The 111,999-nt window shown below is 42.2% G+C and overlaps 1 long non-coding RNA gene across 4 annotated transcripts; it reads left to right on the forward strand.

The window, feature by feature from the left end:
• The first annotated feature begins 18,138 nt into the window (after positions 1–18,138).
• LOC106042539 (uncharacterized) lies at positions 18,139–78,396 on the forward strand. Of its 4 annotated transcripts, XR_010826336.1 has the most exons (5): positions 18,143–19,339; positions 68,614–68,798; positions 70,414–71,210; positions 71,933–72,011; positions 73,254–78,395. It is a non-coding gene; the product is annotated as an uncharacterized lncRNA (long non-coding RNA). The 4 variants fall into 4 exon arrangements; XR_007164412.2 differs by having other exon boundaries at positions 18,139–19,339; positions 70,414–72,011; positions 73,254–78,396; XR_010826337.1 differs by lacking the exon at positions 71,933–72,011 and having other exon boundaries at positions 18,144–19,339.
• The last annotated feature ends 33,603 nt before the right edge of the window (positions 78,397–111,999 follow it).

The following is a 111,999-nucleotide window of genomic DNA, read 5'->3' on the forward strand; positions in this document are numbered from 1 at the left end:
TACCAGCACAGCTTGAGGGGACAGCAAGCCGTCACACTGAATTTAAGACGTACTGGCAGAAAAGGCAAGAATGATTTAAATTGGCTTCACTTCTGGCAAGAACATATCAGCAAGCTAGCATTCAGCAAAGAAAGCTTTGTGAATGGGTCTAATGCAAAGGGGAGGATAAATTACAGTTCAGTCTCTGACAGTACAGCTGTGGTTCTCGTGTGGTATCACTAGTAGTAAAATATAGTGGCAAACCATAATTTTTGTCATTAAAATCTGCAATGGTGGTCCTGAATTCACAGAAGGAGGTGGCTTGTTAAAGATAATAGTAATTACAACATCAGTAATTGCACAGATTAGCAGATGTTTGAAAAACCGTTTGCATGGTTGGGCACAGACAGTGGTGGTTATTGGTTCACACTCCACTTGGAGACTGGTTACAATTGGAGTCCCTCAGGGGTCTGTCCTGGCACCTGCTCATGATGTTTAATACATTTATTGATAACCTAGAGTATGTGAGATTGTGCACCCTCAACAAGTCCAATGATAAAGCCAGGCTGAGGGGACCAGTCAATATACTCAAGGGGAGAGCAGCCATCCAGAGGGACCCAGACTGGCCAACAGGAGCCTTATGATGTTTAGCCAGGACAAATGGAGAACCCTGCACTTGGCATGGACTATTCCCCTGCACTGGTACTGGCTAGGCACTGGCAGGCCAGGGAACAGCTCTGCTGGGAAGGTCTCAGGTGTCTTGGTGGCCCATTGGTCAAATATGAGCCAGCAGTCAGCCCTGGCAGTGATGAAGGCTAACAGTATCCTCAGCTGTATCAACAGAAGTGGAGCCAGTAGATCAAGGAAGTGATTTATTTCCTCTGCACAGCACTTGTAAGACCACCTCTGCAGTACTGCATCCAGTTTTGAGCCTGTAGTGCAGGAAAGACATAGACAAACTGGAGGGACCTCAGTGGAGGGCCCCCAAGGTGGTGAAGGCTGGAGTACTTGCCCCAAGAGTAGAGGCTGGGGAGCCTGAGTTAGATCAGCCTGGAGAGGGGACCACTTTGAGAGCACCTGATGGCCACTTTACACACAATCATATTATTACCATATGTGTCCTTTAAGAAGCACAGTGACAATTTTACTTTTATCACTGGCTTTTAATTATCTCTAGTCTAATTTGTCCTTACAACTCAGTAGCTATTCCATTCTGCCACAACAACTTGATTTGCTCTGTAGTTCCATTATCTATATTATTTTGCAAGAACAATGTTAATTACAGACATTGTTCTCTGATGTGTCTGAGGTACTTATTTATCATAAAATGTCTTACCCTGCCTCTAAAACATAGTTTTATAATGGTAACATAGAATAATTTTTGATAATAATTACTTATCACACATCTATAAGGAGAATATATGTAATGACCTGCTTCAAAAGCATAAAACAACCACAAAAAAACAACTTTGGAACTGCATATGCTGAAAGTCTATCTAACAACAGCCAAAACTGGATATCTGAACATATTATTTTGCATAATAATCCTTGCTTTTTCCTTTTGCATGCAAACTTAAAGAATGTCTACAATGCAATGGCTGAGTGCCCAAACCTGGTTTTGTTTTCCCTTATGCTTTTTTTCAGATGTTTCCAGGCTGCTATCTACATGTGATTTCTTGCATTCATTTATGCTTATTCCAGTCATGTTTCTTATAAACATGTAAATGGCCCTATCTGGAAATCTATTCACAGTTTCCTCATTTTCGATGTCCACTGTACCATGTTAGATTCCTACACAGAATTCCTGCAAAGGGATTATGGGAGTCATCTAGAATCATGCAGTATTATTTGTTTTCAGAGCAGCATATTTTATCACATTCAGTGAATTCACCACACGTCAGTGATATTAAAGAGTATTTACTATGAATGAGAGTCAAAGATATTTCTGATAGGTAGTTCACACTCGCAATACTATGCCTGACTGTATCTCCTTCTCCTTGGCTCTCCAGAGGTTAAAGGAACATGCTTACCTGTATCCACACATTCCCTTTCTCTATTTAACAGTCATCTTTTTTTTTTGCACACGAAATTCTGCACATAGGTGAAGCTATTAAGGACTAGTGGCCCATAAAAACATGAAGGTTTGGTTCTCTTTAGTCTGTTGATTCAGTAAGGCTTTGCTAATTTGCACCAGCTGAGAAATTGGACTTTACAGGGAAATTAATTTCTTTTGAATCACCAGCAAGTGATTCCTCTGTGAGATTGAGAAAGAACTGAGGTCTCAAAACTCTTAATGGAAGAGTGTAACACCTTGGCTTAGGATCATCTGGCATAATAACATAAACACATTCTCCTGTGAAGATAGGCTCAGGGAATTGGGGTTGTTCAGCCTGGAGAAGAGAAGGCTCCAGGGAGACCTAATAGTGGCCTTCCAGTGCCTAAAGGGGGCCTACAGGAATGCTGGGGAGGGACTCTTCATCAGGAAATGTAGGGATAGGACAAGGGTTAATGGCTTTAAACTAAAAGAGAGGAGATTTAGGTTAGATATTTGGAATAAATTCTTTACTCAGAGGGTGGTGAGGCATTGGGAGAGGTTGCCCGGAGAAGCTGTGGATGCCCCATCCCTGGAGGTGCTCAAGGCCAGGCTGGATGGGGATTTTGGGCAGCCTGGTGTAGTCGAAGGTGTTCTTGCCCATGGCAGGGGGGCTGGAACTGGGTGATCCTTAAGGTCACTTCCAACCCAAATCATTCTGTGATTCTGTGATTCCTCTAATGTAGGTGTCTACAGAGGAGTCAGGTGCCCCTGCTCTCTTGGCAGATCAATGGAAAAAAGAAGACACTTCTGTAGAGGTATTTGAAGTATCCTATAGTAGATTTAGTTCAGGTTAGAGGATGAGCTCATTTTTGCCCGTGACTACAGACAAGGTCTAAGGTGACTAATTCAGATATCTACATGGCAGATGTCTAACACAAGACAGGAGGATTCCCTCCCCAGACATCCCAAAACTTCCTATTAGTTTCAAATTGAAAGAAACAAGATTTTGGAACATTTTATTTCATCTGCTTTAGCAGTGGCTTAAGGAAGAAAATTCATGAAGAGATTAATTGTTCTTAAAAGATTTGTGTATTCTAGAAACCTACCTCTGAAGCTGCGTTGAGCCCCTTCTTTGTAATGGGATGTAGCAAGGTGCAACTTTCACAAAATCTGGAGACTTTAATACTAACATATCACTTCCACTTAGATTTAAATTCCTTTATTATTGGATGGAGATTTCTGCTTCATTCCAGGACTGCTTATGACATGCAACTCTTCAACAGCCTTCAGAGCTGTTTATTTCTAATACCTTCTGTCCTGGAGCTCTAACATAGTATGTGAAGGAAAAAATAAAAATAAAATAAACTAATAGTAATAAAAATCTTTCTGACAGTATTCTGGCCCTGTTGCTATTTTCAACCAAAATCTGTAAATGGATAGTCCTCTTGGCAGTATGAATAGGCAGTACAACGTTTAAGATAATTTAACCTTTGCAAAGGGCAAATGCTAATGCTGTTTTGTAATCTGTTCCTTGTCTAATCCAGCATCCATGTCCTTTTATCTGATTCTACTGACATTCTAAATTCTTCAAAGCCTTAAGAACATGCCCAATAGAAAAACTTCCATTGGCTTCTGTAGGCTTCATTAAATCTTAAATCTGCATATTTAGCTGCAAAAAGTGAGTATTTAAAAATATATATATAACATTTGTAGTGCCCCAAATTCAAATCCTGGACTTCTAATTTCTCTGCAGAGTCCAATCCATTTTCATATGCCTGTCTCCAACCAGCTCAAACTACCTTTTGAGTTATTCTGGGCTGACAAATATTTCTCTGATTTGGAAAAGTGTATGACATTTATAAAGGAACTAAAATGGAAATAAAAGGAACTAGTCTGCTGCTAGGCTGTACTGTGTTATTTTTAGTATACTACTTTTAAGAATAACATTTACAAAAATGATCACGCTGTCTTGCAGAGGAAGCATTGTTTTCATAGGTCTGAAACACTAAGAAGTCTTTGGGTGAGCTGTAATTTTTCCCTGCTCCTGACTGCATGTACTTGGAGAGCCCTGAAAAACATTGGGTGCAATCCAATGAGTTCATAAGTGTCCTTAATCCAATTCCTTGGCACAAGTGATTGATACTGCACTTGCAGTAAGAGGCTAATGAGTCTTTGCTTAATAATGAAAACTATCTAGATGAGATGAAAGACTAAGGCAATTAATTCTGCTAACTGTCCTTATTTGCAATAGTACTTCATTTTTTGTAAAGTGCCTGAGTGGAAGAGCAGATGCTTCTCTTTGATTCTGAATAATGCCTTTAAACTGGTGTGGTCCTTCAACCTTTGCAAAAGTTTTTTGCCTTACCTGAAAGGAACAATTTCTGTGAGCTATGAATTGAGATGTCTGTAAGAAGCTTGAAGGTGGTTTCGTGAGTGAGGTCACATGGTGGAAATGACAGGTGATTTTGTGTGTGTCCCTGTGATCAGAAAATTCATGTCTGTAAAGGCCATCTTCTTTTGGTCCTCTGAAAGAAAAACTGTTTTCATGAAGTTGTCTAGCTCAACCAATTTATTGTTCAGAATTCTTTTTACTCCTCTCTCCCTACCCCTACATCCCTGTACAAGGAAACAGAGGGCTAGCACATCACCACCTCCCCACATCAGTGCTGCTGCCCCTGTTTGATGGAAACTATCTCATTCCAACTTCCTATTTTGACTCACTGAGTAATTTTAGTTCATTTTCTCCAGGGAAGATAGTGTTTCCTGATACTGTCATTTCTAACATTTTGACTAAAACTACAAGGCAGATTCAGAGACCCAGTTAACTTGCATGTACTTTTCTTAGCTGAGTTTGAACCCGACAAATCTTGCTTTGAGATTCATGGTGAGATTAAAATACGGGGCATCTTCAGTCATTAATCTGTTCAAAACAGACCAACCAATGTCACCTACCAGGACTTCTGCAAGGCCTTTGACATGATCCCACACACGACATCCTGATCTCCAAATTGGAGAGAGATGGATTTGTTGGGTGGAGCATTCAGTGGATAAGGAGTTGGCTTGAAGGCCACATCCAGAGAGTGGTGATCGATGGTTCTATGTCCAGGTGGAGGTCAGTGATGACTGGTGTCCCTCAGCAGTCTGTCCCGATACTGGTACTTTTTAATATCTTTATCAATGACATAGACAGTGGGATTGAGTACACCCTCAGCAAGTTTACAGATGACCCCAAGCTGTGTGGTGCAATTGATACAACATAAGGAAGGGATGCCATCCAAAGGGATCTGGACAAGCTTGAGAAGTGGGCCCATGTGAACCTAATGAGGTTCAACAAGGCCAAGTGCAAGGAGCTGCACCTGGGTCAGGGCAATCCCAGACATGAGCACAAACTGGAAGAAGAACTCCTTCAGAGCAGCCCTGCAAAGAAGGACTTGGGGGTTCTGGCAGACAAAAAACTTGACATGGGCTGGCAGTGTGTGCTTGCAGCCCAGAAGGCCGTGTCCTGGTCTGCATCACCAGAGGAGTGGCCAGCAGGTTTTTTTCTTTCCCTCTATATGTGTTGCTTAGATAATAAAATAAGAAATGCTTTAAAGTGCAACCAACCAAACTCTTGACACAGCACTTTCTTGAAAATCCTAGATATTTTTCTATAAATTAACTGAGGTTAAGAGATATTAATATGTCTATTTAAACCACAGTCTCTAGTGGTCTGACCAAATGTAAATCAATATGGGCACATATGTAGTTGTTAAATGAAAAAGTAATTTCAAGGAAAATAATTGTCAGCAATGTCTAATATGATTCAGTTTTGTTTAAAATACATGTGTAGACAGATTATATTATCTGAAAAACCTTGTTAACAGATGCACCAAGTGAAAAAGCCATCCAGTCTGAATTGTTAACAGATTAATTCTAGACATCATGTGAAATATGACTAAAAGTCACTGTTTCCCCAGCAACACTCTCACAAAGGACAGCATTAAATCATCTTGGGGAGAAATGGACATTATTCACATAGAAATTTCTGTGCACGCAAACAGTTTTGCCAAAGGCCAACGGTGTGTTGTGGCAAGCCTAAGGTCATTATAAACAACAAAAAGTAAAAGGAAAATTGTGTGCTAAAAATAGTGTCTGTCACTGGGAACATCTTTTAAAATCATTGGCATGTTTTATTGCCACATGATATCTATGCTCTCAAAATATTTAAAAACAAGAATGGGCTGATCAGAGCAGACACTTTAAATATCCCTTCCAGGGAATAGCATTCCCTGAGATGCTCTGTAAGGGCTCCTAATTTTCTGGCTTCCGATTTTTTATCCAGTGATTTTTTAATGTATGCCTGAAATGCACTGGGTCCAGACACCTCAGTCCTTCCTTGCCTCCCAAGAAGAGACTGCCTGGCCTAACTCCCTATCCAGATAGCCAGACCTCCTTTCACAGAGGTGCCTGAAGCCACTTTGAATATTATTTAGTTGCGAGTCCTTGATATTTTTTCAGCTGAATAAAAACATTATCCCAGGGATATCCTCCCCTTCCATGCAGAAACAGCTTCTTTTCCAGTTGACAATTGCACATTCTGTCTTCTCACCCATTCAGACACCCACAGAACATCACCACGTCCTGGGATAATGGTAGTAAGTCCATTTACATGGGAAAGCTATACCAGGAAAGCAAGATGTGTATTTTTAACTATTACAATTGAGACTTAGCAGTAGGAGACAGAGGGAAGCGTTAAAACTATGTGACCTGTCAAGTCTCTGTGGACCAACTGTTTGGGAACCTTTGAGATGGCAAGATACGCCATACTGTGAGCACACACAACCCTATTTTTATTTCCTTTTAAATCCCTAGACTATTAATTCCTTTTAAAAATGAATAAAAAAGGAAAACAAAACAACCCTTTCTAGCAATAGTAACAAATTTGTTTGGCAGAGGGGTATTTTTACCACTAATATTTAAACATTTTTGTTGCTTTTTCAAAGTGCCCTTGAGATTACTCTGTGGTTGGCAGGAATACTAAAATGTGCTAGCATCAGAAAGAAGGAAGCACTCTAGCAGCTATTTCATGCCAGCAGATATCAGGCAAGTCTTCTCCCCATTTGCAATTTTGGTGAAATTTTTGCAGGTGGAGTATTTCACTGCATTTCTTTAGTTTGTGCTAAAGAAATTCAGTCGCTATTGAAACCAAAATGCCCTTTTGCAAGGAGTTCATCCAAGTGTCAGTGAGAAGGGGCGATCATCCTAGCACAGTCAAGAACACAGAAAAGACGGGATGAAAATAATATTTCCAAGCCCTTTTAACATTTTGCTCATGTCTCTGTTGTGCATTCCTAAAATTAATGTCAATAACTTGTTTTCTTCAAATATTCAGCTGAAATGTTGGGAGTAAGATGCCATATTTGGTAAGAATAGCACTGACTCAAAACCAAAGTAACATTAGTATAAGTAGCAGACTATCTAGGTTCCATTATCATTATCTTAATCAGCCATGAGTAGTGTCTTCTGTGGACACATTATGAATTTTATTAAATTTTAAAGTTTAGATATTTTATGAGTATCTATTTAATTCATCAGGCATCTTAAAATATGAAAAAGATTCCATATAGTATCTGAAGTATCCATATAGTCCATCTGAAGTATCCATATAGTATCTGAACCTCAGGCTAAATAAGTCTGATGATATCCAAGATACAAAGCTGATTTCCGGTCCTGCAGTCAATTCCTCTTAATGTAAAACAGACAATTTTTTTGTAGACTCACTGAAAGTGTAATCCCCCCAAATACAAAGAACCATTTATGTAAATGTGACCTCAAGATCAGGACCATGAGGAAAATTAGTTAGCTTATTTACATTATTAATAAAAGCAATAGCAATCAAATCTACGGGATTGTAACTGCGGGCAGATAAATTCATAGCATTGGCATCAGATTCAGCTTAGCTTGCAAGTAATTAATTTGTCTCCTCCCTGTTCCTACCAGTCCCTGTCCAGTCCAGATGACACAAAAGACATATTGTTGTGATTGCCTCCCTTATCCGATACGGTAGCAAATGATATGCAGCACAGTTCACAAGAAAGTCCTGTGTCACTTTTTTTTTTTTTTGCCTGTTGCAGCAAAACAAGACAAAGCCACAGTTTCTCCCCTCATTTTCAATTTCTGCTTATTTTTCCCTACTCCCCCTACTTCTTGTTCTCTTTTTTTTTAAAGAAATATGTTCAAAATAATAGCATGCACTTAATCAGGACATAAATTACAACACAGCGTGGCAGAAGCCTCTTTTGTTGACTGAGCAGAAAAGGAAAACTATAGTTCCTTTGATTTAAAATTTTCAATATTTCAAGTTTAATTGGTAAGAAGGTTATTTCTTGCAAGTGTCACCACTGGAACCAACCTTACTTGATGTCACTTTGCTAGCTTTGACTTCTGAAGGAACTCTGCATATTTTTTCAGGACTGATTGTTTTACTTGTAGATGTAGGTGGAGTCACACTGCAGCTGTTGGATTTAATTTAATTTTCAGGGTCTGCCTGCATGATTTCTTTTAGTAGTGCTGACCAAGTCACCTATTTCAGCAGTAATCCCTGGATGTGGACAAGCTAGGGTGGTGTAAAATATCAGATTATACAAAGACATCAGAGTATCCAAACTCAGATCATTGTACTACATACCTACAACTATATTCAAGCACATACATAATACTGGATATTTCAAAAGACCCGAGGGTCTATACATATTTTGCACAAAACTCTGTGTTTTGCTGGGCCTGCCAAGCCAACCTGTGTTTCCCAGGGCAACCCTGTGTCCACACAGCAAAGATGGGCCCAAATGCTAGTGGGTTTGGACAAGCTTGCTCCTCCAGCCTGGTCACTGGTCTAACCTGCAGCCTGCTCCCAAGCTGCCCTGATGCATGGGCTTTGGGAAACATGAGCAAGAGGGACAATGGAGCCCTGGACTGCTTCATTTTCTCCCCTTTGGGAAAATACTGACCTATGTCCTTAGAACTTGTCCACATTATTTTTTTACAAATAATTTTAATATCATATTTGAACATTTCCTGTAGAGGAACTGATAGCATATTTCATACGACAAACATCGTGTTTTCATCTATTTTGAAGACAGTTGTCCTTGATGATGTTATTAATACACTGCCTTATTGCCAACCCCAGAATATTCATACGTGTAGTCAAAAATAATCTTTGTACACTATCTCTTGCTGTTTAGATTTTACTTTTAACCATGTAGTAGTTTGTTTTTCAATCTAATTTTTGTCCTGGATGGTTTTCTACATATGAATTGTTTTTTCTTTGTGGTTTTAAGGGAACTTTGCTTCCATAAAGGCCATGCAGTTTAACCTAATGAAACAAAGTGGAAGCCATCTTTTCTTCAGAGATTGTGCCTTACCTCGTATGTGATTGTTTTGCCTGTGAAAAGTGCCTACTACACAAAACCTTATATTTTGCAGGTGTGTTACTGCTGTAGGCCTTTCATGGGCTTTCAGCACATGGCACCAGTGAAAATAGGGGAAAAGACTCCAGCCTAGTCATACCTGGAGTGCTTTTGAGAAGGTTGAGGGGATGCTGGCCACAGTGAGCAATGGCATACATAATAAATGTTCCTCTGAGGATCACAGAGGTTGTGCTGATCCAGGGGCCCAGATTGGTTATGCCTCTCCTACAAATGGAAGTATGTCTGCTGTATGGGGAGACATACCCAGAAATACAGTGTGAAACTTGCAGGCTTGGCTGTGCATGGTGATGTCTGAGAATGCACAGGTTTCATTGAGGACAATCTGCAAAGGTTACCATGCCCTAGTGTAGTCTGTGCTGAAATCCATACTGCTGCCACAGCACTACATTTAGACCCTATCTACTCAGACTCACAGCATGTCAGAGATGACTCTGGGCTTCCCAGCTGCTCCCTTGAATCCTAGGACTCACTAAAAAAAGGATTATTATTCCTGGTTGATTCAAGCAGAACTTAACACACCTTTTCAAATATGCATGGGACAGCAGCAGTTTTAGGTTCAGATTCCCTGTCATGTAAATTATTAGTTGGTAGGGTGTTTGTTTTTTTTTTGTGTGTGTGTGTATGTGTTCTTGTTTTTTTTTTTTTTGTTTTGTTTGTTTTGTTTTGTTTTCTTGCACAAACAATTGCCAGTTATGATCTTTATCTGGTATAAATTACTCAGTTTCCTTGTGGTTGTGTCAGTTCACACAAGTGCAAACCCAGTCTCATGACATAATTGGAAAATTGGGGTAAAATGCTAATCTCCACAAGCATCATAGTCTCTTCACACAGATGTTTCCATAGCAACATAACCATCATGATGCTACCAAAGTGGATGAGGTTTTTATGTGATTTATTTCCTCTGACGTGATTTTTTAAAATTAAAGGATACGGATGGGGATGGTATAGAAATGATATTAACTGATCCACAAATACAGGAATGGATTTGGAAGGGAAAACATGGTTACATGTCTAAGGGGGATATATGGGCATGCTATTATGAATGAAAAGTGGGATTATGCCTTCCTCTAGTATATATGCATTTTAGACTAGAAAATCTTGGCAGTGTTTATATAGATGTATAAAAGTCTCCATACAAAAACCCTGTTTGTTCTCTGCAAGTAATAATTTTCTCATTAAACAGAATAGTATATTAAAGTGCTAAATCAACTGTCTCTGCCTCAGCTGTCACAAGCAGAGCCAAATCCCTGACATAATCAACCCAAGTCAGTGAACATCCTTGTCTAAGCCTGTTCCCCAGTGTCCCTTTCCCAAATGCCCAAGACCTTGAGCAGCAGGTCTAATGATGCCTGGTTTCTTAAGGTTTTATGTCTCAGTTATTTAATCCAGGGCAATTTCTAACTGAAGCATTTTTGACATTTATGGCAGTCATGATAGCTCTTCTGTATGAATTCTCCGTCATTTAATAGGAGTTGGGCTCTCGATACAGGAATAGACTGGGTCCCTCTTCCATTCTTTTTGTTGTTGAAACTTTTAGAAAATTAACACAGTTAACTTCATTATCCTATTGATCTCCATCCCATCAAGTATGGATGAAACTGACAGGCTCAAAGGTTATAAAGTGCAATAGACAGGCACACTTATATGCCATGAAGACATTCTCTTTCCTTAAAAGAAAAGATGAATAAGTATATCTGAAAAGTAACAATCTGAAACTTCTGCAGATTAATTGTCTCATCTGGAAGGTCCTTCACAAGACCTGTGCTGCCCAGTTCACGGGCAGTTCATATCTTCACGTTAGAGGAAATTTATCTTCACACCTTGGTTATGTATGGTAGCACGGCACAGAAATGAAAGTCCTTGAGGCATGTGCAGTGCTTATAGGTCCAGAGAACAGACTCAGACACTGAGTTCTGATAATCCGTACCAGTTTTCTCACTCTTTGCCTCTTTTGGACTGTTCTAACTCTCCAGAACAAACATGTAACTCCCCATGGAGTTACCCTAAGCAGTGTGAACACAAGCTGGCTGGTGCCACTTGATGTCCCCATCAGGGGCTCGATTCAGACTGTCTTTATTTGATGTACGTGCCAGTGAAGCTTCAAGTACATAACACCTAAATCAGGGAAATTATTAACTTTGAATTCCACCCAAAGCTTGTAGCCCATATGATGGACAATACTTTTCAAGGCACACCTGTGCTAAGGGCTGTAGCATGGAGCTTGAGGTACACTGGGGGTTGCAGAGCTGCTGGTCAGGAGCAGACTCCATCGTTTCTGTCATTTCTGTTTTGGTCTTTGTGGACCAGCAGTGAGATGCTGCTTCTCTTCCCCTCACACCCCAAGGTTTTGGTTCTGCAAGATGGTGTATCTGGACTTTGGCCTGGTGGCTGCTATCAATCACCATAACCACAGACTGCGAAGTGCTAACCTTAGACAAGTTTGCTCTGCTGGCTCAGACTTTTACTGAAGGGGTTGTGTTGTCCTTGCAGGTTTTGTGCTGTCAAATCAGGTCTCATCTTTCCTGCTGTTGGTGCAAAGCCTCCGTGAAGCCACTGTAAATACAGTACCATGGGATCTAGTTCATCTGGCAACTGTTTTCGTGCACTAGATCTGGATCAGACATGCACCGCTGGGAGATGCAGGAGCACATACCATATGGAGTAATGACCATGGGTTTGGGAAGTGCTGAGTGGTGGAGGTGCTGAGCAGGTGAGGAGAAAACTCCCCTGAAGAGAGGAATAGATGTCCAGAGGCAGGACCCACCTAACAAGTTATTCGTATTTCTGTGCCTGCAGGAAAAAATGGGTACCTTATTTGGATCTTCTCCAGGACAGAAGTGGTTTCAGGGACTTTCCCTAGCTGCAAATGATTTATGAGGCACTTACTTGTAACAGCTATGTCAATAAAAAATAATATCAGTAAATCAGGCATTATCACCAGCCACATGTTGCTACAGATAAGACTGGGATATGTACGTTTTATAAACTTAGATGTATTTTATGCACGCTCGTGTAGACTCTGGTTTTGCCTACTGCTGGAATTTTAGCTGAGTGTTTACTAAAGACTTGACTGAACCTTTAAAATTAGCTGTCCATGCATCCCCTGGAGGAAATTCAGGAGAAGCTGCTGCTCTCAGAAACCCTCACCCGCTCCTCCCCTGACACAAGGCTCTGCTTTACTGAGTGGAGGAGCTGTGCCCCGATGGCTGCTCCCGGCCTGGTCCTCAGGCTTGGGCAGGGAAGAGCCGCCATGAGGCCTACTCCTCCCTCGTGTCCCCTGAGCCATCCCCTGCAGCAGGGCACATGAATTCTGCTCAGTTTTATGGTGACTTCACATTTAACTCTCATTTGCAACAAATCCGGATTTGTGCCCAAACTGAAAACTCAGTGTCCAAGCTCAGCCACCACATTAACCTGCAGTGGCCACAGTTTTGAATAGACTGAAGCCTAATTTCCTGTGGGTGACCCTGCAGAGACAGCAGCCCTTCTGGTAGGCAGTATCTTCCAATGTTGGCAAAATCTTCCAACACAGGCAGAAGATGGGTGTCTTCCAGGTCTGTTCTGGAACAATCTGAAGTTGGACAGGCAGTGGCATCTCAAACTAGCGCCAAAATCAGGGCACTCTATAACACCAGGCTTGTCACTCTGCCCACGGCAGAGATAAGAGCCAGGTGCAGGATCTGAATTCCTACTAAAACTTTACTTTTTAGTCCAATTGTTTCATGTTACAGTTTGGTTGATCCCTTAAAATTAACCTTGAACAAAGAAGCTTTTTTCTCAGAAGTTATTTCAAAATTTATTATTTTGAAATGATATTGCAAGTAGAAAATTAAAACAAGCTTAATATTTAAGGGCATCCACATGATAAAAAATGGTTTTGATTTTAAAACTGAAATTTGAGAAACCATAAATCCAATAATATGGATTACTCTCTTTAGGATTTTTTTAAAGAGAGAAATTACAATATTTTATTTACAAATGCCATTCATTGTCCATATCAATTATATTTTTTCTGAATATAACCTCACAACAAATTTTAGCATGTGTATTTTCAGTGTTTATGACTGGCAGCTGGATGCCAGAATAGAAAATATTATTATGGATTATAGGATCAATAATCCACATGCTAAGGAGGATTTATGTAAGAGACCATAACAGCTTAAGCTTCAATAAATAACGTAGCAGAGGACAGAAATAACATTCTCTAAATAAAAACAACAGCATTTTTCTATACCAGAAAATAAAGTATGTAATATTAAAATCAAAATACACTTTTTAAAAAAGGTAAATGTATACAGTTGCTTTGTAGGAGGTTTTAAGTGCATATCTGCATGAATTGAAATATGCTCTGAGGCCTGGAAGATCAGAACAAAAGGAGCCTTTCTTGTCTTTGCCCATTTTATCAGTTTCCGTGATAAAAAAGAATTTTTTCTTTTTCCCTGTTTGAAGCTCAAATCACAGTGCCTGTGGGAATTCATGAGACAGTGGAGGAGGTGAAAATAACCTCTATATTTGAATACTACGAAAGCCAAACCATCACAATGGTATATTAAAGCTGATATTTCATTCATTTTTTATTTTTTTTTTCCAACCTGTATTCCTTTTTATGTGCAGTAATGTATTTCCTCTTTTGCAAAGGGAACATCAGTCTAAACATTGTACATCCTGGCTTTTGTGGTTTATTAAAAGAAGTAAATGCGATCAACATTTTATTTATTTATTTATTTACGTACTCATTTATTTATTTTACCTTGGAGATATAACAGTAGCTTTGATTTCCTTAATTACGCCCATCATTCCAGAAAGGTCATAGTCTAATTTTGGTTACTATTTTGGGAGCAGAGAGAAGAATTCCGATTTTTTTTCCACCTGCTTTCACAGTCCAGCAAGTCTTCCTTCTTCTTTCTTTTACAGGAACAGCTACATCCTCCAGAGATTTGACCAGCATGCAACTAGTCAGTCAACAGGAAATTATTTACAGGTTAATTTTTAATCACTTGTGATTAAAAAAATGCCTGAAAATTTGTAATCCAAAGGCAGACCTCCCCCTCAGTGAGAAAATTTTTACCATTTAGCAATGTTTCTGCATGTTTTTATTTACAAATAAACAAAACCAGGTTAAACTTCTCTGATTTTCTTTTGTTTTTGCTTTCCCATTTTGTATGTATAGCAAACCCTGAGCACAGCTCAAAAACAAAATCACAGCAGACATTTTGCAAATGAACTCCATATATGTTATGGACCACCAGTGATCCACAGACTCAGAAACTGCTGATCCCACAGTACATTGCAATACTGTCCTCAGGATCCAATGAGCTACAGGCTGCAAGGTGCTAACCCTTTTGGCCTTAATCCAGCAACTCATTTAAGCATGTGCTTACCATTAAACACCTGAGTTGCCCTGTGGGCTTTAGTTGGATTATCCATGTATTAGTGCTGTGCTGGATGGCAGCCAGAGCTCTCAGCTTCAAGCTCTGGCTTCAAGGGTGAAGAGTACAGAGAAAGTTCATCTTATCAGTGGTGATGAACAAGTGCCCAAGATGCTGTGGTGCCTTTTCCTAACTGTTGGCCTGGTTTATTGCCTCCTGCAGCCAAGAGAAGGATCCTTTTGGCCTTAATGTGATTAAATAAAGCTCCACATAATTATCGAGCTAAATCTGTGACTTCTCCAGCTTTTCCAGTGAAATGACATTGTTAGCTGATGTAGATGTGGATCACTCCACTGTTTCACCAATTTCTGCCATCCCCAACTTACCAATGGGTAATGGATGTTACCAATGGACGCTCTCTTTGTAGGCTTAACAATGGCATTGTTATAGTAAAGCCCACTTGTCAACATAATTTCTTTTCTTGTTTTGGTTTCCTCAGTTCCTCTGAAACAATAGGTCCAACTTTGAACAGCAATGTGTTTGTAAACACTCTTTCAGAGTGCTGTTTTGAGTAGTTTATAGTTCAGTAGAATACTTCTTGCAGCTGGTTCTTCTTGTCAGGATATGACCACTAATGCGATTCACCCCACGTTGATTATGTCATTGTTTCAGCCAGCTGGTAATTAGGGTTGGAAACTCTGGTGACTCTTCCTGTTCTGAGAGCTCTGCATCGTCTGATGATTTTGGTGACAGGAGTATCTTCAGGAATTCTTCTATTGTGGATGCACATCGCCTTCCACCTATCTTTCCCTTGAAGGATTGCATTATAACCTTTCTTCTTGCACACCAAAGGATCAGTCAGTTGCCTCTCCACAGTTTCAAAGCACATGCAGGGATTTCTTCCCAGATGCTTATTTCTGCAGCATTCACCTGCAGGCTCCCAGAAGACACTTGCTGTTTCCCAGCTGCTGCATGGTTCCCATGTGGGTTCACAGCCCATCTGGCAGCCTTTGTCACTCTGTAAAAGCAAGTTCTGCTCCCTCTTCCCCTGCAACATGAGTACACCAGGTATTTGCTTTGGGAAGCAGTGCAGGTGTTATGAGGAGTAAGTCCTGTCAAAGGCCTCACTGGCAGCTGAGCTGAGGAAGCCCCTCTGCTCATTGCTCCCTGCGCCGTGGGACAGAGCTTTACAGCCCCACGTAGCCTCTTCTGGAGGGGCTTTCAACCCGAAAGTAGGACTGGCAAGGAGGATTTACCTCACCTCATTGAGGAAATCCCTGAAATCCCCTACTTCTGGGAACGAAGCTGGCACTGCTTCAGTGCACACCAGGCTCACAAGTTCCGTGTTTCACTCTGCCCATGCCCATGTCAGGGGGAGGCTCCACAGATGGACCCCCACAGCAACTCCTCCAGGTTGCGCTGGGTTGGCCTCTCAGCCACCACACTTCTGATATCAGGCATTGTTCCTACAAAACACACATGAGAAGAGTGGGTCAATGTTAGACATTTAAGCACATGACTGTAATTTCCAGCACAGGGAAAGGAAAAAAAAAAAAAGAGCTCACGAAAGAGCTACGCAAATGCTCTTTTTCCCCAGGTTAGTCACCGGGCTTCACACTGATTTGAGCACTTCCTATGGTTTCTTTTTCTTTTTAGCAACCTGGAAAAGAAAGGTCTCAAGTCTGTTCCCCAAACTGTTCTTGTTTTGTTACAATTTTTAAGAAGGTCAGAATTTTACCTTATGCTTATGTTCCTGGAAAAGAAAAATATATCATTCAAGGAAGTCAAAACAAATGGTTCTAGTACTTCACTGTTCTTCTTGCCATGTATTTTCTTTGGTAACAACACTATTTTCTGAATTCAGGCTAACTCACTAGCTAGTCCCCTGAAAAGTACTTTTGGCAAGTAGAATGTTTTCTCAAATGTCTTTACCTGCCTCTGTTGACTTCAGAAGACAATGCTCCTAATTTCTTATACAAATGTAAGAAAATGGCCAGACAGGGTCAGAACAATAGTGGAGGTTACCCTGTACTCCCTCTCCAGCACAGTGAGACCTGTACATTTGCCCAGTACGAGGAGTTCCCTAACATTCCCAGAAATGCTTAAGGAAGGGAGTAGGAAATGCAGGTCACTCTTGGGTGATCCTTTCCCTCTCCATGCCTGGCTGCCAGTGCCGCGGGGACTTGCTGAGCCAGGGCAGGCTGTGAGGTCGAGCAGCCATCCCTGGCATAGCTCTCAGGTAACCCTCCATGGATCCAGATGGGCTCTGGCCTCCACAGCATCCTGTAGCAAGTTCCACAGCTTAATTTCCACTGTGTGAAAGAGGACTTCCCGTATTTGTTTTAAGCTTGTAGCCTGCTAATTTCAAAGGGTGCCCTTAGCTCTGCTGAGGCAGGAAGGAACGGCTATTCCATACCCACCTTCTCCAGAGCATTTAGGATTTACACACCTCAGTCATCCATCTCCCATTAGCTCTTTTTTGGTGTCAGCAGTTCCAGCTGATTTAATCTTTTCTAGCACGTTCAGTGCTTTCCCATACACCTAATTGCATGTCTTGTTCTCCACACCTTCTCTAGTTCTCTTGTGCTCAGCCACATCCTGCTGTGAGGGAAGGGAAAACCAGTCTTGCTTTTTGCAATACCTTTCCACACTCCCTCCATCCAGCAGGCAATAATCCACGGACATAAGCCTTGGAGGTTTTGCAGGGACAGTGCAAGGCTGACAGACAGACTGACAAGTCTCCCAGTGACCAGGGGAAGGAACCTCCTGCACATTTGGCAGAAGGACTAAGCCCTGCTCTTTATGTAATGCAGTCTGCAAGGGCCTTTCCGAGAAAAACCCTTGGGAGAATTTATCCTTTTTAATCCCAGTGGCTTCTCAGCAGGTGACTCCCAGTCCCCAATCTTCCTCAGACCTGAAAAAGCATCTGAGCCAAGGATTACATGTGAGGGGCTCCAGGAGCTGCTCAGTGTTGATGGCAGACCCCTGGTGCCCTGGCTACAGCCAAGCACCTGGGCTGGGAAGTACTTTTATTAAAGAAACTGTGTGTTACCTCAAACAATTTCCCTTGTGAGTTGAGTCTATCTGGGCAGACTGTTGCTCACAAAAATCCCATCTGTTACACAGCTCCCTCAGACAGGCTCTGTCAGTGTCAGGGTTGGAAACCAAGGTCCCCGGTGCCAGGCCTAGAGCAGTTTTAAGCCATTTGGGAGAATCCAGCCTCCTCACCCCCTCTCTCGCACTGTTTGCAGCAGAGCCAAATCATCCCTGGGCTGGAGAGGCAGCAAGGGAAGAGCCAGGCCCTCTGCATGCGGCGGGCCAGCAGCCAGCTATTGAGGGGAGCTGTGGATCTGGTCAAAGGATAGCAGTGACATTTACTACAGCGGAAAAACTGGCTGCTGGCAGTCCCGCTTCCTTTACGGAAGGGACAGGATGACTGGGCAGGCAGCTTTTGCGGGGGAGATGTGGCAGCAGGAGAACAAGCCACTTTTTTTTTTTTCTCCTCCACTTTCCATTTTCCTCATTTGAATAATGAACTTCCACATTTTCCCTGAAGGGGTACCTCTTTCTTCAAGATGTTATTGCCAAATATCTATCTTAAATGTCAGACATACACAGAGAATAGCACACATACAAACTGATCAGTAGACGTGAAGGGGTGCCATGAACCCGAAGCTGACAGTGAACAGGCCCTTGCAGGTTGCCACACAAGCTCCTGTGTTGAGGGAAGCCATTTTCTTCTGCCGAGATATCTGAATGAGCATCTGTTGTTAAGGGACTGAACAACGGTGTAGATTGAATTAATTCTTGTGACAGGCAAGCATTCTGTCAGAAACAATAGCATCAGCTGGGAGAGTTAATTCCTAGGTTTGTGTTATTAGTCACCCCAACCAACGCACATTCAAGCCAAATAGTGAGACAGGATGCCATACAGTATCTAATTCCTCCACTGCTCCATTCTTCTTGCTGTCTTCTGCTTTAATTAAGTGCCATTAATCAATCACTGGTTAATGAGGAACCCATATCACAATGTTTGGCAGTATAATACAGCCGGAGCGAGATTTGTTCTTAGCACTTGAGCCTTGCATGCCAGGCCATATGGAACTGCATTGCAATTGCAGCTGTTGATGAGGCAGCTGTAAGCCCGTCCAAGCCCCACTCTCCTAAATAAGAAGCATTTCTTTTGCTCCCTCTTCTGCCTCCATCACAATATGAATGACTGTGAGCAGAGGACTGATGTCTCATTCTGCTGTTTGCTGTAATGACGGTAATAAGCACAGCTGAGACATTCCGAGATATTTTAAAGCCTAAAGTCAAGATAGAAGGCAAATGGTATTTTCTAAGGCTTTTGGATACCAAATCCTCTGGAATTTGGAGATTGAGAAAGAGAAGAGGAAATGAGTCTCTATGAAATTTCAGCAGATTAGTTCATAGAAGTTAGGCACCTAAGCTGCTTTACAGACTGGATTCAGGCTTTATTTCAAATATCAGTGAGTATCTATTTCTGTCTTTTAAAACTTTCTCTGTGTTTCTTACCCCAAACTATGGTTAGTCATCCAATTTTGCAATAAATTGGCATTTGGGCATATCATTGAGTGCAGTTGGTTTTGCACGTGCAATAGTCAGAAATATTTTATTCAAAATATGTTTATCGCTGGATGCTCAGGAAGGCACAAAGATCTCCACGCATAAAGCTCAGCAAAGAGGTTATGCAGGAAGGAAGAGACCAGGAGAGAGAAAAAATGCTGAAATAATGATAAATAATACACTTCATCCAACTACAGCTGACTTTTCCAAGTGCATGTTTCTTATCCACAAAATATTCACCATCTCAGAAAACACAGTATGAATGGAAGGTCATTAAAGAAAGTGAGATGCTCTGTCATGTGATCAGGCTATGCCTGGCTAATGTTTACTCAATGTTTGTAGCAATCACTATGGTGCATGGTCATCAGAGACAGAGAGAGAATCTTTTTTATTCCAGTTATCTATTTTCTGTTGTAGGGGTTTGCTGCACAATATCAATCCTAACTCAGTATACAGCCTTTTGTCACATGAAATGATTCCACTGCCTTTTACAAAATGAACTGAAAAACTGATGGAAATTCTCAAAAGATCATAAGACTTTTTGTACTTGATTGCCTCACTTTTGGTTTCCTCCATTTCCTCATCCATTTGCAATGGATGGAACAAGATATGAGAGTGTCGGCTTTGAAAATAAAACAGGGTTTTCTATTGCAATGAATTATTATATTTATTGCCATTGAAAATGGTCTGACTTGCAATATTTTTTCCAGACTTTCTAGCTACAGTGCACATTCTCCAAGAGACAAAGTGGCAATCATAGAATCATTAAGGTTGGAAGAGACCTCCAAGATCATCTGGTCCAACCATCCCCCTACCGCCAATATCACCTACTAGACCATGTCCTTAAGCTCCAGGTCCAACCTTTCCTTGAACACCCCCAGGGATGGTGACTCCAACACCTCCCTGGGCAACCTGTTCCAATGCCTGACTGCTCTTTCTGAGAAGAAATGTCTCCTAATTTCCAACCTGAACCTCCCCTGGCACAATCTGAGGCCATTCCCTCTAGTCCTATCACTAGTTATCTGTGAGAACAGGCCAACCCTCACCTTCCTCTCCCAACACCTTCCTTTCAGGTAGTTGTAGAGATCAATAAGATCTCTCCTGAGCCCCCTCTTCTGCAGCCTAAACAACCCCAGTTCCCCCAGCCCCTCCTGATAGGACTTGTGTTCCAGGCCCTTCACCAGCTTCGAAGCCCTTCTCTGGGCACGCTCGAGCACCTCAATGTCCTTCTTGTAGCAAGGGGCCCAAAGCTGAACACAGTACTCAAGGTGCAGCCTCACCAGAGCTGAGTACAGGGGGATGATCACTTCCCTGGTCCTGCTGGCTAAGCTATTCCTGATACAAGCCAGGGTGCCGTTGGCCTTCTTTGGCCACCTGGGCACACTGCTGGCTCATGTTCAGACGAGCATCAATCAGCACCCCCAGATCCTTTTCCTCTGCACAGCTTTCCAGCCACTCTGCCCCAAACCTGTAGTGCTGCATGGGGTTGTTGTGACCAAAGTGCAGGACCCGGCACTTAGCCATGTTGAACCTCATGCCATTGGCCTCTGCCCATCGACCCATCCTGTCCAGGCCCCTCTGCAGGGCCTTCCTACCCTCCAGTAATGGTACCAAAGAGGGGAAAATGAAAATTTCATTGAGTATCTGTGGAATCTTAGATAATATTTCTCATTTTTCAACTCTCTTTACTTAGCATTTCTGCAACATTTTCCTGCTAGCCAACTCTGACACTATGGTTAGAAGATTATTGCTTTGAATAGTAATCCACGATATTTTTGGATGCTTAGCATCCCTGGCATCCCACATCACATTCACAATGAGGCCAATTTATCCCAGACATATGGGACTCACTGTGTAAAATATATTGGGCCTGTCTGCATTCACCATGTCTGGTGCATCTGGAACATGTTGTGACTGTTACACACACCCAACCAGGCACATTGAGCCTGTCACATCTGGGTGGCACAGGGGTGACAGATGTGACATAGAAATCATCTGCACATGAACAGAAAACCTGGAATAGCTGAATGCAATATACTTGGGCTGATCTGCTTACAGGGACAGAAGGACTATCAGATATGCTGGATTTCTCTTACTATCTAAAAACACTTTGACAAATATTATTTTCATCTCCTTTACCCCTTGCTGCATATATTCCATTTCTTGAGACAATTATCTCAAGCTAGCAATCATACCCTTCTAGACATTTCTCCAAGAGACACTTAAGATACCATAGACCATGATCTCTGTTCACCAGTAAGTGTAACAATTTGGAATTTCCTGATTTCAGATCAGGTTTCAAAGAAAAAAAGGAGATTCTTCACTAGTGAAGATCACTTTTCAGTAGAACATCTCTGATTATCTTTTGGGTAAAACACTGTTCTCTTTGAAGCAGAATAATAGCTTTACTAGTTTGACATTGAAATGTTCTTTAAACCAGCTTTGATAGCAGCGTGAGTAATAAGTAGGGTTTTTTTGTTTGTTTGTTTTTGTTTTTTACAGTAACAGATCACTTAGACTGGAGCCCAATTACAAATAGTCCAGCCAGGGGCCCAAAAACAGAGAGACTGACCTTGGTCCAGAGAAGACCTCAGAGCTGGAGTATTTAATGGCATCTACCTTACAACACAGTTTACCCCAACTGCAGCCAAAGAAAGAAAAAAACCCTTCAAATATTTGTTTGGATTTGTAAAGGAATTCTCTACAGCTAGACTTGCATATTTCACAGATAGAGTAAACATGGTAACATTCAAATCTTCCTGCATAAATATTCACAGATGCTGGATTCTAAGTTTATCCATGTGGATATTTGCCCTGTAAGAGCTAGTACTTTCATCCAGTCAGGGCAGGGAAATTGTATTACTAGACTTATGTGACCAATTACAAGGTTACACAGACATCAGCCAAGCACATCTGAAAAGAACAAAATTTTTGAGAATGCAAGTTTTCTGTAAACATGGTGTTGAAAACTAACAAGTTAAATGTGTTTTAAAGTTTTCTTTTTGTTCTTAATTATTCCCAAAACACTAATCACAGCAATATTTCAAATGTCCTTAAAAAGGGCTGTTTGACATGGCTGCTTGTTTTATGTTGACTTTCTGAATCTTAAAAGCTAATAGATAGAGAACTGGAGATGAAGGGTAACCCCGTTAATTGATTACATTTATCACTTTTACACATTTAAACTGCTTAATAAGCATATATTTACCAGTTTCTAGGTGTTTTCACTATATATATATTAGCTTGACTTCAATGTGAAACAATAAGAAGCACTGCAGTAAATGTGCATTTCCTTATTTGAATAATGTGGTCTCTGAATACTCTTGAGCAAAGATTCCTGAAATGTATCTAAATGCTTTGACAGTCAGTGCTTATCTGATGCTCAAAAACTATTTATGACATTCATTTCTGTAAGTAGCAAAGAGCTTCTAAGATGCCAGTGAAATGCATTTTTATGTGACATGAGTAATCTTTCATCTTTCTTTGGACTATAGAATTCCCACATAATGCCATAGTAAAAACATCTGCATCTCAGTGCAAAGCAAATGATCACAGTTTTTACAGCCTATGCATTTAGAGCCACTACCTCTTTCTTGTTAAGATTAAATTCCTTCATATGCCCACAAATAAAAAGTAATGCATATTTGGTTTGAAGTTATCTTTTCCTGAATTCAGGTTGCTGTTTTTCTTTCTCTCTCTTTTTCTCTCTGAAAAGAGAAAACAAGTATTTGAAAATACACCAGGGTTTCAGGCTGCTGTGATTCTGGTGGTTTAGATCTGCCTTCACTAATGAAAAAAATAATAATCCTCTTCCACATGTCCCACTTTTAAAACCATCATTTATTTTAAGCTTTTCAAGATGCTCATGGTTCTGTCAGTATCAGATACAATTCCTACAGCCATAAGTAAAATTTTGTGGAATGAATTAGAAGCTGAACAAAGCAAAACAAGAAAAGATTTATGATTGAGAAAGCACTACTTTCTGAAGAACAACGCTATTTTCATTTCCCTCAAAAAAGACAATGTTCAATACTTCCATAACAGTGCCTCTAGTGAACATGCTTTATTACTTATTGTAAAACTCAGAATTGAGTTATCACTGGTTCTTGCATTTTAGAGACAACCAGACAGTTTCTGAATACTGCAAACACACTTGTGCTAAAAGTTACATCTACAGTGTCCCTTAATGATGCTTATAGTCACTGTTGACATGAACTCCATTTTGAGCTACTTCAGGGCACTCACACAGTACTTCTTTGAGTCTGCATATCCAGTCTGTCCGGTCATTGTAACATCTGACATCTCTGTTAGACTTTTTTTTTTTTTTTTTAATCCAAGGATATTTAACTATATGTCCTTTCTGAAAAATCCAACCTAGCACCTCAACTTTTTACCTATCTGCATGCATTTTAGATCTGTCTCATGTACTTGTGCAGTGGTTATAGTAAAATTAATACTCACAGTTTTTCCAATGCGAATGGATTCTTTTAGTCTGCTGTTCACATCTCTGGCTGCCATTATTATAAAATCATATCCAGGCAGGTTAGCCCTGGAAGATAAATCACATCAGTGCAAAGCTGGTTTGTGAGCTCTGATTTATTTGCTTTCTTAGGCCTGCAGGGCTTATGAATCTCCACACATTGTAGTTTGCACTTTGAGACCAGCCTGCTCTGCTGTCTTGGATTCTTTTCCCCAATTAGAGCACAAGTAAGCTGTTACCAAAACATTTGTGACAACATGAGGTGAGTAATAAAAGACGAGAGGTCTGTCTCACAGGAACAATGCTACAATGAAGTTGCAATGGCATTATATGAGATGATTTGAGCTCAGGTAGCAGAAGTTTATACTTGGGGTCAGAGGGGATGCACCTTTCAGGTGGCTGGGGTGTCTTTGCTGCTGGTGTTTTGTAAATTTATTGCACTTCTGGTTTCAAAGCCGTGGAAAACCATTTTTGTTCACACAGTGTTCTTTCCTGTCACAGTGATTTTGCTAGTTTTTCCAGGTACCAATAGTTTATTGATGAAATAATGACATTATAAAAAGCATTATCTTTTTGCATGCACTAGAATGTTTGCATTAGGAATAAGGGTTTATTGCACTTCATATAACACAAGAAAAGTATAATCCAAAAGCTGAAAATGTATGTTTATGGATAAGAAACCTACTCCTTGAATTCTGCTAGAAGTCCCCCATGACCATGTGAGTGGTGGCCAGCTTGTCAGATCCAAATAAACCCTCTCCAAAGCTTGAACATAGTTGAAAGTTATGCTTCCTTTCAAAACCAAATATCTTCTCAAACTTTGACCTTGCCCGCTACACCATTCTCTCACCCCACAGTGCTACTTCATGAAACCAATTCTGTCCCACCTGCCAAACCAGCCTCACAGTCTGCCTCCCAAGCTTGCTCTGCTCCTGCCTCCCTGCAAGTACATTGCATGCACCTTCGTGAGAAACTTTACCATACATCTGCCAGGCTTCTGGTGCTGTCATTCCTTGTGCTGTGCACCCACATTTGCTCAGCATGCAAAAACTCATGGCCAGGCCTTGCCAACCACAGCTCAAGGCTTAGCATATCTCAGATATTTCTTGGTTTACAGTCCCATGCAGGTGATGCAGCAGACTGAAATGACCTTGCTCCCCAGCAGTGCCAGTTCAGTGAGGCCCTGAGGTGCAAGAGGAGGAAAGTGCTACAACAAGGAGCAAGCAACAACTCAAATACCTGCAGGTGCCAGCACACCAAAATCCCTATTAGAAGATGCAATCCTGGTTCACCCTACACTTAGAATCCTTCCCTGCCATGTGGCCTGATTTAGTCTCTCTCCCAGATATCTCTAAGATAAAGCAGTTGGGAGACGGCTAGACATGTGCTTTTCATGATTGGGAGCAGCAGTTTGGAGACCCTGCTGCAGAGGAAAAATCACTTTGATCAGGTGAAGGTCCACCAGAATAGCCAGGGCTATTCTCTGCTTTCATGACTGCATTTGCTTGAGGCCAAGAACCAGCAGGTTATTCTCCCAACCAACTCTGGGTGCAAGTGTGCGTCCCTGAAGTCACAAGGAAGTATGCCACTGAATACAGTGGCTGCAGGAGTCTCCCTTTGGCTTTCTGCTCACATACACCATTTGCCAGGTATTCTTCTCTGTATGACTGAGTCCAAATCTTATTGCAGTTGGTTGAACTCTCTCCATTGCCTGGAGGGATGATTGAATGCAGGCCATAGCGAACACTGAATGTGTTTTGAGAGAAAGAGAAACAAAAGGTTACACAGGAAAGGAAAAAATTAGTTCACTGAGATTCCAATAAATACAACAAAAATCAATATGAATAGAAAAATGCACTGGATTTAATAGTGCAGCACAGTGAATTGTAAAGTGGGATGATATTTTTCGCTGTGTTTATTCCTTTGAATTCAAGCAGGAAGGAAAGGATTTTTACAGCTCTGGAGCTGCGCCAGTCAGTTTGCCTTTCCTTAGCGCCCAGCTTTTGGGAATGGGAGCTGACTCCCAGCTCACTGCCTCTTCCCCCGCCTGCACACATGCAATCACGAGCTCCACTCTTCTGAAATGCTGCTGCCCCATTCCCTCCCCCAGACACAAACCCGGTGTTTTCTTCACCCATCCTTCATTGTCATGCAGAGCAATTTCCAGATAGACATCTCTGCTGCTGCTTTCACTGTACTGCACTCCCTCACAAAGAGTAAGCATTTTAAATAGCACATGGAGTACAGCAAAAGCCGCCTATTCTGGGTTGTCTGAGAAAACAGAGCATACATTTTTCCAAAGAAATGCTTAAAAAACTTTGGACCCTGGACAGACCATCATCCAAGATAATTTACTGGACTCCAAAATCTCTTGTATTTTTAACTCCTCATTAGTAACTGAGATTTTATTTTTGCATTTGTAGTCCTTAAAAATGTCTATGCCTTGAGGTAGCCCTTTGAAGAAGTGTACATTTTGATTTCTGATAATTGCTAGAAAGTGACATTCCTGTAATCCTTACTAGTACTATTCGAGGATTTAGGAACTGTTTTTAGATAGAAGTACAGCTCTGCAAATCCCCTAAGGAGGAGCCATGGGTAATGGGAATACAGAGGTCACTTGAGCCATGAATTGTGAACTCTGCATCCTGTCAGATGGTATTATGAAGGGGGGAGAAGGGAAGAAGATGGTTTTTCATTCTCTTGAAAAAACAGTGGGAGACTGGGAGACTGTACTGTTCCCTGAAAAGAAATAAAGGTTTTCCTGGTTTGGATAGATGACCTTTTTTAATTGGCAACCGTGTTGTGACCGGATGTGTTAAGAAATCCAAGCCAGGGTCATTTGGGATTAAACTGTGTTAATTCCTGAATGTAAAAAAAAAATCTGTCATTTAACAAGAAAAAATGGTAGCAGTGTTGTGAGTGTTGTGAGAGCAGTCAACAAACAGGCCATGGATGACTTCTGGTTACTCCATTGTTCACACGAAGAGTTTGAGACCTTGGAGCAGATCATCTAGTAGCCAAAATCTTGGCACTTGCCCCATGTAGCACTCCTACTTATTAGAGTCACACCAGTGGATCTACCTAAAGGGTGGGGTGTGTGTGTGCAGCCCTCCAATGTGTCCTGAAATAGGCTGGCTTGCACAAAGACACCATCAGGTCACTGAAGCCAAATTATACCACTTTTTTAGTCTGAGCGATACTCCTGGCTGAGTTTTTTGCTTCTTGATGCAGTCAGGTGAGTAACATATCTGTATGGTATTACCAAAAAAAGTAAAACTTTATTGTGGTGACGTCTCGGGTGGAGATGGCAGGGGATCCTCCTGGGATAAGGGTTGAAAGGCGTGAGGGGAGTTGGTGGCCACCGGGAAAAGGAGGCAAAGCAGGGGGGAAACAAAGCAAGGACAACAGCCAAGTGCAATACAAACAGTGATGGCTCTACCTCAGAAGTAGGGCTGGGCTCAGACCATGACAGCAAGACTCTGATCCACATAACTTTGCTCTCAGGCACTGGCGCTGTGCAGAGCCACAGTCAGCTTGCCCCACGGGCTGCCCCATACATGCTCCGCCCCAGCCCAGGTGGCTGTACAGTAAGGTGAGACAGCAAGGACTGTGCTAAGAAACAGAATGTGAGTATGTTTTGTTTGTTTGGGTTATTTTTTATTTGCACCCAAAGTGAAAAAGATCACTGTCTAGTCAAAGATGCAGCCAGGAACAGATTAATGATACTTCAGCACACACTTCAAATACATGTAAACTCATCCTGCTGCTTGTGCTGTACAGACTGAACAATAAATTCAATGTACAGGTCACTAAGCACACAAATATTGTTGTCCCCAGTGGGGTTGTGGGCCCCCACTGTTGTTTCTGTGGATATAAAGAATGAAAATGGCTGGATTTTCATTTTTTCCTGTTATGTCTCTATGAACATTTTGGCTATGGGTATAACACCTAGAACTTTTGTGAGTTCTTTATTAAAATGTTTTCTCTTCAACAGAGTGTAAAAGGGTTAATTTTTTCTTCCTGTGGAAACCAATAAAGTCTGCCACTTTGTCCAGCTAAGCAATTAACACTTCAAAGTTTCTACTGGTCAGAGCTAACTGATAACAACCTGAATATGCTGGTGCTTGGCTAGTTTATTATTCAAATTAAATATTTCAAAGGAATTCAGATTGGGACATCATGCCTTTGAAGCTATGGAAAGACCCCAGTTTAGGGTTACCATTTCAAAGAGATTTTTACAGCAACTTTTAGATGCAGTAATGTTGGTGGTGGCCAGAGAATTCATTTGCAAACTGGATAGACTGAAGGAACTGTCTGGCTCAGCTGAAACAACTCGAGATGTGTTCAGTGAACTGCACTGTAAGACACCTTTAGAAAGGTGGTTGTTAACTAGAAGGATGAGGCAGTATATCACTGGGTTTTGAGATTCTGCATTTGTTCAGGCCATTTTGAAGCTGGTCCTGAGATCAGTTTGGGAAGATAGATGCATCAGGAAAACTTTTACAGACATGAAACCCCAAAGAAAAGCAGAATTGGTTCTTTTTATCTGAGTGTGATAAGAATGCACAGTTTGGTAGAGCTCTCACCTTGAATGGCCTCAGTCACTTAATGAACCTCAGCCTGATCATGGCAAAATGGGATTGCTAACCCTAAGCATTTAGAATTCAGAAACCAGACATCTAGAGTACGAAATCTGAATTTTAAGACCTCAAACATTAAAGATTAAATATCTCTGCATTAGATTTTGGTCTTTATTTATTTAAAAACTTGAACCTCTGGGGTTTACATTTTAAAACTTTCCTCTTCCGTTACATAGGCTGTCAGTCCTTTTTAGTACTATCATAACAGCTGTAATCATAGAATAGGGTACCTTCTTAATGGTGCTGTATTAACACAAAACAAAATCAATGTCTCATTTCCAAAGGTTCTTAGAGCCACAAATCATAAATACATTGCATAGTCTGAGTGATTTTGACAACTGAATCCCATTTTCTCCATTTCTTAAACACTTCATCTCCTAGATCACATTGAAAGCTACTTAGTCTTGCAAAGCTAAATGGAAAAGGTTTAAGTAGCTTTAAAAATCCAAGTCTTGCAATCGGAGGTCACCTGAAATCAAAAATTGACATCTTGAGAAAAGAACTGAATAAGTCAAGGGTGGCAAATTAATTATAATAAATAAAACCAATAAATGATCTCTAGAGAGACTCCCAAAACTTCTTTTACTATCCACCAACACTGTCCAAGTGAAACTATAGGAGAATTTAAAACAGAAAGCATGAAATAATAAATTTCACCTGCCTCCCAGTATCTATCCCTTTGCTTCATAAGCCCTTTGACTGTCTTTGTTCAGTTCAGTTGTTCCATTCTTAGGGTGACAGGAATAAATCTTTAAGGGCATATTTTCTAACAATGTTATGCTTACTTTATTTTCTGCTAGAAAGCTGAAATTATCTTGCATTCCCTTGTGAAGCTACTGCAGGCTCATGTTTAAATATTTTATGACTTCATTTTAACATATTGTCAAATAATTTCATACGTGGGTCTGATCTTTAACCTGCTGAGTTGAATTATGTCAATTCATTTGATCATTTTATGAAAGATAGACTGCATTATAAAAAACAGGAAAAATTGTGATTGCAGGCTTGGTCTGCTGTTTATCCAACTCCAAACATGGGGGGCTGAACTGGTGTAGGTGAAGCATAATTCCCTTGAGTTAGGCCCTATTGAGAGAGCCCCATGGGAATGACTTACATGCACAAGGGATTTGGCCATAACATTATAAAATGCAGACTTACTCTCCTCATCAGGACACGAGGGTGCAGGTCAAAGAAGGACATGGAGGTTTGCTTCTGGTGTGATGGTGTGGCATGTTTCAGTAAGAGATCAAAGGAGAAGCACAGAAGACTAATGCAAAGTGGAAGCTGCAGCAGGCACCCTTTTACAGATGCTGGTGAAATTATAGTGACATGTGGCTTCATCAGTCAGAATGGAAATCCAAGTGTAGAGCAAAATGAAAGGTCAGCAGGCAACCTCCCTAATACTAATTGAACCCTCTGGGCAATGACTGACAGAGGCACAGCCAGCACAATGCTTTCTGGACCTAGGTATGCTGCTTGTAATGAAATAAATCATTTGATGGATGCAGCTTGTTTCTTGCCCCCTGTGTAGAGCTGCCCATGATGAAGATTTCAGTTCAAATGCATTTCAGAAGAAAAGGGGTACCTTCTCAAGGAATGTGAACCACTGTAAACCAAACAGGAGACTTCTAAAGACATGAACAGCTGCAAAGGCCATGTCAATCAACCCTTCTCTAACTTTGTGGAGAGTATGGTTTTCTTTCACTTATTTTTAAATAGAACAGGAAGTAACAGAAGACATTCTAAGCCTCTTCTGATATATCAGTACAAACAGAAAACCAACACAAGTATGACCTGACACCTACGTAAGGTTTTAGGCCCAGTTTCTGCATTGCTATAAACCAGTATAAATGCAGTTCTGGAGGAATACTGTTTTTTATGAGAAGTTTTGACTTGCAGTGATACAACTCTGAAGACAGCTGCACATGCAATGGCAGGTGTTGCATCCTGGAAGCAGCTTCAGTGATGCCCCCAGGACTTGGTACTTGGCCTCCAAATTGTTGCCAGTAGGCAGCAGCCCTTGGCCTTGTCCTGCTTGACTGCCATCCCAGCTGCTTCAGAGGCAGGAGAGGCCAGAGGGACCGTACCCATCTATTTTATCCGTTGCCATCATTGCAAGGGCAGCCAGGAAAATAGGAGGCTGTACAAAACACAGAACACTGTCAGTGCTGCAGATGTGTAAATGCACTTCCAGGGATGGTCTAATTCTCAGAGATATAATCATTTTTCACCAGAAATAACATGGCATGTGTGGTACCGGCCCAACAGGTGCTGCTATAGGCAAGCAATCACAGAATCACAGAATCATCTAGGTTGGAAGAGACCTCCAAGATCACTAAGTCCAACCTCAGACCTACCACTAACAAGTCCTCCACTAAACCATATCGCTAAGCTCTAAATCTAGACGTCTTTTAAAGACCTCCAGGGATGGTCCACTTTGGTATTTGGGCTGTGCAAGAAACAAAATCAAATGGAGTCACACAAAGTTGCTCAAACTGTATAGGTCAATGCATTCTTTTTCATAGGTGAATGAGCTATGTCTGTATAACCAGATAACCTGATCCCCAGTATGGGGTTGCACCATTAAAGTCTTTTACTAAAATTAGAGCGGCATACCATTTTGTGTCATATCAAAGCCCCAAAAGTCCTTTCATCAGGTCATAGAAGTTGGAGCTGGTTAGACTTTTTAATTCTTTTAAGCAAGAAAATTTCAATCACTGGTTATTTCCCATAAAGTGTTCCCTGTGACTAATCGTTCTAACACTTGCTGTTTGTTATTCATGGTAGGGGAGTGTCAGGCTCTCTACTCCAGGGACTTATTTTTCCCAAAGGGTTCATCTACATTGGCTTCCTTGGAAGTTAAAGCCAATGTAACAGCAGGGGAAATCTGCTCTCAGATTGTATGACTAGAATTTCTATAAATAGGTGTGACTGATGTAGTGCAATGAAAATAATTGATTTTTCAGTGTGGCAGCTGAACCAAAAAATTGAGGGGAAAAAATAATTTAGTCCATCTCAGCTCAATTTGTTGGTGGTTGTTTTGTGTGTGGGTGTGTGGGTGTGTGTGTGGGGGGGTGCTGAGCAAAATATTTCATTCAGCTTCAGACATAACCATTCATTTCCCAACCTGGTTGTTTCTGATGAAAAGCTAGTTGTTGGAACAGACAGACCAGATTTAATAATCATCTACAGAGTGGATGGGGAAATGCAAATGTTCCTCCTACTGAAGTGCCTGCCGTGTAATGCACTCCTCTGGGGGTCCATGCTGCAGACCCTCTTCTGCTGGCAGGAACCCGTCTCTGCAGAGGCAGGTTCCTCATCCTCCGTGTGCTGAAGAAAGAAGTGGGTGATGGACCCTCCAGAGAGGATACACAGGGGTGTAGCATCTGCTTCGATTCATCTTCAAACCTAATCAGTGAACGAGGCATGGAAGGGATTAACCCAGCTGCCCTGCCTGGCAGGGAGCGCTTCTTCCAGGGTGGCAGGCGGCTGCTGCCTTCTGTTTCACGGACTGGCCTAGGGTTAAGCCCAGGCTTCCCAGGAACGTGCCTTGGCATTTGATTTCAGCACAAATTATTCCCTGAATTTGACCCAAATGCAAGAACAACTTTGAGAAAGACAAAATAGCTTTTCTCACAAAGTGTCCATCAGTTCCATAATGAGCCATTTCCGAGCTGTTTCTCAAGTGTATTTGACAGCCCTTTGCTATCACAGGTACCTTTCCATGGATATTCTAGATATTCCTGTGAATGACCATGTATACATTTCTATAGATAAATAAATGAGAAGGGACAGAGATAGCATCAGATCAGTGTTTGTAAATGATTTCTCACAGGTTCTGAGAGTTTTTTGTTTTGTTTTAATTTGTTTTGTTTTTAGGATCTGATTGTAGGGGTTGTCATCTTTTCTGCAGGGATGATTTTGAGCTGGGTTAAACAGTGAAATGGTCCCTGAAGTGGATCAAGCAAGCACCTCTCTCTGTTCTTGGTTGGCAGGAAACGGGCTGGAGCTGCTCTGTGTTGGTGTGGCTGTGGCAGGACTCCGGTTTGCTTGCCAGACTTGGTCATTAGTTGCATTTTGTTATGTTGCATTAGTGCTTATCTTGTTGGTAGCAGAGTCCAGCTCTTAAACAATTGCTAAAGTTGCTGAGGTTCTTTCCAGACACTTCTGTGAAGCTAGATAAGCCTCCACAAGGGCAGTTTTCCATATTGCTCTGCCTGTGAATCATGCTGAGCTTAATGCGCAGTCATGCTCGTTTTGACAAAGCAGGAGATAATTCACTGCTAGATAGGTCTTCAAAATGAATGTGAGTAGTCTTGTGATACTCTATATTATATATGATTATAGGCATGGCTGTACTTGTTCAGGAAAGGAATTTGTCCTGAAAGAGACAGATGCATAGGAAAATCTCTTTCTATTTTCCTGCCCTACATTTTGTTTAATAATAAGGGATGAATAGAGTTTAATAGATTCAATGGAAGCAGCTGTGTTGCAATTAGAAGGCTTAATTAGTATTTGCCCAGAAGTTTGAACATACGACTGTATGGGGTGTGGGGATGGCTCGAATGATCAAAAATGACTGGTTGTGTGGTTGATGCTTCAGAAATCTGTTTCCTCCTGTGCAGCTAATGTTCAGCTAGTACAGTACAGTGAAAATATAATCCTTTGCAAATCACTTTCTGGATCTGAAAGTAATCAATTATCTGTGACTGATTACTGTCTTAGGGCCAGAAAAGTACCAGACACCTGCTATTTCCATTCAAGCCACTGAGAATCGTTGGTGCCCTTCTTACTGTCAGATCGTTCATGCTCTCAGCATATTCAAATTTGGTATTGTAATGTATTCTTAGTTAAAAAGAGGACAAGCACTGACTTCCCAGAAACAACTGTCCCTAACGATGTCCTTGTTTTAGGTCTGAGATAAGAGCAATTCAAATACTCTCCTGTTTGACTGCCACTTCTACACAGTTTCCTAATTTAGCTTGAGACCACAGGCTGTATAGCTTTATTTAGAATTGTGCTTTAAAATTATATCTTCAAAAGCTTTCCTGATTTAATTACTATTTTTGAGATAATGAATGTATGCCAAGAAAGGACAAAAAGATTAAAATGGCTAGCTGTGGAGCAAAGAGGTTTTCAGTTCAGATCTGAAAAGAGATGGAGAAATTTGAGATGGCTGTTGTTGCAAAAAACATCAGAGGGGAGCAGTCAATAGGGACACGGCTCTGTTACTGGGCTGCTAACAATGCCACGTTCTCGCTCTCCATAGCAATGTGTTTGCTTCCTGCTTCAGATAATCTCATGTGACTTTTGTTACTAAGCAAGGAGAATGTCAACATGCTGTCAGCTGGAAAAATTAAGTAACCATCTTTGTAATCTGGTTAGTAAGGAAATTCTTAAAGAGTAGGCTAATTGGACAATAGAGTGTAAGTATTAAATAAAAGCATCACTATTGGTTTCTGGATAATATTAAATAATTGTCATAGCTATTAACAGTGCAATAACTGGAGAATTTCAAAATGGGGAAAATCTGGCCCACAGATGGATTTTCTTCTCTGTTCTGCCAAGCCTGGAAAAGCTGGCAGGATGGGCTGTGGACACAGACATAGAGTATTCCATTTAAGGCTATAAGAACACAGCATGTTTGAGCAGGAGTCAAACATGGGAAGGGAAGGCAGGTGAGCGTACAGATGTGGAAATGATTAGAGAGCCCCAATGTCCAAAGTGGAATGGGCCCTCTTTGCTGCAAAACTCACTGTATTCATCTTATGATAACAACAAATAAAAGAGTTTCATTGCCTAAACTTCATTTGAAACTAAAATGCTTGAGCTTTCTTTCTGTAGCTCTGACACTGGTATACAGGTCGGTGAACAACTGCAGAAAGTCTTTGTGGAAAGATTAAGTGTGAGAGAAACCTGCAGTGAAGGTAAGGTCCCTGCTCTAAATCCAGGCAATGCTAGTACAGCATCCCTCGCTTGCCCAGAACACCTCCTGAAGCTCCAACAGCTTCCCAAAGCCACAAGAATACAGCTTCACATAAGCTATTTGCTACACACACACACAAAGCTATGAAAAAAAAATATATATTTTTTTTCTATACCATAATCATTTTATAGGGTAGCAGTAAACACATTCACATGCATGGCCTTTCCTTTTGGATGCTTCTTTCATTTGTACTTTATCTTGAGCTGGTTCTTTCCTTTCTAGGAAAAGTGAGTGAAATATCTTTTTTTTGCCAAAACTTTAGTACGACTAAGGAAAGCCATTTCCATCTCTTGAACTATTCACCAAACTGCTCAGATGACATGCTCCTCAGAAAAGTTCAACTGGAAAATCTTAGCTGTGTGGATCTGCTTCTGTTTCTTGTGTCTTCCTGTCCTTATCAAGTTTTCCCATTGCCTTCAACGTCAGAGGGATGCGAACAGTTATTTCCTTCTTCCCTTTCACCAAATACTCTTGGTGCAGGATAATAATGACAAAAAGGCTCCACAGACACAATGCAGGTAGCTTAATTTCCTTGGAGATCTGCTCTGATATTCATCCCCAAGTGGTCAAGCAACAGCTTTGAACCCTCTCCATCTCTACAGCTGTCAAGTGCAGAATACATTTTGTTCCCTATTATCGTATGAAGGGTAGGTTTGAGTATATGTCTGCCTTACCTCTGATATAAACTACTGTAACCGAAGTTTCCAACAAATTGCACCTAAGGTGATAATTAGAAGGGTAGGAAATATTCTGTAGTACTGCCATCATGAAGAGACTGCTCTGCATGTAAGTAACAAATTTAAAAACCTAGTCTCTTATAAGGTCAATGTATGATCCCTGGAATACGTGGGCTTTATGCAGACTAACACAACCCAAGCAAACCTCCACAGTCTGTCCAGAAAGTGCAGATGGGAGGTGGTACCTGCTAGGCTTTCAGCTCAGTGACCCCTGCACCTCCAGCACTCTCTCAGTGGGGTATGTAAAAAGCTACAGCATCCAGCTAAGCTGAAAAGGGAACACTGAAAGATCCACACCTGAAGATACAGTCATTTACAAAACCCTCTTTTACTTAATCAGGCTAGTCACTGAAGAGCCTCAATGTGCTTGTTTGTAACATGAGTTAGATGGTGGATATCCATCCAGCAGGTCCCCTCCAGCAACAGTAGATACTTGCAGTAGAGCAACTGAAATTTATGTGCTGCTGTGACAGTGGTGGAAGATGTAGGAGCATGCCATACCTCTTCAAAAAGAGATGTAAATTGGGTGCTGCTGTTTGAATTGGGAAGCAGTTACCAGAAAGTTAGCATGGAGTGAGGATGAATGCTCCCAGTTTCATCACTGACATACTTGGCAACCTCACTTCTCTGCACACTAAAATGAATATAACATATGTCCTCAGTGGTATATTAGGTACTTCATTCTTTTAGTTCAGGGTAGAAAATAACTGCATCTCTCCAGCACAGAACAGTGCTGTGCATGAGTTACCCAGGTTACTAAAGCTGTATAGGGTGAGAACAAATGTACACCTGCAGGAATATTGACTAGTTTTTTGAAAAGGGGTAGTGATCTCTCAGTTCTTCAGTTTTACTCTATTTAATCTAGAGTCTTCCAAGTTACATAAAATGTGGACTTTGGGGACTTCCGTATTCTTAAAATCATGACTTTTTAAAATTGAAGCACCAGAAATCACTAGACACTTGAAAGACTTCCACAGTCTCTTTACCACCAGTTTTCTGCTGCTTTATTATTTATCCCACACCAATGGTCAGTTCAGGAATTTCTGATGATAACAGCATTTCAAACCTGGCATTTAACAATTTTTCCTGCAACAATTCATTTACTAATAAAAAGATATACCATGACTCTGCCATTAAAGCAATAGTATCAGATGGCCTAAAGGCTTAGCGGCAAGTCCCGCGAGGAAAGTTTAATGCTTTATTTTAGGCAAGCTCAAGCAGGGGGACCATGAAAGATTTGTGCACTCAGGTCAGGAATAGATGTAGCTATTCAGTCTGACTTCTTTTCCCTTCAAGTTGCACTGTGTGCCTTCCACGTTCTGAGAGCTTCCACATTGCAGTAGTGCTCCGGTGTGTCTGGGTGGGCTGAGGAGCCCACCCGAGCACTGTGGGGTGGCCGCACTGTCTACACCTTCTCCATTCCCCCGCGCAGAGGCAGTGGGGTGTGCATCCCCTCACATGGGGGTAGACAGCCTTACAAGATCCATGTCATGCTGTATAACCTTGAATTTTCTGGAGGCCACATTTCTTACAAACTGATTGGCAAGATTTTTATTCAACATGTTTTTTATTATTTCAGTGCTAGCATCTGTTTTTAACTGCACATCTAGTGTCTGTATCTAACTCGGCTAGAGACCGTACTGTGTATAATTTCAACATGGGCCAAGTACATACATATACTGCACAGATTAGGGATTTACTTATTGTCTTCCCATGTCTGAGTTCCTTGATAACAATTTTTTCATATTGCAAAGACAATGATGACATTGGAATACTCTCCCAACCATCTCTGGTGAATCAGCAAGTAGGAGGCAGGAAAATATAATAAAATAAATTTTGAATGATATTTCCTTTTCTTATCTTCTCCACCTAAATATGACTTGCTTGACAGATACCAAGTCCACTCTACCTAGTCTCCTTACTTGTTGATTAACAAAACAGTGGGTATGTAGGGTAAAACTGAGAGTATGACCTTGACTTCCACTGTGTCTGTTGCTCTGTAACACTTTCCGTGACAGCATTTCTGAGTGCAAATGAGTTTATCAAGACACAGAATTTTTCTCTCTCCTTTCCCAGTGATCATGCAAATATATTCTGAAACTAGCTAACTAACTAACTAAATAAAAATTGAGTGATGAAAAGCTGAGCCATATCATAGAAAGCATTTTCCTCCATCAGGAAACATGTGGCAAGCTCTGCTAACAGCTGCTTTGTTGTAATCTTCATAGAGGTGAAGAAATATGGATGCTGAAACTTACACAAGGAATTTTAAATAAGCTGAAACAAAGCAGTATTTATGGAGATGGTACTTCATCTTGCTTTCTCTTTAATTCTTGAGAGAAGAAAACTGCCTAGGATGACGTTATTTACAAGCAACGTTTATTCTCAATGGCCAGTGATTACATCTACTATTCCTGAAGAGCTCCTCAAAACATTCAAATTTCCATTAAAACACAAAATAAAATTTAGTTGTATTGAATTGGCATATTTCAGGATAAAAAACAGCCCAACACGTTGACTCCTTTGACTCTTATAAACACCAGCAGATAAAAATATCTTGCACTGAACTCAGTTAGAGATTAAATGAATGGAAATGAATGGAAAGATTTGTAGCAAAATCAAGGGAGAAGTTTTGTCAGAGAGAAATACTTCAAAACCAGAACAGTTAGAATAAAATTGCTGGTAGAATGGAAACAAGTAATCAAGCAAGATCAAAAGTGTCAAAACCTAACAAGCTGCATGCTGTGAAAAAGCTGTTAGGAAATATCTGATAATTTCCAATTCAGCTTATTGCAAGATGGCGTAAACGTCTTGCTTTATGAAGAGAAATCCTTGCAGGGGTGCCTGAAGTGTGTGTTCTTGTTATATGCTGTGGCCACTCTTTCATAACAGGCTGCATGGCTCTTGCAGCACTCCTGTCCCTTGAGACCTGGGGAGGATCTCTTGTAAAGGACCAGCTTGCAGAGGGGACAGGAGAGGGGCTGAATGGGCTGAAGCTGGGGCACAGCATGGTAAAAGAGCTGATGTGAGTGGATGAATCAGTGTCTTCTGCTCTCTACACTACCTTCCCTTGTGGTATTGGTGCAAATCTTTTGGGACAGGAGTTGACATATTCCCATGTGAAGTGCACATGGTGGTGCATTACTGGTTTAACCTGCAGGGTTTCTTGATGTTTCAGTGAAAAAGAAAAGCTCCCTGAAAGAAGGAGTGCTGGATATGGGTCATACTGGGTTTGGCAATGCCTTACACAGTGTAGTAATCCTATCAGATGATGCCCAGAGTGGAAGTTTTCCAGCTTCATGATCTGGAGTTTATAGGAATGTGTGTTTCTCTCAGTGGTCAAAGCTTTTCCACTTTCACATCATCCATCCTAGCCTTTGCTACCACTTTCTTCTTCCTGAGTGTTTCTTCATTTTGATTCCTCTGAGTGCATTAACTGGCAGAGAGGCCTCCACCTGCAGCCACTGTTGCTCCTGAGTCCTTGCTTTTCCCTCTGGTATCACCTCCACACACTCCTTGCCTTGCAAAGGCTGTGTAGGAAGTGCCATTTGTCTTCATCTTCTCCACTCTTGAGACAAGGATCCTGCTCTGTGGTTGGGGTATCATCAAAAAGACTGTGTAGGAGTAGGGTGTCATTACACCTGCAGTGGCCTAGGGATACTCACAGCATGTAAGGCATGTAAGGAATGGCAATATATCTCCCTGAGCCAGCCGATGTAAATGGCAGAAATGGAGAAGTCCTTAGGTGCACAGGGCCTTCCCCCAAGGGATTATTTACAGTGACAGTAATTAGTTATTTGCACAGAGGACATCTCTCCCTTGCTACCTGCTGTGCTGTGTTACAGGACCCATTAGTAATCGCCTTGCTGACTTTGCACTTTCACATCACCTTTTGTTCATGGCTCCCAGGAATATTCATGTGCTCTCTGGACATCAAAACAAAGCTGTCTGGGCAGGTAAGGATTGGACATTTCACCCAATTAATAAACACAGCCTTCTGTGCAGGGGAACACAAAATAGTACTATGGAAGCACCAGAGACTTAGCACTATTTAGATCAAGCTGAATAGACACAGCAAATTTTGGGAGCATAAACAAAATGCAAGAAGCATCATTAGAGTAGGTCAGAGATATCTGAGGTCTGCTGTCTCTGAGGCCTGGTTCCTTGGCAGAGGTACATTTCATACGACCTTAGGTAACCAGGGAGAGAAGTGCATCTCAAGGGTGTGATTAATCTCACCTATAGTCAGTATAAGAGTAGGTCAGACGAATCCTTTCCTAGAAGCATGTGTTCCTCTCCGTTTTCTGTAAAGAGGAGTTGAAGCTGTGATCTCAAGTTGCACCAGGGGAGGTTTAGATTGGACATAATAATTTCTTCATTGAGAGGGTGGTCAAGCATTGGAAGGAGCTGCCCAGGACAGCCATAGAGTCCTCATCCCTGGAGGTATTTAAGAGGTGTGCGGACATGGCACTAAGGGAGATCGTTTACTGATGGGACTCAGCAGGTCAGGTTGTTGGCTGGATTTGATGATCTTGGAGGTCTTTTCCAACCTAAATGATTCTATGAATCTGTGATTCTATACTGAGGCAGATACCAGTGCCTGCTCTGTAAACCTCTGCAGTTAGACAGAGCAATTCTGCCCTCTTTGCCCAGCTTGGTCCCTAGCCAAAGCACAGCTAAAATGCTGCCTGCACTTCAGAGTACTTTTGATGTTACTCTTGAATGTGTATCGTGGGTAAAGTGGTGTCACTGATTCTGGCAGGCAGAAAGGTGGGAAGAAGTGAGGATTTGTTTTATCCCTGTCCACAGGCAGAGTAAACATTTGAGAAGAAAAAAAAAAATCAGCACTGGACCAGTAATGATTGTATAAGTTTGGGAAGGTAAAATTGAAAGCACTTGTTTGGCTGGGGGCAGACTGAAAGAATTTTGGAAACATCTTCTTTGTAAATAGATGCAGTTGCATTGAAGGATGTCTGACTTGCCCATCAAGTCTCCTTCCTCACAGAGGCAACCTTGGGGGGACCACCCAGATCACTCAACATGAGCAGCTGGCACACGTCTGCCTGCAGAGTGCACAATTTAAGCCCACAGAACTTCCTAGAGTCCCTATCATCAATCCCTGATTCGGCAGTCACATTGGCAATTTTTGTGTCAGCATCCCTCCAGATTAAAAATCTATCCCACTTACATTGTGTTTTCTCCTCCTTTCCAAAATAATAATAATTAAAAAAAAAAAAAGCCTGGTTTTTCCATGCAGTGGTTGTCCCTGGCTACCCCGCTGTCAAAACCCAGCAGTGCCAGGGTGCTGTAATATAACTGCAAGGTAAGACAGACAAAAGGAACCACAGGCAGAGCTTATGATAATGATTAACATGATGAACCTGGTGTGAGGGGGCCAGTGATGCCCTCTCAGGAGCTCTGAACAAAAGAACTAATTTGTGTTTGGTTTCATTACGTGACAGAAAACACTTCAACTACTGAGAAGATCAAACCTTGGTGTAATTGAAGGCTGGGCTGCAGATGGATGACCTTGTCCTCATTTGGGGGCAAGCTATTTCCCTGGATGCTCATCCCTATTTACTGATACTCATCAACTATGCGGAGCAGGTAGATCTGATGGCAGTGGGGCCTGTCCCCTGGCATAGGCGTCTTTGTGTTTGAGGCCCCCAGGACGGGACGTTGGTGGTGAGAAGCAGGGCTTGGCAAGCTCTACAGGGAGGATGGTGGCTCTGCCACGCTGGTGCCATGTAGGTGGCAGCAGCAACAGCGGGAGATCTTTCAGTGGTGGTTGAACACTTGGTTTTCCTGTATGCTGAACACTATAACTCTCCTTTCAGATGTGACTTTTGAAGAGAATGCCTCTTTCATTCTGTTTCTACAAATCTACTTCCAACTGTGAGGTAACACCACCCTCCCCTAGAGGATTAAAGATGAAAACAGTATGCACCCTTGAAAGACAAAGTACACTAGTAAAAGCCACCTGTCCCTGCTGAACATGCTTGTTTTTCATCAAAAAACATGGGTAATTTTATAAGAAAAAAAAAAGTGAATGAACTGATGAAGCTGTGGCAATTCTGCAGCCAACATGCTTTTCAAGTCAACAACAGATAAAGCACTGTCTTTTCCACCACAATGTCACTTTGCTAGAAATTAAGAGAACTGTACTTCAGTTTACCTTGTTTTGAGCAAATCTCCAGATTGGGTTTCAGCCTTATCTGTTGGTAAGTGCAGCTTCATTCATGGGCCAGTCCCATCCACCCCAGAGGTGCAGATGTGTTTTGCCACCTGGGAGCAATTGCTGTTCTTCAGTTTCAGTTTTTCACATGAGTGATTGTGTCTTTCAAAAAGCATTTCTGTAGGGGAAAAAAAAATTTAAAAAAAAAATAAAAAAAAGGAAAACAAATAAAGAAAAAACAAACAAACAAACAAAAAAGCCCAAGGAAACACTTAGATCAACTGAGCACTGTGAGCTGTTTTTACCTGGCTTGTCATATAAATCCATTACTAATTTTCTGTAATTTCCCCACTTGGTTAAAAGAGTGCTATCCAAAAGCATACGTGTAAGGACAGATGCTGGAATAAGAGACACAATGTGTATTAACCCCATATACATCTCTATGCTGTTTGAGTCCATTCAAGTCAAGGTGTCAAAAAAAACCAAAATGTAGCTTCGTAAAATGGATGCAAAGATATTTTACTCTGCTCTACACGTGAGGAAAGTAGGAAAAGGCACCCTCCCATTTATTTGAGGTGTTAGGAATGATTTGCTCAATGAAAAGACACATCCATTTTGTTTATATTTGGGGTAAATGGAAAATGAGAGAGCGAGCATTCAGTCAGAAACCAGAACAGGAAGAAAGGTAGGAAAGAAAAGAGCAGACACAGAGGATGAACAGACTGATAGTCTGCTGTCTCCAATGCTCACATTTTTAGAATGAGTATTTGCAAATAGTTTTAGGAAAAGGAGAAGACATTGTCCAGTTTTCCTCCAGTATTGTCCTCCATCATTAGGAGAGAAAAAGAAAGGTACAGCATAATCTGTTAGAAAATATAAAATAGGAAGTTATTTTCACAAAAGAGAAATGGAATTAGACTAGACTGCATGATATTTGCCTGGAAATATTTTTATGCATTGAATCAAATAATGGTGGGCCAGTGTTCTTCCTTTCAGCAGGAGAGATGCATCTTTCTTCTGGGATCTGTGCCTATTACATGCTACAAGCAGTACTCCAGCAGCTTTATTGATGTAATACATGAGGCACAGGAAAGATTAAGGGCTTTGAGCAAAAGTACCAGCCTGGGGACAACTGGCATTATCGCTAATTGTACTTTACTAATTCTGCCTACTCAAAAGGAAAGGAGGTAATCTGGAACAAAGTATGTGGTTACTGCAGGATGAAGAAATTCTGCTTGGAACTGTAGCTTGCAGTGAGTGACTCATATTGTACAAACAGCTGAGGTGTGGGTAGCGCTAGCAGACAATTGTCTGTAATGACTACCGCATGCAACATAATGAATGAAGCACTGAATAAAGAGCTCGCTGCAAAATGCTACCATGTGAATAGCAAGTCTCTGATTTTAAGTTAGAGTCCTGTATTACAAATATTAGGTTCAATATATTCATTTTAAAGATGTTTAAGAATATCTATGAATAACGTAGAGAACTGAGACAACAGATATCGCATGTGATTTCTGGAATTTCAGTCTGCCTGTAGCATTTTGAGAGGCTCAAGACACTTATATAGGAACACTATATAATATGTATAGTATAATATAATATATAATATATGTCCTACTATAGGACACTATAAAGGAAAACAATCATTTCTGAAAGGGCTGTTCCGTTTCGGGTTAGATGCCATGCATAGAAAGGATGTGGCTATTATATTTTTTCTAGTTCAAGCTAGTATTTTCTAACACTCCACATATATCCTGTTGTTTGTAAATGTTCTTCCAAATGCAGTAGCACTGAACAGGTTGTGAATGAAAGGGTTATGTTCCCCTGGCACAAGTCAAAAATGCTATGATGGAGGACCAAGGGCCCCAGTTCCCAAAGTGTATCTGGCCTGTCCGCTGTCTGGGGTTGCCTGGCTTGTGCTGCAGTCAGTGAAAAGAAATGAATGGATACTTTATTCTGATCTCTATATAACCCTTAGCAATTCTGATTATATTTGACAGCTGAGCTGAACATCTACTAGATGTTATTTCGGATCCAAGAGCCAGGCATTGCAAGACTGAATTTTCAAATAGTCCAAGCAATACTGATTTGTGAATTATTCCTAGTCTCCTGCTTAAAGAGGTATTTTAAATAGGGTAACAATTGTGTCTTGATAATCAAGTATATTTGTAAAGGCTCATGATGAGAACCTGTACTTACAAGGATGATAACAGATATAATGAATGTAGCACTGAAAAAGTGAAGACATCTCTGCAAGACATCTTTTATGTGAATGGGAATCTAGAGATTTGAAGTTAAGGCTTTACCTTTCATCTTGATCCTAAAGTGTCCTGAGTGCTGTACTGCAAGATACTTTTCACAGTGGGACCCTCCCTTTGTGCTGCCACCTTTGCTTAGTACCTAACATAGGTCAGATGCTGAAACTGCATTTACTGACTCCACAGTATGACCTATGGTCAAAACAGCAACCTGTGGATCCAAACAACAACAAAACCAGAATTATTAGCTTCCAGGAAAAGCATACTATGCAGCAACAGTTTTATTTAGCTGATTTCACTCTATTTTCCAGGTTCTGAGTATTTTGTTTCCAAACCAATTCTGGTCATGCTGAGTTTTAGCCCAATCTCAGTTGTTGCTCTTCTGCTATGCCCTGAACTCATTGTCAGTTCTCTGTGCCTGTGACAGGACCAAGCATCCTGTCCAAATAATGAATGTAGTTGATTGCCTTCCTCCCTCTTACTTAGCTGAGGCATAAAACTCTCAATCCTATGGAAACCAGCCAAGTCATAGATACAGTCACTTTTGCTATATACTCAAAGCAAAATCAGTTTAGGCTCCCTGATTTGTGTTTTTTTGTTCTGCAAGACTTGATAAAAAGATGCTGTAGTTTGGGTGAATGTTTCACCAAGTCAGGTGGCCCTCCCAGGTATAGAAGAATATCTGTTATAGATAGATGCTTTTGTTGATCCTGTGCCATTGCTGTTGATTTCTAACAGTCTTGTTTAAAGAAGCCCTTTCTTTTAGAGGGAAAGCTTATGCTTTCTCTGGCTTACTTGAGAGCTTTTCTTCTCTTAAGAGGCCTTCTGTTAGGATCCAAGATAATTCACTGACCTCTTCATTTGTTTTTACCATATGCGCAACCTTGCTGGTTTAACAATGTCTTCATTATATAATGAAGTTTGCACTACACCCAAGGAGAAAAATCCATTTCTGATATAATTCTTACTAGGGAATCAAAAAATGGAAGATCTTAAAGGAATCTAGGACACGTTCTCAGTGCAGGGTTAACTTAAGATCAATAGCGACAAACATATAGTCTTTAGACCTTGGGAAGCAATATTCAAAGCAGAAGTTTATACCATTTATAGCAAGGAAGATGTTATCATGTGGTTGAGAATCAGGGAAATGAGAAATTAAAAAAAACAACTACTTGCTCATCTTGTCTTTGGTCTAGGCAACACATTTTCTGGTGCCTTCTCCAAATTTCTTTTAAAGGTGACTAGAGATTTGTTGTTTGTTGCAGTCTTTGTCCATTCCTAGAGAATGGTTTTCACTCATAACTGAGAGGAGATCCTGAGCTCCCTTTGTCTTTTTAAGGTCATTTCTCCCATTTCCCTAGACAAAGACTGCTTGGCTCCTGGCATTAGTTGTACTGAAAGGATGGACAGCTTATCCCTCAGCAATGATGGTGCTACTTGATATAGTCAACATCACTATCAAGAAATATAAATGCCAAGGAATACTTGAATTAAAAATGCAAGAGTAAAATACTGATGGCTGGAGCCTGGTCATTGATGGGAAAGCTCAGAAAGAATAAGGAGTGGGCTGTCTGCTGTGCTGTTGCTTTGCCATGACTGTTTTCAGAGCTTGATTAAAAGGGGACAGAATAGAGAGGAAAAACAAGCCTATAAAAGCATCACCTTTTGAAAATCTCTCAATAAAAATGGTTAAGAGTCTAAAGGTAAGAAAATGAGTGGCTAAAAGAACAAAAGGTTTCAATGATGGTGTGTCCTATTTAAAACATTTCAGGGAACTTCACAGAGGTTTACTTATGTAGCTATTAGACTTCCTCCAGAACACATTTCCTCTATGTATCTGAAGTCCGGTTTCTCCATCCCAGACCATCTGCCTCCCATGAGACTGAAAGCACTCAAACTTCACTAGGGTATACAACTAGATCTCCCTCGTGTTTCAGGTCAAACTGTTTGTCTGTCTTCCTTAATCTACAAGACAGTTTGCTTGACACAGAATCTAATTTGACCAGTTATAGTACTGATAACATAAGAATAAAATGAAAGAGGTAGAAATCATTTCTGTGAGAAGCTCGTCCAATATTTCATTTAAAAATGCTGTGAGTTGGAGAATGTCAAATGGATTTAGCTCTCTGTGGCTCCTCAGTGACCCCCACAGATGCTTCCTGCCTTGATTTGAGAGTGTTTGTAGTCTTTTGTAGGTTACTTGCATCCCACACAGACATCCCATTACCAACATCCTGTGAGCCTCTCGCTGTGTTTCCTTGCGAACACTCAGCTTCCTACAGCGACTGCTCTGTGTCGGGCTGCTATGCTGTAACCAAGCACATGGGGAGCCTGGCTTGCTTGTACAGTGATGCAAACTGCTAAATGAATGCTCTCTATTTGACCGAGGCAATTATATCTCCTGTAAATACAGTAACTTTTCTGTTTGATTTCTAATGTTGACTTTGCATTTCAAGGCAGTGAAGGCAAGTGGCTCAGGAGTGTAAAACCACAGCTAGGCTTGCTGTCCGCTGGAACCAGTCCACAAATAGTTTATGCAGACTTATTCCAGCCTTTATTCCGCTGGTGCATGACTTATCTCTGATAACACTGCTAACAGTGATTCACCGCTCAGGTGTGTGATTGGCCACCAGGCACCACCTGTTTTAGGATCAGTTCACTCCCAAGCCAAATACAAGCTTTCTGACTGGCAATGACACATTAACACACCTGGCACACTTCTCGCTAATAACTCCCCTGTAATTGTACAATATGAATCTTAGCATAAACTTTATAGGAAGTTTTCAGCCAAATGTATTTGCAAGCCTGAATTCTCCTCTCTTCTCTCCTCCTGAAATGTTCTTTAACTCCTCTGCTGGGAACAATGTTTGGCCATTACACCTCCAGGTTCAGCCATTGAGGTGGAAATAGGCTTGGCACAAAGGGTTACCCAAAGCTTACACAAACCAGTTTTTCCAGGTTGGCGTGTGAGGATTGTGGCTTAAAAGAGTGGAAAGTTACTAGAAGCAGCACAAAGCCAGGCGTTAGTGGATAATCAAAAGGAAGGATCGCAGAAACAACTGGGAAGCTTTGGCCAGGAGGACGGGAGAGATAAGCTTGCCTTTAGAGGGAGTTGCAGCAGGGTTCCTGAATTCAGATAATTATTTAAAAATAAATAAATAAATAAAATTGTAAAGGTAAATCTGAGCCCATTGTAAGTCACTTTGCCCTGAATAAGTGATGTCTGAATATAGGGAAGAAACTGAGGCAGAGAAACATATGCAGCATATATTATCTGTCATGAGCTATTTATTTTTCATGCCACTACATAAGCGTGGGTTTTGGCTTTCTATGTACAGCACACGTATGCAATGCTATATGTACAGTTTGTGTATGTGCATGCACTGTGTGCTTGCACACGTTGTATCTCATGCATGTGGTCTGCCACTGAAGGGTTAAGCACGAAAAGGAAAACTTTGCTTTCTGTGGTAACTTCTGCAAAGGGGGTTACTCAAAGCCTGAGGGAGAGGAGGCCAGCACTCCTGTGGGCTGGGAGGCAGACCACCAGACAGCCTGCTAGATAAGGAATTTGCACCACAACAGCACAGATGAAAATTCATTAAGAGGTTACCCACTCTAATCTGGGAAACATACACTCTCTGTGACTTCTTACTTATACCAAATAGGCTTGTTTAGCTCCTTTTTTTTTTTCTTTACCTTTGTACCATTAGTGCACCCCAGGAGCAGAGGCAGAGGCAGGGAAGCAAAGCAGTGCCTGCTGGCTTCCAAAATTTAGAGGATGCAAGGAGGGGAGTGAACGTGCAACACAGTGGTACCCTGAGTGGCCAGAGAGGGAGTCTGACCAAATCTGTCATTCTTAAGTCAGCCTCTCCCCTGCTTTCTGCTCCAGGGCACTCCCAGTGCTGCCATTTAGCCCTGAAGTGGAGCTTTTACCTGGGAGGCACCTTATCTTGCATCCTTCCCAGCCCAGGAGGACTGCAGCACTGCCACTGTGCGCAGGGCTGCCGGTGGCTGCAGGGGACATTTGGCAGAGGTGATACCACCAGGCTGTCCTTCCCATGCCTCAGAAGCCATTTAGAGTAACTCACTCAAGGGCGGTGGGGGATGAGGTGTGTCCTGTTGTATAGCTGGTAGCCAGTGCCCCACCGATAGCATTTACTGGTTTCCTGCTGGCTGTGAATCATGCCCAGCTCAGGCTTAGATGTCTGCATTGCAGACAGCCATGTTCAGTGAGGTGAATCCCTTCCTTTGGGAGCTGTCTTGTGATCTTTGCATAAAGGAGGCTAGAGCAGCGCAAGGTGTTACTAGTTGTGGTGACATATTTCTAGAGAAAAAAAAATCTGATAAGGAAGTTGTTGCAGGACTCGGTCACAAGACTGAGGAGATCTTGACTGTTTTGCAGATTCCTCCTACAGAGGACAGCCTTACCTCCCGCCTTCTTACCTGACTTCTCTTATCAGTTTGGATCACAAGTGCTCTGAGGCAAGGTTACTGAGTGCCTGTGCAGCAGCAAAGGCAGCAGAATTTCTAGTTGTGGTCTTGCCATTAGGGCTAATGTAATGTGAATTGCATACGGCAGAAGTCCGGTATAGATACCTCTGCCAGCCTTCCTCATTTGGAGCAGCCTCTTGCTCTCAGCAAGGCCCTTCTGTCATTATGCGACCTTTGCTTTTATATTGCAGATCATGGATCAGATTCTGACATGGCTAACCTGGTGTCTAATTCATGGAGTGAGCCATTACTTGATGTGAGGAAAGGATTACAATCTAGTTCATCAATGAATCGGCATTGTTAACCTTAATACTTGAGAGATTTTTTTGCATTCCCACCTTCCTGGTTCCTTCCTATCATGTGCTTTAACCACAACATTTAGTTGAGGACACTGAAACAAATACATGATTGTTTTGAATCGCCTTCTACTGAGGCTTTGCAAGCAAAGGGAGATGGGAGGTCCATATAAATTTGGGACTTTATTTCCTTCCAAATCCCATGTGTTTTGTAAAATCACACACCAGTGAGAAGACACGAGGCAGCAGCTGCCTGGAGGTGCTGGCATTTTCCGCGCTGCCCCTCTGCAGTTACATGCCTCGTGTCTGAGCAAGTGATGCCCCCTGGGAGGGGTGCCCTGAGCCCGAAATGGCCACTGCTAAGGGGAACCAAACCCACAGGCGATGCCTGTGGCAGGGCCACCATCCGTGCCACCAGCAGTGCACCGCAGTCCCCACTCTGGGGTGGCAGTGGCAGCAGCTTGGTGGGAGCACAGCCACCCTTGGCCATCAAAACAGCATGACCCTGTCCCTGGGCACCAGGATGTGGAGCAATGGGGTCTGGAACTGGGGTGGTTGGCGGTGGGGGAAGGGGAACAAAAGGAAATTCATTGATGGCGAGCAGAGGAGGTTACGGTCTTGTTTATGTTTTTAACAACGGGCAGCTGTGAATTTTTATGCAGAGCTATTTTAGGTCTCGGGCCAGGCTGTTTCATGCTTCGCCGGTGTCTGAGTTTCCCTTCCAGCTATCTGAATCCAAGTGATATTATTTGCAATTACTTCGAGAAAGCAGAAGCTTAGCGGGAGTGTCCTCGGTGAATGGCTGTAATTTCTGTGCCGTGGCTGCCCAAAAGCTATTACGGCTCTGCTATCTCTGGCTGCCTGCCAGCAGGAAGGATTCCTTCCAGAATTAATTGCATCTCCCGCCTTCCCCCTTACAGGCACATCAGGGAGCAGGCTCGCAACAGGCACATCGCCTTGCAAGTCAATAGCAATGCCTTCTCATGCATGTTGCAGCAGAGCGGGGTGAACAAGAAGGCAGACATGTCTCCGATTTTCCTGTCTTTTCCAGTAACTGAAAATTAGCAGGGAGAGGTGGGGAATAGAAAATAATGGCAATGTTAGGCTCGTTCTTGTTTCCAGTATCAGGGAAGTGAGGGCTGCTTTCACAGAGCATTATTCACAGTGATGTGCAGAAGCTGTTCCCTCTTTGCTTTGCTGCATGAAGGGAAGATATGCAAGAAAAGTGCAAGCTCAGGATCTTTTGCTTCATTTTATTTAAATGCTATTTACACAGAGATACCCTGACTGCATCTGCATTGTACGGTGTGTGTGCACAGGTTTGAGCTTGCCCCTGGACAGCATTATATGGCCATGTTTGGATGCAGCTTTCCAGCAAGGCTTGAGGCGTGCTGCCTGAGCTCAGCCTGTCTTAGCACAGCCTGTAGCATGGGGCAGGACCACGGTGCTGCTCCCTACCTGGTCCAGCCCCATCTACCAGTCACGTGTGCTTCTGTGACACCAGCAGTAACTGGTAGGAGGGACAGCCTAGGCAGGGTGCCAGCACACACGTCACAAGAGCAGATGGGGATTTTTAAGCATTTTTAGCCCATCCTGCCCATGCAGCTCCACGGATGCACGATGCAGAGCTTGTGGCTCCTCTGGCGATCAGCATGGCCCAGGGTCAAGGAGCACAACAAGCCTCAGTACCTGGCCCACTACCAAAGATCTGGCAGAGCGTGGGTTTGGCAGAGCTGTAAGGTCTGTTTATGACCAACAGCCTGTAAAGCCCAGCAGCGTCTCGGCTGCCCTGTCCCTTATCACGCTGGCGAGGCTGGGAGCTGTGCTGGGAGCTGCGCGAGCAGCCGCTCCTTTCCCCTTCCCCCTCCACAGGAAGAGAAGGAGGCACCCGCCTGAGAAAGCTCCCTCCCTCCCTGCCTTCATCCCTGCCTCGCTTGTAATGAGCTTACAGGGTGAGCTGCAATCTGGCCCTATATGTTTTGATTTGGTAACTTCGGTATTTTTAAGAGAGGCATGTTGAGACATTAGGTATCAGTAACATTTGCATTAGATGCATTCAGAAGACCTGAAGTGGTGGTTAGATAGCAAGAACCAGGAGAGGGGAAGACAATTAAACAAGGAAGCAAAGGAGAAAAAAAAAATGACAAAATCCCTTTTCTTTTTCTCTCTCTTTTAGCACGAGGATGCCACAGAGCCCAGAGCTGAGACCTTTTGTAAACTGCCACAAGAATGGTCATGTTAAAAAAACACTGATTTGTTAAAGTACTGGGGTCACTTTATGTGCCTTTTTTATCTGTCTTTTGATCCCTTCCTCTACAAGGAACAAAGAAAATTAGAAAATAATCTAGATGTTCATGTAACCTAAATGGAAAAAGCTTATACTGCATGGCTGTAGATAGCCAGCTGCTATTATTCTTTTGTTCAACTCTATTCTGGTTCTGTTGTGCCTTAATGATGAAGCATAATATTATTGATAACATTTGTATATGACAGCCTAGATGAATTAGTTTAGTGTTGTTTGAGAAAAGGTCACATTTCTCTTTCTTCACCTGTCAAGCAAAGCCTAATTCATTCAACACCCCTAATGAGTTTGGGTAGCTACTCATGGTACAGGGCCCATGCTGAAATCATACTCTGGAATCAGCATCTGAGCAGTGCCATGAATCATGGGCCAGATTCCCAGGGGGATTCAGAGGTTTTACATCCCCACATTGCTACTCTGCCGCACAAAACCACAGAGACAAGTCCTTCCTCTCAAGGTCCGTGTGTCTGTCCATGGAGTAATGAGCAACCACATTGTGACCACTGTACTTGAGTGCAAGAGGTGAAGACCTTGGCTGCTTCACCTCTGGGACACAATCCAATGGGCAGTACAGAAACCTGACACCTTAGATCCAGCAGCAGTGGGGATGCACACACATGCAATGTGACCACTCTTTCCTTACAGAAGCAGAGACAGGACTGTTTAGACTTCCCACTCCCAAGGGGTGCTTTGGGAACTCATGGTGGGCACGCTATTGCAATCTCTCCTAGGTTTGGCATAAATAATTAAGTGCTGCTGGGTCACGCAAGGAGAAAGTGAAGTTAGTTTGGGAAAGCATTTTCTTGGGAGGCAGAACAGCCAGTCTCAAATCCATGTTTGGATATTTAATTATTTATGCCAAGCTGAACATATTTGCCAGAAGAGATTAAGAGCAACCTGCCCAATTTAGCAGTCTACTTATCATTAAGTTTAGCAATAGTCAGAACATCAGGATGACTACTAGTACATATATTTCTTTAACCAGAATCTGGTCTTTTGTTTGCTATTCTTAAGTTGATAAAAATGCACAATGCTTGCTTTGTGCACAGCCTCAACATCAGTAACACAATCAGTATTGTTTTAATATGACATTAGTATTTTCCTAGTAAGAAATCATCTGACTTTCCAGTCATAGGCACTGAATTAGTAAAAAGTATGCAGATACCAAGGAATGATTGAGTGCTGCTGCAGAGAAGTGAAATTTTTAATCAATGTTGTTACATGTGAGATGCAGTGAAAGAGGCAGCTTAGAATTGAGATAGGTCGGTCATCCACAGAAAAAGAAAATCACAAATTTGATGATTTTGTTAGAGATGCTTTAAATATGAACTGCATAAACAATGAATGTTTATTTAGAATTTGGAATTTGCTTCCTTTAGCTTCTGTCAATGAAATGACCTTGGTGTTAAAATATTAGTGGAAAATTTGACTTAGCTGGTGAGTACTGCAAGTGGAAATAACTGTTGTTGGCTGTTTGTATGAAAATGGAGAGCTGATGTGACAGCTGATTTGGTTGAACATGTATCGCTGTATTAACCCACAGCAGCCAAGTGTGATGAAGTCTGGTCACTGAAAAAGCATTGAGAACATGCAGGGCCTGGGGTCCTGTACATGCTTGGACAGCGTGAGCAGCATTTTTTGAGGATATTTCTGGAGCAGTACAGCTCACTCAAACCAATGATCTGCAATAGGCTTATATAAGATTCCCCGATATTTATCGATCTGCAGACTCCCACTGAGGTTAGTGGGCAGCCAAGAGGCATGGCTGGCCAGGGAACATCCTGAGGCAGAAGTGTACAGCTGTGTCCTTCACATCTGCCCTGCACCTCTTACCTAAGGTTGCGTAGCCCCATGGTGCCCCACCGCTGATCTCACAGCCCAGCTGTCTGAAACCAGCACATTGGCATCACCATCACAGCCATACAGACTGCAGGCTCTCAGGCCTTTTTTTGCCTCCAGGGCCAAAAGGACTGCTCGCATTTCTCAGGTGTGACTAGAGCTTCATAGGGACTGTAATGAATAATTGCAGAGTGACTGCTCTTTTATGTCATGAACTGCACTGAAAAGTTGCTAAAATACATAGGAGTAGCGTTGGTGTTGTTAAGCAGAAGTTAAGCTGCCAAAGCCATGAAAGCCATTTATGTCAAGGTTTTCAAACTCCCAGATAATCTGGAAACTGCTTAAAGCAGACACTCACTCTGCTCATATAATTTATTTTGCCTATGAGGGGCTCTCTGATTTCACTCCTGTGCTATTAGCACTTCTCATCAACTATTTCCTTGTTAGAGCATCAGTTGGAGAGTTTTTATGTGGCTGTTATTGCTAAGAAAACTTTTTTGCCTACCTACCACATTTGATATCCCTTATCTCTGTTCTTCAGACAACATCTTGGCCGGAATATACCACAGGGCAGTATTAGTGTTCCCAATGTCTGATTAAGTCACTAGTCACATCGGTGTGCAAAACTACAACAGCAGGGTGCTGTATTTTATGCTTGTATTAGACAAACAAGCTGTTCAGGGTTTTCTTTTTCTCAGAGGACAAAAAGGCAAAGCTGAGGACAAGGGTCACTGTCCCAGTTTGGACTGCATTCACAGCATAAAGGGCCAGAAATTTGTAAAGGGATCCTAGCACTCCCTGATTTTAACAGCAGAAAGAATAAACATGAAAACCTTCTGAGAACTCTTCTTGTAAACAGGGATCCAGGTGAGTAAAATTGGCCCTAGGTTACAAAAACCTTAAGGACTCCCTTCAGATTCTGGTCTGCATCTCCTAAAGATGGGGTGCAGGATCACATGCATAGTATTTAGGTCTCCTTACATCTATCATTACTCTTTAAAGCTACTCACACCTTCTTACATCTACTAACTGGGTCTGATGAAAGGTGGGCATAGAGGAGAAAGCAGAAGGAAGTCTTCCTTCTAGGAGCTTCTGAGCTTTGCTGCAATTTTCTCTCCTGCTCCAATTGTCTCTCCTGCTCCCTCCTCAACATACAGGTTATATAAAGTTCTCTCAGTTTCATGGCAGTCTGAAAAAAAGGATTTAGCTTTCTCAGAGTGAAAATGGGGCTGATGTGATGCTCAGAAATGAGGGGACAATTGCAGTGTAAAATTGGCTTGCATGTGCGCAACAGACTGGATGGTGATGTGAAAGGAAGATTGTAAGGGCTGATTGTATTAAATGGCTGTGAAAGCTGTGTCTGAATGGGCATGTCTAGAATGAAAGGACATCTGGGAGGACCGCTTTCCAGCAGGGTGGGGCTCTTGGTGCTTGGCTCTGCAGATGCTGTCTACAGAAATGCTAGGATTTAAGAGTACAAACTTGGCCTAAAGTCTGAGAGAGGCCATATTTTCAAGTATATGCATGGATACATCAACGATTTCAAATATTTTTATCTTATTTTCTGAACAGAGGGGAAAATCTGTTTTTCTTTTCAGATGTAGAATGGTATTCTAGGAATTCTGTACAAGAGCTTTTCAGTATCATGTAGAATTTGCCTGCAACAGGGCCTCTTTTCTCTATCATACTATTATTTAATAAAATATTATCTGTATAATGAAGACAGTCCAGAATGGGAGAAATCCACGAAGTTTACAGGATCGTGTCAATGTGTTTCACATTTAGACATCATGGTGGGTTCCAACCCAAAGTGAGACTCTCAGGTGTGGTCAAACCAGCTATTATGTTTATCGCTGATTGCAAAAGGAGTTTTGGGTTGACATCTAGACAATAAAGAAGAAAATTTTGCTCTTCTGTAATAGCTACGTAGTGAAACTCTATCTGCCAGTCACACATAGCAAGCTGTACATTTATACAAGATGTGCTCCAAAACCCTGCAGAAACAATCTGCTGACAGCAGCACTGTGCATTGGCAACTTGCCACCGGCAGGTGCCTATGGTTAAGATTTGACCCAAATTTTACATGTTGCTATAGATATTTAAAGAAGGGAAACTGAAGTGCACGCTTGCATGCTGATTCATAAAATGTTCTGGTCTTTCCTTTTTTTTTTTTTCCTTAATAATCTCTAATCAAGTTGAAATTGTTTTTCTAATGAGTTATTTGCTCCCCCAAACCCCAGTGCTTTATTCATGAACGCTGTTGAGGTGCCTAGGCAAAACAGTCATAAATCATTACTCACATAGCTGAAATTTTTGTCAACATCTTTCATTTCCAATTTGTATCAGGACAGGGCTTGCACTCACTTCAGCACACAGAGTGACAGGTTGAAACCCGAGCTGGGCTTAAAGTGATTTCCATGCACGCTAGAGCTCCTCTCCTTTGGTGGGAAATACATGGAGAGATTCTTTTTGCATGTGACACTTTGCAAGTGTTCATAATATTTATTAAGAATAAAGTTGCCTTCATTAGATGAATTTGTATCAGAGGAGTTATTTTTCATACTTGAGAGACATAAATAACAGAGCTGGAAAACCCCAGACTACTGCAGTCTCAAAGTCCCACGATACATGGGGATTTGAGTGGTGAGCATTAATATTATGCAAGTGATTTGTTAAAGAAAACTTGTAATTTAAGGAACACTTATTTCTAAGGATGGAGAAAAGGGTCTTTAAGTAGGGATCTTCTATCAAGTGCAAGTGGTGCAGACTGACTTTAAGGGTCTCTGATTTATACTTAATAAGAAAGCAGGAGGGCAAAGGGAAGCCTTTCAAAAGCTAGAAAGGCAACTCTGTCTCTCACCCAAGCCTCAGGAAAAAGGGTCAGGCTCCAGGGGAAAGAAAAGGAATTTATGTAAATATACAGACTCCAGCCGGAGGCTTAGCTGAAATATTTGGTCCTTTAAAATCTGAAACAAAAACCTTCTGCAGCGCTGGCTGTCAAGGTTCTGGATTTTGGTAGAGTAATATTTTCCCTTTTATTTTTATTCATGTCAACATAATGGAAGCTGACTTGCTTTTTGAATAATATATACTTTATCTACATGGTGAGCGGAACTGAGATGAACATCATTTACTGCAGGTTTATTTAAAGGGTACTTCACACTAAACAGAGTGCCCTTTATAGCTGTAAGGGTGTTTCAACACAAGGAATGGAAAAACTAACGTAAAGTAAAATTTCACTGTAAGCAAAACACCTTTGAAAAACTCATGTCTCCTGTCTTGTAAACAGATAAAGGAGCCATCACACTGGCAAAGTATGTGTTAGCTTTGGGACATCACAAGGCCAAAGACCAGGGCCCAGGAATCTTGAGCCTTTTTATGACAGAATTTGTCTGTGTATACAGAGCACAACAGACTTCACTTTGGCATTTCCCTCAGGAAAGTCTTGATGCAAAAGGAACAAGATGTGGGGTATGCCTTGTCACACCACCCCTGCCACATAGATGCTGGAGGAGCTTCTAGCCTATTGGACACCTCTTTCAGCAAGGTGTGCAAGGGAGAGCCATCACCTGCCACTGGCAAACAATTTATCCCCATAACAAAAGGCTATAAACTGTAGTTCATCTGGAGGACAACTGGGGAGAAACACTGGAGTGAATGGAATGAAACTGTAGAAATGTCCCTGGTAAACTCTTACTTGTCACATAAACTTTATTTTTCCTCTGTCACCTTGTTCTAAGATGGATTCAAATGATCTCAGCAACCACTGCTGCTACAAGTTTTAAATCTTGTACAGCGAAGCACCCAGCCCTCAGCTGGTCAGGGTAGTCAATACCTCCCTGGTTATACAAGTAGGTCCTGGCCTTGCAGTTCTGCTAAAATATCAGGAAGCCACAAAGCATTTAGAGGCACAGTTTGCTCTCTTCCTGTGTGTCCCAGTTAATGTAGCCCCTTCACAGTGTTCACAGTATTTTAGGATGAAGATGTAATTGCAATAGAAAGCCAGTGATCTAGCATTTACTTGCCTTTCCACACATGCCCTCAGCTTAGCAAAGCTCAGAAGCAAGGGACACCACAAGAAGTAGCAGTGTATTTTTCATGCCTCAACTATTGTAACTCCCTCTGCTACAGGCTGCTCATGTCCCAGCCCTCCAGATGAGTGCAGGTGCAGATTTCAGCTGTCCAATTTACTTTACCAGTGCAAGGAAGAATTAACCACATCTATACCACTACCAAGTGGTCACATCACCTTAACTTTCCTATTTAGGTCCAGTGCAAGAACAGTCTTTCAGTGATTTTTTGTTTACTGTTATTAAAGTTGTTTCATTGAATAAGAAAAAAAAAAAAGTAAAATGACTATATATATATATATTACTATAATAGTAAAACTTTCCAACAGCTTTTGCATTAGAAATAAGTCCTGGGTATGAGGAGGAATACTATGAAGTTTGGAGGTCTGAAGGGTGATATCCGTACACACTCTTCCCATTGTAATGGAAGAGCAGATTAAAACTCTTCTCTAGGCACTTGCATTTCTCCTGACTGATGGGAAATGCAACCTTCAAATGTGAACAGTTCTATGAAATGAATAAGAAAAGGTGGGCCCACTTTGATGTATTATCATTATACTAGAACAAAACCCATTCCAGAAAAAAAATGAATGCCAGCAGCCTTATGAGCGTGTAACTGGACCAAACATCTGTGTCTCAGGAATGCAGTGGGAAGTGGCCATATGTGCAAGGAATCCCAATTCCTTTGTTCAAAGCTGAAAACGAAACTATCACAGGAAGCCTTCCTGGTGATTGAAACCAGAGCCTCACCACAATATGTAAAAACCAAACAGGTATGAGGTATTAGATGTGGCTAGACACTGAATTAATGGAAGATCACTACATCTGAATTGGTTTTCTTGGAATTTCGAGGAGTTCTCTTTTTGAGAGTGTCTGTGCACAAGCTGGTGTGAAGCAATGGAGTTGAGAAACAAACTGAGGACAGAGTGGTTCAGTGCACCATAGGTAGGTGTAAGAGTGGAGACAGCACACGCCCTCATGGTTTCACAGGAGTCTGTGGGTATCAGGAATCCCTGTCACCTGCTGAGCTGTGATTTCAGTTGCAGGTATTTGTAGCCCAGAGCAATAATATAGTTTTTGTTATTGTTGTTGTTTGTTTGTTTGTTTGTTTACTGAGGAATGTGAGCCAGGAGCCCATTAATAATTAGCTGGAGCTCTAAAAGCACAAATGCACAGCAATGATCAAATATGGACTTGCTTTTGCTAGCAAAAAAAACCTTGCCAATACTTGCAAATAAAGCAGAGCAGGAAGTATTTTCTCGTATCTGTGGAGTTCTCTGCCAAGAAGGATCTGACTCTCTCAAGAACTGTAAATAGTCCCAATACCTAATTTAACTAATTGTGCAATAGGCCAGGTGTTACTCCATGATTAGTTTGTGCACAGGATTTTTAACCAGCACAGTAAAAAGAAACAGAGCCCCAGCAAGATGCAGAGTTCCCTTCATTCCCACTTTTGTGCCTGTAAGGAATCTGGGCAGGATCCAGACCTCAGTGCTAACCACAAAAACGCATGTATCTTTAAGGGAAAGGATTTATTTTACCTAATTCAAGTTGTTTGATATGTAGGTGTCCAGCCCAAGATAGCTGCACAGGTATTTTTCTTGTAGTTAGTGGAGAGATACAAGCATTTCCATGAGCATTTTGTCTCACTCATCTCAATAACAACCAATCTGATGTGAAATTTCTGCAGCTCTCTTCCTATACTTGGTTGCACATCCAGACATTTCCCCTTGCACTCTCTCCTTGATGCTTGACAAAGTGCATGCTCAAGGATGCTGTTTCACCAAAAATGTTTTCTTCCTTCCTTCCTCCTTCCCTCCCTCCCTTCTTTCCTTCCTTCCTTTTTTTTTTTTTTTTTTTTCCCCAGGTTAGCTTTTGGCTGCATAAATTCTTTTGGCTGCATAAATTCTCAGACAGGGTTCACAGTGTAGTTTTAGGATGGGAATCTAAACAACATAGCCTACATAGACTAAATGCAAAATTTTGAAAAGATGAGAGCTGTGGTTAACACCAAGTTCTCTGTCAAGGCTATGGCTGGGGTTCTGGGAAAAGAATAGGAAAGAGAAAGGGGAAACCATTTAAATTCACACAGTTGTTGCAGGAAGCTTCAGTCCTGAGAAGCAAGTGCATTTTGAGGTAGTCTATCCACCCCTTCTGCCCCACCCCTTCTGCCTGGTGACCTCCGTCTCCCCTCTTAGACTCAGGGTTGTTTTCTGGAGCAATGTGACCGTGATAGCAGTGGAGGGAGTCAAGCACAATCTCTCTGACCCTGAATAGACTAGGAGGAGACAGGGAGTGGGGAAGGGCTGAAAGGCAGGCAATGTGAGAAGGGACAGTTGCAAAACTGTACAGGCAGGTCACACACATTGTGCTTGAAGTACTGAATGCACCTTTTGTCTGACTGGTGCCCCAGTGTCTCAACAATAACTCAAGAAAAGCAATGTTCTTGCTTCAAAAAGCAAACAATTGCTATGAAGGAATTTCCTTAATATTGGAGCTATTTGTTAGTTTTTATCTTCATGTCTTAAGTCTATTTATGTTTCACTCTGATTAGTGGGTTGCAGTCCTTAATTCAGGCACTTAACTGTTTAATCTATACCTAAAACCAGATGGATTTTAGAGATAATTTAATTTTGACCCTGTTACTAAAAACAAAAAACAAACAAACAAACAAACAAACAAAAATGAACACAGAAAGAAAACCCTAATGTTCCACCCATTCCCTGAGCAAAAGCAGCATTCACTGAGACAATTCTTCCTCTTAAATTCCTGCCACCAGACTTTGACTACCATCAATCATTATTTAACATCTCCCTCCGTTTCAGTGGGACCAAGCATGGGTAAAGGTGTGCCTCAGTGAGAATAAGTGATGGGGGGGAAAGGGTGTTGAAAGAAATTACTCTTTTGGTAACTCAGCTCAGACTCTTCTCTCATTAGTTTTATTACCACTTGAGCCCCTCAAAGGTGTTACTGTGCCCAATAAGCTTATTAAACAGGATGCTACTCTCATGCACATTGGTCGGATTCTAGTTCTGCTGAAGCTTCTGTCACTGCTTTATTCACTCGAATAGGTGATTTTTATTCACATGAACACATCTAGAACACATTACTCACATGAATAGCTCCAGTTTTTTCTTCTAGGCTGGCGCATCAGCACCAGATTCAGAGACCTGCATTTAGGTGATTACAGCACAGGTGCTGTGCGCCTACTCTTCAAGCTCCTGCCGTAGGCAATAGAGAGCTAGGGATTAATTACTTGTCTCTGCATCAATATCTAGCAGGGCCAAAGGCATCCCCATCTGATTACCCTTGACTGCCTAATGGCACTGAATGGTTAAATTTAGGCAACAGATGCAAGCCAGTAGAGCCTAGAGAGGGATAGAACTGGCTGATGACTGCCTGAAAATGCTAAGTATGCTTTTTCTAGGAATAAGGTACCTTTTGCCTCTTTCCCTTTCAGAAACTCTACTTGACTATTGTTATTTAAATAAGTTGTGTTTTCCATGTAACCCAATGTAAGTATGAACCATTTATTTTCCTTAGCATTCAGTCATTTGGATGGGCTCAGTCCGTTCAACAGCAGTTTGTGGAATGGTGTTCATTACCGTTGCTTGTTTTTCCTAGCGTGCTCTTTTCGTCTGTGAGGTTTGATACTTTGGAGCCTTATTTGATCTGCAATGAATCCTTGAAGAACTCAAACCAACCTCTAAAAAAAAAAACATCTACCACCTAATGTTCCAATGAACACCTAAGTTTCTTGAAAGTAATGGGACTTTCAGTTCTAAATTCTTTCTTCAGAGAATACAAGTGCTGAATTTCCTATTTTGTCTCAAAAAAGAACAAAGAAATCCACAAAAAGAAATACTCTGAAACATTTTGATTCCAAAATATCCACATATGTCATTCTGGTCTGTTTAATTGACTTGAGCTCCATTCTAGGTCACCTCAGGGTTTCTCTGTTGGGATCCGCTGCCCTGTGATGTTGTGGTTTTGGAGTCTGATGTGCTTATTTTTTCCCTGGAAAACAGTTTGACCAGACTGCACTTTGCTGAATAATAAGACCTTCTAATAGATGTTGTTTGGAAAGTGTTGGCCTTCAGGAAGTCCAGCCCAAACCAAAATATAAATGCTTGTTCCCATGAATCCAAGTAACACAGTAAGAAACTTTAAAATTAGTCAGATTTGAAATTAAATCTATTAAGCACAGTCTTCTGAATTAAGCTGATTTTTTTTCCTAAAAAACACAATTGAAAAATAAATAAAATCTTCTCCTGACCATCTCTCACTAAAATTTACTGCTGTAAGTAACTGTTGTAAGTTGTAGCACAACAGGTGACTAGATCTAAGTCATACACAAAGCATGGAGCCACATTTATCATTGAGGATATAAAGGTTCATTTCCAACCCCTTATAAATGTCACTAAACCATTTATATGTTCTAACAAGCAATGTCAAGCTACATTTTAATCAAAGCATAAATATCCTTGATGGCACTACAGTAAGTAGCTCATATGATGTTTTTGAAACCCAAGGTACTTGTAGACTTGAGGTCTTCAAATCAGTTTGATAAACTTTAACATATTTTATGCTGGTTTTCCTTATTAAAAAAAAAAAAAAAAAAAAAAAACTTAAAGCTACACTTTCATTGAGTGATTAGATGAATCAGTTCAGAAGTGTGCAGTTTTTGAAGTATTGAGAATATTACATTAATACGAGAGTATAAGGAAATATTGCTGCTTGCCCAGACAGAGTGGTACCTCATATTTGTCACGCACAGTTTTTTATCCTGAGCAACAAGCATCCAATTTAGCTCTCCCCGTGCACTGAGAAGACATATTCATGGTAATTATCACTTTGGAAATTGTCACTCATAGCTGTCTTTTTAAAAGATAGTATAATTACAGAATCGTATTACAGATAATGTTGCTTATTGGATACTCTTTCCGTGACATTTGTCTGTGAATAGCTCTTCTTTAGGCTTTTCTCTGTGGATACATCTCATAAATATCTCTTCATAAAATACTGTACATCAGATCTGATTTTCTACCTCCAGATTTTAGTGGGTCTTCTGACTCTAACCACTTTATTATTCCATTCTGTTGGGAGGATGGTTAGAAATAAAGGTGGGTTTCAGGAAACCTTTGAAAATCTCATTGTCATAAAAAGAAGTTTAAGCAAAAAAAAAAAAAGTTACCATATTTCTTAAAATCTGATACTTCATTCTAGACTCTGAAATAATATTCTAGTTTTCTCTTGATTTAAGGAAGCTGCTCAGTTGAAAAAGTGTCACAAAAGTGCGTATGTTAGCCTATGGTTTTCCCATATGAGAAAGGAATAAGCTTCTGTTCTGTAGATCATGCTTTGTGTTTCCAAATTCTCATTTGCACTGGATTATATTAAATCTGTAAAAAATAATCCTCCTAACCAGCATAGTGATTTGGGCATTCAAGCTGTATAGACGCAGCTATATATATATTAATTTGTTAGAGAGCAGAGAAAATAGATGATACTGCTCATACTGCATCAGTTTCTTTTCTCAGGTGCCAAGTGATAGGATGCAAGGCAATGGACTCATGTTGCACCAGGGGAAGTTTAGGTTGGACATCAAAAGAATTTCTTTGCTAAAAGGGTGGTTAAGCATTGGAACAGGCTGCCCAGGGAAGTGGTGAAGTTGCCGTCCCTGGAGGTTTTTAAGAGAGCTGTGGATGTAGTGTTTAGGGACATGGTTTAGCAGTGGGAATCTTATAGACCAGTGTCTATGGCAGACTGGCTCCACAAAGGACAAATATCCTCAGGAAAAATGTTTTTAACTCTAGTAGAAAAACAACCTGCTCCTTTCCTCCCCTACTCTCCCATCCTGATCCAGAGGGTATTTTGTCTGTTGAAATCAGGGCATTAACCTGACAAACTACTTTGCACACAAAGGAATGTAGTTTGGGGTCTGGAAGATGTCTTGTACCTGAGGAGCATGAAGACTGGAACGAGTGCAGTCGTGTCTGCCACTGCTTGCATAGGCAGAAGCATCTGTTCTTTGCTTCATATCTCTCCCACAGAAGTTTTCTGCTCCCAAAACATCCAAAGAAAAGCTGTTATTGCATGTTATGAGGACCTTAGATACCAAAACTCTGTCTGTGAGGCACTGGAACAGGCTGCCCAGGGAAGTAGAGTCACTGTCCCTGGAGGTCTGCAAAAAACATGTAGAGGTAGAGCTGAGGGATGTGGTTTAGTGGTAGACTTGGCAGTGTTTGTTAATGGTTGGACTTGATGATCTTAGAGGTCTTTTCCAACCTAAATGATTCTACGTACTGGGGAGCTACAAGGATGCTGGAGCACCTTCCCTTTAGCCTCAGGCACTGTGACTATTCCTGGTTGCTTGATGTGGCTACATATCTTCCCCGCTTGGCTTCTGCCAGCCTGCCCCTGTGAGATGGGTATCTACACCAAGATAAAGAGTATTATATTGGATATGAAGCAGGTATGGAGGAGCTACAAAGAAGAAGGTCACAGATATTGAGTCCTCTCTGGCTTCACTGTACTGCAGAGTTACTAGTTACCAGTGCTTTGAGCCTCAAAGCACTTCTGGCCAGAGTGTATCTTTTTGCTTAGTTTGAAGGCCAAAGTGAGAATCCACCTTTCTCCTTTTACATTTGTTCCAGTGGCTAATCTCCTTCTCTGTAAAAGCTGTTTTTCCTACATCAGAATAACCCCTGCCTTGGGAAAAGAAAAAAAAATAAAATAAAATAAGAAAGTATTAGTTGGAAACAGTTAAATATGATCTAAGTAAAATTCAAAAGTGAATGAACTGTCCCTGCTCCAAGACCATGTTGTTGCCCAAAACTTATCAAGTATTACTGCTTCTGGCGTTGTCTGTCCCTGAAATAAAAGGACCTCAATTTAAAGAACCACTTAGTTTCTCATATAAACAATAATGAGATATTAAAACATATATGAGAACTGAAGGCTCCATCTGTCTCGTAAAAATAAGTCCCACACAGCCACATGTTACTGCAAAGACTTCCTGGTGGGAAAGCCCATGTTCAGCTGGGCAGGATCACTTGTCATTGCTAGAGAGGGGAAAGAGACAGTCTGTCCTGCTGCCTTTCCGAATCTGCCTGCATTGCTGAACAGAACAGCTTTATGGTGATAGGGGTCACAGCTATCAAAATTTGCAGAGGAATTGAGATTACATCATTGAACTGCTGGCCTTGGGGCAGAGAACAACAACATGCACAAGGCTACAATTACTTTGAGTCTTTGAAGCACAGGTAATGTCATTAAGAAGAATGGGTGCTGAGTGAGGAGCATGCGATCTCTCAGTAACTTGTCCTTCTGTGTGTTCTCTGTCCTTCCCCCCCCTCTTGGGAGCTATTCCCCACTGTATTTGTTCAGCACATAGTGGAACAAGGCTTGCCCGTGCTATACAAATAATTGCACATTGTAAAATATAGTCTTTATCTTCTGTTACACCATTGCCCACTGGAAAGAGCACGTCACTGTCTTGAAACTGTGATACGGCATTGGAGGGACTAAATAGTTAAATTCTCATGGAAGTTGGACATTTTGCTCAAACACTTCTCTTTTCCTTTGTTTATAACCTTGCCTTCCTGTTGTATGTTATCCTGTCCCCTCCATCCCCGACTGCTGGCTGCCAAGATGATGCTAGCATATGTGTGGAAGTGCAGCTGCTTGCCTACAGGAACAACCCTGCTCTCCGTAGCAAGGTTTGAGGATGCTGAGGTTCATGTGCTCCTCCTAGGAAGGAGGACAGTGTGTAGGTTCAACATCCTTGGCCTGTAATCCGAAAATCTGTACCTGTACCTCCTGCTGCTGGGTTCTTCCACAGTCACAGTGAGGAGCCAGCTACAACCCTCTGCTCATGCAGCAGGCGCGGTAGTGGGTGCATGCTTCCAGCCCAAGTGCCTGCATGCAACATGTTAGACCAGATACATCAGGACAGCGTTTATTGAACTTGGCCAGCTGCAAACAGTAGAGAGAGCAAATTGCTGTTAGCAGGCAGTCTTTCCATCCAGGCAGTTATAACGCCAAAATAAAAAGGGGGATGCAGAGACATGCCAGAAATGTGGGAATCATCCAAAATGTTGGTGGAGGCAGCAGTGAGAGCGGAGCCCAAGCTGGAAGCATATTTCAGAATGGCTTGGCAGGAGAGGATGGCAGGTGGTGCCGGACCTGCTGCCACCCAGGGCACGGAGGGAGAGCAGGGACCCTTTCCAGGGAGGAGGAGCTCGCGGAACTGTTCCAAAAATGAAATGAGAACTGAAAAAGAGCAGGCTCCCTGATTGGGAAGCCAAGTAATAAAGCACAGGGGTAGCTTAAGCAATAAATGGCTATTGCTCATTAGTTTCCTGTTCATTATTTGTTGGCTAAAAACAAATGGAGGTTATGGGAAGAAAAGTGGATTTTCTTGAAAGCTCTGTGAAATAGGTGGATGCAGAAAGGGGGACGGAGTACAGGGGAAGGTTCAGATGCACAGCAGCTGCTTTCCCGAAGAAGTCAGCTGCAGGCATGTATGCTGGGCTGTGGCAGTCTCCTAGCAGGCTGGCTCCATTGCCTAGGGGCAAATGACTTGTATGACACCAAAGAGGTGGAGTGAAGGATTGGACTCCTCAACTTGGGTGCAGAAAACTTTAGTGGCATGTTTCTTAGGTCAACATCAGGAAACTGGCTGAGGAAAAAAGCTGCCTAAGTCCTGTGGCTTCTTGACCTGTTTCATCAGCTCCCCTTGGAATACAATGAGTGTCACCTTTCATAGCAGATCTGTTTAAAAAGTTGCCTGGGAGAGCTCAGTGTCACAACAAAACCTCAAGCTCAGTAACCGGCACCAACATACTGTGCAATAGGTCTTTTTTTCTTTACTCCTGTGACTATATTCGGGGCACATTGTAAATTTCAAGATTGCCTTGAAATAGCAAGGCAATACAGCATTTCCAGCCAGATAAATCTGACTGGGGAAAAAAATCTGCCCATATTTGGCAGCAGAGTTAATTCATTCCCCAAACTTAGTATCAACCTGACTAATCAACTTGCACATTCTTGACTACAGGCTCTCACTTGCTTTTAAGGACAGCCTTATCTCTGCAAATTGGGAGATTCTTTGAGGTTCTGTATCTAAAAAGAAGAAAATGAACAAGAAAAGATTTACTCCCCTCTTTATTTACTTGCTAGATATGAGAAACAAATAATCATTTCTCTTTCTTTCTGGCAGCTTCTTCCTTTCTTCCAAATAATTGACATTATTACACAGACATATCTGTCTATGTAAATATAGACAGAGAGCTTGCAGGACAATGGCTCAACAATGCTGATAAAGAGAAACAGTGACAACAGAGCCAAGGCCTTGGTTTTATGGCTTTCCTGTCAATTCTCTTTAGCAATGTATATGCAGGTAGTTACTTGTCAGTTACATTGCCTGTTTTCATAGCTGAGACTTATTTTAATGTAATATAATTTCTGCAAAGTAAAAATGAAAGCATTTCTTTTCACATCTAGGATGAAGGATGTTTATTTAGGAAGATGAGGAATTAGGCAAAGGAATGAATCAGACAAAAAGTTGAAATTCCCAGCTGGGTCCCCCTGTCTCTTCTCAAATATGGGAATCAGCAGAGATGATGATATTTCCTTTAATGAAAGAAAAAGAGTTAATGTTCAGATCAAAAGTATGCCTGTGGTTAGTCAGCGTGATTTAAGGTTTCTGGAATGAGGCAAGTTTGTTGCCAAATATGGGGAATTTCTTCCTAAATTGCATCACAGTTTCTCAGAGAGGTTATTTTCAGTTAGAATGAAAGGGTTAGGTGTTGACTCCAATTTCTTAAACTGTGAAGGCTGAGCTGTGTCAGCGTTAGCCAGTGAGATTTGATGTTTTGCTGTCTTTTAGGCGAAGCCTGGTAGTCCAGGCAGGAAGATGTGTATGTGCCAACTGGCGCGCAGCTCCACGTGCTGACGGAGGTGCAGAGCAGTGTGGGTGATACATGGGACACGTTCCCTCACCCTGCACAGTTACCCAGGTTAGACTTTTCCCTCTTTCTCTTGGGACCCAGCTTCTCAGTAATTATCCAGAGGAAGAAGTGCCATCTGTGGGAAGTAACAGAAGCGTTCAGTGGTACTGATAGAGAAGCATCACTTGAAAAGAGAACTCGGGGAACAAGAGCAAGGCTTGAGTGTGCCAGTGCAATGTGAAAGCATGCATCAAAGACGTGCCATCGTGTTCTTGCATGTATTTAAAAGTTGGATTGAGCAATATTGTCTCACTTAAGAGTTTGCTCCTCTACTTTCCTGTTGCTGGAGGTGGACTCATACACCGGGAATTGTTTCTTGCAGAAGCAGGAAGGCGATTGCAGGGGGGCAAGGGAGGAGGCACCTCCTGGGGGAGCTCTGCCAGGTGGAGAACTTGCTGCTGTTAAGGTGTGGAGAAAAAGAGGGTCTTTCCACCTAACAGAAAAAGCCATTTTAAACCAAACTCTGTTTTTGTAATGAAGATGATCAGAGCACTGTGGACAGGTGGAAGCCATGCCAAACAAATGGTAGGTCGCCATCCTTGGGAGTAGACATGAATGACATACAAACCTGGAGAGCCCAACAGGATTTTGATTGGAAAGCAAAAGCAGTAGTCATCTGGCAACCTTTTATGGGAGTGGTTTGACAACCTTCTGCACCCTGTTCTGTCATCCCTGTGCTTAGGTATCTTGTACAGACATGAATGGGAATTTTATGAACGTGGTTGACAGACAATGAAGTCAGAGGAAATTCTTTCCATCGACTTTATTGGGCTTTAAATCAGGCACCATTACAGCCAGGATTTGCCAAAGTGATTAGTGACTTTGGATTGCCCTTAGCATTTGGGAAATCTCTTTGTGTCAGGGCTCATGTCAAGCACAGTTAAGTTTGAACTACAAGTAAACAAAACACAAATGCACAAAGTGTTTCTTGCAGAGTTAAAAAGCCCATTTACATGCACCAGAGATGAATCCACTCTTAGCAGAGGAAATTCTGCTGCAGTACAAACTATATCCTAATCATTAAAATGGCATTTGGAAAAACAAAACAAAACCAAAACAAAAACACTACACTTGACTACAGGGAGTAGAACAGTGCAGCCAAGAAATGAGGTACGTGGACCGAGTACGTTTGCTTTCCTCTGTATCTCTGCATTCCACTGGGTTTAACAGGGACATGTCAGAGTGCAGGCCACCCCAGAACAGGATCTATTTTTTGCCCCAGATTTTCTTATGGGTGCAGTATTTTTCTGCTTTCTCCACTTTAGCTGCATAGGCCTATGTCTCCAGATTTCTTGAGCCAGATTATGCAGCCTGGTGGAAGGGTTTGGTCCCTGCTCTGTAAGAGGACAAACACCTCTGTGTCAAGAGAAACCCAAGCTGACCACTCTCCTCTGCAGAGCACAGTGTAGAAATCAGGCCATGGAAGGGTACATCGATCTCTCTGCAGATCCCACCCTCTACCTACAGAGAAATGTCTGCTGCTGTAGTGATTTGAGTGCCCGTGAGACATTAGCTCCATCAAGACCTCTTGAAAGGAGCTCACATGGGAGCCTTGGAGCCTGAAGGGTTATGATAGGAGATCACTGAGTAAATATCCCTGGCTGTTTAAAATGTGCCTGCCTTACTGGCAAAGAATACTTTCCCATAACAGTCTTGGCAGAAGGAAAGGTGTACCTGAGGCTCAGCTGCTGCCTTTCCTTACCTGGGCCCCTGAGGCTGTGGGTTTGCATTACACATCAGCTCATAGGAGGCCCTTCCAAATGATTTTCTTTCCAAAGACTTCTTGGCTTTTCTCTCTGCCTTGAATTGATAATTGTCTGGCTAGAGGATGAGAGGATGCAGTGGCTGATCTAATGATATTTTTTCTTTTTTTCCTATGTTTTGCAGGGTTGTTTTTTGCCAGCTCCTCCAGCTGAACTGACTCACCCTATGGCAGTTGCAGGTGGGACAAGGGAGGAGTGGGATAGCTGCTTTCCACGGTACTGCTCTCTCTTATCAGGCTAGGTGCAACCTGAAACCAAAAACTTACTTCAAAGAGACTTTTATCAACCATCTAAACTACTACATCCTGGGTGAGATGCTTCATTTTACAAAAGTTTAACGCCCAGCGCACTTTGGGTCAGGCTTAATCTGCTGAGATCCCCTGAGGCCTGTCCAGCTGACAGCTGCACGCTTTGCCAGGGGGTTCTCAAAGTGATCACAGAGCAGGACATCGGTCAGGTGAAGTGTTCTCAGTCCTGCTGCCTGCTCCCTGTGCTTGCTGCCAAGCTGCAGCCTCAGCCCAGGAGCAGGATGTGATATGGGCCCATGCCGTGTCCCATACACAAGTATCCTGCATCTGACTCGATAGCAGCAGTACCTGCAAATTGGAGTGTGGTGCTGCCCCATCCCCCATGTATTTTAAATAATTGGTGGTTTGGCTACTTGTGTGTTGTATAAGGCAGACAGACTCGGTTCTGTTCCTTTGCTTTCCCTCTGTGGCCACGTGTCTTCTGTATTTCAGTCACTGCAGGGATCTTGCTTCATCAGTAGGAGCTAGGACTAGTCCCATCCTGACTAACCTGTGGTCTGGAAAATGTGGGTGGGTAACCCTTCAGGCTACGGAGCAACCTGGAAATGAGGAAAGGCTGCCATGAATGTCTCAGTGTGCTCACAAGGTGCAGAGCAGGGTGAGCTGCCAATGTGTGTCAGATGGCAGATATCCCTTACAGTCCTCTGCATGTCTTTAATGGAAGGACTTACCGTGTGTGCACAGACACTTGAGGCAGACATGGCCAAATTGTCATCAAGAGTAAAGAAATCTAAGATAAAAACAGAACCGTCTCAAAATACATCAGGATGAGCTGAAAGGGAAATGTTTTGGACAAGTAAGCAGAAATTAGCCCAGAGTGTGGGGAAAGCACATAAGGTTATTACAAAAGGAAGCTGTAGCTGCTGTGTAAGTGCTTTAAATGAATGAAGCAACTGAACTCTGTGAAGAACCTGCTGGTGAGTATTAAGCATATTCAAGGTAAATCTACCCAGCCTGGCTTTCTCAGGGGAGGAAATAGGAGGAACACATTGGCTTTAACTATAAAATGGGCTTAAAGATGAGGGAGTATCCTGTTGCCTGGTCTGATCAGGACTAGAATACTTCCGGACAGAAAGGGAACTGTGAGAATTTCATAAAGCAAAGTGTCTATGAAATTTAACAGCCACTAAGCTAGGGGGCAGCTGAGCAAGAGTTTCTGCACTTTGTTTTAAGATTTAAAAGAAAGAGCTGGTGAAGTGTATATACACTTTCAGGTGAAATTCAGTGGTGAAAGTCCAATGCAAACACTAGGTCTTACTTGAGGATTTCACGCCACGGAGGTTAAAGTAACCAACAGACCCGCTGCTTAACGCTTCTGCATAGTGGTGTCTTAGTGAATGTGTTTGCCCTCCACCCAAGCAGGGATGAGCATTTCCTAGTTCCATGAGCAATGCTGTCTTGAGCTGATAATGGGTCCAAATGAAGCTTACTCTCAGCTTCAGTTCAAGGGCTTCAGTATCAGGGCTAGAAAAACTAGATGTAAGTGTGGTTCCCCTGTGAGATGAGCTAAATAATGCTTCACACAGCAGCTCATGCTAACTTCCTTTTCACCAGCAGTCTGGGGGTTGTTCAAGCATCAGCCTTTGGAAACTGACTTTTTTTTTTTTTTTTGTCAGGTGCGGTACTGCCGTTCTGTCACATGGTGGAAAAAAGCAGAGAAGCTTGTGGTGAGACAAGTTTGAGTGATCCAGTCCCAGACTTGTTTGTTGCTTTCTGCCTGGGAGAGGTGCTGGGGGTGTTGCAGCCTTACCGAGGGACAGCAGCCGTCTCCTTCAGCGCCTCTGCACACAGCTTCTTAGAAGCAGCACCAGCTCCTGCCTTCCTTTTAAGAAGGATGCCTGGTCTGTCAGCTGAAGGGAGATGCTGAAACTGTGCACACCAGCACAAGTCCCTCGCATTTCTCTGTGCCCTACCTGAAGCTCTGCCAAGCACAAACCTCAAAGCCGTGTCAGCAGCATCCCCAGTGGGACCTGGTACGAGAGGAGATGAGGTGATTTTTATCTCCAAGTCGGTTCGCATCACTGCAACACCCTTGTCTTCAGCTCAGGCTATGAGCTTACGTAGCTGCATCACTAGAGCAAGCTGAGGTTCAGCTCTCGGCACATGCTGTGCTTGTGCAGGGTCCCCAGAGCGTGCACACTGCTCCTCTGCTCTCCCCAGCCCACGCTGTCTCTGCGTTGCCAAAGCTGCTCCTCCTCGCCGGCACTGGGAGCGTGCTCCAGGGCTGCTCAGATACATCTACGCACACGGCAGCAGGGCGACCGCTGCAGTACCGTGCACACTGACTCACTGCTTCTCTCGCATTGCTCAAGCCCCTCTTGTTTCCAGGGGGAACGAGCTGGAAAGAAGCCACCAGAAGAGGATAGTGCAGGAGATGCAATCCGCCGTGGTGGATAGATTACTGTGCTGAAAGGTCATTCTCTTTTTTTCCCCAGATCTTTTTTTTTTTTTTTTTTTCCTTAAAACAGATTGAGTTTACAAGCGTGAGCAATATTTTCCCCCTGGTTCTTGACACAGCCTCAGAAATCTCCACTGCTGCTGCAGCAGCGGCTAGCAGCCAGCCTTTGCTCTGAGCTGAAGTACAGCCATGTTCATTGTTTCACTGAGGTTACAAACCAGCCTGTGGTTCTCCCCACTAAGAGAAACTCATGTCTTGTGCTTTTTCTCTTCTAGGAGGTGGGACCATGCTTTGAACCAAACCCGCCCACAGTTTTGCGCTTTTCAGCTTCTGGTGGCACAGCCATTTGTGCCAAATGACTTTAATTACTTTGAAAACTTATAAGCTGCTTGAAATTGAGTTAATTGTAGATCTTTCACTCTAGCCCATTAGAAAACAACTGCTCTAAAGAACAGAGCCCATGCTGTGTGCAACCTTTATCTTGAACCATAAGAAACAGGAAACCTTTGTGGGTTTTCTTGCAACAACCTGATATTTATAGTTGCCTTCGGAGCAACAGCTAGTGAGATTATGCAGCTATGAACCCCATGCACTACGGCTCTCAAAGGGGGGAATTTTTTCAGAAGTGCTCCTGTCTGCTTCTGTATGCATTTGAAAGAGAGCCAACTCAATTTGCAAATGGCCTTTTGTTTACCTGCTTTTCTTCCCAGTGGTTTGTCTGTTTTCATCTCCACCAGGGTGCAAGGCAAACCGGGATCAGCCCTGCAGTCTTGAAATTCAGATTCAGCTCCAGGGAGCAGCAGGAAACTTCTCAAGGTGTGCCAGGGACATGCTCTTCCCAGTCTGCACATTCATGACTTGCCAGTTCTCCCCTCACTGTTATCCAGTAGGATTCCAAAGAAACAAAATCCACCTTTCCTCCTACTCAATGCAGGCCAAAGAAAGGACTGAGAATTACGAATCCTGCCTCTTGCCTCTCCTTCTCCACTGCCAGCCAACATCCGTACCATAATTCCCGTAAACCTTCTAAAATCGGGAAGCTCTGGCTGGGACAGGTGGTTTCAGAGGAGGCTTTCTTAACATATTACATTCTGATTGTCTTGCTTGGCAGCTTGCTGAGGGCTAAAAATGACTCGATAGCTGGGAGGACAGTGGCCATGAGGTGATGGTTTGGGCTGTCTAAAATTTTTCTATCTCTGTGATTTCTATTTAAGAGGTGAGAACTGCAATTATTAGGGGAAGAAGAGCAACAAAATAGATCTGAACAGCATATAACATTTTCAAAGTGTTGTTGTATATGCTTTTAGCAAAGGCATATATTTATTGTTACCAAACTTTTACTTAAAAAGCAATAAAGGTTTTTGATGAAGAATGATTTGGACTTTGGGGATTTCTGACATATATAAGAAAATTATGAAAAGCTGCAGTTCCTCCTGGAAAACACCATTTTGGTGAAAAAAAAGAAACAACATATTTTGTTGAAAAGGGACTTTCAAATGTTTTCCACATTAGTATTTGAAACTCTTTCTCTGTTAAAGTTTTGTTTTGTTTTGTTTTCTGTATTGTGGCCAGCCCCATCACTGTGGACAGACTCACAAATAGGCTCACCTTCATTACTACACCAGAAGCAATTGTCCATGAATGCAATGTTGCTCAAGGCACTGGGGATTTGGTACTTTTTGACAGCTGGCTACAGCCACTCCACTTGAAAATGCAGACAGAACACTTGAAAATCTAGCCACTTATGTCAATGGCTTGTGGCTTTTCAAAAGTAGTTTTACATCTAAACTTCAGGTCCTTCCATTTCTAAACAGTGAACCTGTGAGCTAAACAGCCATTAAACTGAGCATGGACTCATTCATCTGCCACTTGGTTGTATTTACTGTGGACCACATCATGTCCCTCTCACCCAAAGTTAGTGATTCATGAACCTTTACATGTTGCAAAGATATCTTTGCTTCCACCATGACAGACAGTGAAGCTGAAAAATGATGAACCCAAAATGGGAAAAATAAATAAATAAATGTCTCAATTGTTCATCTTTTTCTTTTGTCTTAGAAATCTTAGAAGTACCGAGGGACAGAAGGCCTCATACAGGGAGACCTCCAAGTCTGAAACCAAGACAGAACATACCAGGCCCAGCTTTCCAGGAGCAGCCGTCAGACTGTCTAAATGTTTAATTGTTGGAACAATGCAGAACCCTGTGCAGGCAGAAGGTCTAACAGGTGCCCCAGATGTGGCTGGCAGGAGCTGAGGGTCACTAAGGGCCTCGCCAGTTCCAGATCTGCACAGGAAGTACACAACGCTCTTCTAATTTCTAAATGACTTGTGCAACCTCTATGCGTAACAGCCTGTGGCATGACCACGGAGAAAGACTTCCTGCTTGGTTGCAAGGATGATTTGGACACTGAAGCTCCTTCTGTAGTCTCTGCTTTTTTTCTTTTTTCTTGTTTTTTTTAACTTTCTTTAATTTTGACCACAGTAAAGTCAAGCCACAAAGCCCATACAGTAGAGACAGACAAGCAGCTTTGTCAAACGTAATACAATTCTAAATGCTTTCAGAGAAGATAAACTGTAGTTCTAAAAGCATAATGAATAGCAAATGGAGGTGTAAAATGGACAGATAAAAGAAGGAAAAAAGTATGAAAAAGCTAAAAAGCCAATTAATTGTTGTCAGCATACACAAAGAGAAAGTAACCATTGGAACAGAAAGCTGTATGTTGTTCTTCAAAGCCAGGGTGAGGTGGAGATACCAGAGCACTGGCTGGTGTGCACAATGGCTGATATCTCCCCTGTAGAGCTACATGGAAACTTCAGCGCCTGGCTGTACTTGCCAGTAATAGTATTGCCTCCCAACTGCCTTCTGGGATGCACAGCCTTCCCTCCTTATCTGCCAGTGCCCAGGAGAAACCCAGGTGACAGGGAACACCAGCGTTTTTCAGCAAGACCCCCCTCCGGCTGCTCGGGGAGCCAGGACTAAGAGGCTCAGTGCTGAGCACAGGTGTGGATACAGCCTGGGAGAGCACCCACCTACCATATCAGGGCATCACTGCCCCTTTCCCAGCCAGATTTGGTCTGGATCAGGTCAACCCAAGCTGCCCCTCTTTTTTAACGCTGTAGATGCTCTCAATACACTTGCCAGCTCTTGCTAGTAGACAACTGCCACCAGACTTTGAGCAGAGTACAATGAATAACCATCAGAGCAGCTGAGCTTTGTATGCATTGGTGCATACACAGAATAAATTAGTTCCTAATTCAGCTAAGCAGGATCTTAAAACTTTGAGCATGCTTAATGTCACTGGATGTGTCAGGCTCTTCCTCAGGCTGCAAGACCCTGCCACCATGCTACCAGGCTGTGGTTGGAGGGCAGAAAGCAAAATGGCTTTTCAGTCAGCAGTGTCTTGACGAGGAGGAGGCCACAGGACCCACAAATGCCGATGGTAATATTTTCCCATGCCTCCTCAGTCTTGTCTTCAGTGTTCTCTAAGATATGTTGAGACTGTTGAATTTTAGATGTAGATGTTTTGACTGTCAAGTCAGTTTACATTATGAATAATAACTCATTGACATTTCACCAGAAAAAAAAAAAAAGATTTTAATTAAAATAGATTCCAAAAAAATGATTTACATATTTTGCAATACCACAAGAATGTGGTGGTTTATTATGTCAGGTTTGTCAGGATAGGATTATTCCTGTACATGTCAGATCCCAGGTTCCTGCACTCTGCTCATGGCAAACTTACTACAAGAAGAAATTTGTCCACTGTTTAAAACTGAGCTAATTATGTGGAAAAGTTCATTTTACAGTTCTTGAGTACGTACTTTTGTTTTAGCCCTAGCTAGTACTTCTTCCCCTTCAGGAACGATTTCAAAAGTAGTAAAAGCTTTAGCAGCCCTGAAAACAGAAATGAAAAATCATGTGGTGGCCAGTCTCAGTTCCCTGTGTGTTCTGAGGACTTGATTGAAAACCTACCCAAGCAAGGCATCAGCCCTGTGCAGGGGGAAGGTGCGGCTGGTCGACGTGGAGCCAGGGCACCAAATCTTTGCTCCCAGCACTTCAGGTAATTAGTGCAGTATTGGGACTCTTTGGAAAACTGTGGCCTGTGAGATTAGTGGCTTATCCTGAGGCTATCTGTGAGACAGTTTTTTTTTTTGGTGGTTTTGTTTTTGTCTTTTCCTTTTTAATGCTTTTAAAAGAGGGAAAGCCTTAGAGCCTAAACTTCTAATTCACAGGGGTGCTTTTGAAACGATCACTTTGCCTTGGTCACCCCAAAAGAAACAAAGAGCAGGAGCTGCCAAGCGAACAGAATTGTAACAGGTGTTTGACTTGTTCATAAAGTTGCAGTTATTTCAATTCTTAATACAAACATGGTTTAAATGAAGCCCTCCGCTCCTTTCTTTCTACAGCGGGAATAAGTAGTTCTGATTATAAGAAATAAGCAATGTATAAGTAGCAGTATAATTAACAGCAGAATAATTAAAACAGGGACTGGTGGTTCTATGTTGCTTTCTATTAAATTAATGAGGAAAATTCAGGTGAATTCACTGGAAATTAAGTCTTTATGAGATATACTATGCATGTTTTATCTGTTTTTGTTGTTGTTTTGTTTGCTCATTTTTTAAATAAAAACAACCACACATAATTCTCATATAGTCAAATACACACATATAACAAACATGGAACTTATCAGGTTTTTTTTGTTTTTGTTTTGTTTTGTTTCCTCCCAATTGCAAATGCTTTCATCAGAAAAAAACATTGTGTTAGCACAGAAACTGACATTCACTCTGACAATAATTTGAGCAATTTGTCAAGCCCAGAGGTTCCTTGTCCAATGAGAGGGATTGGGAAGTATCCACCTGAGACAGTCAGCAGCACACAGTCAAAATGCTGGAGACACAGCATGCCTCCAGAGCTTGCTCTCTCTGGCTGAAACCCAAGTGAGAGCCGTATACATAACCACACCCCGACTGAGGTAAGATTTCAAATCCTAAGACTGGAGAATCATTTCTTCTTTCTTGATATGCAAATTTTTACTCACAAGAGAACATCTCCAGAAGAAGAAATTGAGAAAGCTGCATGCATTAGTTTCAGACAGAGCACTTTGGGATGTGGCAGATTTCGGTTCAACCCCCCTGTGTGAACCAAAGAGGGCACAGGGATTTGAACCTTGGTTATCTGTACCCTACAGCAGTGTCTTGTTTACTCCAGTATGCAACATACTCCCCAAATCAGCTCACATTCAGCTTCAGGAATTCGTCTCCCTGTGGATCCTCTATGGATTGGTTTCCATGAGGTTCATTTCTCCAGCTGGATCCCAGGCTTCTGGTGGCTCTCAGGCTGTCGGTCTGTAAGTCTTCTTCCAGAACCAGTACCAGCATCTTTCCTATTTTTACAGCCTGCCCAAAGCAGGGAGAAAGATAGACAATTTGTGGAATTCAGATCACACCAGGCTTTGACTTGTCCTTTTCTGACTGGGGAGTCATACCCAACTGCAAAACTAAGTTTCTTGAGACTTGGGTTGGAATAAGTGGCAGCTTCCTACTGTTTTGCCAACCACCTGAAGGATGGTTGAAGGAAGGATTTCTGTACCGCCATGTAGAGTAGTCTGTACTGAAATATTTCTGATACTGCATTGCCAATAGCACTTGTACAATGTCAGGACTTAGAAGCCAAGATTTCCAGAGATGTTTCTTAAGGCTCGATCAGTTATTGACACACAAAGTAAGGCCAGAACAGTGAGTTCTTCAATCTTCTGGGTGAATCAGATTATACTTAAAAGACATTTTTCAAGTTGCATGACTTTTTTTCTTTTTCTTTTTTTTTTTTTTTTGAGAGAGAGAATATCATTAAAGTTTTGCTTGGTACAAATAAAATATTTGAGTTGACCTAAAAAGAAATGCTAAATTTTATTTTCAGGACTTAAGCCCTTTTATTGTTAACTCTTGTTCCAAATGTTGTTTTGAGAAGCAACAAAAATGATAACATACTTTTTCTTAATATCTATCTTCTAGCTGAAGAAATCACATGTTCTGTTAAATTCTAGGAATACTTTCTGCCTTGCCATAAACCATAATTTTGATGAACAATACATCTTTCACCAAAATACCTGAATGGTACCTGGTTTACAGAAAAAAGACGAGTGCTTTTTGTCTGCAAAGCTGCTACTTCTTGATTTAATCAAAAAGGCCACCTGAAAAGTGAGAAGTCTGGACACTATTCAAGACAAAAGCCTTGCGAGCTGGCTATGGTGTTATGATAGGTACACAGTTCTCTTGTTACTAAATGCAGAATAATGGAGCATCAGATAAAAATGTTCCATGGGGGACAAAGAGAGATTGTTGAATAACAGATTTATGATTCAGAAAACATTCCATGGTATCAACCAAAAACATCAACAAAAAGAAAGGAAAATATAAAGATAAGGAACATCAACCAAATATAGCACTGAGAGCACACAGTTGAGTGCTGACTGGAAAAAACACACCAGTAGGATCACTTGGAAAGTTGACATGAGTTTGGCTTTGTGGTGCTGGGGTGCACAGGTGATTAGTGCCCAGTAGGAGCTTTGGTGGCATTCACACATGGCTGGTGACAGATGTTGGCACATGAGTGGCTCTGGGAGGCAACAGATGGCCCCGGTGGTGTGGAATGTGGAGCCCCCAGCCAGGATGCTCAGAGCAGCAACCTCCATGCCAGGCAGAAGGGTCAATGCCATTCTGGGGTGCAGGACCTTAGAGAAAGGGGCAAAGCCTAGGTTTGCCTGGTGCACAGCTGGAGCTCCCTCTCATCCAGAAATTACAGGGACAGTAGAAAGGGCACAGCCCAGTGTGGCAGCCAGGCATGGGCTTGCTCATCCTTAGTGGCCAACATGCTGCTGTGCTCAGTCTGCAGGCCAGGCTCGGAGCGTGGGATTCCCCTTGGTGCTAACCTGAGCTCCAAGCCTCCCTCTGCAAAGACCATCCTTCTTCATCAGATCCACAGGGGGCCTCAGGTGATCATGCTCCTAATTGTAGCACTTCCGTTAAAGTTTGGTTGGGACGGCTCTGGAAAAAAACATTAAATTAATAAGGTCTATTGGTCTGATAACTCCCCACCTCTAGTAGGTCTCCTGTTTCTGTGCATAGACCATTTCACCTACAAGCTTCTTATAGTAGCATCTGTCTTTCATTACATGATTGTATGGTATCTGGGACTGCAGAGCAGTTAGGCAAAAAATGAGAATGAGAAATGTAGTTAATTTATTTAACTTAAATATAACTTCATCGTGCTGAATGATACCAGGGAGGTATGACCTCAAAATAAATAGCCTACTATTCAATTTTTATTCATGCCCGGTGTACTGTGGTAGTTCCTCTTTGAAGCAAAAGCATATAATTGCCATATGAAAATCCCAATGACCTGAAAAGAGGAATATGCCGATTGCTGTGTTCCTGTGCTATACAGTCTCCCCCAAAGTCTTGCAGGAACCTTTCTTTTCAGCTGGGACAACATTTCACATTTTTCTGCGTGAATTGTTAAAAAAAGAAAGGTGTATTCTCACTCTCAGGCTGTGAAGCTGGCATACATTTTCTCTGAAAAAAACATCAGGTCTATCTGAATACAAGCTACTTTAAAATCGCCTTGCTAGTTTGTTAAGCTCCATAGGAAAATGAACAATGGATTTGTTACTAAAAGTGCTGTAAATTATATTTTATTTTGCTTAGCACCTAGAGAGCAATTAAAAAGATATTTAAATGGGAAATAAATTATGTGGAAAACAAATTAAATTTTCATGCAACAAGAAGGTTCAATAATATAATCATACTTAAAGTTCATGGTAGAGAGCTTTGCTTTGTTTCTTTATGGGACTTCTGAGGTAAATTTTCCCCAAAGCTCTAATGAAGTGTATATGAATATATACACTTTTCCATTAAAAAAAACTATTTAATGTTCTGTCAGATATGGCTACACTTGTGCCTGTATGCTCTGCTTATATAAATGTCTTTCTGGTGCTGTTGCTAAAAAAACTGAACACAGCTGCAGTCAAGATCAACACTGAAGGTAGCTATGTAAATTAAGCCAGAGACTGTGCCTTCTCTTTTTGGTAGGAGTTATATTTCTCATTATCCTTGGTTTTTCAGTCCTCTGATCAGCTACAGAAAAACAGTGGTGGTTATTCACAGCAGGACCAGCAGGTCCCTCCCACACACAACAGGCTGAGGCAGGTAATACCACATTCTGCACAAAATGTAGATAGTATTATCACTAATAAGCAAGTTTGTCTCACTTAGCTGTTTAACTAACAGAAGAAAAGTATGGCTTGAAAAAAAAAAATACACAGAGACTGAGATTACAGTCTCTTTCACCTGGAGGTTAGCTTGGAACTGGGCTCTAAGCAAATCCTTCCACACCAGAAAATTAGGAGGTTTTGCAGTGAATCAGAAACTTGTGGTCCATCTACCCAAGACATGCCTTCAGGGGAGGTGGAGTGGATGGAGGATTTCCACTTGGGCCAGTCAAGTCCCCTCCTTTTCCTCATCTATTGATCTGTTGCAGTGGCTCTGACACCCATGAAGAGCTGTGGCTGAAAGGCTCTCATCAGGAGAGTGTGAAGCTGTGCCACAGACAGTAGCTCTCACGTGAAATGTGTCTGAAGACAGAGAGCTGGGGAAAAATGTTGGTGAGTGGATGAAAGCAGGAGAGTTGAGATGGTGAACTGGAGGGGCTTAGATGGCCCCTAGTAGGAGACCAGATGGACTCCATGGGCTGCACCACAACATGGAGCCTCCTGGAAGAACTCTGGTTTGCTCCCGATCAGACAGCAAGAGCAAAGGATGCTACTAGCTCCCCTGGTAACCCTGCAGAGGATGGAGAGGGTGCTCACCCTGCACACTGGACGGAGAGAGCAAAACACCACAAGCAAAGGGACATAAATCAGGAAAGGCTGAGGATCCCAAACTTGTAGTCCTCCCAGAAAAGTTGAATATGCTGTGGGAGACATTGGCCAAGTCCAGCACTTGGGAAAAGCTGCAGAAAGTGAATTTTCTGATAAAGGTTTGCGAGCACTTAATGGCACCCACAGAACATGTATATTGTGGGGGAAAGGACAGCGATGCCACCACTGCTCAGACCAATGGATTACATTGCAGCAGCAGATGCCTGGGTTATCAGTGCAAAAACAATTGAAATATTTCCTCCTTTTAAACTGAATGTTGGTCCATGATAATGTCACCCCTGTGACAGTGACACTGAAGGAAAAGCCACAGTCAGTAGGGTGTAAACAAGTGAAACTCAGGACACACAGTGTTGCTCTTTATCCTCACTGGGGCATTGTGTGAACTCAGCATTACTGAAGCAGCAACAGTAAGTAGGGGAGAAGGAAGCAGCAGCTGTTGTACTTGGAATACATCTGTCTCCTGATCTTTTTAGGAGTTTGCATTCATCTGGTAGATCTAGGGCCAAAAGAGAAGAGGAAGCATTTGAAGTGCCTGAGTGCAAGGGCTGTGGTAAAACAAGATGTACCCCTCACACAGGGGCTAAGAGAGGAGCTGGGCATCTCACTGCCTCCGTGTCTGTGGCAGAAGAGCCAGGACTGGCCACTCGAGGAAGAAAAAACAGGTCCTCTCACTGCATAGACCCTGCAGGATAACGAAAGTTAAAAAGCAAATGTTTTGCACCAATGAAAATAGGAGCCTTTTCTGCAGAGATGGCTGGTGCTAAATATATCCTAGTGCTCGATGCATCAGCAGGGCTCTGGCAGGGGCCCTTAGATAAACATTGCAGATCATTGTGGCCATTCAGCCCTTCTCTGGGAACCCTTTTGGGTTCTTTCATAAACAAAAGTTTTTCAAAGGAAAATATGAGTTTGGAGGGAGTTATGCTCTATAGTGGAGCATGGCCCCAGGTCCCCAGCATCTTTAGAATCAGCAGTGGCAGCTTGTGCATCACTGCTCTAGCAAAGCCTAGGCATTGATCAACAATGCCAGAGAGGGCAGCTTTGGCCTTGGTCCCTCACATATAAAATGTTTTATCTTTCCTTATGAACAGCCACTGTTAAATGAACCTGCCCATAAATCATTTCTTGCCTCCGGTGAATACAGGGGTGATTTTCAGTTTGAGAGTATGAATTTCTAATCAAAAAGAAGGCTAGTGGGGAAATGCTCTGCTTCCAGGACATTCTCTGCAGGTTTTGATGAAAACACTAGGGAGTAAAATGCAGTGTTGGACATGTGACTTAAAACAAAGAAACAAAAAAACTACCAAAGTCACAGAAAACCAGAGCAAAAAGAGATCCTGCAAAAAATAATTTAGATGGCTAGCACAAGGTGCCTGACACAGCGTGTTCCCAAGCTTTTTCCTATACTGGAGGGAATGCTTTTGGTAGTCTGCTAACAAATACCTAATTGGCTAATTCTCAGATATTACCGAATATATACAATTAAAGTATGTAGGGCTTAGGGATGGAAATATTTAAGAGGACTAGGGGTGTTTTTATTAGCTTCATATGAATGCTCATGTCAAAGAAGTTCATCTGGCAAAAATGTAACACAATCAAGTAAAAGAACTGTTGCTTATAGAACTGGAAAAATGCTTTTTATTTTATTTATTTATTCATTTATTTTTAGGAAATGGTATACATAAGTAGATTAAACTCATTTGGGATAAAGGGAAGTAATCCCCAATATAGAATTATTGACTCTTACTAGTCAGAATAAATGTGAAATAGTAATGCTTGACTTCACAGTTTGGTTGGCAGGGATTTAGCAAGTGACATACTACTACTGTGGATATATCAACACTCATCCTATCTTTCCTCTGTGACTGTGAAGTGAAGAAGATATCAAAATAATAATATGTCTCATAAAAATAGCATGGAGTCTGTCTCTGATCTACATTTATCACTGTTACTGAACAAAGCTTTGCTAGTAAAGCATGGATTATCACCTACTGATATTTGGTCCCTACATACACTCATGGCTCTTTTTCTAAATGACAGTTTTGTACAATGTCTCTGCTAGCAAAAATGGGGCAGTATTAGCTGTACAGCTAATACAGCACATATGCCATTATAAGTGGTGTCCTCACGTGATGAGTTTTGAAGATACAGGGTGCCAAGGTATCTGCAGCTGCAGAGGTGAATTGGATTTGGTCTAAATGCTCTAAAAAGCCTGGCTAAGCTCTGGGAGTCTGAAACAGGGGAATGTGGTTGACAGCTGGAAGTAAAGCCAAAGAGATGCAGTGATGCCCCTCCTCCAGGTAGGTGAGGACAAGAGTGGCTCTGGTGGGCTCCAAAGCAGAGTGCCTTCATTGTGTGGTTTTGCCAAGTGTTGGATGGGGTCATATGCCAACATCTTATGGTTGTAGGGGGGACTTGCCCTGCACAGAGGTCCCTGGAAGCGCAAGGGAAGTGAAAGAAGAGAGACTGTATGTGAGTAGAGGAGAGAAGGAGAGAGCTCAGAACATTGGAAGGCCCCCAAAATAGAGCTGAATTATTAATCTCATCTCTGTATCTACTCTTATTTTGTTTGTAGGCCTCTGGCGAGTTGAACATATGAAACAATATTTGTTTCCTTCATAGCCATTGGGCTTGAGTTGTTTGATTTTCCATTACACCAACATCATGCTGAATGCATTTTATTCAGATTGGACACAGAGGATTCAAATATCCAAGGAGTAATAATAGGCAGGCTTGTAAAATGCACTTTGAGACAATTTCTTCTTTTGTCTGCTTTCCAAAGGAAATAAGACTTGTGCAACTACATTGTCTGCATGTATCTCTCTGTCTGCCTGTCTCTCCTCCCGTTTAAGTAAGATCTGAACTCAGGCTACAACAAAGTTTGAGAGGGACAAACGCAAAAACAAAGTACGTTTCATGTAAGTCTGTGTCTAGGAGGAGAAGACTACATCAGTGGAGAAAGGCTTTAATCACAGTGTAACAGAGGGAAGGGCTTCAGTCTGAGCTTGCGGAGTCAGAAGTTACCACACCAGAGTGAATTTAGAGGAGAGGAAGCTGTGAAAACCCCAGTCAAAGCCAATGGTTTAATCAGATCTTGAACCTCACTAGACACAAATCAGCTAGAGGACAAAAGTCTGTAGGAAAGAAAATTTTCTTAGTTCCAATATTCATGAAATTACCTGAATAACACAAGGCTAGTATATATTGGGTCACCCAGGCATTGGCTCTGGCTTGTGTTATATTCAGTTCAAGATTTTATCCAAGCTGTGAGGTAGCAAAGAGGTTAGGCATTAGCCTAACCCATGACAAGTTGTGTTAGTTTAGGTTATGTAAGAATAAGAGTGAGATCTTGATTACAGTAGCTGTTAGTGCCTTTTTTTCTACTGTGTTTATAGCAAGAGGAACCAAGTCCCATGGACCTAGTCTGACCTCACAAAACTGAAAGTGAATTTGGACCAAAGTTCTAGTTTCCAGCACTGGAGGAACTCAGCAAGATTCTCTGCTGGATTTTATAGCGAAGAGACTAAAAATGATGTTTTCATACTGTTAAAATGAGAGACAAAAGAGATAAAAATTATGTTTCCACCTGAGGAGCTAGGGGAAAACTGAAGACTCAGTCCACCACTCTCATGCCTCCTTTAAGCAACAGTCAGTTTTATGTACATACGGCATGCAGGAGGGAGAAGGACATGGGACAGGGCTGGAGATTAGCACATGCATGGTTGAAAAGAAAGAAGCTGTGAATGAAATGCAGTACTCTGAGTCATTCAGACCATTGGTGTCAAGGGATATCAGCAGGTATGTTTGCCCTGGATTCCTCTACACTTTAATCCAGTCAAAAGTTTGAATTCATTGCTAGAGAGGAAGCTAGACATTGCTACACTCAGCTCCCATTTCTGCTTTTATCCCTGCCATCAAGCCAGGAGAGAACACTGTGGATAACCTCAGTGTAGTTCCACAGTTGAAATTGTACATGATGCTTTTCTTTAAGTAAGGCTTGCCCATCAGATGTTTAAAGGTATTTGTGCCTGGTCATGACTTAATGATCTGGTAGTAAGTCAGATAACCATGTCGTATTTTGCATCTCTTTTTCTAAGGCTTATTTTCACTTTTTTTAGGAGTTTTCATATGTTGTATTTTGTCCATTCGTTATACCATGCTTCAAATCACACACTGCTGTGCAGTCCTGGGCTGTAAGTTAAGCATTTCCTTCTTCTTTGTCCCACTCCCAAATATTTTGTTAGCAGTCACTACAAGTTAAGCTTTTTGACAATACCCAGTCACACTATGTTAATGAGAAAAATTTAGTTTGGGCTTGAAAGTTATACCACCCACAGACATGATACCACCCACAGGCGTGTTGCTATAACCTTGTCTTCTTCCCTTTATTTTATCCTCCCTCTTTCTCTCAGTACGTATCAAGACTGCAAGCCCACTGTGAGAGGGGCTTCCTGGTAGTTTTTGTTCCCTGCAGTCCTACTCTTTTGCTTGTCCCCACTGGGAGAGCTACAGGAAAGCAATTTGCTCCTGCACATCTGACACACCTGGAAAGCAAGGTACACGGGGCATAAATGGGACCAAAATCATGGTTATCTGGGTCCCAGCCTAAAATTTGGTCAGAACCTGCCAGATGTGTTCATCTCTACCTTCCAACTGGGAAGCACACCTGGGGTTTACTGTTTCAACATAGCCAAAAAGCTGTCAAAAACATATTTTAAGACACTGTGCAATGAATTTAATGTTGAATTGAAACACTTAACTGTCGCCCTGTTCTCACAATTCAAATAGCAAATGATATGAGAGGTAACGTGTCCTTGCTCACAGCTTTAAATTCTTCTCTGTGGAAAATATTCAGACAAAGCAGTGGAAATTCTGAAAAAAAGAAAATCCAAGAAGCATAGTGAAAGGCATGTGTAGAAAGCTTTACAGCACAAAATATGTGCAGCTGGTTAAATATTGACCAAGGAGAACTCTGGTAATTGTGACTACTTGAGAGTGTAAACAGGCAAGGCAAAGAGAGAATTTATTTAGCCTGGCAGTCAACAGTGATTTGGGATTGCAGTGCCACAAAAAAAAAAAAAGGGGGCTGCCAGAGCCCCAGCAGCATCTACACGCTCAGTCACGCAGAAATCACCTCTCTGGGTCAACTGCTCAGAGGGAAGATCTCCTGTGGTGCAGCTACAGCTGCTGTGCCAGCATCAGGGAGATGCAGGACCATGGCTATGAAGCCTCTGGATCATGTTTTTGCCTGTTGCCAATCATGTGAGATGGGGAAAGGGCAGGCCATCGTTCCCTTGTCTTTAGACGTTGCTTTACTTGCTCGCCTCGTTTCCATAATGCTCCCTGGCCTCCCAATAGCCCAAATTAGTTTGATGAATACAATTTTGTGTGGTTTAGTATTCATTATTCCCCACATCCCACCCCCTCAGTTTTGCACGAGGTAATCTTGGTCTCTGTGCAGAAAGGTCCTGCTGGAGCCTTAATTAAAAACAATGGGTGTGAAATAAAAAGAGTTTTCTTTGCACCTCTGTGTGCCAGCCACAGATTGCTGTCTGTTTTTCTGTTTCATCTGGAAATAAGCAAGAGGAAAGAAGATATCACCACCTGCAGATCTGAAGCAACAGTATGACTTGCTGTGTAAGGGAGAATAGGGGAGGAGGCTCCTTCACATCTAGAAAACCTGGACCTACGAAAAATAAGAATTTGGAGTAGAGAGACTGAGAGTGAATGGATTCTTCCTTCTCCACTCTCCTTATCATCAGGCATGTCTATATTTATCCGCTTTCTCATTGCAGCCGAAACAGTTGACACAAAAGTATAATCATACTTCTCTTTGGCAGATCCTTGGTGTTTGTGCTGGGTGGCGACCTAAGTGTTTTTCAAAGGTTTCACTTTGTTTCTTGGTATTCCAAGGAAGAGTCAGGAGCCTCATAGACAAGCCGCAAAATAATTTATAACTTCTTCTGGGAATTTTTTCTTCATGTTGTACTTGAGGTGCTGCATATCCATATGAGGTAACCTTGATCTTTGGATGTCACATCAAAGCTTTAGAATCATAAAAAATGTTACAGTTAGAGAATATCACCAAATATTTGGTGGCATTCACCATTTTATTGCCACTACAGGCCAATTCTTGCCAACAGACCTAGTGGTTTTGTGTAATGTAAGCACCCTAAAGATGGGAATTCCTCTTCACTTGGATCCTCTTCATAGTTTGTGCCTTTAGGAAATATTTTCCTGTCATTAAACTTCTGGATGTTTTTCTCTTTCCTACCATCTTATCCCCAAACTGCTATCAGGCTAATCATTCCTTTATCTCTTTTCAAACCTGACACCACTAACGTCATTCACCCTTACTGGTGTGGTGATCCAGAAGATACCTTGTCCACCTCAGTGATGCCTTGTGGTGGGTAAAACCTTTGTTTGGTTGTATATCAGACTTAAGACCTCACAGTCTCCCATACAAATATCTTCAGGTACTCCTTTCATAGTCAGCAAGAATGATATATTTAGTTCCTTCTAATAAGTCACTTGCTATAGCTCATTAATCACTGTTATTACCCTCTCAATGAGCTTGGTGAATGTAGCAATATGGTATTTGAGTACTTCTGGAAATAAGACACCTCATTAAATGAAGCGGTCTAAAACCATTTTTATTTTGCTATTCATTAATGACTCCACAAGCAGGTTTTACTTCAAAATAGTCTGCAGAATTCATCAGCACTGTGAATATTTGCATAAATAAATATTTATATTCAGAATAACATTCTGAATAGGAGGTTCTATTTGCTCAACAGATTTGTTTGACCATTATGCACTTTTGTGGCTATTCTATCTATTCAAGGAATACATTAAAGATTCTCTAAGGTTATTTATTAGTCTTGCTGCTTAAACACAAGCTCTATGTAAAGACTAGTTTTCTAAGCAAGTAAGGTAAAATTTTTATATCCAAATAATTATTGCAATAATTCAAAGTGATGTATAAAACACTTGAAAATCATAATTCAAAAATGGAAAGAAGGTCACAAGATCTTTAGATATAAATGTCATATTTCAAATTGCATTAATTTCCTTTTCACTTTTTCCATGTAAAACTGAGTTTAGTCCCAGTCACTTTTCATCTGGACAGACACAGATGAAATTCTGTCCCTTCCCTACTCCATCATGTTTTGTTTCAGTAGGTGACAGCAAATACGCAGTGTCAATTTTGTACTGCAGCTCCATGTTGAAATTTGTCCCCGCTGTTACCGTAAGTATTTTGACACTTCTGCCTCCACATACCCTTCTTTACATGTACAGCATGACCTTGACACTGTTTGTGTAAACCATCCTTGCGCAGACCATGGATATCACCCACAGTTTCACTTTTCCTTGTCTCCCATGTGTTACTTTCAATCCTGATGGATCAGAGGTGGGTTAATGAGGCAGTGTGAGTGGATGCTTGTAGACCCTGTCCTTTTTGCCATGTTGAAATGTTAGCACGTTGCGTTTTAGTGCAGTGTCAAAATACTGGAGACAGGGAATAAGAGAGAACAAAGTAGGGGTAAAGAGGGCCTCCTCTAATGCACAGTTGTGGTGATCCAAAACAGCCCCACGGCTTTTAGGCTTTCAACACTAAACCTCACACCACACTCAGTGTGAGACCCCAGTGGTGCCCCGCTTGGCCTTTTGGGGAACATTTCAATGACCCGTGTCCAAACAGCTCTACACCGCTCCTGGCTGTATCAGAGAGCTTAGATGCTCAGCACAGTCTCATATTTGTAAACCTGACCTGTCATGTTGAATCTCTTCCCCTCACTCTGATTGTGTCTGCAACTGCTTTTGATGCATTGTATGATAACGGTGACTGGTTGATTGAAGCAGGATAACTTCAGTGAAGAAGGTATTCATTTGACCTCAGGATGGTAGTACATCTTTGTACTCTTTGTACTTTTGTCTTTCATTCACAAGTGTTCCTCTAGTCACCCTGCCATTGCTATCTAGGAAATGGTCTGTGGCATAAACCTCTGCTCCTCTGTGCACATTGATATTGGTACATCACCACTGCTACTCAGATAAAATGAGTGCAGAAAGAAACAGAAGAGAAATGAGATTATGGTTAGTAAAGCTCAGCAAATGACACAAAAGCTGCATGCTTACCTTAGGCTCGAAGATCTGAAATGACTGTTTCAGCAGTGGCAGCATCTTCTTTTGGAAGTTTGGTGCACAGTGTTCAAAGCTCTGCTGTCCTGCACATCTATAATAAATAGATGTACCTCTGTATCAAAGATTACATGGTACTTAAAATGACTATTGATAGAAAATAAACACTGGTCTACAACTAAGAGATGCTTTCTGTTCAGTCCATGGTAGTGTGGGTGCAGCTAAAGTAAATGCAGTACCTTGACTTCAGCAGGAAGAGTTTCTTTGTAAAGACAAAATGTTACGAAAGCCAAACACATTTTGGGGAAAAAATCAATACATGCCATTTCCTCCTCCTGTATCACTGGAACCAGGCTTCTGCAATGGTAAAAGGGGAAAAATTGCAAGTGAGCACTTCTGTGTAGGAAAGTGCACGTGTAGGTAAAATGGATGTGTGGATGGTAGCTCCCCTGTGTACCCACTAAGCCTCCTCCCTGTCTACATGCTCACGCAGACAAGAGATGACACTGCTACACATCTTGCAGAAGCAGCCTGCACAGCCCCGGTAATATTGACTAATCCCAGTTTATGATGCACAGGAAGGAGAGCGGCCATATAGATATTCCCTGGCCAGACTGAGCAGGATGTGCCAACGGCAGATAGCAAAGCAAAGTTAAAATACCTTTAGCAGTAGACTCTACAGTGGAAACAATGTCCTTCCCTTTTCAAAGAGAGGTAACATTTTTGAAATTAGGGATGGAAGACTTACTTTACTTGTCCTAAATATTTTTATGATAGCAAGTATGCTGAGTGACCTCTTAAAAAGTCTTGTGCAGACCATTTAAATTCACTCTTAACTTGCACTCACATTTCATTAAGGAAGTTTCTATTTACCAGATGTTATTCCACAGTTACCATAGATATCTTACATGCTCCTTACAGGGAGGAAGTTTTCTCTTAGATACGACGGCGTAATTATTAGCAAATGTTCACTGGCAAAAGGTAATTAGCAGGTAATTATTAGGAAATAGAAGCAATCAGGCCCTGCAAAAATTCCTCCACTGGGATCACAGACTGGAGAGAAGAGACACAGAAAAATACCTCATCAGAAGCTTAAAAATTAAGAGTTAATTAATGTAGAAAAATGGTTCAGCACAGCAAACTGAGGCTGCGGACATCTTTGAGGAATGCTGCAGTCCCTGCTCCAACTTCCATCCCTTGTAAGGCTGGCTGCATTCAGGAAAAGCTATGAGCAGCAGGTTTGCACTGTGTGCCTGAAGAACAGCAGTCATCTGACAGCAAAGAAAGCCAGCAGAAGCACACATGAGTAATTGTGGCTGTTTCCATACAATTGTAACTGTAATGCAGTGAGGGTCGCCAGAGCTGGCATGTACTACTCACTGACACTGGAGGGAGGGGGCAAGAATGCAATCACAAAATTGATGGTGCTTTTTAAAAGGCCATGGCAACATTAACTCTTCAAGTCCAGAAGGCTGGACATTTAATGTGAAGGTATTTTGCTGAGTATATATTCATTCATCCTCGGGGCAGCACAAACAAGGAACTCCTGTTTCCGAAACAGCCCCCTGTCACATGCAGAGCAGCTGATCGAATAAAGAGCCACATTTGTACATGCTCAGTGACACCAATGAATACACATTACTGATGGAGACTGGTGCTGCCGAAGAGGTATTGCTCCCAGACCACAGAAATAATCCTCGCACCGTGCTCTGTGGTGCATCCAGCCTCAAGGTTAATATTTTTGGTTCAGAAGAGTATGCTACGCAAGGATGTGAATTGAAAGGAAATATATTGCATGTGAAGTTGACTGACTGCTTCATGCTTTACTCAACATTAAAAGGTTGGTTGCTTTTTTCAGCTATGAAAGTGCAAGATCTCTTACTTTCCCACTATTCTACTTTCACCTGCATCAGACATCATTTCTGATGCCCAATTACGCCATCCCCCCTTGGGATACCAGCAAGTCTCAGGGCTGGTTTTCTCTTTATGAACCAAGGAAGGTAACTCTGCATTGGGACAGCTGGGACATAGCTGTCAGTTCCTTTTCATTATCAGCAGCACCCAGCTGGATGTCTGGAATTCACAGACACTGGGGGAGAATCATGTTTGCTTGAATTTTAAAAACAGGTTGCTTGCTGGGAATGAATACCCTGCAACAGTTGCTCAACTTTGCCGCTCTGAAAGCAAAACTAATCCCATAGGCTGCTAAAAGCAAAAGAGAAATCAATCTGCGCCTTGCTCATCAGTTCAGAATCTGATTAGTTCTGGAGAGTTTTGCTTTTGCTGCAAAATAATCTGCACATGAGATATTTTAAAAAGACAAATATCCATAACAAAATCAAAGCTAAGGAGAAAACACAAATTGTCATTGCTTGAAGACCAGTGCCCATTGCCGCTAATTCCTTGTGAAGTAAATAATTGTGCAGCATTAGCAGCTTTGGGATTTGCATGAACTTTGAATGAGAATCTATTGCTGGGCACAGTAAAAGATGTTCTGTTTGCCATATGTCAAACAAGCAACCTTCGCTTAATCCAGAACAGAAAATCTGTTAATTCACAGTCCAAAGACTAGGATTTGTACACTGGCAATGCTGCTTGGAACAAGACAATTTGCTGAATTTCTCCTTTGGGGGGGTGAGGGTGGGGAAAATGGGCTTGCAGCTGGTGTCTATGACAAGTATTTCCCTCCTTAACCCACATTAGCAAATGACTTGGAGGAGTCTTTTACTTACTGGCCTCTCAAGTATACTTCCCATTGCTAAACTAAGCTTGTCATCTGTGACAGATGAAGGCAGATCCCTTTTGGGACTTTAGACTCTTCTCAGCCCTGGGCTTCAGTTGCCTTCATTTTGACTTCAATTTTAAATAAGCCTGGTTTCCATATTGCCCACAAAGAAATTGTTTGTCAGGAGTCCTGATGGAGACCTCCTCAAACATCTTTCCTCCCTCTTTATTTTGCCTTGAGGCTTGCTATTAAAAAATCCCAGTCATTTTATTTTGCTTAGACCACCAGAAATAGCTGGGTGAGCTAGGTGGTCATTTGACACCCATTTAGAAGTCTGAGTTATTTTCCACCTAGCTAAATTTTGACCATCCCCTGCTTGATAAATCTAGGCTACACTTTATAGATAACACACTCTTCATAACGTCTGAGAAACCTCTCTGCCTGTTCTCTACTGAATCGGTAATGAGTTTTAATAATTTGCTGAACTAGCCATCAATCAAAAGTACAACCAAACCACGAGCTTAAATAGCTAGCTCTAAATTCTTGAAAAACAAACCAGCATCTTTTGTGAAAGGTCCCTTACATGTAAGCCAAACTAACCAAAAAAGCCACAAAACTACTTTTATGTGTAAAAGTAAATAAAGGTCTCATGATAAAATACCCAAAGAACATGAAAAGGGGGACAGAGTGAATGGTAATGGGCTGCTGTTCTTCTCACATCTCAGAGCTTGCATGCAACCTGTAGGCTCCTTCAGGCTAACGTGTTAAATATGATTTATACCAAAGATGTGCAACTGCCTTCAGTATAACTGTTTTAAATCACAGCAGAAAATTTCTCCTGCTGCTCTTATGTTCTTCACACTTGCCCTAGGTCTGCTGGGATAGAGCTATGACTGGTCCCCTTGATTCTGCCCAATACTAGTGAACCAGCATTCAGGTCACAAATAGGCAGCAATTACAGATTTTGCTGGTGGTTTCAAAGCACTAACCAGTGGAAACATGGTCTTAGTGAGCTGAGACACAAGATCAGAAGTACACTGGCATTGCTACTGATCAGGATCTTTTGGGTAGGAGAGAAGAAAATCCCAGAGTTTAAAGAGTGTTAGCCCCAAGCTGCAGTGCACACTCTACCACTATGATATTGTGGTTTTTTTGTTTGTTTGTTTGTTTGTTTTTCATTTTTTCTGAAGAGTTTTTATTACACAGTCAAAATATTTCCCTTCAGCTGCAATAAATAAGACTATTAAGAAATCTCACTCCACCTTCCCCCCTAAGGCCTTCCAGGATTTGTGAAGCAAAATAGTTCTGTTCCCACCCCAAACTGTCTAAATTCCAGGTATGTATTTAGAGGTGTGCCTGGCCTGCAGAAAAAGTTTTTTTTTTCTATTTTATTCTTTTTTTTCTTTTTTTTTCTTTTTTTTCCTTTTTTTTTCTTTCTTTTTTTTTCTAAACCAGGATCTTGGTTTATTAAAAACTTAGCCAGACTGATTGCTATGTGAGTGTCTTTTGGTTTTGTTCTCTTTCCAGTGAGGTTTGACCTCATGGTATGTACACATGCATCTGTTCATGGCTACAATTTCAGAGCAGATTATTTTAGAATAATCTTGTGGTTTGAAAGTCCCAGCCATCAGCCCATCTCCACAGAACATGGCTATAGTGTATGGAAGTCCAGCTAGAACGTCAAGTGGCAACAATAGCAGGACTGTAAGCTTTCACCAAATTTATCAATAAGCACTGCAGAAAACCCATTTTACTGGCTCATACCTGAAAAACAAAGGTATTTTTTAAGAATAGAAAGGTTAGCTACTTTGTTTTAGGAGCTTGGCTAGCCTAGTAGGAAAAAAAAATACAGCTCTCATTTGACTCTTGAATGTGATTTTGTGATGACTGTTATCAGAATTACACACTGGTGATCAAGTGTGATTTGGATAAAGACTGAGCATAAAATGACATTTCTGTTGATAAGGCAGAGTTCCCAGCAAGACATTTATCTCATTCCTTCATTTTTATGTTCATGCCATGCCAATCATCAGAACAGAAATTCTCTGCACAGTATTGGAGTAGCATAGACTTGCATATACCAGACGAGGCGTAAAGTTTTCTGGGACAAAGTTAATCCTTCAGAAAATTTCACAAACCTTTGAATTATAACATGGTTGAGGTTGAAAGGAACATCTTGAGGTCCTCCAGCCCTCCTGCAGTTCTTCTGGTCCAAATCAACTGAATGTATTTCTATCACGTCAGTTCTTTGCATTGTGGACCAGCTGGATTTTTTTATATGGTACTCAACAACACAGAAGAGCTCCCTGTATGACTGAACTACAGTCTTACTGTTCATTTTAGGTATTCTGAATACAACTGTTATTTTCTTTTTGTTTTAAATATGCATAGGTTACAAGGGGGGGGGAGAATCTGGCAAGACGGTCAAGATAGGTGTCTTTATTATTGCATAAAAGATGGCCAGAAACTCATCTCCCACCACCACGCCAAGTATCATGGTCCCCTTCAGAGCAGATTTCTCTTGTTCAGGTGGCCAAAACCAGGGTTAGGCAGTGAGCTAGCAATGGGGTGGAGAAGGTGATCAGAGTCTAGTCTTGTGTGGCCTCCCTCTCATCTCTTACCTGTCAAGGCACATTCATAAAGGTTCCTGAATTCCTTCATTCTTGTGGACTACATGTGGGATATCAACAGACAAAGGTTGCTTTGAACTGCTTTGATAGTTCCTACAGTCCTTAGGATGTTTGGCCACAGGTCCAAACCCCAGCATAAAACACAGTATTTTGAGATGATCCAATTCATAATCCCTGAATTGTTCCAATAGCTGCAGATGCTCTGACCATGCTCTTTCCGCCTCACTTGTCCTTGATCTTGGCTGCAGATGAGAGGACAGCAACTCCAAAATGCTCCCAGTGTGAAAACGAACATTTCTTGACAATATCAGGCATTTTAAAAATGGTACCAGTGGGGCAAGAACTTCAAGAATAACCCTTATTCTGTTCTCAAAATATGAATCAGTGGTAACTCCACAGTTCGGAGATAAACTGCAGTGATACAAAACCAGAAAGAAGTTCAGGCATACCACAGTGGGTTTGCAAAGTTTTAGCATGAAAATATGCAAGCCTATATTTGGAATAGGTTCTAAATGAATAAAAAATCATCAGAAGTTGATCTGAGTTCTATCAGTTTAAAGGTATTTTTCAAAACCAAATATGAAAATGGCCTCTTGGGATTTGTTTGTATTTTTTTTCTTGAATTTCCTTAAATCCATTCCCATACTTCTCCTAGCAAGTGGTCTGAAAAGTGTACCTAGCTCCAAGTCTGAACTTCTAAACTGACTTTTCAGAAGACAAGCCAGGACCCAAATTCACGCACCACCAAACCTAGGGGAGATCTTGAAAGAAAATGAATCTGAGTTTTACTGCTAAAATTTATCACCTCATAAATTTCATTTCATAAGTAATCCCTTTTCTGAAACATAAAATCTGTGCAATTTACCTTCTTTTTACCTCCTCTGTATGAAATTACCTGCTTGTACAACAAATACCCTGAAAAAAATGAGATTCAAGGTGACTCTGAATTTAACTTAAGCCTCTAAGAATAGAGGTCTAGGAGGAACCTAAAAAAGAACTGTACATATCTCCTTCTATAGCACTGTTAAAACCAAGAGGAAGGATCACTAAATCCTCTATAGTACCTGGCATATAAAATCCTACTTCCCTTGAGATCCACAGAGATTTTCATGAAGTTTGCCCGTAGAGCTTGAGAAATGATTAAACCAAGCAGGCTGACTCAGTGTTCTCTAGTTACCTGAATGCTATTTCATTACTCTCCTCGGCAGTGGCTCAACAGAGAAGCAAAGCTTTGTTCATCGAGTAGCTCACACACACAGGCAGGATCCTTTTTGCATCCCAGCATTTTAATGCCCATTTCAAGACATTGCATTGAAATTCTGCATGTTTCTGCTATGATTTGTTTGTCCCAGTAAAGGCCTTGCCATTCAGCAGCAACACATCAGCTTGTGTTATGGATCTGTTTCTGCAGAGTTATGGCCCTGCAAGGGTGTGTGATCTCCTTAATGGTGCTGATGGTACTTCAGGTGTTCAACTCAACTGGAGTCCGAAGGATACAAATAGGAGATGCTCTCCATATGGGGAAATATTAACTGGAGAAACACTTCTATGTGGCTGCTGAGGAACATGTCCCATGGTGGATACCTCCTTTTGAAACAAGGTGATTTTACCACTATAGTTATTCTCATTAATATGAGCAGTTATTCTGCTTTGGTCAGAACCAGGGCAGAGTGGATTAAAAACAGTGGTATTACAAAAACGTGTGTCTACTTACTTTTATGGCTATCCTTCAAATTTAAACATGCAGTGCTGATGCAGTGAGGACAAGCCTGGGGTTTGCAGGACAGCCAGATGTGGGAAGGGCCACATTTCTGGTGCTCCTCAGTGTGCTGAAGCAAACCAGATGTTTGCCATGGGGATGGTTCATGGTGAGGCAGAAAGGCAGCCCCCTATGTGATGGCTCACACTACCTTCTGATCTGGAGTAAAGTGCAATTGTTTTTGGGCTGGATAAACAGGAAATCACACAGGGCTTCATATCCTCCTGCCTTGCTCCTCAGCATGGCAAAGGTGAGCCCTGGTGGCAAGGAGGCGATTCAGACCTTTCTGGTCCACCAGCTCAAAATGACTTGCAGCCAACTAGGAATGAGCATGAAATCTGTCATCTGTATCACAAAAGCACATGATATTGGTGAAAAATGAATGGTGAATATTTATGTCAGGGCACAGAAAACGTCGTGCCTTCAGTTGGTTGCCATTTAAGAAGAAAAAATAAGTGAGATTTCACTTTATGTCCCTAACATAAGCATACAGCCTGCTCTCCTATATATCTTCCTATAGTAAGTAGTACCAAAGACAGACAACTCCTATGCTAGACTGTCTGCCTGAGTCTGCGGGTTATTTTGGTGCAACACAAAAGATATATTGGATGTGTTGCTGTTTTTTGTTTTGTTTTGTTTAGTTTTGTTTTGTTGTTTTGTTTTTGTTTTTCCCCTGAAATTAACAGCTGTCTTTTGTTTTAATCATTGTGTATATCAAGAAAATAAAGTCATAAGACATCAAGCACGTCTAGCTCTTAAGGGCACTCGGCGTTGCCAAGGAGAAAGCCTAAAGTTTGCATAACAGCAAAAACTAGAGCAGCCCTAATTTTGCAAGCACGTAGTAATTTCAGTGTAGCTGAAAACTCCAGAAGGAAGACTCTTTTCATTTCCAGCACAAATCACTTGTTTGTGTGACTTTTTGGCACACAAGCGCAGGGTGAAATAGTAAGGTACTTTTCAGCTAGCAGGCATCCTTTTCCTTCTCTGAGGCAGCAATAATCATTGTTGAAATACATCGTTAAAAACAGGAAGCTTTATCATTATGATTTTCTAGCAACCTCGCCCTTTCTTGTGAACCCAGCCCTGGCTACGAATCATCTGCTTTGATTCAAATACAACTATTATAGGACTGAAGTGCAGGTATTTCCTATTTTGCTTTAAAGCGCATTCGGTGTGCGCTTAGAAACAGCCCCTCTCTGGGTGATTCACGCAGCCCTGAGCAGGAGCACTGCTTGTTAGGGCTTTACACAGGAGACCTGTGTGTTTAGATCATGCTTTTGTTTATGTTTTAGTTCTGCAGAACAGAGGGAAATGGGAGAGAGCTCTTGCACTGAGAAAATATTTTCTGAGAGGAAAGCAGCAGGAAAATGCTGAGGATGAATTTGCAGGAACCGTAGCACAGGAACGGTGATGTTTTTCAATGCATAAGCAACAAGTAAGCATTTCTCCTGGTGGCACTTGGCAAAAGGACCTCCACGTAGGACCATAGCAGGCTCACTACTGCAGCAATAATTCCAGATGCATTCAGATGGCTCCTTTTCAAATGGCTCCTTGACAACACATGCAGGGTTGGGCATGTATGCACTCAGTGGTACCAGCTGCTCACTCCCCAGGAGCTGCGATGTCAGCCAAGACCACTGCCCACCCAGCACTGCAGCCTGTGCTCGCTGGGGACAGCCACCGACCCCTGGCCAGACCCACTCCATGTTTCTTCAGCAGGAACATCCTCTGAGATGCCCCAGGCATGGGACCACCCTCTGGGAGAAAACCCCACCACTCCCCTCTCCACGGAAGAGACGGTGCCCAGCTGCCAAGCCCCTGGGCAAGGGGGCTGTCATCGCTTTTGTCTCAGGCTTTTGGTTTTTGCTGGCTGTGAAGTAGTGTCGGGGTGATGATGGTAGAGGAAGGGACACTGGCTCAGATGCAAAGCACTGCTAAGGCTGCTTTATCCCCAGGAAGGCTGCTGAACCCAGGGAATGGGCATTTAAATGGCTAACAAGAAAAGCCAACAAGAAATACTTCAGAAGGGATGGTAAACCACGTCATTGCAGGCCTACAGTAATTTCCAGTTACAAACCCAGCCTTGAGAACAGCCTATCTGAGGCTACGTTGTGTAGAGTTTTTGGTGCTTTCCTCAAGCAGATTGGAGACATGTAAATGGAAACTGATCCGGTACAGTTTCCTTGAAACCTTTGGATAACTTTGAAGTTCTTATCCTGGATCTTTCCTCTCCATGTATCTCACCCTCAATGCAGAGGCAGCCCAGAGGAGCATCATGCAGGGGTGCAAGGGTCCAACTGCATCAACTCCATGCAGTCTGCATGCATCATTTGAGCTACACTGATGCTAATGCACCTAAAGAGAAAGAACTTTGATTTCACATCCCAGCACTGGTGGCATCCTCTTTATGGCACATTGTGTCTTTATGCCATGTCTACTTACACAGCACAAAAATTTTATCTTAATTACTTAATAATTGGTCTTTAAATTGGTTAAAAGCTGCTGTTAAAATCACAGCCCACTCTTGACACAGCTGATGGGACCTGGGCTGGGCAGGCGCTCTCAGCCACTGCCTGTGGCTACCAGGCCCCTGCCCTTTGCTAACAACCCAGGGAGGTGCCCCCAGCATCTCCAGCAAAGACGCTGGGTGCCAACCAGCCTGGTGCTTTTCTGAGCACCTCCACCAAGCCCTGTACCATTTGGGCTCACTCAGGTCCCCTGCATGCCTAGGGGGGGCATGCCCAGAAATGCCTGGGGAGCTGCTGAGGAAGTGACAAACCCTGGCTACAAATATAGGTTGTGTCCTGGCTGTGAACTTGGCAGTCTGCAACTGCAAAAGGCTTCTGTGGTCTAAAGCAGAGTTCTCAGGGCTTTTTATTCTCTGGGGTTTGTTTTTGTTTGGACACGCTGGAGATCACTGGTAACGGAAGAGAAAAGTGGAGAGGAGGATTTCTTGTTTGCAAACACAACACTCTGCATCCTATAGTGGAGTGTTCTGCAAATTCCCTGCAAGCAGGGGCGCAGCAGCTCACCACAGAAAATGCATTGAGCCTTACACCCACCAAATCTGCATGAGGGTGCCCAGCTGGCTGACAGGAACATGTTCTTTCAAGCTTTGTCTCTGCTTGCTATCAAGTTTTGTTTCTTGCTTGCTTCCCAGGGGAAGAAGGGAGTAACCACACAGCACAGAGAAGAAAGCTTTGCAGAGGGGAGAGGAAGAAAAGGACTCTACAAGCTGGGAACAAGAATGCTGGGCTGGCAGTTTGAACTAGTTCCCTTGAGTTCCTTCCCAATCTCTTACCTCTCTCTATCCTCATTATTTGATTATCACAAGAGAAACCTAAAGAGTGCATTCACAGATTCCTGAATAAATGCTGACACATGGTATGGCCATACTTGGATAATGCCCTTACACTTGTACTAGTGCATCTGGGGCACTTTGCTACTGTAGGCTGAGACAACTGTGAAGAATTAGAAGAGCTGAGACAATATTTATTGCAACCCATTGATCAAGACAGACCAAGTCAAATGTTGCTTGATGCTGGTTTTTATATCTCTGCTTATTATATTTTTAATGGATGTAGTGCCCAGCAACCTCATCTGTGGTTTCTGTTATGCATGACTCCAACCAGTGAGCTTACTGAAGGCTTTTTCCAGTCCCATTAAGGAGAAACTGTGCAGAAGATGGATGTGGATGATCAGATAAGAAAGCAAATGAGGCAACATTGATCACTACAGCAAGCCAAAGGTATCACTTCCCTGTTGTGTTTAGTTTTTTTTGTACGCAAAACAGCAAAGGAAATTTTTAAGGGGGCATTCAAAGAGCTGTAGAGTTATTACTGTTATTAGAGAGCAGTGAGAGCAGTGGGCTATGTAGTGACTGCACCCGGCTCTGAGAGGAGCTGTGGGGGATCGATGGGCCCAGGATAGGCCAGAGAGCAGCAGAGATGTGCAGCACTATCTTATACAGTTCCATCAAGATGCAAATGGTGGGACATAGCCAAAATGTAGTGCCAGGAAAAAGGCAGCCCATGGAAAAGCTGGATGAGTGAGAAGGAAGAAGGGGCTGCAGGGTCTGTTCCCCTAAAGCAGAAGAGCGGGCAGCTGGTGACAGCTTGGGAGGGAGAAGCAACAAGGGACAGCTTCTTTTCTCCCCAGCACGCAGTATTCAGTGATGATTGAGCACTGAGCTGATTTATACTGACTGCAGCTACTGCTGTCTCACTTATCCTGGTTCTTCACTGTGCAAACCCCTTTGCACATCCTAGCCATCACCCTGCTCTTATTGATCATAATTTTGCATCAGGAACAGGGTGACTTTCCTTCCCACCCACCCACACTTGTCAGGCTTCTTGTGTACAATAGTGATTCTTAAATCCCTGGGCACCGAATTTCTTTCTCTGAAATCTTCCAAACCATGCCAGACAATATTATTCAATCTTTCTAGCCCACAAAGCTCTCTGGAAAGTCATATGTAAAGCTAGCTTTATTGTAGCTCGTGCAAAAATTCAAGCTTTGCATGTGGTATATATCTTATGTCTCAGCAAAGTTTTCCATTTCCTCATGCCACGGGGATTTAGTGTGCAAATCCTGGTTTTGCACATCAGATGTTGTACATGTGTCAGTCAGAGACATGCAGAACTGCATTTATGTCTGAGAAACAGTATCCAAGCAAACAGTGTTGGTGGCAAACCCCTGCATTGCTGTTCTCCCACACATATCCTTGGCTGCTTGAGTCACTGGGAATTGTGCTGCTCCTAATACCACATGTACCTTTGAGGCTGAGACTTGGGCTACACAATGCAGGAAACCCAAGAAGGGTGTGATTTTTTTATTTTTTTTAAATCAGTGCAAGAGGTATTTTATATGTAATTAAATCCTTATCACAGTTTTCGAGCCAGGTTAGGGAGTTGCATAAAAGGGAATAGGCATGAAAGAGGTAGAAAAGGTACTGTTCTCTTAGTTATATCAGCAGTTTTCTGAACAAGCCTAGAACTCTGTTCCAAGCTTCTTAACCAAACTGAGCAATTACTGACTTTATGAGGATACCTGAAACTGAGTAATGCTTACAAAATCCACCTGTAACACAGTCCCTATGGACCCAAGAAGAGAGGCTACTTGTGATGAGATGGCCTTTTCTGAGATGGGTAGCGTTTAGCATCCTGACTGACCTGCTCCACAAGTGCCACTGCTGAAAGGAGTGCTATCCACACCTCCTCCCCCATGGCCAGCTCTGTGTGCCTTGTTTCCTCAAGGAGCAAAGAAGGTAGAAAATTCACCCTGCCAAAGGAAGGGTTGAGCTCAGCACCCTGCAGTAAAAGTGCCACCACTGGCACAAGGGAGGGGAGAAAAGCGGGAAGAGTGAATCCACCTTTCAGCACCAACTAGCTGTAACATGGATTTGCACCCTGCCGTCTTGCCCACGCCTGTCTCTTTGTTTGCTTCAGACTGTATAATCCATTTAAACCGATTAACTAATGGGATATAAATTCACAATGTGCCCATGCAACAACCAAGCCAATGTCAAAGAAAAGCATTTTAAACCCCTTCTGTCAACAGCTTTGGCAAAGTGAGCCTGAGTCCAGCCCAGCCTGGTGCCCTGGCCCCTTGTGCCATGCATCCCCACTGCTGTGGCAGCTTTATGCACTCCCACCCTACCTCGCCAGCTCTCCCCTTCCCTAGGCACAGTCCTCATGGGTTGCCGTTGCAGATCCCATGACCCCAACCTCAGCTTGACATGTTCTCCTTGTTCTCTCTTCATCTTGTGGCCACCAAAATGAAAGAGGTCCCAAAGTGAACGGGAGAAAAAATGGAAACAAAGCCAAAATAGATTTTCCCTGGTCCGTCTCTGTCACCATCCTCAAATATATTCTATATCTCACATCCCCTCAGCACTTTGGCTAGGCTTTTGGGCTTGATTAAAAATAACTATGACATAGAAGAAATTATGATAGCTACTAGACTTTTTTTTTCTTGTAAGAAATCAAAATAGATGAAAGGAAGAGTTAATGTCAGGAATTTTCTCAGATGATTTTTCTTTTGATGTCCTGGTGCAGTCTGTGTTTATTAATGATGTTTAATGCATGCTCTCAGTTTAGTGATTTCTTTTAATTTGTACAAGCATGAGGAGGGGATATTAGTATTAGAATTGCATTTCACTTGTCTGAAATGTTACCCTAAAATGTTTCCAGAAGGCTGGATAGAAAGGAAAAAGAAGGTTTAGAGACATCAGGGCATGGGTTGCTTATACCAACACATAACCTATCAGCTTGCTATAGGCAAAGATGCACTTCTGAGTTCCTCAACTTTAGAAGGAAAAACATTTGTTGTTTTGAATGGTAAGTGAATACATAAGTGCACCTTCTTTCTTTCAGAAAAGCTTTTACTCTATCAACAGGAGAGATGGAACCTAAGCAGACTCATGTTTATGTACTGAGGAAATGGTCAAGTTTCAAAGTACTGGCACCTTATTAAAAACAAAACAAAACAAAACAAAACAACCAAAATTTGTTTGATATTGTTTGCCCCCCAAACACTTTTTAGCATTCAGATTTGCTTTAGGTGTTTTCCCCCATCAATTATGTAAAGAAAGCAGCCCAGTACTATTCATTTGTCTTTATCTTGCTTCATGCTATGCCTGGTGGCAGAGTGTTGTTCTTCAGTTTCCTATACTTTTTCATGAAAAAAGACAGCACTGAATTCTTTGCTGGACAATGCAGCTCTACATTTGTGTTTGTTTTTGCAGATTAAAATCCTGGCTTAGCACAGTGTTAGCTTTGGACCTATCAGCTAATATTAGCATGGTGTAGGTTGGGCATTTCTTCAGGTAAAGCACAGCTGGCAAGCCTTAGGCCTTCATGCCCCAAATGACCTTTTCTGTAGCACAAAAACCAGAAAAAAAGCTCAGGGATTAAATTTGTCCACCAGGTTTGTTGTAGTGGTTGAACCCATAGTCCTGCTCAATGTTCAAGAAGGGTGAAGTTCCGTGAGTGCTGGTGGTGGAGAGCAACAGCAGCACTTTCTGAAGCATACAGAAGGGAGACACACACTGAGTGAGAAGAAAACAGTTGGATGCAAGATATGAGGGAGAGCAAAGAAAAGGAGAAGCAGACAGAGCAAGACAGAGAAACAAGTAAGATGCACAGCATGCTGGAGCTGTGAAAGCAGAAATGGAAGTGAAAGAGGGTTTGGAAGGATACCTAACACCAGCCCAGCCGCAGCAGGTCAGCGCTGCTCCGCTGTGCTGCACTCAGGCCATGGTGTGATTCCCCAGCACAAGCCCAGCTGCTGCTTAGAGACACCACTGCACGAACCAGCCACCAAAGCTGCCCCAGCCTGCTCTCCTGGGTCAGGCAGAGCAGTAGTGAATGGGGACCTCTGGAAAGGGAGATTACTAGGAAATAAGGTGGGAAATCCGTCCTGGTTAAAGGGGAATAGCCAGGAGTTAAAGCATGCAAAATCTCAAAGCTTCCCCATCACAGCTGGTATTCATATCACATTTTACCCATTTTTATATTGAAGTAGCTTCATGTATAGGTGCCCCATTTAGCTGAAGTTAAGAAGAGAAACAAGAGAAACAAAAAGAAAAGCAAAAACAAAGGCTAGCACTTCCCCACTGTCACAAGCCTCACAGTAAGGAAACAGCTTACTGAGAAATCCTCATGAAGTCATGATAATTCATCATTTTGATTCTGCCGCTTCAGCATTTCCAATGGCTGTCAGTTGCCGGAAACTAGCTCCTGTAACAAGACCTGAAGCCTGAGCTCACCTTACCAAAACCCTAAAGACTCATTCCCATATCTTCCCTATTCATTCACTAGACAAGAAAAGTTCTCCTTGGTTTGCCAAAGTCACAGAAATTTTCAGTCCTTGGGCTGTAATTTTGGGGGGATTTTTTTATTTTTTAGTTCATTTTCGGTGAATGGTTTGACTTGTTCTCTTTATTTTGTTCGCCTTTCTCTCTGTGTGGTTATGAAGTGTGGCAGAGCAGAGTGGACAAGAATGCCCTCCCCTGTCTCACGCACATTTTCACATTAGGCGGAGGTGACTTTGAACGGTGACCTCTCTTCTGGAGCCCAGGCCACATGCTCTAATGCTCAGTCACTCTCACAGCTGTGGGAGCTGTTAGTGAAATCAGTGCCGCATTTCTGAAGTGTGTGTCAAGTTGTGCTGTGTGAATCCAAGGGAACAGCTAGTCTTGGTTTCTCAAGAAATGGTTATCTCTGAGCAGATTTGGCTCATTTCTTTAATTCCTGCTTTGGCTTTGAGACGCCCAATCTCCATGCCACCAGACCACTGGGACAGCCACACTTAGAGCAGAGCTTCCCTTTGAAAAATGTTGATGATTCACACACTTCAACCATGACTCTCTGCAGCCCTCTGAGCAACCGCTTCATTTGCAGAAGAAAATTCAAACCAGAAATAGGAAGTTCATAGCCAGGTTGCTGGTGTTGTAGAACTAAAGTTCTTAATTAATAAATTAAAGTTCTTCATTAATAAATTTATCATGCAGTCAACTTGCATGCTCTCATTTTGTCATCGTCAGGGGTTCGTAATCGTGCTTATGTTTGGCTATTCAATATTCTTTCACTGCTGTGCAGGTCGGATAGCTTAATCTGTAAGTGAATGCACAGAGCAGAATGAAGCATCAAAGACAAACAGTAAATTTCTAATTCAATAGTTCATTTAATGCAAATAGTTTCCCAAAGCTTGAAAGAACCATGTTGTGGCTGAATCACAGCGTTGACTCTTACAGTCACAGACTTTAACTAGCCTGCTAGTTTCTTCACCGCCTATTCATTTGTGTTCATTGTAGGCTATATTTTTATAACTTATGTCAGACGAGCGTGTAAGCCTCCCACAAACATTCACTCCAGCCCCTCCTTTTGCGGTGACCTTCCCATGCGAATGCTCCGCGGCGAAGCTGGTCAGGGACGAGCCAGGAAATGAAACTCTGCGAATCTCAAGCCTGTCTTGGAAGGCAGCCAGGCCGGGCTCCTGCATGCGCTCAGAGCGCCGGCAGCGGGGCTGCTGCCTCGAATGTAGGTCACGGCTGGCTCGTGGAAATTCACTACTGACAGCACCGTGTGAGGAGCGCCACAGTGCAGCGCTTCAGGGAGTGGAGGTGAACGGGCAGTGCTTTCTGCGCGGTAATTACAGCGGTGCCAGGGGGAAAGGCTCTCAATTCCTTTGGCTCGCTCGCCTCCATTTTCGAAACCTCTGTGTGAGTGAGGCGTGCGAACGTCTGAGATCACTAGGGAGATTCCTTGAGGGCACGTTTCACTTGGAAATGTAGTTTAAACACAAAATTTCTTGACATAAATGAGACATCTGTCTTTTGTCTTTTTAAATAGCTTATTCTCAAGAAGTTGTTGCAGGCTGAGTGCTATTGTCAGAGTGAGGAGCTGCCCCCGAGGTGATCTCCCCATTGCCTGCAGATCCCTGCCCACAAGCCTGCCCACAGCAATTAATGGGGATTTTTCCTTGCTGGTGGAATACAGATGCACAGAAACACATGCACACACACAGACACATGTTGTGGAGATCGGACTTCTGATGGCTTCTGAACTCGACTGAAACCAAAGGCAGAGCATGCTTACTGTTCACATGTAACCACACATTTGAATATGCTGGGTATTGTGCTCTGAAAGCAAGGAAGAGAAAACTAGTTTGGTTAAAATAAGAGCTGACAAACCTTTCTTTGGTTTTTATTTCACTGAGTCGTCATACTCATCAGAAGAACATCCTTTCTTGCGTCTCATTTAACCCCAGAACAATAATGCCCAGTTTTCTGCCACTTCTCCATCCCTTGGTTTTGAGCTCCATCACCTGCCGTTAACACCCTGCTCTAATTGCCACTGTCATCGCACTGTGCTGTCATCCTGCACCTTCAACGTATCTTAACACATCTGAGATATGATGATGCAACAAGAATGTAGCTATTCAAAACGAGGCCACAAGAAAGCTCACGCTGAAAATCTTGTGTTGGTCCTTCAGTCTCACGTATGAAGCAACCAAGATCTTTCACACTGGTGGTCTATTCTGAAAAAAACAGGACCTCTTCTGGTTAATAATCCTGTTCCCATCTTCCCATCCTCCACACCGTATATACTGTCCCTGTGCATTTATATTGTGTGGTTTTCTTAGGCTCTGCATGCATTTCCCTCTATTACACTACTGCTGATGGTAAAAATCATAGAGTGGTTTGGGCTGGAAGGGACCCTTAGAGATCATCCAGTCCATTGTACCACTAAGCACTGCAGTTTTAAGGAACCTGCTCCTGACAGGTAATGTAGTTTGGATGTATTACACATGCTGGCACTAAGATTAGCTCTTCGCTGTGCTTTGGACCTGAATCATAAGTTGACCCATGTCTGCAACAGTTACTGGGAAAAGAGAGCCTCCATGCACCAACAGACAAGGGGCTGTAAAAGAAAAGGATGCTGCTCAGAGGACAAAAGTAGGGCATCAGGCCCCAGCCTCCTGTTGTTTCAGTCCTGGCTTGATGTCATGATTATTTCATCTTGCTGGGAAATACTGTGGTTAGGGAGATGATGCATCTCAGTTCAGTCACTCTGAGCTGAGAGGAGAAACGCATCCAAGTGAGTTTAGTATCCCAAATCCGATACATATTTCATACAACTTTTACACAGCTGTCAGGACAAAATGCATTATCAGCCAGTGACCAGTTCTGAAGAAGTAGCTCTAGGATTTAGGGACTTTAGCTCTAGGATTTAGGGACAACACCACTAGAACAAGCAAACAAACAAGCCACCAGCCCTTACTTTTAGAGAATTATTTCCTTAAAAACCTCTGTTTTAAATTCCTCCACCCCTAGAGATGTATCTCTGAGCATGCCTAGAATTGCCTTGCTCCTACCATGGCTGAACGTTTGCTATCTGAGCTTGATCAGGATTCAGGAACTGGAATAAAAATTCGCCATTCTCTGTGTTCACAGCCAGACAAATTTCCCAATTCCTCCTTGGTTTCATACAGCTAGTCACAGTGTTTCTGGAAATGGCCAAATTTTCATTGCAGGAACAAGACTCAGCCACAGCTCTTTCTGGAAGCTAATAAATACCGAATCACAGCTCTGCTTCTGGATGGCAGTGTCACCTGTGCTCCAAAAAACCACCTCGCTCTAGCCAGGCTCTGGGCTGCAGTGCTTGGCTCTGCAGTGACATGGCAAATACCTTAACCTCCCCGCTCCCTGGGTAGCTGAGCTGTGGGACAGGTATGCTACATACTCATGGGATGCTGAGCAACTTTGTTGAGGGTTTGTGTAATGACACATGCAATGAATTGTCAGTGGGATATGTGTAGAAAACCTCCAGCTCCCAGGTACAAGCCTCCACATATTTAGTACAGAAGTAACTCCATTAGCTGATAATATCAGGAAGTGATTATGCTTTATTCAGGCACCTGTAGGAGAAGGGCATGATAATATGTGGTTATTGTGCTAGATTAATTAAATGCCCTAAGACCCTTAGTGGAAAGATTTGGTAGAACTTGAGTTCTGATAGGGTAAATCATTTATGAGCTATCCATCTGAATTATTTACCCTCCTTTAATTTCTATGCCCTAGAGGCAGATTTCTATAATGTAGCCCTAGTCATCCAAAATTTGGTTATCTAGTCAAAGCTGGATGTCTAAGGTCACTCGATAATGGGAATACGAGCAACGCCAGTGGAAGACTCACCCCTCCTACCTTAGGCACCTCCCTCAGAGGGACTGGAGAAGAAGCTGAGATGTTTAGCTCAGACTAGACAGCTACCTTCAAATGCTAAATATGCCCAGTCAGGGTACGTGGCTAGCTCCCGGTGTGGGTGCACTGGTGAACTTGTTGCTGTCCTGTGCTCCCCACCAGTGCTGGGCCAGGGCTTGTCACAGGCAGGACTCCTGCCTGCTGCTGCTCCCGCTGCCAGGCTTGCTCCAGAGCCACTGGCACCTGGCCGAGGCAGCACATAGTGGCAAGAGACCTGGGAAAGAGGACAAAGTTGAGGTGAAGGAAAAAAATGAGATGGAGAATGAAGAAAAAAAATTCAAGATGGAACTCATCTTGAGATCCAAGAAAGGAAAGGTTGTCTGAGGGTAGCAAAAAACTCCTGTACATCATGTCCAGGGCATCATGTAATGTTGGAAGGTTGGTGGCTGGCACTCCAAGCAGAAGGATGGATGGGTGCACGACCAGAGCCATACCCAGAGCGGGGCAGGCACTCACCTCTCCTCTGCCCAGTGCTGCCTGGTTTTCCTGCTCCAAGATGCCCTTTTAATGAATCCCATTGACAGCCAGGGCTGTAGATCACGTCCCACCACACAGCTCTCACACGGCCGTCTCTGTACACACTTATTCATTACCGTGGCTAGGCATGCCAAAAACACTGCTGTTGGAGGGGAGCTGCTGGAGGAAGGAGAGGCATCGCTGCTGCCCCATCCGCAGCCCTGCACGTACCTCTCACCAGCCCTGCAAGAACAGCTTCGGCAAGGCACTTACGGGAAGGGCAGGGAGAGAACCGGCACCCAGATGGCCTGAACATGCAGATTTATATTTGGAGGCTGTTACAAATAAAAATTATTTTAAGGCAATCACATTAATCAGGGTCTTTTTATGCATTTGCTGCAATGAGACACAAATGAAGAGTCACGAGTGCATGCTGAATGTAAAGGTTAATCAAAGGCAGCTTCCTTTGGCAGCTACATCCTTCTGCTGGTCTTTGCCAAGAAATATTCACTTGACTCTTGTGCTGTCTTTTTTTTCCTTTTTTTCCATTTTTTTCTTTTTTTTTTCCTTTTTTTTTTGTTTGAGTATGTATGTCCAACTCCTTTTTTTTTTTTTTTTTTTTTTTTAAATCAGAATTATATCACGCCCATTTAAAAATACCCGGAGAAGAAAATGGTGAACCTGTAACACTTCAAAGCTACTTTGAAAAATGGCTTTTCAGCTCCAGTAATTTTGTCTGAGACTTTTCTATACCTATTGTAAAAGGTGCTGACTGATTCTTTGTTGCAGGCATTGAATGTAATCCCTTTAAGAAAACCACCTGAGCTAGCAGAAAACCGCAGAGCAGTCCCAGCACATCCAGAAGCTGTACAGGCCTGTTCATATGTCTGTTCTGGGGACGTTATCTCATACACACTGCCCAGATGGGAAGCATTTGGAAAAAATTTATGGACCAAGTCAGCATTAAATGGTGGGTTGAATGCAGACTGCAGTGCAGGATTGTAGCACCTAAACCAGCTTTAGACAACTCCATGCCAACTTAAGAGGCCATTTACCTGGCAACACTCGTTTTGGGGAAAAAAAAAAAATAAAGATATTGTCTACACTCTAGTTCACTCAAGCAGATCACCTCACACCCAAGGTTTTGCAAAAGAACTGTAAAATTGTTGCACTACTGTTCAGCTGGGCTACATCCCTCTGTCTACTCCCACTGGAGGTGGAGTGGATTTGTCTGTGGGGGGCAAGGTTTGCAGGGCTTCCCAGACACTTCTGCTGCTGCCAGCCAGTCCTGGGACTCATCCAGGTGGTGATGCTTGATCCTTTGGTACAGAAGCAGTTCTGACCTTGGCTTTACTCTCTGCCATAAGCAGCACACTTCCCGTAAGTCATTAATTTGTAACTTTCTTCAGGCTGTGCCAGGAGCTGAATTGCTGTAAAGTAACTTGTACTGAATTTCAAAAAGAGGCTGAGATATACCAGGAAACCACCTTTCTGCATTGACAGGATTTTACTCTCCAAGACCAAGTAGGTACAGTAAGACTGTTTTCACATCCCACCAATGCTGAATTTCTGTGCTTCCTTTCTAGCTCCACATTTTATTATTATTATTATTTTTTAATCATTGGAGAAAAAAATTGAAATATATATATATATTCCTTTTATTATCCCATTTCCAAATTTAGCTCTCTGATTTTTCATCTTGTTGAAATTTCTGTGCTCTGGGATGTGGGAGGGTGGGGTACCTCTTTCCGCTACTGGGAAGGTATAAGGTGTAAATGAGGTTAATGAGAGTTCAACCCTACGACATAGTAGTACTCTCCCAGTCAGGCCCTGGTTCTCAGCTTCAAAATTCTTTCATTAAAGCTTCCCCTTCAAATAGATGCAGTTAACATATCCAAAATTTTGCTAACAAAAGGGAAAATTCTGAGTCTCTTCTAGCCTGTTAAGGTAAAAACCTGCTTTTGGCTCTACTTGAGACACATCAAATGATCATGCCTGTAGATGTCTGCTTTTAAATCTTCACCTGAAATGAAATTGAGTTTCCATCTTAGTTTCTCATCAAGACCACTTCATTACTGTCCATTGCTCTCATGCAGCAGGGCTCTGTCTTTCTGATTAGCTGTGGTCCATCCAGAGTCTCCAAGATGGGATAAAATATTACTTCAGCCAAAGGATGGAAAGATTTCCTGCTGCACCAAAACCCATAGTCCCCCAACCCCCTGGTAGGGGCTAGCAGTTTTCTGGAAGTCTTGATAACAGTTTGTCCATCCAGGTCAGGAAAAGGTAGATGGGTTGAATAGCCCTGGGAAGTCTGTGTAACACATATTGTTAATAACCTACTCAGTAAATGCTTGTCATCTTCAAGGCAGCTTGATAATGACTTTTCACAGAACTTAGGCTAGAGAAGGTCAGGATTCCTTCTGATGAAGTGAGATTGGCAGCCTGTGGAGAAATGCAGTTTCCCTGCAAATTGAACAATTTCTGAAGAAAAGCAGTTTTAGTGTAACTTTGATCAGGAAAGATTTCTTAGATACAGAAAGGGGCATCTTATCTGAGGATGTTTCTGTTTCAGTGATAGAATGCAATACAAATTTCTTAATACAGAGAAAAATGTGGAAAGGGAAGAAGGGGGAATGAAGGGAAAGGCAAAAATCTGATAAACATTGGAGACCACTGCTGATTACATAGGAAATTACTATGCTGTGAAAATGAAAGCTTGCTCTATTCTGCGTAGGAATTTTGAATCATAAGACAAACAGCATTGTTCTGTTCAAATACAGCTTTTCATTGGAGCAGATATGTTGGTAAACATCACAAGCTGTGCTCTAAACCCTTTTATTCTCCCAAATTCCTCTCAATTTCTTTGGACATCTCCTATTATCTCCTTAATGGACACTAGCTAACAAATCTGCTATGTAAACTCTTTGTCTCAGTAGTGTTGTAGGATAAAGTACAGCCAAACAAGATGCCTCTCTGCTAATATCATGATTCAGAACTACTTCTGTAACTTATGTGTTACCTGTCCCCACAGGTATTTTATTGTGCTCCAAGGCTGCATTTCCAGGTTTTAACTTATTGCCACTTACCATGGTATTTGTTGTGTGGGTGTATTGCTAGTGAACAAACCTTAATTAGATTTACTTTGAAAATGCTGTAAACTTAAACTGCAGTAACCGCTGTGGAAGTTATTATGCCTTATCAATATACAAATACTATGTTCCCACCCCCATTCCTTTTACAGAGCTGCAGGGCTGTGGACGGGCTCTGGCAGCACTTTAGGCTGTAGCACTTCCTCTTGCTAGCTAGTACAAAGGCATAAGTGGAGAATTAGACATCCATATAGGTTTCAGAAGCTGAATCGAAAGGTTCAAAAGGCATTTAAGCAATATTCTGAGCCTGGGCTTGTGTGCATGCATGCACGTGCATAACCACCATGTATAGCAGCACAGAGGTTCTTTATCAAAAAATTCACTCTTTCTCTTTTCCGGCCCTCCCCCACCTCCACTGGCCATGGCCTGAAGGTATAGCAAGGGTCAGAGTAACAGATTAAAGAAGTAGGAGAGAGGGCTACAGCACATTGGAGTCCACTTGCCTTGCTGTGGCAGAGCAGCCCCTGAGGAGCTGGCATGAGATGGCACCAGTCCTGGGGATGGTTCAGAGCCATCTCACTGTCTGCAGCCTCCCATCCTGTCCTTGCTTTTCTCTTCGAACAGTGAGTGCACCTGAGAGCCTTGCTGTGCAGAAAACTTTTCACAAAGGCCTTTGAAAAATAATGTGGTCATTTCTATCCAGGAACTGCGTGAGATTGGCTCTGCGAATATGGAGATCATAATTTTTCTTCAGCTAGTGGGGAATTTTGCCCCCCATATTTTTTTCCATTCAGTTCCTATTACAATTTCTGTCAGCACTGGATAAAAGAGACCTTTAGCTCTGTCAGATAGAGTGGAGGAACTAGGAATCCTTGTTCCTCATTACAGCAGTAGACTTAGCAGTAGCCAAGCTGTTATGAAACACTGTAGAGGGTTCACAACAGGAAGTACAACCATCAGCAGCAAGGCGAATAAAGGCTTTCCTTCCTATTTTAAGATTTCAGAACTTCCTTATCCTCCAGCTCAAAATCCTCTTAGAGGTCTTGCATTTCTTTAAGGGAATTTTTCTCTTTTTCTTTTTACTGCCTCGGCCGCATTACAGATGCACCACCTGCTCACTCTTACGGCATGCTCAATTTGCATGAAAAACAGGCAGAAGGAAAACAAAAGATGCAGCTTAATCAATCCTCAGAGGAGACCCTGAAACCTCTGGTCAAAGGTCTGCAGACTGCATTAGGTACCCACTCCCCTGGCTCCATCTGAGCTCCTGCCACAGCTCTGTGTCTCGTTATTCCAGCCTCAT

This window comes from Anser cygnoides, chromosome 1, assembly GCF_040182565.1.
Source record: "Anser cygnoides isolate HZ-2024a breed goose chromosome 1, Taihu_goose_T2T_genome, whole genome shotgun sequence".
In the NCBI taxonomy this organism is placed as follows: domain Eukaryota; kingdom Metazoa; phylum Chordata; class Aves; order Anseriformes; family Anatidae; genus Anser; species Anser cygnoides.